The sequence below is a fragment of the Leucopleurus acutus genome, assembly GCF_964270905.1.
Source record: "Leucopleurus acutus genome assembly, chromosome: 17".
NCBI classification, from domain to species: domain Eukaryota; kingdom Metazoa; phylum Chordata; class Mammalia; order Artiodactyla; family Delphinidae; genus Leucopleurus; species Leucopleurus acutus.
This window is the reverse complement of record NC_139159.1, coordinates 17,932,705-18,059,976: the sequence shown is the minus strand read 5'-3', so window position 1 is coordinate 18,059,976 and position 127,272 is coordinate 17,932,705. Positions and strand designations below refer to the sequence as shown.

The following is a 127,272-nucleotide window of genomic DNA, read 5'->3' as shown; positions in this document are numbered from 1 at the left end:
CATAAATTCAACACGTTCTACAGGTAAATAATGGGGCTACATATTTTTATGTTTTTAGTGTTTTTTTAAAAACCTATTCTGATCTTATAGCTGTCATTAGCATTACTAGAGTTATGCAATTGCATATAATTGCATTATAAACATGTTTATAACTTAGCCAAAATATTGATTTTTATAACTATCAAAGACATGAGAGTTGAAATTTCTTATGTGTCTTTTGATAAACTGCAGTATTGTTTAAGTGTATCTTGTCTTTTTGTTTATTGCTACAATTTAAGAACTTTATTTAAAATCAATTTTGGAAGATTACTAGGTACAGCTTTTGGAGCAGAGACTTTTTGAACTTTAGCCACATGGTCAACAAGTAAACTACATGACTTCAGTTTCATGTGCATTGTGCATTTTGGCCAATCCATTGTATAAAGTTTCCTTTGCAGTATTCATTCTTACATAGTCCCTTGTTGTGATTACACTTCTCATTATTTAAATATGTTTTAAAAGACTCACTATGAACTTTTTCATCTAGATCCTAAGAGCAAGACTTCTCTGACAATTCCAGTCTTCCTCCATTCAACTGAAATATTATAAAATAAGAAAAACGTGGAGAGATGCAGTGCAAATCTAATAATGCACTTTTATATAGTATATTAATTATCTTCTATTAATTAAAGTATGCCCCACTAGACATGATATCCATAATCTGGGTCTTCTACTGAACTCAAACTTATAGAAGAGGTCATTCAACTTTTACACTAAGACAAAAAAAGTTTGAAGAACTATAATAGAGCGTCTCTGCTTAGTCGTGGAAAAAGAAGCACTAGAGTTGGGTTTATTGTCTCTATCTTAGTAGTAAAACAAAGCTGTTATTATAGGGTCTATAAATTTAAGTCTTCAGCTTACTTCTTTAAGACTGGTTCATTATGGACCAGTTTTTCTGGAACCTGCAAAGACCATAAACAAGATCAATAAAAGTAATTTTTCCTCTTAGAAGACCTAACATTGTTATTGAAAGCAATTAAATATAAATGTTAGTTGCATATATTTTAGTAACATCTTAAGACATACTGTTACATATTTTAGTGTAGAATTACCAAGTACTAGAATTATATTCTGCTACTTGGTGACAAATAATGCCAATTATAAACCTAAGTGGTGATCTTAAAGGTCAAGGTGATAGCTGGAATACAGTTTAACTTTGACCCATTTTAGTAGGTTACTTTATATGTTAGGTCCAGAAGTTACCTTAAGTTCAAAATATTGAAATAGAACTGAAAGATTAGGAAAAACTGTATAGCTTGCGGCAAATGATACTTGCATGTTAATAAAGACTATTGACTGAAAGGTTTGATGAACACTTGGTGTTTGATCTTTTTAGCCTTAATTTTCTCTTTTTCTGAGGATGTATGAAGCTGTTGGCTTCAGGACATCTTGCCATATGATTGAATAGCAGGAATTTTTATTTGGTTCAATTTAAGAGATGATTTTATATAGTATTGAGACCTTAAATAGTTTTCTGACACTTGATTAGTTTACTTTTTGAATTATGTGCAAATCTACCCAATACTTTTTCTGCGCAGAAAATAGTACCACAAAATCCTTTGTTTTATTCAGTTACTATTTCATTTTTGTATTGTCTAGATTATTTTATGCTTTTTAGACTGCTTATCTTTCATGCAATTATTATTGGCAGATAAGTCTCCTTTTGAAGAGCTGTTAATGTTGAGGAATACAATCTACTATAAGTAAATTCAGCTCATGTTAAAAGAGAAATACATTTAGAGACATCTTGCTGTATATGGAGCTGTCATCTTAGCTGTGGGTCGTTTTGCTAAACTTATCAATTATTCTTTCAAAATGGTACAGGTATTCTGAGAAATTATATAAAGTTGCTGTTAAAGATTGAAGAGTGTTTAAAGCTAGTAATTCCTATCTGTGTAGAGGAAAATTCATACAAATTAACAAAGCTTGGTTGTATTTAGACTTAGCAGTGCTAAGTTGAGCTTCTGCTTAGTTATATCTAAGTTTGGTAAAACACATAAGATCTGGAAATCAATAGATGCAGTTGATTTTATATATGGTGTTTTATTTGCAATATATAAATCTCATTTAATTCCAGGCTAGTCATATTTGTGCTAAGTCTTTATATTCCTATTAGGCTATAATAAGAAACTCTTAAATATTATATATCACACCTAATGGTTTGTTGGTTTAAACAAATATTAGCCTAGAAGTATTTTGGTATATCACAGCACCAAACTAAGAGTTAAAAAGTATAAAATCTTGTGCTAGTAAGCCAAGTTATCTTGAACAGGGGACTGGTTCTTCATTTCACTTCTAGGAAATTAAGGAGACTACACATCAATAGGGTGATGTTTACCACATTTTTAATGAACGAACAAGATTGTGGATATTGCTTAAATCTAAGATTGTAACATTACAGATGATCAGATTAGAAGAATTATAAATGAGAAAAAATGCCTTTCTTGCTGCATCTTTTAAGTAACAGTCTATAAATTTCAGCTTTTGCTACTTTTGATTAAGCATTAAATATTACACAGCAGTACTAAATACATTAACTAGATTAATTTAGATACTTGTTTTCTATTGCCTGCTATATAAAGAAAATTCAATTTTAGTGATGGTCATCATTAACTTTATGATACAAAGGGAAATTTATGTGCAGTTTTCATACCAGTATATGCAATGCCAGGTCAACCCCAAACTCAGTTTTCATTTATGCTCTAATATAGTATTTATCCTGAATTAGGTACATATGTATTTTCTTTATTTACTCCATATTTCTTTATCTGAAAACAGAAGACTTCTGTTTTAATGCCCTATAGAATATTCAGTTTCCTTTCTCCACATTCCCTTAGTTGCCCACCGGCTCCCCTCCCTATACACACACACACTGTATGTTTCTTAAACTGGGAAAATTATTTTTTTTTTACATCTTTATTGGAGTATAATTGCTTTACAATGGTGTGTTAGTTTCTGCTTTATAACAAAGTGAATCAGTTATACTTATGTTCCCATATCTCTTCCCTCTTGCGTCTCCCTCCCTCCCACCCTCCCTATCCCACCCCTCTAGGTGGTCACAAAGCACCAAGCTGATCTCCCTGTGCTATGCGGCTGCTTCCCACTAGCTATCTATTTTACGTTTGGTAGCGTATATATGTCCATGCCTCTCTCGCGCTTTGTCACAGCTCACCCTTCCCCCTCCCCATATCCTCAAGTCCATTCTCTAGTAGGTCTGTGTCTTTATTCCTGTCTTACTCCTAGGTTCTTCGTGACATTTTTTTTTCTTAAATTCCATATATATGTGTTAGCATACGGTATTTGTCTTTCTCTTTCTGACTTACTTCACACTGTATGACAGACTCTAGGTCCAAATAGCTCAATTTCGTTTCTTTTTATGGCTGAGTAATATTTCATTGTATATATGTGCCACATCTTCTTTATCCATTCATCCGATGATGGACACTTAGGTTGTTTCCATCTCCAGGCTATTGTAAATAGAGCTGCAATGAACATTTTGGTACATGACTCTTTGAATTATGGGTTTCTCAGGGTATATGCCCAGTAGTGGGATTGCTGGGTCATATGGTAGTTCTATTTGTAGTTTTTTAAGGAACCTCCATACTGTTCTCCATAGTGGCTGTACCAATTCACATTCCCACCAGCAGTGCAAGAGGGTTCCCTTTTCTCCACACCCTCTCCAGCATTTATTGTTTCTAGATTTTTTGATGATGGCCATTCTGACCGGTGTGAGATGATATCTCATTGTAGTTTTGATTTGCATTTCTCTAATGATTAATGAAGTTGAGCATTCTTTCATGTGTTTGTTGGCAGTCTGTATATCTTCTTTGGAGAAATGTCTAAGGTCTTCTGCCCATTTTTGGATTGGGTTGTTTGTTTTTTTGTTATTGAGCTGCATGAGCTGCTTATAAATTTTGGAGATTAATCCTTTGTCAGTTGCTTCATTTGCAAATATTTTCTCCCATTCTGAGGGTTGTCTTTTGGTTTTGTTTATGGTTTCCTTTGCTGTGCAAAAGCTTTGAAACTGGGAAAATTTTAATGTTGCTTTGAGATCGAACTCATGGTCTTAATCACCATATTGTTCTATAAGTTTTGTGTTTATGTTATTATTCTAATATAGGACACAGTTGCATCAGTATTAGGCTTGTTTCCCCCTCTTTATAGTACTAGATGCTTAGCATCATTTTTAATACAAAAATGTTATATTTATTTAGGTATATATTTATATGCTAACATCCTTATTTGTGATAGCATCTATTGCTTCATTATTTAGAGAAGCATGTATAAGATGACAGCTTATAAGAAAAATTCAAATTTCATGTTTTTTTATTCAACCAGAATTGTCTAAAATATTTTAATTTGAGCCGCCTTTTACATCATGAAGTAAAGCTTGTGATTAATTCTGCCTATGCGTACCAACTGGCCCAGATCAACTGTTAGGATTTTTTAAATACATCAGTAGAATTTTAACTATAGGTGTATTAAATGTTGATGCGAACTTATCAAATATATTTTCCTTTTGAATCAGTATAGTGTCATTTCTGCTCTAGAAAACGTCAAGGATCTGTGCATCCATCTCAAGTATAATTTTGAATTGTAAAGTACATTTTCTTCAGACCATCAAAGAAAATTTTTGTTTTTACATAATTTCACTCAGCTGTTTTTGAAAATGCATGTTTCCTTAGTTTCTTACAGCCACCATTTGAATCAGCCAATATGTTCCTTTTTGATATTTGTTTTTTGTTTTAATGAGGATCCAAGACAAAAAGTTACGGTAATCCAAGGTCACAAGCTAATTTATGGTGAGATTCTAGATCCAGATCATAGTTCGAATTAGAGCAAACATGGTGCTTAGATTCTAGAAACACCCTATGAATGGTACATCTAGAAAAGATGTTTGTTAAGAGTACTGAAATAAATAATATACAGAATATTGAAATGGTGGAATTGGGATAGGGAGTTAATGCATGAGATGGGCTTATAAAGTAATAAATGCCTTTTAAAGTACATAACATTTCTATCCAAATGAACATCATCCTTAGTAGGGCGATTGTTGCTCAAAAATGTTTCTGGAACTGACTTCAGAGCTTATAATAAATGTTCTTTTGAATAGCCTCAGTGGTGGGAGATGCTTTTCTTTGAATGTTGTGCAACAGTCAATGAATGTTTTTGATCCAAACCTACTGAATATAGATGAGTGGCCAGGCCAGGTCAGGAAGAAGATATATAATTAAAGGAATTAGAGTAGCTTTCTCATGTAGCCAGTAGTCATGCCAGGAGCATGACATGTCACAAAACCAAATTTAAGAAAGTTGCATCAGAGTTGTGATTCAAATGGGTTTTATAAAATTGCTACCTTACGGTGTAAAACATCATCTGTGTTACTTTGTTCAGAGTAGACAAGGTTTAAGCCTTGTGCCTCCAGCATTTTGGTTTCTCTGCAACATCATATTAACAGACAGTTTGGGGAATTCCCTGGCAGTCCAGTGGTTAGGGCTCTGCACTTTCACTGCGGGGCCCAAGTTCAATCCGTGGACGTGGAACTGGGATCTCGCAAGCTGGGCTGCATGTTCCCCGCCCCCGCCCCCCCCCCCAAAAAAGACAGTTTTTCTGTTACCGGGAAGAGTATGATCTACCTGATAAAGTACCATTCCGCCCTTACATACTGAAGGAACTCTCCAATGAAAACTTACATTCCTAAAGAGCTGAGTCTATGAAGTTACTTTGACTGGTGGAATGGCAATAGTAAAGTCATAAAAAGCCAAGAGCTAATGAAACCACAATTTAAGTTATGTGATTGTTCTTAAATGGAACTGTTTTTCTTCTTTTCCTAATGGCAATTTTTGCCTTATCTTCTAAAAATTAGCTTGTAAGAAAACAGGAATAAAGAAGGGAATTATTTCATATTGTGAGGGGGTGTTGATCTCATTGTCTCTCCCAGTCCCTAGCAGGGTGCTTTAAACATGGTAGGTGTTCAATAAATGTTGACTTGAAACAAGCTCATTGGTGTGGAAAGGCAATACCTCAATCATATTCCACTGGATCCTTAAGTTTTATGTCTTAACTAACGTTGAAATAAAATCTTTGTCTGAGCCTAACTGCAGATGTCTGCACATCATCTAGTCTGCCATTTGCAGGGGAGAATACTGAATGCGAAGGCAGGAAAGCTGGGTTCAAGATTGTTGTTGCTGCACTAGATTCTTGGTGTTCTCCCAGGAAAAATAATAGCAGTCTCTGAACAAACATTTCTCCAAAGAAGATGTACAAATGACAAACAATACCTGAAAATTTGCCCAAGTCATGAGGCATTAGGGAAATGATAATCAAAACCACAATATGATATTTCACACCCCGTAGATAGCTATAATAAAAAAGATGGACATTAACATATTGGCCAGGATGTGTAAAAATTACAACTCAACCTTGCAGGTGGAGATGTGAAATGGTGCAGCTACTGTAGAAAATAGTTTGGTGGCTCTTCAAAACGTCAAACCATGTGACCCATCATGGTATAGGCCTAGGTATATACTCAAAAGTACCCGTTGGAAGTTTTTAAACATCAAAATAAATAGCCACAGGGCTTCCCTGGTGGCAGAGTGGTTGAGAGTCCGCCTGCCGATGCAGGGAACATGGGTTCGTGCCCCGGTCCGGGAAGATCCCACATGCCGCGGAGCGGCTGGGCCCATGAGCCATGGCCGCTGAGCCTGCGTGTCCGGAGCCTGTGCTCCGCAACGGGAGAGGCCACAACAGTGAGCGGCCCGCGTACCGCAAAAAAATAAAAAAATAAAATAGCCACAGAGAAGAAAGTTATGATTGAAGACTACTCTCTAAAGAAAGGATAGAGTAACATTTTATGAGGTGCAGCTATCCATCCTAAGCAAATTCATAGCCTTTATTATATATGAGAGAATGAGAAAACAAACTAAGCATTAAATTCAAAATGTTTGAAACTAATGCCAACAAAATCAGGATGAAAGAATTAACAAAAATAGCAAAAACAATTAGAAAATAGGAATTAGTAAATTAGAAGGACATTTATAAATAGAAGAGCTGGTTCAGAGCAGTAGAAAAACATGGGACATATCAAAAGAAAAATGAGGAAGCAAAAATACATGGATGAGATAGAAAATAATACTCAACATTTGTTATGAGAAAGTTAATACCCCAAAACAGAGAAAAGCTCTTAAATTATAAGAGATTATTATTTATACCAAATTTTTAAATTGTGATTGAGTGATTTTCTAGGAAAATAGAAATTATGAAAATTAAACCAAGACAAAATCTGAATACATCAATAACCATGAAAGGAAAGTGAAGTAGTTGTCAAGATATTTCTCCCAAAGAAACGTAAGACTATTTTTTTTAATCTTCACAGAGCATGATTCACAAAGATAGCAAATTTCTAAATTCCTGTTACAAAGTTAGTATAATACTGATATCAAATTCTGAGATAACAGACTTAAAAAAAGAAAATCCTATAGGCCTATACCACAGGTATATAGAGACAACAATCCTAAATAAAATACTAGCAAATCAAATCCAGACTGTAGTCAAAGTATACTACACCATAACTAAATGAGGTTTATTCTAAGTAAACAAGGATTGTTTAAGAAATTTTATTGATATAAATTTACTGAAAAAAATGTAGGATCATTTCAATAGAGGTTTAAAAATAATTTGGCAAAATATCATTTCCACTCCTAATTTTAAACTAATACACTACGAGTAGAATGTTTCATTTATTATTTTAAAGCAACATTAAGCTAAAGTTATCATACTTAACAAAAAACATTTATCAAAGGTGCTCTCATTGAAAATGAGGACCACTTAACAAGTGTGGGTGAGGATGTGGAGAAAAGAGAACCCTCATGCACTGTTGGTAGGAATGTAAAATGATGCAGCCATAAAAAAAGCCTCCATGGTCTTCCCTGGTGGCGCAGTGGTTGAGAGTCCGCCTGCCAATGCGGGGGACACGGGTTCGTGCTCCGGTACAGGAAGATCCCACAAGCCGCGGAGCGGCTGGGCCTATGAGTCATGGCCGCTGAGCCTGCGTATCCGGAGCCTGCGCTCCGCAACGGGAGAGGCCACAACAGTGAGAGGCCCGCGTACCTCAAAAGAATAAAAAAAGATACAAACTTCCAATTATAAAATAAGTCATGGGGATGTATGTACAGCATGGTGACTGTAGTTAGTAATATTATATTACACATTTGAAAGTTGCTAAGAGAGTTAATCTTAAAACTTCTCATCAGAAGAAAAAAGATTTTTCTGTGTATAGTGACAGATGTTAACTAGACTTATTGTGGTGATAATATTGCAATATACACAAATATCAAATCATTCTGTTTTACACCTGAAAATAATATGTTACATGTCAACTATACCTCAAAATAAAAAAAAAAAACATGAGAATACTTGCTATCAATACACTATTTAGCATTTCTTGGAAATATCCAGACATTGCTGTAAATTTTTTTTATGTAGGTATAAATACTGGAAAAGAGGAGACAAAAATATCTGCAGGCAATATAGAATCTCACAGGAAAATCCCAAAAGTCTCAACTGAAAGATTCTTAAATCTAAAAGAGAGAAGTAGAAAATGTAGTGGACATTTGTAGAATCTTTTCTTTTCTTTTCTTTTGGCTGCACAGCATAGAAATCCCCATCCTGGGTTTGGGAAATACCGTTATCTAAATTCAGGTGAAGGGGGCATCCCCACACCCTGCTACAGAAATCAAGAGACTTCTTGGGGACTTCCCTGGAGGCGCAGTGGCTAAGACTCTGTGCTCGCAATGCAGGGAGCCCAGGTTCGATCCCTGGTCAGGGAACTAGATACCACATGCATGGCACAACTAAGAGTTTGCATGCCACAACTAAGGAGCCCATGTGCCACAACTAAGAAGCCCACCTGTCGCAACTAAGACCCAGCACAACCAAATAAATAATAAATTTTAAAAAAAGACAGAGACTTCTTCCCTGCCTCCTGACTGCCAGGGCACAGGAACATGACCAAGGAACCCTCCACATCCTTCCAATAATTGCCTTCTCTTTTCTACCTAGGCTTTCTGTTGAGAATTATAACTCCTACAGAAATTGATATTAAGGGTAGGTTGCAGGCAGCAAACCCTCCAGAAAATGGAGGAATCTAATTGTGATTACTTTGCCCAGGTAGGGCCCAAAGTGGTGGCAATTCCACAATATTCATAAATGGGGATCTGAAATCAAACAGCTCAGGAAAGTTAAATAGCTATTCAAGTTATTTCTTGCCTGTTGAGGACAGGGCTTTGGATGATTTCAATGCACCTATGAAAGAATAAGATGGAAGAAATCAAGAATGAATGGTGTGAAACACAAAAGACCCCAGAATAGCCAAAGCAATGTTGAGAAAGAAAAACGGAGCTGGAGGAATCAGACTCCCTGACTTCAGACTATACTACAGAGCTACACTAATCAAAACAGTATGGTACTGGCACAAAAACTGAAATATAGATCAATAGCATAGGATAGGAAGCCCAGAGATAAACCCACACACATATGGTCACCTAATCTATGACAAACGGATAAAAAACTAAAAATAGATCTACCATGTGACTCAGCAATCCCATTACTGGGCACATATCCAGAGAAAACCAGAATTCAAAAAGGTACATGTACCCCAATGTTCATTGCAGCACTATTCACAATAGCCAGTACATGGAAGCCACCTAAATATCCATCAGCAGAGGAATAGATAAAGAAGATGTGGTACATATATACAATGGAATATTACTCAGCCATAAAAAGGAACAAAATTGGGTCATTTGTAGAGACGCAGATGGACCTAGAGACTGTCATACAGAGTGAAGTAAGTCAGAAAGAGAAAAACAAATATCGTATATTAACGCATATATGTGGAATCTGAAAAAATTGGTATAGACGATCTTATTTACAAAGGAGAAATAGAGACACAGACATAGAGAACAAACGTATGGATACCAAGGGGAAAAGTGGGGGTGGGATGAATTGGGAGCTTGGGATTGAGATATATACACTATTGATAGTATGTATAAAATAGATAACTAATGAGGACCTACCATATAGCACAGGGAGCTCTACTCAGTGCTCTGTGGTGACCTAAATGGGAAGGAAATCCAAAAAAGAGGGGATATATATATACATGTATAGCTGATTCACTTTGCTGTACAGTAGAAACTAACACAACATTGTAAAGCAACTGTACTCCAAAAAAATTAAAAAAAAAAAAGATGCATGCACCCAATGTTCATTGCAGCACTATTAACAATAGCAAGGACATGGAAGCAACCTAAAAGTCCATCAGCAGAGGAATGGATAAAGAAGATGTGGTATATAAATGCAGTGGAATATTACTCAGCCACAAAAAGAACAAAATAAAGCCATTTGCAGGAACATGGATAGACCTAGGGATTGTCATACTGAGTGAAGTAAGTCAGACACAGAAAGACAAATATCATGTGATATCGCTTATATGCGGAATCTTTAAAAAAAGGGTAAAAATGAACTTATTTGCAAAACAGAAGTAGAGTCATGGATGTAGAAAACAAATTTACGGTTACCGGGGATAAGGGGGAGAGGGATAAATTGAGAGATTGGGACTGACATATACACACTACTATATATAAAATAGATAACTAATAAGAAGCTGTTGTATAGCACAGGGAACTCTACTCAATACTCTATAATGGCCTATATGGGAAAAGAATCTAAAAAAAAAAAAGAGTGGATATATGTATATAACTGATTCACTTTGCTGTACACCTGAAACTAACACAACATTGTAAATCAACTACACTCCAATAAAAATTTAATAAATAATTTTTTTAAATCTAATGGAAATAATTTCAGGAAAAATTAAAAACTCATCAGTTGATATTTTGTTCTGAACAAAAGCAAAATGTACTAAACTCAGTTTCTGATTTTATCTTACCACTAGCCTGTACTCCAATTATCAGTTAAAATGACTAAACCCTGTTTTCAATTAAAGAAAACAAAAAAGAATAAACGGTGTGAATTTATAGCCTGAGAAGTGGAATGGTTGCTTTTCTTTTTTATTTTTTTGGCCACGCGTGTGGCTTGCAGGATCTTAGTTCTCTGACCAGGGATCAAACCCGTGTCCCCTGCAGTGGTAGCATGGAATCCTAAACACTGGACCACCAGGGAATTCCCTGGAGTGGTTGCTTTTAATGGTACTGGATGGCTTAAAGAAAGAGGACAACCTCAAATCCCACAGATTTCAAGGCACGGTAGAATTCTAGGAAATTTCTAGTATTCTGTTATTTAACCACAGATAGCTTTCTGATCATTGTAAAACCAAACTTGAAGATTGATCCAATAAGCCGAATTAAAATGTCAGTTCAGTTAGTGTCTGGTGGTTATATGTCTACCATGTAAAATTTAAGATATTGATTGAGAAAAGGGTGGTAACCTAAAAAACTGAACAGGGATCATATTGAACCCCTCATGACCCTCCTCAACAGTTAAATCAATCTGCCACCATCTTTTGGTAAGAAGCAGGGACTCCCTTATACCTGGAGATACCTTCTGGGGAGAGGTAATTCTTACCTCACCTGCCGTTGTTTCAGAGTAAGAATACAAATGGATCCCTGGGGACTCCCAGGATTCAGCATCAAAGTTAATGGAAGATTACTGCCAACTCCATAAAGACAAGATCACCAGGAGTTTAGATCCCTCAGGAATAAAAGTTTAAGTCACGCTACTGGGTAAAAAACTCCAGCCAGGAAGTTTACTGGCTGAAGGCAAAGGAAACAGTAATGGAAGAGGAAAATCATAAAAACCTGCTTTGACCTTACTACCCGTTGTAGAAATAACAATTACAACTTTTCCTTTATATTCTTCCCTGCTATGCCCTGTGTATATTTATATGTGTTAACTACCTTCCTTTTTTGTTTTTCCCACCATCTCCTTTTTCCACCACTATTTTATTTAGGTCTTTTGGAGGTTTAACTTTATAATTAGCCCTTGAGGGGATCAAAAGAGAACTAGACAAGAAACTGATATTATTTAGAGAACTCAGATTTTTTTTTTTTTTTCCGGAACGCGGGCCTCTCACTGTTGTGGCCTCTCCCGTTGCCGAGCACAGGCTCCGGACGCGCAGGCTCAGCGGCCGTGGCTCACGGGAACGGCCGCTCCGCGGCATGTGGGATCTTCCCGGACCAGGGCACGAACCTGTGTCCCCTGCATCGGCAGGCGGACTCTCAACCACTGCGCCACCAGGGAAGCCCAGATTTTTTTTTAAATTCAGTAATTGGCAAGACAGTTGCTCCTCTTCAAGAAAAGAGGGGCTAGTGCTTATTTTTCCCAGTTTTACTGAGATATAATTGACATGCAACACAGTATAGGCTTATTTATCCATTCCACTGTTGATGGACATTCAGGTTGTCTCCAGTTTTGAGCCGTTACAAAAAATACTGCTATGAACTTTTTTGTACATGGTTTTTAGGGCTCATATATACACATTTTGTGTAAAAGCCAGAAGTCAATTTGCAGATTCATAGGGAATGCATATGCTTGGTGTTATACGTTTTCAGCTAACGGTTTCCTAAGGTGGTCGTACCAATTTATGCTTTCACCAGCAGTGTATGAGAATTCCGGTTACTCCACATTCTTACCAAGCAACACTCAGTATTGACATTTTTATTTTAGCCATTCTAGTGGAGGTGTAGTTGTATTGCATTTATTTAGATATTCTCACCCACGCACCTGATGCTCAATTAATCTACGACAAAGGAGGCAAGACTATATAATGGAGAAAAGACAGCCTCTTCAATAAATGGTGCTGGGAGGGGACTCCCCTGGTGATCCACTGGTTAAGACTCTGCACTTCCACTGCAGGGGGTGAGGGTTCGATCCCTGGTTGGGGTACTAAGATCCTGCATGCTGAGCGGAGTGGGCAATATATATATATATATATAGTTCTGGGAAAACTGGACAGCTACACATAAAAAAATGAAATTAGAACATTCTTTAACACTATACACAAAAATAAACTCAAAATGGATTAGAGACCTAAATGTAAGACCGGGTACTGTAAAACTCTTAGAGGAAAACATAGGCAGCAAACACTCTTTTACATAAATCACAGCAATATCTTTTTCAATGCATCTCCTAGAGTAATGGCAATAAAAACAAAAATAAATGAATGAGACCTAATTAAACTGAAAAACAATAAAAACAAATAAATGAATGAGACCTAATTAACTGAAAAGCTTTTGCACAGCAAAGGAAACCAATAAACAAAATGGAAAGACAACCCACAGAATGGGAGAAAATATTTGCAAATGATGCAACCAACAAGGGATTAATCTACAAAATTTACAAATAGCTCATGTGGCTCAATATCAAAAAAACAACCCAATCAAAAAATAGGTAGAAGCAACTATACTCTAATAAAAATTAATTTTAAAAAATGCACGGAAGACCTAAGTAGGCATTTCTCCAAAGAGGACATACAGATGGCAAAGAGGTACGTGAAAAGATGCTCAACATCGCTAATTGTTAGATAAATGCAAATCAAACTACCATGAGATATCACCTCACGCCAGTCAGAATGGCCATCATCAAAAAGTCTACAGACAATAAATGCTGGAGAGGGTATGGAGAAAGGGAACCCTCCTACACTCTTTGTGGGAATGTAAATTGGTACAACCACTATGGAGAACAATATGGAGGTTCCTTAAGAAAGTAAAAACAGCACTACCATATGATCCAGTAATCCCACTCCTGGGCAAATATCCAGAGAAAAACATTGAAAGGATACATGCACCCCAATGTTCATTGCAGCGCTGTTTATGATAGCCAAAACATGGAAGCAACCTAAATATTCATCAATAGATGAATGGGTAAAGAAGATGTAGTACATATATACAATGGAATATTATTCAGCCATTAAAGAGAATAAAATTAATGCCATTTGTAGCAACATGGATGGACCTGGAGATTATCATACTAAGTGAAGTAAGTCAGACAAAGACAAATATCATATGATATTGTTTATGTGCGGAATCTAAAAAAAAAAATGATACAAATGAACTTATTTACAAACCAGAAATGGGAATTCCCAGCAGTCAGGGGTTAGGACTCCGCACTTTCACTGCTGAGGGCCCGGGTTCAACCCCTGGTCAGGGAACAAAGATCCCACAAACTGCGAGGCAGGGCAAATTAAAAAAAAATAAAAAACGGACTCACAGACTTAGAGAATGAACTTATAGTTACCAGGGGGAAAGGGTCGAGGAGCGGGAGGGATAGATTGGGAGTTTGGGATTGACATGTACACACTGCTATATTTAAAACAGATAACCAGGGCTTCTCTGATGGCGCAGTGGTTGAGAATCTGCCTGCCAATGCAGGGGACACGGGTCCAATCCCTGGTCTGGGAAGATCCCACATGCCGTGGAGCAGCTAAGCCCGTGAGTCACAACTACTGAGCTCCCACTTCCATGAGCTTTTGCTTAAATGATTCTAAAATTTAGGACCACATTTTCCCTTACCCAAGGATTTTTTTTTTTTTTTTTTTTTTTTTTGGCGGTACGCAGAGCCTCTCACTATTGCGGCCTCTCCCGTTGCGGAGCACAGGCTCCGGACGCGCAGGCTCAGCAGCCATGGCTCACGGTCCCAGCCGCTCCGCGGCATGTGGGATCCCCCCGGACCGGGGCATGAACCCGTGTCCCCTGCATCGGCAGGCTGACTCTCAACCACTGCGCCACCAGGGAAGCCCCCCAAGGATTTTTAAGACACTAATTCACTGTTTGCTAATACTAAAGTGGAGGATTCTGATGATAAACTGATTTGTTCTTCTTAATTTTTTTAAGGCAATATTTACAGTTTTTCTTTTTTTTTGAAGTATAATTGACTTACAATATTATCTTAGTTTCAGGCATGAAACACTGTGATTCAAAATTTTTATAGATTATACTGCATTTATAGTTATTATAAAATATTGACTGTATTCCCTGTGCTGTACGATCACCACTCTTTATGTTTAAATTCCAGTATTTTTATTAGGCTATGTCTCTGCCCTGATTGAGCTGTATTACCTTTTCAAAATTTTCATTAAAACACACTTTTAATCTTTCCATCAATTTTTATGATAAAAACTTTCAAATGTTGAGAAAAGTTAATAGTACAATAAACATCCATATGCCCTTTACCTAGATTTAGCAGTTGTTAACATTTGCCACATTTGCTTTATCTATATCTATATCTATTATTTTATCAGTCAGGATTCTCCAGAGAAACAAAGCCAATAGGATATATCCATATCTATCTTTCTATCAATCTGTAGCTCTATATAGATATAAAGTTCTTTTTCTCTCTTTCCTTCCCTCTCTCTATAGATAGGTAGATAGATAGAAATATATAAAACAAGATTTAGTTTAAGAAATTGTCTCATGCGGGACTTCCCTGGTGGTCCTGTGGGTAAGACTCCACGCTGCTCCCAATGCAGGGGGCCTGGGTTCGATCCCTGGTCGGGGAACTAGATCCTGAATGCTGCAACTAAAAGATCCTGCATTCTGAAATGAAGATCCCGAGTGCCGCAACTAAGACCCGGTGCAACCTACATAAATAAATAAACAAATATTTTTAAAAAATAAAGTCAACTGGATTCTAGATGTACTCATCTACAAAGTACAGTTGTCCCTCCTTTTCCCAGGAAATTGGCTCCAGATGACCCAGAAGTCCCTGTGGATACAAAAATCCTCCAATGCTCAAATTGCTTATATAAAATAGCATAGTACAGGGACTTCCCTGGTGGCACAGTGGTTAAGAATCCACCTGTCCCTGCAGGGGACACAGGTTCGATCCCTGGTCTGGGAGATCCCACATGCTGCAGAGCAACTAAGCCCGTGCACCACAACTACAGAGCCTGTGCTCTAGAGTCCGAGAGCTACAACTACTGAGCTCACATGCCGCAATTACTGAAGCCTGTGCGCCTAGAGCCCGTGCTCCACAACAAGAGAAGCCACCGCAATGAGAAGCCCACGCACCGCAACGAAGAGTAGCTCCCGATCACCGCAACTAGAGAAAGCCCACTCACAGCAGCAAAGACCCAACGCAGCCAAAAATAATAAAATAATAAAATAAAATAAAATAAAATAGCATAGCACAATATGGATACTGTCGGCCCTCTCTACCTGCAGGTTTCACATCTGCGGATGTGGAGAGCCAACTGTACTGTCACAGCAATACCTTGATTAGTGTTTGATTAAATAACTCGGTACTATAGCCTAGCTGAATTGACACATCAAGTTAACTATCAAAATTATCTATATGGGACTTCCCTGGCAGTCCAGTGGTTAAGACTCCACGCTTCCACTGTAGGGGGCACGGGTTGGATCCCTAGTGGTGGAACTAAGATACTGCATGCCATGAGGCGCAGCCAAAAAAAAAAAAAATCATCTATATATTTCTCTATATGTCTATAGCTCTCTCATTATATAGAATACATATACGTGTGTGTGTGAAATTTGCAATTTTCTGAAAGTTGCAGAAATCCTGACACTTCACCCATAAATACTTGAACATATTTCTCCTAAGGACTAGGTTATTCCCCAACATAACACAATACAGTGAGGACAAGTTAATTCAACTGATTCGATAACAGTAAAATTTCCCAAACTGTTCTAAGAAATTTTAAATCTAGCATTTATTGAAGATAATTTATTGCCTTTAATTGTTTTGTCTTTTTATTTTTCTTTAATTCCAGAGCCATCCTCCACTTTTTTATTTTTTTGGTCACACTGACATTTTTGAAGAGCCCAGGCCAATTGTGTTCTAGAATGTCTCACAGTCTGGATTTGACAGATTGTTCCTTCATGATTAGATTCAGGTTAAAATTTTAGTCAAAGAATACTAAATGCATAATGCTATATTACCGCCAAATCCCACCAGGAGGCACATAATTTTAGTTTGTCTCATCATTGGTTTCATCACTTGGTTCAGACACTGTCTGCCAGATTCCTCTATTAATAAAGATAAGCTTTCCCCTTTAAAATTGACAAGGAATCTGAGGGTTGATACTTTGTATTATCCTGTTCCGCAACAACATTTCACCTAATAGAATTTGTGTCCATTGATGCTCTTTGCCTGAATCAGTTACTACATTGGTGGTTGTAAAACAGTGATCTTCTAATTCTATCATTGATTCTCTCTCTGTGTTTTTGGCTGCATTGGGTCTTCATTGTGCATATTATGATTTAAGAAGCTAATAGGAATCTTTCTCCACATCAAACCAAAGGTATGTGACCCACACAGCCTTCCCTCTTTAAATGCCTAACATTTTCAAATATCCTCCTCTACTGACTCCTTTTAGCTTATGATAATGCTCAAAGCACTTTCTGAAAACAAACAAGAAACAAAACTTCTCCCTACTCTTGACCTTGCATTTGTCACTAGTGCAGTCTTATCTCCCTTTTTCTCATCTCCTCCAAGCCTTTGATGTCTCTTTTTTTTAAAAATATAAATTTATTTATTTATTGTCTGCGTTGGGTCTTCATTGCTGCACACTGGCTTTCCCTAGCTGCGGTGAGCAGGGGCTACTCTTTGTTGTGGTGCACGGGCCTCTCATTGCAGTGGCTTCTCTTTGTTGCGGAGTGCGGGCTCTAGGCGCGTGGGCTTCAGTAGTTGTGGCACGAGGGCTCAGTAGTTGCAACTCGCAGGCTTAGTTGCTCCACGGCATGTGGGATCTTCCTGGACCAGGGATCGAACCCGTGTCCCCTGCGTTGGTAGGCAGATTCTTAACTACTGCACCACCAGGGAAGTCCAAGCCTTTGATGCCTCTTTATCTTCACTTACCAGTTCGCTCCACAGTTCACTACAACAAAAAGTAATCTGATGAAGAGCATTGACGTACTCCACATTGCCAATTCAGTTTTTGTTTGTGTGTGTTTGTTTTACAAATCTTGAATGAATTTACATTATTGATTACTTACTCCCTCCTCAAGACCCTTTTGACTTCTAGGCCACATTTCTCTTAAATGTTGGTGTTCCTTTAGCCACTGACCTCAGCATTATGTTTTTTTTTCTCCCCTAAACTCTCTCTTGGAGTGATCTCTTTATTTTCATGGTTTCAAATGTAATCATTTTACTGAATGAGCTGGACTCCATGTGGTGCTGTCTCCCATTGTCCTTTAAAACCTGCTCCGTGGGTTTTCCTTGCCTTGGATGAAATCTCAGGAAGGTTCCAGAATATCTGCAGTCCCTCTGTCAGAAGAACAGTTTCTTTAAAAAAAAGAACAGTTTCTTATCAGTCATGAAAAATTTCAGGCCACGGGCTCCCCTGGTGGCGCAGTGGTTGAGAGTCCGCCTGCCGATGCAGGGGACGCGGGTTCGTGCCCCGGTCTGGGAAGATCCCACATGCCGCGGAGCGGCCGGGCCCGTGAGCCATGGCCGCTGAGCCTGCGCGTCCGGAGCCTGTGCTCCGCAAGGGGAGAGGCCACAACAGTGAGAGGCCCGCGTACCGAAAAAAAAAAAAAAAAAATTTCAGGCCATCTAGTATTATATCATAATCCAAAACTTCACTTAAATGAAAGCTCCCCCCTATCCTCTCCCAGCTTAAGCCTGTGGTATAGAATGTCTGCTGAATATATTCCAGTTGAGATGTAGTGGTGGACATCTGTACTTTTTTGTCTCTCTTGCATCTCTTATCTCCCCTCACTCTAGTGTAAGAAGCTTCTTTCTTATGGGAGGTCTCATTTCATGTGATTTGAGTGGGGCTGGCTCCACTCCCACCCATGCTACAGCCCAGGCCTGATCAATCAGATCACTGATTGGTTGAGAGATGAAGCTGATTAGAGCTAAGCCAATTGGACCCCCCTCCCAGATCTTTGCTGTTAGAATAATCCACTGGGGTTACTGAGCTGGTAGGTTGGATATGAGTCTGGAGACTAGAGCCATCTTGAACACCACAGAGACTGACAGAAAAAGGGCCCTCCACATCAGCTGAGCCTCTGTTCCCAGGATTTCCTAGTGAATTCATTTGAGATAGATTTTACAAGTTTCATTTTTAAAAGGCATGACAGATGACCTATGGGAAACTTTAAATCCTCAAATATGTCCAAAATGGAATCATTTTTTCTTTCCCTTCTATTTTCATTTCTTCTGTCTGTACCAACTCCTTTAATTTCAAATCAAAAACGTTGCATTCAACTCCTTCCTTGTCCCCTATATGCAACAAATCTCAGTCCTGTCTGTTCCCCTTCCTAAATATCTCAAGAGTCCTTTTTCTACGTTCCCTAGTCCAAGCCCTCATCCTCCATCTGTCAGGCCCTTGCAATAGCCTCCTTTTCTGGTTTTTCTTTTCTGATCTGACCTGATCAAATCTGTTCAGAACAGTCATTTCAAAATATAAATCTGGCCTCACCACCTCCCATTTGAAAATAACTCTAATTTGCCAAATGATTTCTTTCTTCTTCTTCTTTTTTTTTTTTTTTTAATATTTACTTATTTGGTTGCGTGGGGTCTTAGTTGTGGCAGGCAGGCTCCTTAGTTGAGGCATGTGGGCTCCTTAGTTGTGGCATGTGAACTCTTAGTTGCTGCATGCATGTGGGATCTAGTTCCCTGACCAGGGATTGAACCCGGGCCCCCTGCATCAGGAGCGTGGAGTCCTATCCACTGCGCCACCAGGGACGTCCCACCAGATGGTTTCTAAGATAAAGTCCAACCTTGCCAGCCAACAAAGCCTTCCATGGCCAGATCTTGGCTGCCTCTTGTCTCTCACCTCCTTCCATCAATGATTTAAGATATTTCTTAAAAATTTGATTTAAGAACAGGTTTCCATTTTTTTAAATGTACACCTGTAACTTATATAATACTGTACATCAACTATATCTCAATAAAAAAAATTGTGATGACAGTACAAAAATTCCCTATATTCCTCATTTAATTTCTCATATTAACATCTTATATTAGTATGGTTCATTTGTTACAATCAATGAACAAATATTGATACACTATTAATAATTAAAACCTATACTTAAGTCTGATTTTCTGCATTTTAAACTAATCTCCTTTTTCTATTCCTAAATCCCATTATATTTAGCATCCTGTCTTCTTAGGTTCCTATTTAGGCTGTGACAGTTTCTCTCAAACTGTCCTTAATTTCAATGACATCGACAGATTTTAGGAGTACTGGGACATTGACAGATTTGAGGAGTACTGATCAGGTCTTTTGTAGAATATCCTTATTTAAGATTTGCCTGATGTTTTTTCTCATGATTAGACAGGGGTTATGTGATTTCGGGGGTTGGGGGGAGACCACAGAGGTAAAGTGTCATTTGCATCACATCTTATCAAGGGTACACACACTCAACATGACTTATCATTGCCGAGGTTGACCTTGATCACATGACTGAAGTAGTGTTCGTCAGGTTTCTCCACTGCAAAGTTCCTTTTTTTTTTTTTTGCGGTACGCGGGGCTCTCACTGTTGTGGCCTCTCCCGTTGCGGAGCACAGGCTCCGGACGCGCGGGCTCAGCGGCCATGGCTCACGGGCCCAGCCGCTCCGCGGCATGTGGGATCTTCCCGGACCGGGGCACGAACCCATGTCCCCTGCATCGGCAGGCGGACTCTCAACCACTGCGCCACCAGGGAAGCCCAAGGGTTACTTTTATTTTAAAACCTCACTTACATGGGTCATTAAGAGAATGGCTTTGGAAGGACAATATGGCATACTAGTTAATGAACCCGATCTGTAGACTAATGGAGTTAGAGTTTCCAAGGTAAGATTCTGACTCTTCTGTTCAGAAGCTGGGTGACTCTGGCAAACTACCTAGTCTCTCTAAGCCTGTTTCCTAGCCTATAAAATGGAAATTGTTTTAAAGATTAAATAATACAGGAAATACAAGTGCCTCTCACAGTGCCTGTGTGGCACATATAAATATTCAATCCAAGGTAGCTGTTCTCTTGATCGTCATTAATAAGGGCAGATCTGGGAGGATGCCATGTGGAGAAGGGCAGTGGTGGGGCCGGGAGATACAAGATTTCAATCTTGAATATTTGTGTATGGCAATTTTCAGTTCAGAGCAGAGTGTCCAGTCTCTTCTATATTCACAAACTGGTGTGAAATTTGGGGATCTTGACATGGGTATTTCTCAATCACTGCCATACACTCCACTCCTTAGCCAGCATCTCATCCGTCCACTGCAGAGAGAACAGAGTATTTCAGAAGAATAACTAGGCATCACCTCTCATCCATGTGGTGATGTGCCATTCACCAAGCTCCTTTACATCTATGATTGCATCTGGACTCCACCACCAACCACATGTTGGCATTTTCATCCCCATTTTACAGATGATGAAACTAAGGTTCAGAGAAACTTATTTTGTTTTTAATTTATTTTATTTTTGGCTGCGTTGGGTCCTCGCTGCTGCGCACGGGCTTTCTCCAGTTGCGGAGAGCGGGGGCCGCTCCTCCCTGTGGTGAGTGGGCCTCTCATTGCAGTGGCTTCTCCCGTTGTGGAGCACGGGCTCTAGGCTCATGGGCTCAGCAGTTGTGGCGCACGGGCTCAGCTGCTCCGCGGCATGTGGGATCTTCCCAGACCAGGGCTCGAACCCACGTTCCCTGCATTGGCAGGCGGATTCCCAACCACTGCACCACCACAGAAGCCCGGTTCAGAGAAATTTAAATGACCAACTCCAGGTCACAGAACTAAGAAGTAGCAGAGTTGGGATTCAAAGTCTAGCCCTCTGATTCCAAGTTTAGTGTCTTTTCCAATACGTGTTAAGTGGAGATAGGCGAAAAAGAGGCACACACACGCACACACACACACACACACACACACACACACACACAAAGGATGGGAAAGGTAGGCAGGAGGTAAAGTCATAGGATAAGAAAGAACTGTCTGGCAGGGACAAAATCACTAGGGCTGCTATCCCTCCTTAAACAGTAGAGGAAGGTAAATATGTGTTTGGGCAATGATGGCTTTATAAGTAGATAAAGAAGGACAGTATAAATTATGATAACACAATTATGGGATTTTTTGACAAGGAAAAGAATTTATCTGGAAAGCTTTGAAGAAACCATTGACTCTCCATTTTACAGATTAAAAATCTAGACCCAGGGAGACACCTGACCAGCCTCTGATCTTATATCATTAATGGGAAAGCCAGTCTGAAGGCCAGCTGGGACTTACTGTTATGGCTGTTTTGTTAAAATATTGAAATGCTCTTCTCTGTTTTTAAACAGCTTTATTAGGGTATAATTCACATACCATAAACGTCACCCATAATAATTACTCAATAATTTTCGGTAAATTTATACAGTTGGTCAATCATCACCATAATTTTTAGAACATTTCTATCACTCCCAAAAGAAAACACTGAAATACTTTTATAGTGGTTAGTAAATAGCCATTGCCCGCAGACCCCCAAAAGAATCTCCTTCTGTGGCCTCGGAATCCCCCCCACAGCTACCCATGATCTAACTACAGGTACCTGGCCCTTGGGGCAGGGAGCAACCAGGCCCTTGCTCCAGCACTGAGCAACTTCTGTTCTGCACAGTTGGTACCTGTGCCACATCTGTTGTTAAGTAAGTTTAGTGTCACCCCTGGGAAGAATCAAGGTAAATAATCAACTCTTCTGGTTCCCAATCCAGAGCTTTTCACATAGCACACTGCTTTTCAGAAGGACCGGAAAATAAACAAATGAAAAAAAGAAAACAAGTGCTATGAAATTGTGTCTACATAAAAGATAGACAGGTTTTGAAAAGGGCAAAGGGTATCCATCATCACCTCTTCAGTAGAGGTGTTCTTACCTTGAGGTTTACAAACTTCCGCCAAGGGATGGACTTCTGAGGGTCAGGTAACCCCCTAAAATACTAAATTTTATGAGTATGAGCATTTTTCTGTGGAGTGGGTCCATGGTTTTCATTCCGTTTTTAAAGGGTTCCTCTTTCCCCGCAAAAGGATAACTTTCTAAGAGGTCTAGGGGAGAAGCAAGCTAGGAATGTGCTGAAGGTCTGCAGACCTGGGTAAAAGAATTCTTGATAGGGAGGCAAAAGGAAAGCTGAGAAAGTGAAGACAAAGTTCTCCGGAGTCACAATCTTATCTACAAACCAGATATGTATATAAATCAATCGTTTTTGACATGTAAAGTAAGTCACGCAGAATAGGTCACATATACAAACCATCTGTTATTTTGTTAATTTTCATTGTCTCTTCTTAGGAGATCCACATGAAATGACTAGTTTAGATTCAAAATTATAAAAATAATACTTTTGTTTTGTAGATATGCTTTTTTTAAAGTATCACTCTAAATCATGAATTTGGAGTTTTCGATACTTTTTTTTTTTTTTGTCTGCGCCCCTGCGGCGTGTGGGATCTTAGTTCCTCGACCAGGGATTGAACCTGGGCCCAAAGCAGTGAAAGCACGGAGTCCTAACCACTGAAACGCCAGGGAATTCCCCTGATACTTTTTGAAATCCCATTTACAGCTCAGTTGGATTACATTAGCATTTTTAAATTGTTAACTAAAGCACCCCAGTATTTCTACAAAAATTACAATGAAACCAAGTTCCTTATTATACTTATAAAAGTGATCTTTTAAAACTCAAAATAGTACATCATGTCCATTGCATTTTATCTTAGACTTTTAAACATAGTATTTTTTTTTTTTTTTTTGCGGTCTATGGGCCTCTCACTGTTGTGGCCTCTCCGGACGCGCAGGCTCAGCGGCCATGGCTCGTGGGCCCAGCTGCTCTGCGGCATGTGGGATCTTCCCGGACCGGGGCATGAACCCGTGTCCCCTGCATCGGCAGGCAGACGCTCAACCACTGCGCCACCAGGGAAGCCCTAAACATAGCATTTTAAACACATCATTTCAAATTTTGATTCCCTCTGATAGGTGCGTGGAATTTGACATCTGGAAAGAAAACTTGGAGATTTTACAGTCTGATTTACTCATTTTATTGATAAGGAAATAAACCCAGAGACATTAAGAGCCTTGACCAAGCTTGCTAATGACAGAGCTGGGTAAGAATACAAGCCTTGGATTCCTGGCCTGTTGCCTTTTCCAATCCAATAACCAAGCTGCTGGTTGCTAAACTGCCTCTGTTTCTCTGATGAGATCAGCCAGTGGGAGACTAAGAATAAACCACTCTGGGGAGACACAGACTCAAGTAAGGACTCTCAGCTCTGCCTCTTCATCCTCCAACAAGCATATTCTCATAGGACTGCTCCTAACTCACCGGTCTACTGAATCACTAGAACTCAAGCATTCATAAATCACATGACATTATCAATATTGCAGGATTTGCCCATTGATCCCTTTGTGGGTCCTTTAAGAAATTAGACTATTTGGTTTCCCATATTTCTTCTTTTCTGCCAGAAAGTCCAGCTGCTTTTAGTCCCCTGTGTCACAGGCTCTGCCTTTTCCTTGGCAGGGAAGACCTCAGGCACATACACAGCTTGTGTACGTCCTGGTTTTTCTCTTCCAGGGAGATGGAGGTGGGGCTAGTTTGTGAGGTGAAGGAGAATCACTTCCTTGTACCTGATGGTCATTTCTAATTGCTATGGAAATTAAAAAATGAACATCATTATCAAATCTAACAAAGACAGCTATTATTCCTTAATATTATCTGATACCTATTTTCTGCTTAAATTTCTCCAGTTGTCTCCAAGATATCTTTATTTTTTAAGAGAGAACTTTTATTGTTTTTATTTTTGGGCTATGTTGGGTCTTTGTTGCTGCTCACGGGCTTTCTCTAGTTGCGGCGAACGGGGGCTACTCTTCGTTGCGTTGTGTGGGGTTCTCATTGCGGTGGCTTCTATTGTTGCAGAGCATAGGCTCTAGGCTTGCGGGCTTCAGTAGTTGTGGCGTGCGGGCTCAGTAGTTGTGGCTCGCGGGCTCTAGGGTGCAGGCTCCGTAGTTGTGGCGCACAGGCTTAGTTGCTCCACCGCAGGTGGGATCTTCCTGGACCAGGGCTTGAACCTGTGTCCCCTGCACTGGCAGGCGGATTCTTAACCACTGCGCCACCAGGGAAGTCCTCGTATAGAGTTTATGAGAGCTCCACTTCCTCTCCTACTTTTGGAATTGTCAGGCATTTTGTCTTTTGCCTATCTGATAGGAAGCTCCACTCTGTAAAGAAATGAGATGTGTAAAAAACAAACAAAACAAAACAAAAACTGAAGAAATGAGATGTGAGCCTAGTCCTCAAACACTGTATAATCAATTGTTTTAAATATAAACATTTCATGCTTCCTGGAGATAATTATATGCTCCCACCCCATCTGAAAGTGACTGTTTTAGCTCCTGAGTACATGAGGATCTTTTATATATCAATGAAAGAATGAAGAAGGTAGTGAGGTAATTATGTACTATTTACTATTTCCTGGAAAGATATGACTGGTACTGACTTTTCCCTCCTATGAAGATCCTCTTTAACACATATAAAATCCAAGGGACCAGATGTTGATTTTACTGTGAGGAGTATTAGGACTCCTGTAACCCTTTCTTCCTTATTAGTATTTGTCATGGCAGGTTGTTGATTCTGATGATGTCATAATGCTTTGTTTGTGGGGTCATCTAAAGACACATACCTTAGGAAGAAATGGCTTTTAAACAAAGTAAACCTTAGATGGTAAAACGATCAATTTTCTGAGATCATAGGGATAAAGATCTCCAGAAGAAAATATATCTGGAAAAGCTTTCCTCTTTCATGATATGAGTTTTACTCAGTTGAAATGTAGGCAACACAACTGGGCTGACACCTGATATGTTTCTGGATCATCCTTGGTTGCCGGAAGCCTGCAAACATTCCTCAAGGACACAGTCATTTTGCACAACAAAGGGAAAACCAGCCCATTTCTGGCAATCGGGTGGAAGTCTAAGAGGAAGAAAAGTATACCAATATAAATTCCTCTCTAGCGATGAAGAATAGGGTGTTTAGTATTATACCATAGAATAAGTAGGGTATTTTAAGGATCTTTTTTCCTTTTTTGAACACATTTTACCTTAGAGAATTTCACAGAGAACATAATGATCTAAAGAGTGGGAAGGATGATATCTTACATTGCTCTTATATTTAAATCTTACATAAATTTCTTAAAAGAACTCCAAGTTAATAAAATGACAGATTTTTAAGCTTTCATTCTGGTAAACTAAAAGCCTTCTACTCATGTATCAGCCACCTACATTTAAAAAAAAAAAAACAGAACAGGAAGTGCAAGCATTTGGCTTCCATTTTCCTTTTATAAACCAATAACATCTTCAGTTCTATGTGGCTTCTGATAAATGTTGGCAGAACTGGTGCACTCCCAGAATAAATTCTGTGTACTCAGCTCTCCCTACTCATATACATCCCTAGGTGGAACGACCACAAAACTGCCCACTACAAAACAGGCTGAAGAGAAATCTGGATGTGACAGAAGGTATGTGTATATTATAGCGTGACACTGATACATTAAAAACAATTTCATGTCTAGGGTCAAATCTCTAACCAAGTGTCAGTGCCGTAACACTATAACTATTATTGATACACGTGAAGTTTCAAACTGAGGGGCTAGGGTAACGGGGGCAGAAATTGCACACAAACAAAAGAAAAACTTCCAAATGTTCTCTTCCCCTTCAGGCAAGTTTCAGTTCCACAAATCTACCCTTGCCTTTAAAATATCAAAGTGCTGTTCTGCCCTCAATTCTCATCCCGTTGTGCAAGGAAATCTGTGTCTCTCTTCCCCAAATTAGGAATATGAGAAGACTTCCAGGTACGTAAAGACCAGAAAGCAGCCCTGCGGCAAGTTTTATCTTGCCCCAAAGCTGTGAAAGTGGGCATGGTAATGTGGAAAAAGCATCCGAATGGAAAAAATCTGTAAACCATACACCTGTGGTTGGAAAAACAAAACAAAACAGAAAAAAAACCCCAAAACCCACGGATCTGGACATCAGGATCTCGAGGTATAGACAGAAAAAAGAGAACAAGCGTGGCTCGGGTCAAAACCCGAGTAGCGTTTCCTAAGCGATCGGGGTAGCGAGTGGGGATCTTAGTGGAGGCTGGGGAGCTGGATGCGACCGAACGTACCGACACCGCCATTCACCGCGGCCGGGTCCGCGCCTCCCCCTCCGGACGCCTACTGCGCCAGCCAATCCCCTCGCGCACTCCCCTTCCCATTGGAGGCCCCGCCCCCCGCGCCCGGGATGCTGGGCCCCCGCGGCGTGACGCAAGCACGGCAGCTCCGCCCCCTGCGTCTCTGGCCTCGCCGGTCTTGGGGGGGATGGTTCTATCATGGCGTCAATGCAGGTAAGAGGAGTTTGCAGCATCTGGGCGGGCTCCGGAGCCACAGGGAGGATCCGACCGTTTCGTCCGGGGGGGTGTCTGGGACTCTGGGCACCTGGGCCGGCTCCGGAGCGGCCCCGGTAGCCGGTCCTTCCCCAGCGTCCGGGCGTTGGGAGGGGTGAGAGGCGGCGAGAAGAAGGGGGTTTCTCGGTCGGTCGAAGCGGACACCAGCCGGCCGGGAAGTTGGGGGATAAAGAAGGCTAAGGGGAGGAAAGGGCGAAGTTTGATGTTCGCTCAGGGGCGGTGGTCTCGGAATCATCTCCAGCTCACCCGGACGGCTCCCGCTGGCCTGACCCCCGCCCCAGGGATGTCTTTTCCTCCGCGGTCCCCGGCTGGGCGGAAACAGCTGCTGTCGCCGTTGTCGCCGGGGCAGGGGCGGCCCTGAGAGGGGCTGAGTGTGGGGAGCTGAAAAGGCGTTCCCGGAGAAGGCGGCTGGCTGCAGAGGCGTTTCGCGGCCTCTGTTCAGGCCTCCCACGCCCGGCCTCCCTGGCCTGCTCGGCCCCTCGACTCCCCTTTTGACTCTTAGTCCTTTGCCCCAGGGGTACCTTCCTCTTTCAGCCTCCGCACTCTCAACGAACATACGTCCAGCAGCCCATTTTCTCACTCTCCCCGAAGCTGCAGTTAGCCCATCAAAGTCATTTGCCGCCTAATATGCAGTCTCCCCGAGAGACAAGTCACCAGCTCCCCATACCTCCCGGGATAGATAGCTCGCCCTCAAATCTTTTTATTTCCTACGGTGCCCCACCCTTGCGGTCGCGGTTAGGCTACAGCCTTTTACCCCTCTTCGCCAGATCTTTAGTGGAACCTTAGTTTGGTAGGAGGTGTTTTATTAACCCGTGTTGTATTTACCTGACTTGGCAATGCGTGGTTTTCTGGTTTTCCAACTTAATAGGCTCCTTTTTACCAAATCCAAGGAGTTTGATTTTTTTTCAGGCAAAGATGGCATCCACAGTTGCAGTTTTGTAGAGATTAACTCTGCATTATCTATAGCTTGCATTTAATTTACAGATGAAGACTAGCTCTGTCAAAACATAGGAAGAGAAGGCAGAACTCTCGTTTGGAGTGTCATCTGAGCGCTTTTTAGAGTTTTAACAACATCTTAAAGAAAGAGACCACGTTTTTCTTGGAAGGATTTTATGCTTTTGTTTCTAGAAGAATAAGCACGTTTCCCTGTCCCTTTTTTCCTCTTTTTAGGAGAGAAAAGTGCTTTTCTTTCATCTCTTCTCTTTTCTGCATCTTCTTCCTCTTCTGTGCACGTACTTGCTTCACATTTACTTCTGTGCTTTTGTGTTGTCTGTCCCCTTTCAGCCTCTCCATTCAAGACTCTTTTTACTTTTGCTTCTCCCTCTGGACTTTCCTGCAGAATAGAAAAAGAAAACTGTATATAACGTGCCTAGTTGAAGAGATGTCATGAAGTAATCCAGAGAAAAAACAAGAACAATTTCAGGAAACATTATGCTTTACCCTAATCTCCCCAGAGACGTTAGAGAAGTTTCATCATTTGGGCCAAAAAAGGAACTGTAGAACACTAGTTGAACAGTAGATCGGCTATATGACCAATTTAAGATTATTTGTATTGAAAGATTAAAATCCACTACACTTGTGATTATATTTGGCAGGAGGATTATAGGGATAACTAATTTGCTGATTAGATTTAGACTTTTAGTGTCTGGAGAAGACAGATTTCAGTTTTTAAGAGAAAAAAACTTGAGTCGGTACAAAACAGTGTTGACAGTCTTGAATTTTACATGGCGACTTAAGCAATGGAAACAATACTAGGCAGTGCAATACTGCGTTTTTCTGCATCCCAAGTACTACCTCTGACTGTCTTTTCATCCTTTATGTCTTCTGATTAGAGGAATGGAAAACTGATGTTTCCTATTTTAATTAAAACTAAATTCTTCCTTTTATTTGTATTTTAAAAATACCTGATACAGATTTTCTGGTAGTATCTTTTTTATTAAAAAATTTTTTAATCGAAGCATAGTTGATATACAATAGTTTATGTTTCAGACATACAATATAATGATTCACAATTTTTAAAGATTATACTCCATTTATAGTTATTAGGAAATATTGGCTATACTCCCTGTGCTGTACAATATATCCTTGTAGCTTATTTTATACATAGTAGTTTGTACGTGTTAACCCTGTCTCCCTATCTTGCTCCTCTCCCTTTCCCTCTCCAGTGTTAACCACTAGTTCTTTATATCTGTGAGTCTGTTTCTTTTTTGTTATATTCACTAGATTTACTTTTTAAATTCCACATGTAAGTGATACTGTACAGTATTTCTTTCTCTGACTGATTTTATTTCACTGAGCATAATACTCTCCAAGTCCATCTATGTTGTTGCAAATGGCAAAGTTTCATTCTTTTTTACAGCTGAGTAATATTTCATTGTTTGTGTGTGTGTGCATGTGCGCACGCCAACATCTTATTTATATGTTCATCTGTTGATGGATACTTAGATTGCTTCCATATCTTAACAATTGTAAATAGTGCTGCTTTGAACATTGGAGTGCATGCATCTTTTACATTAGTGTTTTCGTTTTCTTCTGATATATACCCAGGAGTGGAATTGCTGGATCAAATAGTAGTTCTAATTTCTGTTTTCTGAGGACCCTCAATGCTATTTTTCATAGTGGCTGCACCAGTGTACATTCCCACCAACATTGTACAAGGGTTCCCTTTTCTTCACATCCTTTTCTGGTAGTATCTTGAAAAATATTTTAATATAGATAAACTGAGCTTTTTGAAACACAACACTTTCTGTGTGGTTATTCTGTGTCTTAGAACAAAATTTTTTCCTGACCATCTTAATGGCAAAATTTAACTCCTCAAAACAAATAAATTATACATAAAACTACAGCTAAATTATGAAATTTGTTCATTCACTCATCAGTTATTTTTTTGAGGGCCCACTATGTGTCTGGTATTCATCTAGGTGCTGGGGATACAGCAGTGAACAAAAGCAGGCAAGATTTCTGCCCTTGTGAATGTAATAGTCTGGTTAGGGGTAATGGATAAGAACAAAATATTTAAGTTAATCGCTATTATATTAGAAGGTGATAGTGCTATGGAGAAAAATTGTGGAAGGAGGTTAGGAAATATTTTTTGGATTTTAGTTTGAGTGCTTAGGAAAAAATAAGCTATACATGAATGCTGCTCTAACCATGTCCTTACCTAAAAAAGTTTTCAGTAGATTTCTTTATCTTAACCCGCACCAGGATATTATTGCTGATGAGGTGGTTACTTAAGCTGTAAGAGGAACTGTATTTTAAAAACATGCATATTATACAAATGTAACATAAGACTTGATTACTTACATTGATAAAAATAAATAAATGAATAAAACAAATTAACCTTTAGGATCATCAGGATATCAAGTAAAGGTAGACTTCGAATTTCTTCTTTGGAGAGTATGTTGTTGTTTTATCTTTTTTAAAAAAATTTTATTGAAGTATAGTTTATTTACAGTGTGTTAATTTCAGGTGTACAGCACAATGATTCAGTTATACATTTATATATATCCTTTTTTAGATTCTTTTCGGAGAGTATGTATTTTAAAGTTGATGTTGTAACTACTGCAGTATACTCTATCAGTGCCTCTCAGCCTTTTTTTAGGCTGTGGCACACACAGAAAATACGTTTTGAATTGCACACCAGGGTGGGTGAGATTGTTGGAGGCTAGAAGCACCTGGCCAAGCAGTTCAGAGTGAAACACTGGGGATGAGGATCAGTATTCTGGTACACCTGTAATGCTGGGGAAGCTCTGCTCTGTAGTTTTGCTGGAGTTGTTCTTCAATATATAGTTCAAGATTGTGGTTTTCAGATTTATATGAGCCCTTTGAGATGTTCTTTCCCATTTTTTTCTTTTTCTTTTTTCTTCCTAGAACAAAGTCACAAATCACCAAGTAAGATATGATTAGATTATGTTTTAAGAAACCATTCTTTGAGAATGGTGGGTTCATGGTGATACTTAAAATTGGCAGGAGTTAGAGTAAAGAAATAGATTTACGTTTAATTTTGATGATTCTAGAATTCTTAAAATATTATGTGGAAAGTTGTCGATAACAAATTTTTAGATTTAGCATTTTCGGGACTTAGATAATTTGGTACAAACTTTCTATCCCCAAACTACAAAAGTATTATTAAAGTGAATTTTTATGTGATTCAAAACATTTCTTAAAAGTGTAGCAATATTAGGGTATTCTGTTTTCAGCTAAACCATAAAACAGTATTTTTTGTGTTATGTTTCTTTTTTCATTTTGTACATAATCTTTTTTTTCCCTATTGGCTCATTTCATATTATAAAATAATTAATATTGCCTCCTGGATATTTCTGATTTTAGAATTTAGCTGTTTGATTCAGCCTTTATGTTAGAAGTTTTTAAGTATACCTGGTATACTTTTCTAATTTAACCATCTAGATTTACTGATGTAATGAACTACTTTTACCTTATGTCTTAAGATCTTAGAAAGTCAGTGTATAGTAGTTGATATTTGTCAATTCCAGAAATAGTGATATAATTGAAAGAAATGGTCAGTTGAATTACTCTTACAGATTTTCTGCGTTATCTTCCTCTCTCTTAATTGGGTCTCAGACTATTGACTGTTGACTTGACTAGATGGAAGGAGATTGAGATTTAGTAACAGGAGATTGATTATGAATGTGTGTTTTTTCTTAGATGAGTTAGAAATAATAAATTATTTTGGATTATTCACAACTCTGCATTGCTGTTTACTCAAATAATTGGTGTAGTGATTGAGAGAGGTAGAGTATGGCCTCTTGCTGACATTATTGTTGTCATGTTACCTTGACAATTAGATTTCATATGACTGTTGAGATCATTATGAAGGGTTACGGCATAATTAAAAGTTAGAAAACTGACTGTCATCATGGATCCTGAGGCTTACTGAGCACTGGAGACTTGGGGTGTATAGCTAGAATTACAGTATCTGAGAAGGTTGGCTAGGTACTCTGGCTAGGAATGGGGCTGACAGAGAGCTGTTGGAGCAAGTGCTGAAGGAAAAGGGGAACAGCATAGAGTAGAATTGACGGTGTTCTGTGTGAATGAGAAACATAAGTAGATAGTAGACTACATTGTGAACAAAAGCATAAAGTTGGGGTCATCATCTTAATTCTCAAAGCAGTCATTGTGGTATTTTTCTTTTTGCTATTAATCAATTACTACTTTACAAGATGCCTTCTATTTTTGTCCTAAAGTGTTGGTTTGGGTCTTTCATTTAACTTTTTAGGTCTCTTCCACTCCTCTGGGCCATAGATTCCATTAGAATAGGAAAAAAAAATCCTTTCTCACTGTTCCTTAAATGTGCACATAGTGACTACAGTAAATGCTTGTCAGTTACTTGACATAGCAAATTCTGCATTAATTTAGTTCTATTTTAGAGAAATCCAAAAAATTTCACAATTTGTTTGGAAACACAAACGATCCCGAATAGCCAAAGCAATCTTGAGAAAGAAAACGGAGCTGGAGGAATCAGGCTCCCTGACTTTAGACTATACTACAAAGCTACAGTAATCTAGACAGTATGGTACTGGCACAGAAATAGAAATATAGATCAGTGGAACAGGATAGAAAGCCCAGAGATAACCCATGCACATACGGTCACCTTATCTTTGATAAAGGAGGCAAGAATATACAATGGAGAAAAGACAGCCTCTTCAATAAGTGGTGCTGGGAAAACTGGACAGCTACATGTAAAAGAATGAAATTAGAACACTGCCTAACACTGTATACAAAAATAAACTCAAAATGGATTAAAGACCTAAATGTAAGGCCAGACACTATAAAACTCTTAGAGGAAAACATAGGCAGAACACTCTAAGACATAAATCACAGCAAGATCCTTTCTGACCCACCTCTTAGAGAAATCTAGTAAGCAATTTTCTTATAGTAAGGTTGAATACCTATAAAGGAATAACAAAATTCATATTTATAATTACATGTGTATTCCCCCCAAAGTTTGCTTATTTTCTTGATACATGTGTTTGCCATAACTTTGTTTTTTAAAGTATTTTCATTTTCTTCCTCTCTGGATTCTTATTCCAACCTTGTAAAATGGGAAGTCAGATAATCCCATTTCATTCTATTAGAGAGAAAGAGTGACTTTTGATAAGTAATCACTTACTTGGGAAGTGACTTACCCAAAATTTCATAGCAACTGAGTAGTGAAGCTGAATTGGAAACCAAGCTCTAAAATCTACTGATGCTGTTAAGTTGGAGGTAATGAACATTAACAAGTTTGGTATTGTTGAGAAATCATTTGGATAATTATTTAAATCTTCAGTCAAGAATTTAGCATTTACTAAAAAATCTTTTATAGCTTCTATAGTTAAGAAAATGAGAGGAAAATATTCCTTATACTTTAAAATATAAAGTCACTTTATCAAAATTTTAACAAAGGTTCTTTATGCATATACTTGTGCACTGAGTAAAATTATAATGGCAAATCTTTACTGTTCAAAGATAATCTTTATTAAGGAGAATTTTTAAAGGGGTGATCTGGCATTTTTCTGAAAATATACTTCTGCATAGTATTTATCTGAATTGAGCATTTGTTAGATGAATTTTATTGCATCTTTATATTATTGTCTGCTTCATTATTTTACCTACATAATACATTTTCATGTTTGTCAGGTGTTTTAAGAATGTTTTCGTTTGATAGACTTTATTTGGGAATGCAGTTTTTGGAGTACCAACAAATGGTGCATACCTTTGAGTTACTTTATTCTGAGAAAAACTGTAGTTTCATTCAGTTGCTTTTGTAAAACTTCATTAGAAAAACGTGCTCAGGATCTGGAATCAAAAGACCTGGATTCAGGTTCTGTTTCACTACATAAGAGTTGTGTTACACAAAAATCAGTGTAGTGAAGTGGTTAAGACAAAAGTAGATTAACAGAGAGGTAAACATTTGTAAAACTCCTTTCTTGGTTTCCCTTCCCAAACTTGTTCTTTCTATAGTATTCCCCATGTGGTACATGGCAACTTCGTTCTTCCAGTTGTTCAGTCAGAAACCTTGGTTTCATCCCACTCCGTAGTCAAACCATCAGCAAATTCTATCCAGCTCTACCTTCAGAATAAATCCAGAATCCAACTCTCCGCTCTTCTGCATCATTACCTGATGTAAATCATCATCATCATCTGTCATCTGTATTATATCAACAGCTTCCTAACTGGTTTCTCTGCTTCTGCCCTTGTTCCCTTACAGTCTTTTCTCAACTCATCAGATTCTTTCAAAACAAAAGTCAAATGTCACTTCACTCACATCCTTACTGTGGCTTCCCTATTGTACTCAGAATATAATCCAAAATCCCTGTTAATGACCATTGCCCCACCCTCCTCACTTCTCTACAGCCTTATGGGCCTCCTTGCTATCTTTGCCCCTGTTATTTCCTCTGCTTGGAGTGCTGTTCTCCACATATCTGATGGCTCACTTCCTTTTTTTTTAATCTCAGATCTTTGTTCAAATGTAGTTTTCTCAGAGAAGCCTTCCTTGATCACCCAGTACAAAACAGTCCTTCCACTGTGGCACTTGCAGTGCCCGTTTCCCTGCTAAATTTCATCTTCATATCCCTAACATATTGTTAATTAATATACTATTTCTCCTGGACATACCCCAGTGCCTGGCATGTAGTAGGGCCTCAGTAAATGTCAATGGAATAAGCACAGCTTTTGGATTCAGATAAACTTGGTTTGAATTCTAGCTTTGCCATTTAATATCTGTGTAACCTTTTTTTTAACCCATCCTATGGGGTAAAATTACAAATTACTTCATGTTATAGACCTTTGGAATTGTTTGTGAGTTATATCTTGTAATTCTATAGGCCTCTTATTTTAAACTACCTCTATCAAGTACTCACTTTAAAAAAATTTTGATTCCTGGTCCTGTGTTGGCTACCAATGGAAAAAAACAAATTTCCCTTATATGAAGCCTCTCCTTGTATTTACACACCACAGGAAGGAGAGAGGAAGTATGATTTCTAATTAGCATGTATTCTTTGCCAATCTTCTTCAGAATTTGAGAGTTAGCCAAGTAAAATTTTGAGCCTCTTACATCAGTTTTACATGGCATGTTCAGTTTTTTTTTTTTTTTTTTTGGCCGCGTCACATGGTATGCTGGATCTTAGTTCCCTGACCAGGGGTGGAACCCATGCCCCCTGCAGTGGAAGAGCAGAGTCCCAACCACTGGACCGCCAGGGAAGTCCCAATTTTTTTCTTTTTTTAATTGAAATACAACTCACATATCATAAAACAACCTTTTTTTAAAAGTATAAAATTCAGTGGTTTTCAAAATACATTCACAGCCATTGTCACTAAAAGAATATACTCACAAAGTCACCCCCAAAAGAAACCCCTTACCCATTAGCAGTCAGTCTGTTCCCAGTGTATCATGTTATCCTGTCCCCCACGTCCCCACCTCCACCCTTGGAAATCCCTAATTTGTTTTCTATCTTTATAGATGTGTCTGTTTGGGGCATTTCATATAAATGGAATCATACAATATGTGGTCTTTGGGACTGGCTTCTTTCACTCAGCATAATGTTTTTGAGGTTCGTCTATATTGTAGCTTGTATCAGTACTTCATTCATTTTTAGGCTGAGTAATAGTCCATTTTATGGTTATACATACCACAGTTTGTTTATCCGTCAATTAATTGACATTTGGTTTGTTTCCTGTTCCCATCTGTTAATTGACTGTTTGTATTATTTCTGCTTTTCTTTTTTTTGAATAATGCTGCTATGGGTATTTATGAACATGTTTTTGTGTGGACATGTTTTACTTGTCTTAGGTATATACCTAGGAGTGGAATTGCTGAGTCATTTGGTAACTCTTATGTTTAATTTTTTAAGAAACTGCCAGATGTTTCCATGGCAGCTACACTATTTTACATTCCCACGAGCAGTATGCAGAGGTCCCAGTTTCTACATATTCTGGCTAATATTTGTTGTCCATTTTAAAAATTATAGCCATCTTAGTGGGCGTGAAGTGGTATCTCATTGTGGTTTTGATTTGCATTTCCCTAATGACTAATGTTGGACATCTTTTCTTGTGCTTATTGGTACATTTCTTGGAGAAATGTCTATTTAAATCCTTTGCCATTTAAAAAGATAAGTTATCCTTTTATTGTTGAGTTGTGAGAGTTCTTTATATATTCTGAATTTATCAGACATGAGATTTGCAGATATTCTCCTATGTGAGCTGTGTTTGCACATTCTTCACGGTATCCTTTAAAGCACAAGTATTTTTAATTATGATGGAGTCCAGTTTATTCATTTGTACTTTTGTTTTCATATCTAAGAAATCATTACTTAATTCAAAGTCATGAAGACATACTTTATTATACCTCTCTTCTTCTGAGAGTGTTATAGTTTTAGCTCTTACATTTATGTCTGATTCATTTTGAGTTAACTTTTGTATATGGTCTGAGGCATATTTAGCTTTTATAGCATTAATATGGCAGGTTGTTTTCTTTTTGAAGTTGTATAGGTCCAAGATGAGAGTCCATCAGGTTTGATAATATCCTGCTGGATTCAACTTATTTCTCCTGGTGAGTGGAGCTTTTAGCTCTTTTTCAGATAAGAATTTATATTGCAGCCCTACTACTAAAAAATGTGATTATAATCCTGATAAACTATTACTGAGAATATTTATGTATTCATATATCGGCTTTTATTATAATTGAAATAGACACACGAACTTTGGTTTATAGACTTGCAAAAAGCATTGAGCCATTGGGCATTTTAGAGGTCATCTAGTCCAACCATCGTACCTTTAAATCATTGCTGCGTTTTGTGATTAGAGCTAGTTGATAAAATGATTACTTTTGTACTGCATGAAAGGAAGCTATATTGAGCAAATAGATATATAGTTTTTTTAGTATATAGATTTGATATGAGAAAAATTGTTATATTTCCTTAAATAGGAAAACCAATTTAAGGATTTTAGTGGAGAAAATTAGGTAGCTGGGCATATTGGTGCCATCTTTGCTCTTTATGTTGCTGGAAACCTCAAATTCCTATCTTTATAACAGTTAGTTTGAGCTACTTGATTTGATATTTCTACAGTCTGTCCACATTATTCATGAATTCTGTATTTGTGAATCCACCTACTTGTAAAATTTATTTGTAACCCTAAAATCGATTTCATGGTGGTTTTGTGGTGATTTGTACACATGTGCAGAGTGGGAAGATTTGAGTTGCTGACGTGCATGTTGCAGCTCAGGTAAAACAGGGCAACTTTGCAGCTGTCATACAATAAACAAGTGTCCTTTCTTGGATCTGTTTAGTGCCACTTCCTTTCACATGTTTGTGCTTTTAGTGATTTCACTGTTTAAAGTGGCCCCCAAGCATAGTACTGGAGTACTATTCGGTGTTCCTAGTTGCAAGAAGACTGATGTGTCTTGTGTAGAAAATATGTGTGTTAGATAACCTTCATTCAGGCATGTACTGTTGCCCTTGGGTTCAGTGTTACTGAATAAACAATATATATTAAGAACTCCAAACAGGAACGCACACAAATTAAGGTTGAATGTATGAATGTGAGTGAAGGATCACAGAAACCTAACCCTGTATTTCCCCTAGGAAGAGTGTTTCACTGTTTGCTAATTAAGTATTTGCTGTGACTTTACAGAATGTAACTACTGTGAATAATGAGAATTGACTGTATTTTGATTTAAATTTCAGTCCACCTTTGATTTGAAATGTACTGAAGCCAGGTTAAAACTGGCAAAATGTAATGTTACTACATTCAGGTTCCTTGTTTGCCTTTTTCCATTTTCTACTGTAGATAAGTACCGTTCCCCAGTTTTTTTCTTGAGTTACCCACACAATCCAAGTTAGTGGTTTTCAATGTTGGCATTATATTGAAGACACCTGGTGAGCTTTAAAAACAACAGCTATCCCCAGAGATTGATTAATTGGTCTGGCAGCATCTTGGGTATTGGAATTTTTCTCAGCTCCTTGGTAAGTCTGATCTGCAACCAAAGTTGAGAACTCAGCTACAATGGGAGAATTTAGCTGTGCAAATTATGTAAATTGGATAAGATATAATAAATCTCCAGATTTAGGTTTCAGGAGATGGTAGACATTTCAGAGTTGATACTTCTGGAGAGATCTTTTTAAAAACCAAATTTGAGACTATTAAAATGTTTATGTTTCTGGCTGTTTACATGATCACAGTTCTATCAAAGAACATCCATTTTCTGTACATATCAGAGCAAATGGTGACTGCCTTTTCAATTTTTGTGAAATCTCTTGTTTGGTGGCCATTTTATACAAAGAACGTATCTGCCCTGAGAGTTCTTTGTGGAGGAGGATTAGTAAACAAAGTACATTAATATGCTGCTGCTGGGTGGTCTTCTAGGCTTAGTTATGAGCTTAGTGATTCTTCTGTGCCAGTTGTCTACCTAGACAAACTTACAAATTTTATATCAGAAATCTTTGGAGTTGAATATGAATAATTACAGTCTTAAGAGTTTTTTTGTTTTAGTTTGGTTTGGTTGTTTTTGATTGTTTTAAATAATCTTAGGAGGCCTGTATTAAAATGTGAATAGCCCTTGGAATGTTAGTCTTGCTTTTAGTCTTTTGGCCGTTATTGTTGTTACCCCATGCAGCTCCCATTTTAGGCCTATGCTGAGAGCTTTTTGTCAGTCTGTTAAAATCACTGAGAATCAGGCTGTTTATGATTCTGGGTCCTGGGTCTATCTTTCCTGTCTTTAGGCTGAACTGGACATTACTGCAAATTTGTAGATTCTGTCAGTAGCCTTTCCCTGTTATGAATACTTAATCTTTTTACTCACTTTTTAATAGTGAGCTTCCACTTTGAATTCTGGGTATTTTCACAGTTCTCAGTCTTGTCTTTTCATTGTTTCTGAGATTTTTTTTTAAACTTATCTAGCTAACTTACCTAGTTAGTCCTTCTACTCTTTGTCTGTCTTCTTGTTTATTTATTTTTTAAAACTTTTGGCTGTGTTGGGTCTTCGTTGCTGCGCGCAGGCTTTCTCTAGTTGCCGCAAGTGGGGTCTACTCTTCGTTGGGGTGTGCGGGCTTCTCATGGTGGTGGCTTCTCTTGTTGCGGAGCATGGGCTCCAGGTGCTCGGGCTTTAGTGGTTGTGGCATGAAGTCTCAGTAGGTGTGGCACGCAGGCTCTAGAGCGCAGGCCCAGTAGTTGTGGTGCACGGGCTTAGTTGCTCCACAGCATGTGGGATCTTCCCGGTCCAGGGGTCGAACCCGTGTCCCCTGCATTGGCAGGCGGACTCCCAACCACTGTGCCACCAGGGAAGTCCCTGTACTTTTTGAATTCAGATTTTACTCGAAATCCCCATTAGTTCTTTAAATCTTTATATCTGGCATCATGAATCCACCAAACTTAGCCTCAGTCTCAACAGCTGTATACACTTTTTCTTACCTTGTGTGCCCTCACAGCACCTTTTCACTCTTTCATAGGATTTTTCACTTCTGCCTGTACTTACTATAAAGGTACTTTATTAGATTTTTAAGTCACTAAGGGCAGTGTGCTACTAGTAGTAAGCACTCAGGTGTTTTCTGAGTAAATAAATAGAACAGCAACTCAAGTAAATACTTTTTTCAAAATAGGTCAGAAGTGGTATCAAAACATTGCTTTTTTGCCCTATCTCTGATTCCTTTGATGTCTGTCTTTTGCTTCAGCTTCTGCCCTGGCCCGATTAAAGAAACTAAAGAATTGAATCGAATAGGAAAAAGTATATAGTATTTTAAAATTAATGTTCATTTCCTGTTAATTATATACATCTCTTTCAACTAGATTAATATTTGGTTTGTAATTCTTTCACTTTGGACATAATGCTTCAATGGAAGTCTTCTTTTTTTTTTTTCCTTATGGTAGGTTTTTTCCTTAAGCTTCGCGTCTACAATGCTTATTTTGACAGCAAATAATTTTAGGTCTTGCTTCATTGAGACTAAAATTATGTGATTGCTCTCTCCCTAAGTCCAAATATGTTGTGTCTCAGGATACTTCTCATTCCTGAAATTGTATTCCTTTTCTAAATGTTTTATTCCTAGGGTGCGTCTGGGTGTGGATCTGTTTGTGCATGTGGGAGGAGGAGGTATGAGGTTTTATTGGGTGGAGGGGTTTTGGTATAGGGAGTTTGTGATTGATTCTTTCAGATGTAGCAGAGGACAGAACATCTGTTGATGGTCTGTGAAGTGTAGACTGGGCTTACTGATAAGCGTTATTACCCATAAACATAGTATTGACTTAAAGAAAGCCATAAAACATAAGAGTTATGAGTTTAAATTTTATTCAGGGTCTCACTGAGGACTATAGCCCAGGACATAGCCACTCAGTTAGCTCTGAGGAAACTGCTCAAAAGAGGCAGGGGAGAAGCCAATTTATATATGATTTTTGGCTAGGAAACACATGCAGTCAAGCATACATCTTGGTAAAAGATTACTGTTAATCACCGAGAACAGATATCTCAAGTGAATGATTTTAGTGCTTTTCTGTGTATGGGGAAGATACAAGCATCTGGGATCATTGAAATTCTTCCTGAGATATGCATCTATATTTAAGGGCCTGTTTATCCAAAGCTCAGAGTTCCTTATCCTGTTTTTCACTCTGAGTTCCTCTCAGGTCGTACTGTTGGTGGGCAACTGCAGTGGGTTACTACTTAACTCTTGTAGAACTGGGTGGTGAGCAACAAGCACTCTTTGTTCTTTTATCTGTGGTAGTGACAGTTTTTCAAAGTGACAGAGCTTTACTTCAGATTTTTTCAATTTAAATTATAATGGAAGAAATTGGTCAATTTGGAATACTTCTACCAAAAAGCATAAAAAACAACCCCTACAAGGATATAGATGTCTGGCTTAATCCTTGCAAGCCTCTAGTTTTCATAAATTTGATGACAGTGATTGAAGTACCAGAGGAAACTAAGACAAGTTAATGGTGATGGCTTAGAAAGGATTATCTATGATCCTGAATAGCAAAAGTGGTGTGAATAGGTGTTTTTCTCAGCACCTATTCTAAAATTGACTGTTGTATCTGATTGTGACTGAAACCAGATTTTTCTATTTAAGATACATTGAATTTTTTTTTTTTTCTGGCTTGTGGGATTGAACCCGGACCACCACAGTGAAAGCCCGGAATCCTAACCACTAGGCCACCAGGGAGCTCCCCCATTAATGTTTTTTATTATCTTATTTTAGATCCTCATAAACTGGCAAAAATTAAGACTAAATTTTTAAAAATTCAGCAGCCCTTGTTTTTGTAATTGAAAAAAACAATTGAAAGGTAAATTGATAATTTCTTAAACTGACAATGTAGGATGCCAAAATTGATTTTTTTTTTTTTTTTTTTTTTTGCGGTACGCAGGCCTCTCACTGTTGTGGCCTCTTCCATTGCGGAGCACAGGCTCCGGACACGCAGGCTCAGCGGCCATGGCTCATGGGCCCAGCCGCTTCATGGCGTGTGGGATCCTCCCAGACCTGGGCACGAACCCGTGTCCCCTGCATTGGCAGGCGGACTCCCAACCACTGCGCCACCAGGGAAGCTCGTGATTTTATAAGTCAATCATTTATACTTTCATATTTCTTCATTCTTTATGAGAATGAAACTTGGTATAAATACATTTTATGTTCTCTTTATTGTTTTAATAAACTGAGTTTTACGTTGCTGTCTGAAAAAAACGAGTTGTTGGTTTTTAAAAAAAAATTAAATCCTAATGGCCTTGTATTTCTAGAGATTTTACATATTAATGTTAAAGAAGTTGTTGACTTCTGAGTTTGCATAGAGTGAAAGAAACATACTAAAGGTATTCTTTCTGAGAATCTCAGAATCATACTGTTGCTATTTTTGACAATGTGTAATTTGTAAGCAAAAATTGTTTTAAAGAAGACAGAGATTTGAATTGATCTTTATTTAAAATAGTGGTGTTTATACTGTGTAGCTTTTTTTAAAAAATAAACTTATTTATTTTAAATAAATTTATTTATTTATTTTTGGCTGCATTGGGTCTTCGTTGCTGTGTGCGAGCTTTCTCTAGTTACGGTGAGTGGGGGCTACTCTTCGTTGCGGTGCGTGGGCTTCTCACTGCGGTGGCTACTCTTGTTGCGGAGCACAGGCTCTAAGCGTGTGGGCTTCAGTAGTTGTGGCTCGAGGGCTCTAGAGCGCAGGCTCAGTAGTTGTGGCGCACGGGCTTAGTTGCTCTGCGGCATGTGGGATCTTCCTGGACCAGGGCTCGAACCCATGTCCCCTGCATTGGCAGGCAGATTCTTAACCATTGCGCCACCAGGGAAGCCCCTGTGTAGCTTTTTAATAACACATTGTTATTGTCTTTTATAAAACACAAATTGAAACTTCTGAAGAAAATCAGTTTTATTTTGGTCACTTACATACACATGAGATATTCTGCTGTCTACCTTAAACACCAGTTCTTAAGCGTATTGCTGTATTCCTTATGTTAAAAAATCTTCCCGTCAGCATTAAATGTGATTCTTTTTTCTTACTTTCTAAAGTTAATGAGTCTAACTAGTATTATAAAAGTTTCCATCTACATTATCAAGAGAAAATGTTGGTGGAGGAAATCCCTAAAATCACAGCATAGCATAACCGAGCATACACATACTGAGGAAAAACAAATGGCTATATACATTGAATGTAACAAAACAAGTTGCCGAAGCTGTCTTTTCATTAGATGGATATTTGGGTTTTGTGAGGTAACTAACCTGGAATGTTAAGGTTAGTAGTTCATTTTATAAATTATTTTATTTATTTATTTTTGGCTACGTTGGGTCTTTGTTACTGCACACGGGCTTTCTCTAGTTGTGGTGAGTGGGGGCTACTCTTCGTTGTGATGCGTAGGCTTCTCATTGCGGTGGTTTCTCTTATTGTGGAGCACGGGCTCTAGGTGCACGGGCTTCTGTAATTGTGGCATGTGGGCTCAGTAGTTGTGGCTCCTGGGCTCTAGAGTGCAGGCTCAGTAGTTGTAGCGCACGCACGGGCTTAGCTGCTCCGCGGCATGTGGGATCTTCCCGGACCGGGGCACGAACCCGTGTCCCCTGCATCGGCAGGCGGACTCTCAACCACTGCGCCACCAGGGAAGCCCTGGAAAATATTTTATACTGACTAGCTTTTCCCCAATACTATTTTTAATTAAAACTGGAAATTTATTTGCCTTAGATAAGATACAAGGTAATGATAACATGAGTTATGAACATATTTGGTTTTATAGTGGTAATTTGTTCATTTGGTTAACAAAAAGTTTGTGCTAAAAACAGCTTTATAGTTTTTTGGAACATTTTTAAACCATTATAGTTATGTAGGGATATGAATATATATAGAAAACACTACTCACATTAGATGAGGTTATTATAATATCATACAAGATTTATGAGATATTATTGAGAAGTGCTTAGAACCATAATGAGAATATGTATATCACTTGTAAAATTACAGAAAAGTAATTATAGGTATATATGACTGAATTAGGCTGACAGTATGTGGAGGAAGCTTTAACTTGTGAAAATTAAGTAGAACCTGGGTTGTGGAATTTTTGAACTAAAAGAACTCTAGAGAGGGACTTCCCTGATGGTGCAGTGGTTAAGAATCCGCCTGCCAATGCAGGGGACACGGGCTCAAGCCCTGGTCCGGGAAGGTCCCGCATGCCATGGAGAAACTAAGCCTGCGAGCCACAACTACTGAGCCTGCGTGCCACAACTACTGAGGCCTGCGTGCCTAGAACCCGTGCTCTGCAACAAGAGAAGTCACTGCAATGAGAAGCCTGTGCACTGCAAGGAAGAGAGTAGCCCCCGCTCGCTGCATCTAGAGAAAAGCCTGTGCGCAGCGACAAAGACCCAACGCAGCCAAAAATAAATAAATAAATTTATTTTAAAAAAAGAACTTTAGATAATTTAAGTTAATCTTTTTTTTTTTTAATGAAAAAATGGGCCCAGAAGTTAGGTAACTTGCGTAGGTTTATGATACTTAAGGTGTACCTGCAATTCAAGAAGTGGCCTCCCTAATTTAAAGTATTTGTAATTTGTACTTTTCAGATAAATCTACCTGACAGAATAAAAATGTTCTCAAATTATTTATAGTGTCAATTTTATTTATCCAAGATGAGTGCCATTGCAAAACCAGGTTTTATGTTCACTGAAAAATGTTGAACGTGGAATAGTAAAATTTGCAGTACAAATGCAGTACATCTTTAAGAATACATATTTGTTAGAAGAGTATTCTAACAGTAACCAGATGTGTGTTCCTTTGAGACTAAATCTAGAGGAAGGATAAATCTATGTAACTAAGATCCATCTATTTTTACAGCTTAAGAAGAACCTTATAAAATCTTTTTAAGTCACAAAACTTTAAAGATGAAAGTTGTGGAAGCTGCCTTTTGATATAGAGTGTTGAGCATCAGTACTTGTTCTAACAGTATGTCATGATCTAATTAGCAGTATTCCTGTTTCCACTTTTTTACCATTGTAAGCTGCATGTGTGCTGCTCCCTCTCCCCCCACACCCAGTTTTGTGTTATTCTTTAGGGTAAGTTTTCAAGAATGCTGTTACTAAGTCATAGAATTGGTATTTTCTGGTTCTCAAAATACTTGATAGTGAATTGAAAGTTGTGAAGGAGCACACCAAAAATGCCAGAAAACTTTGCTCTGGGGGTGCCTACAAAAAGAGGGCCTTGCGAGTAAAATGTGATTAGTATCGCAGAAATAGGAAGAGAGCCAAGTTTGGTACAATAGAATCAAAGGGGGAAAGGTCTTCACATGGAAGATTGTAAGTGATAAGTCTGTGAAATTAGACCTCCAGTAGGTTTAATGAGCAAGTGGCTTGAACTCTGAGAAGCTTGCAGGGATTGAAGTTTAAGTGAATGTATTAGAGGGGAAGTAGAGGCAGTGGATGTTGACCGAATTCATGGAGTTGGACAGTGAAAGGAAAGGAAGGAATGGACAGAGAAGATAAATGATGACTGTTTTAAAGCTAGGAGAGACCCAAATGATGACTGAGGGGAAGGGGTTATGGACTGGGAAAGAATGAAGTTATTAGAAACCAGATTATTAACCCTGAGAACAGTATCCTGGATGAGTTGATAAGGCATGAGATCCAGAGAGAGAGGTGGGAGGGTTTCAAGAAGGGGAGAGAATTTCTTTCTCTGGGAGTTAAGTGAAGGACCAGAGATTGACTTTAGGGGTGGTGTGATGTTTTTTTATTTTTCTTTTAGTTATTGGCTAAAAATAGGGAAACAAGTTGGCAGTTTGCATATTTAGCATTTTTACTTAGAAGGAAGCTTTTCATTAATGAATTTTGGAGAATATTTGTGACACAGTTTATAGATTTGAGCTGAAAGAAAGCTGAAGTTTATTATTTAAAATATTACCCCAGGGAATTCCTTGGTAGTCCAGTGGTTAGGACCCTTTGCTTTCACTGCTAAGGTCCCAGGTTTAAAAAAAAAAAAAAATTCCTCCAAACAAATGAAGTTGATACATATTTTCATGAGCTTCAAAATATTTTTAAAAATTTCAAAATATTGTTAAATTTGCCGACCCATCTCATTCTAACAATCTGAGATAGATATTTAATTATGTAGAAATTAAGCTACAGATTATTATTTATCCAAAGTCACACATATTATACACTCCTGGAAAGCAGGTGTTGAGTTTGCCAATTGAATATATCCTTTATAGCACTTGTATTCTTTCTTTTTTGGGGCGCTGCACCACGTGGCTTGCAGGGTCTTAGTTCCCCCACCAGGGATTGAACCTGGGCCCCTGACAGTGGAAGCGTGGAGTCCTAACCATTGGATTGCTTGGGAATTCCCATGCACTTATATTCCTAAGGCTTGAATTTTATATAAGGAATATATATATAATATATATTTATATAAGTGCATGGGAATTCCCAAGCAATCCAATGGTTAGGACTCCATATTTATATAAGGAATATATATATAATATAAGGAATATACTTATATTCCTAAGGCTTGAATTTTACTTACATTTTTAACAAATAAGTGACAGATCCTATTATCCTAAATCCTAATTCTTGTCTTTTGTGATAGATCTGCAGTTTGATTTGTAGGTCAAACCAAACTTTGCACTCAGCATATTTATTTAAGGCTTGATGTGAGCCAAACCCTGGCTGTAGTCTACATTTTCCACTACATAGCATGTTTTATGCTTTATGACATTATATTTGTTTCAGCAACTTTATTAATACTTATTAAAGCCTCTCAATGTAGCCCAGCGTAACCAAATCTGGAAGGTATAATAAAAAATTTGTAATTGTACCTTTACAAGGAAAAAACCCACCGCATTTAAATATTCTTCCAGTGTCAGAAAAGGTTAGCTAAAATGAAACCTCAACTCTTATCAGGCTTAGTGCTAATTCCTGCTTTTTACCTATAGCATGAAATGTAGTGATCACAAGGGCAGAACAGTAGACTCAGAACTGTATTTTATTTCATTCAGAGTCAAGGTTTCTGGGTAACTTAAATAATTTATTTGGAGCATTAATTTCCAAAACACCGGACAGATAACTTCTGAACTAGCTTGAGAAATTTGGGTTTGATATTTTATTTGGAGCATTAATTTCCAAAACATTGGACAGATAACTTCTGAACTAGCTTGAGAAATTTGGGTTTGATATTGTATTTGGAATGTTAATTTCCAAAACACTGGACAGATAACTTCTGAACTAGCTTGAGAAGTTCGGGTTGTGAACTCATTGCCTCCTGGAGCTGAGGTAGTTTAAAAAGTACGCATGATGGATCCATTAGGTTCATGGTAGAGAGCATACCCAGCCTAGAGTTTTAAAAGGCCAGGGGACTTCCCTGGTGGTGCAGCAGATAAGACTCCGTGCTCCCAGTGCAGGGGCCCCCGGGTTCGATCCCGGTCAGGGAACTAGATCTACATGCACACTGCAACTAAGGAGCCTGCCTGCTGCAGCTAAGACCTGGCGCAACCAAATAAATAAATAAACAAATAAAAATAAAATAGAAGGCCAGGCTTCATCACCTCTGGTTGATTCAGTTATTTTTATCTATCTGAATATTCACGAGAAGCTTGAATCCACAGGTCCAAATCTCAGCTGCCTCCAACGCCACATAGACAGAGACTGGCTGACTCTACCTATTCCTCCTCCTGTATTTGTTTCAGATTAATAGTACCACCATTACTCAAGCTAACATCCTGGAGTCATTCTCGTTTTTTTCTTTCTTACTCCCCCCATCATTTACTATTGAATCCAGTCTTTTGTATCTTGATTGTTCACTAGTAATGTCTCACCTCTTTATTTTTCTAAGTAGTTTTCAGTATGGCTTCCTGGCCTTCATTCTGTCTTAACTCCTCCAGTACATCTGCCACACTGTTGTCAGTTATCATTCATTTTATTAAATTTTTATGTATGTTCATTGTTGAAATGTTGGAAAACTACAGATTAGTAAAAAGAAAAATCACTACCCTGAGAAGATCAATGGATGATGAGATTAAGGGGTTAATTTTTAAATAGTTTGGTTTCTATCTTTTCCTTATAAACATGGCATTTAACATTGAAAAAACAATTCCCTTGTAAAGTCAGTCCCTAATCCTAAACATCTCCTCACAGATATTTCACATATCAGTTATCACTCCCCTTTCCTCTTTTTTTTGATTCGTCTCATAAATATTTACTTATGCTAAAGTTTCTTCTCCGTCCTTTCACAACCAAGCTTTTTGAAGTGGCCTTAAAAAAAAAAGGGTATGATGCATAAAAAAGAATTTAAAAATCATAAGTGACTATTTTAAGGAATATTAATAAAATAATAAAGAATATTAATATTCATCTAGCTTAAGAGATAAAAGTTACCGTTCCTTTTGAAGCCACCTCTATGTACCTCTTTTAATTGTACCTCATTCCTTCTCAGAGTAAATTGCTCTCCTGGATTTTGTTTATCATCCCCTATTTTTCTTTACTTTTTTCTGACTTGTTTAACCTTTTAAGATTAATCCATCTTGATGGATGTAACAGTACATTTTTTAGACTAAGTACTATTCCATGTTACAAAGTCTTTTTTTTGTTTTTTTGCGGTACGCAGGCCTCTCACTGTTGTCGCCTCTCCCGTTGCGGAGCACAGGCTCCGGACGCACAGGCCCAGCGGCCATGGCTCACGGGCCCAGCCGCTCCACGGCATGTGGGATCTTCCCGGACCGGGGCATGAACCCGTGTCCCCTGCATCGGCAGGCAGACTCTCAACCACTGCGCCACCAGGGAAGCCCTACAAAGTCTTTTATAATGGTTTATTTTACTCCTAATTTATTGTGAACATAGCTGCTTTAAATATTGTAACACATCTTTCCTGATGCACATGTGCATGATTTTCTCTGGGGTATGTATATATATCTAGGAGTGGACTTGCTGGGTTGTACTATGTCTTTGTTCAGTTTTACCAGCTAATGTCAAAAGTGGTTAAATAATTTTATGTTCATGCTGGTAGTACCGGAGTTCCAGGGATACCACATACTCCCCAGCACTTAGTATTGTCTGACTTAATTTTTGTGAAAGACATCTCATTGCATTTCTATTTCACATTTCCTTGATTGATAAAGAGGTCAGATATCGTTTTTATTTGTTTATGGGCCATTTGTGTTTCTTCTATGGAATGCCTGTTGACTGTTTTTCAGTTTGGTTATCCTTTATTGATTTTTATAGGAGTTCTTTTTTTGTGTTTTTTTGTTTTGTTTTGTTTTGTTTTTGGCAGTACGCGGGCCTCTCACTGTCATGGCCTCTCCCGTTGCGGAGCACAGGCTCTGGACGCACAGGCTCAGCGGCCATGGCTCACAGGCCTAGCCGCTCCGCGGCATGTGGGATCTTCCCGGACCGGGGCACGAACCCGTGTCCCCTGCATTGGCAGGCGGACTCTCAACCACTGGGCCACCGGGGGAAGCCCAGGAGTTCTTTTGTATGACTAAATTCTTTTCTCAGTTTAAGAGTTGATTTTTCACTTTCAGTGTCTTGATGAACTAACTGCAAAGAGAATTTATCAGTCTTTTTCCTTTTTGGTTTGTACTTTCTCTGTTTTAAGAAATCCTTTTCTACTGTGAGCTCATGAAATTTTTCTAAAATTTTGTCCTAAACTGTTGTCTTCTAAAAGTCTTGCAGTTTAGTCTTTCACATTTAAATCTTTAATCCCTTATGGGTTGAGTTAGGCATCCAATTTCTTGTTTTCTTTTAATGAATACACAATTTGTCTTAGCCCCATTTACTAAGAAGCTTTCCTATTTGGTCAACAGTCAAGTTTCCAAGTATGTGTGGGTCTGCATCATCTGGGTTATCTCGTCTGTCCCATTTGGCCTGTATGTGTCCATATTTGAGTTTATGATGAAATCTTTTTTTTTTTTTAACATCTTTATTGGGGTATAATTGCTTTACAATGGTGCGTGTATGATGAAATCTTGACGCCTACCAGGGCTAATCCTGCTGCCTTTCAAATCTAGATGTCTTTTTTGAAAAAATCCAGATGTTAAAAGAAATTAGCAAAAATGTAAGATAAAGCTACTTTAAAAAAAATGAATAATTGAAAGGAGTTTTATATTTCACTTAACTTTGCCTTTCCTGATCAGAGTATGTTTACATATGTTTGTATATCATATGTTTACCTTTATTTTTAAGAGCTTATGCTTCTCATTTTATTGAAATATAATTGACCTACAATACTATGTTAGCACAACATTTAATATTTCTGTACACTACAGAATGATAATGGTAAGTCTAATTACCATTTGTCACCATACAGTTATTACAGTATTATTGACTATATTCCCAATGTTGTACATTTCATTGCTCTGACTCATTTATTTTGTAACTGGAAGTTTGTACCTCTTAATCTCCTTCACCTATTTCTCGTTCCCCCACCCACCTCCTGTCTGGCAGCCACCTATTTGTTCTCTATATCTATGAATCTGTTTCTGTTTCTTTTTGCTTGTTCATTTGTTTTGCTTTTTAAATTCCACATATAAGTGAAGTCATATAGTATTTGTCTTCCTCTGTCTGACTTGTTTCACTTTACATAATACCCTCGAAGTCCATCCATGTTGTCACAGATGGCAAGATTTCATTCTTTTTTATGGCTGAGTAGTATTCTGTTGTGTATATATACCACATCTTTATCTTTTCACTTTTCGATGGACACGTAGGTTGCTTCCATGTCTTGGCTATTGTAAATAATGCTGCAGTGAACATAAGGATACATATATCTTTTCAAATTACTCTTTTTGTTTTCTCCGGGAAAATACCCATAAGTGGAGTTGCTGGATCATATGATAGTTCTATTTTTAGTTTTCTGAGGAGTCACCATGCCCGTTTTCCATAGTGGCTGCACCAATTTACATTCCCACCAACACTGCATGAGGGTTCCCTTTTCTTCAAACCCTCCCCAACATTTGTTATTTCTTGTCTTTTTGATAATAGCCATTCTGACAGGTGTGAGGTGATATCTCATTGTGATTTTGATTTGCATTTCCCTGATGATTAGTGATGTTGATCATCTTTTAATGTGTCTGTTGGACATCTGTATGTCTTTTTTGGAAAAATGTCTGTTTAGGTCCTCTACCCATTTTTTAAAAATTAATTTAGTTTTTGGTTGTGTTGGGTCTTTGTTGCTGCGTGCAGGCTTTCTCTAGTTGTGGCGAGCGGGAGCTACTGTTGTTGTGGTGTGCGGGCTTCTCATTGAGATGGCTTCTCTTGTTGTGGAGCACGGGCTGTAGAGCACAGACTTGTTAGTTGTGGAGCATGGGCTTAGTTGCTCCACGGCATGTGGGATCTTCCTAGACCAGGGCTCGAACCTCTGTCCCCTGCATTGGCAGGTGGATTCTTAACCACTGTGCCACCAGGGAAGTCCCCCTCTGCCCATTTTTAAATCAGGCTGTTTGTTTTTTTGATGTTGAGTTGTATGAGTTCTTTGTATATTTTGGATATTAATCCCTTATCAGATAACATTATTTTCAAATATCTTCTCCCATTCAGTAGGCAGCCTTTTTGCTTTGTTGTCAGTTTTCTTTGCTGTGCAAAAGCTTCATATTTAGTTTGATGTAGACCCATTTCTTATTTATTTTTTTTGCTTTTGTTTCCCTTGACTGCAGCAACATCCCCCAAAATATTACTAAGACTGATGTCAAAGAGTGTACTCGTTAAGTTTTATTCTACAAGTCTTTTGGTTTCAGGTCTTACATTTAAGTCTAATCCATTTATAGTTTATTTTTGTGCCTGGCATGAGATAGTAGTCCATTTTGATTCTTTTGCATGTAGCTGTCCAATTTTCCCAACACTGTTTACTGAAGAGGTTGTCTTTTCCCCATTGTATATTCTTACATCCTTCCTTGCAGATTAATTGACCATGTAAGTGTGAGTTTCTTTCTGGGCTCTCTTTTCTGTTCTATTGACTTATGTGTCTTTTTTTGTGTCAGTACCATATTGTTTTGATTCCTGTATCCTAGTAGTATAAGTTGAAATCAGCAAGTGTGTTGCCTCCAGCTTTATTTTTCTTTCTCAAGTTTGTTTTGGCTATTTGGAGTTTAGTGTTTCCATACAGATTTTAGATTTGTTCTAGTTCTGTGAAAAATACATTGGTATTTTGATAGGGGTTGCATTAAATCTGTAGATTTCTTTAGGGAGTATGGTCATTTTAGAAATATTAATGCTTCCAATCCATGAGAATGGTGTATTTTTACATTTGTTTGTGTCGTCTTCACTTTCTTTCATCAATATAGTTTTCCAAGTAAAGGTCTTTAACCTCCTCGGTTAGATTTCTTTCTAGGTATTTAATTTTTGATACAATTGTAAATGGGAATGTTTTCTTAATTTTACTTTCTGATAGTTTCTTGTTCATGTATAGAAACAACAGATTTCTGTATATTACTTTTGTATCCTTCAGCTTTACTAAATTAACTTACTAATTTGAATAGTTTTTTTGGTGGCCTCTCTATAGGGTTTTCTATGTTTAGTATCATGTCATCTCTAAACAGTAATGGTTTTACTTCTTCCTTTCCAATTTGGATTTCTTTTGTTTCTTTTTCTTATCTGATTGCTGTGATAATGCCAGTCTTCATATATAATACATTTTGTATTGGAAATAGTTATTTTCATAAAACAGTGTCTGTTAATAAACGATGAATTTATTTTTAAATAAATTAACAACATTTAAATTTTCACAATTGTAATTTCTATTGCAGTAAATAGCAGTATATCTATATTTTCCCCCTATAAGCAAAAGCTTTTTGGGTTACTCAAAAATATAAGTGTAAAAGGCTCCTGAGACCAAAAAGTTTAAGACCTATTGCTCTAAAGTAAACATTTAAAATTCTTAATATATACTTTGTTAAGTACACTTTTAGCTATATTCCACACCTTTTGATAGGTAATATTTTTGTGATAATTCCTTTTTTTTTTTTTTTTTTTTTTTTTGGCTGTGCTGTGGGGCTTGTGGGATCTTAGTTCCTCCACCAGGGATTGAACCTGGGCCCTTGCCAGTGAGAGCACGGAGTTCAAACCACTGGACCGCCAGAGAATTCCCATGATAATTCATTTCTGAATATGTTCTAGTTTCCTTCTTCTTTGATCATTGAGTTGTTCGAAGGTGTGTTTTAAAATTTCCAAATGTATGTGGGTTTTTTCCAGTTCTTTTTGCTGTTGATTTCTAATTTACTGCATTGTGGTCAGAGGATGCGATTTGTATCACAGTTCTTTGAAATTTGTTGAGGTAGACTCTATGGCTTCACACCAGTTTTTATAAATGCTTTGTAAGTGCTTGAAAAGATTTTTTTCTCTAGTTAGTGGCAGTGTTTTTAAAATGCTCTATTCATCAGTGAGCAGGTAGGAAAATAGTAAATACTCTAGATACTTTTAGGCAGAGAGAGATTTCATACAGGTAATAGGTTACAAGGGTATGGTTAGGACTAGAGCAGCAAAAAGGGTAGAGAGGGTTTGAGAGGAAGAGGGAGGTTGTCTAAGGATCTGGGAGTTGTTACTACCTATGGCTGGAACCAAAGAGCCTGCACTTGCTACTAAGCTGCTGGAGCACTGGTACAAGTTACTGCTACTTGGTAGAACCATACACACTCCTGCAACTCAGCAAGAACCCAGGAGCTCAACTTTTGCTGATTTTTCTGGAATCTGCAGCTGCCAGCTCTTGACTTCAATAGGAGACACCTTCTGTTGGAGGTGTTTCAGAACCAGGAATAAAATGGGAGGGGGAATGGCATTTTTCTTCTACTTTTTTTCCCCCCGGTACCTTCTGTTGGCAGAATGGAAGACAGGGGAGTCTGACAGAAATAGTTTACGGGCTTTTTTGTCTGCTTGATCTATCCATTACTTTGAGAGATCTTAATAAAATTTCCTACTATGAAGGTAGATTTGTTAATTTTCCTTTGCTTGTCTATTTTCAAAGGTAAGTTGGGTATATACAAGTTTTTTTTTTATCATTTAAATTTTTTTTTTTACATAGCAGGTTCTTGTTAGCTATCTATTTTATACATATTAGCAGGGTGTATACAAGTTCTATGCTTTTGATGAACTGAACCTTTTATCATTATATAGTTTGTTTTTTAAAAATCTCTGTATTTTTGGTCTTAAAGTCGGTTTTACTTGATATTAGTGTAACTTTGTCAACTTTATTTGGCCTGGTATCTTTTCTGTCCTTTGATTTTGAACCTTTCGGTGCCCTTATCTTTCAAAAATCACATAAACTGTATATTGTCACCATCCATTTATCTTTTAATTAAAGAACTTTCATTTTTTTACTGACTAACTGATATAACGGAATTTTTTTCATTTTGTATGATTTTCATTTATCCTTTTTTTGTATCTGTGTCTTAGTACGGATTGATTTCGTCTTCCTTTTTCTCATTTTGCTTTTTCCACCTCTCCACATCTGGAACTTATACACTCCTATTCTTTTCCAGGTTACCGTAGTTATTTTTGCATTTATTTTGCTGTTATCATTCTAGTTTTTATTTCATACTTTTAGTTACGAAAATTTTAATCATGAGGAAAAGTAGAAAAAAGTACAACATCTCTAGTCTTCATTAAGATTCAACAATTAACATTTTCTGTATTTAGTTTTTCTTTCATTTATTTTTTGTTTAATAAACATTTTTTGTTTTTGTTAAGTCTTATTAAGAAATAATGCACATACCATGATCATTCAAAGTATACAGGCTAATGGCTTTTATTATTCAGAGTTGGGCAACTGTCACCACAGTCAATTTTAGGACAGTTTAATAAACGTTTTTACTGAAGTATGTGTAATATACAGAAAAGTATGCAAATCTAAATATAGAGTTCACATATTCACAAAGTGAATGCATCCTTGTAACCACCACATGAAATAGAATAATACTCATACCCCAGGAGCCTGTCTTATGACCACTCCTGATGACTGCTTCCTTTTCCCAGAGGTAACCGCTGTCTTGACTTCTAATGCCATAGGTTGCTTTTGCCTGTTTGTGAGCTTTATGTAAATGAAATTATATGATACACGTTTTTTAAAATGTTTTGTTTTTTGTTTGATTTCTTTTGCTCAACATTAGTTTATGGGATCCATGTTCTGTGTAGAACAAATTCATCTTTATTGCAGTGTATGAATATATCACAGATTATCTACCCAATTTACTGTTGACAGGCATTTGAGTTATTTCTGGTTTGGGCCTGTCATGAATAACGCTCCTATAAATATTCTTCTACGTGTGTTTTGTCGAACATATGTATGTTGGGTATATACCTTAGAATGAAATTGGTGGGTCAGAGCATATGTTTATTATATTCAGGTTTACAAAGTAGCACCAAATCGTTTGCCAATTTACACTTCAGCCGTGTATGAGAGTTCCATTTCTTGAACATATATACTTGTCAACTTGGTCTTGTCAGTTTTTAATGTTAGCCATTTTGGTAGATATATGTCACTATTGTAATATGGCTTTAATTTGCAGTTTTCTGTTCCCCACTGAGGTTGACCCTTTTTTCCTATATTTATTGGTCATTAAGATGCTTTCTGTCAATCATGTGTTCTAGTTTCTCACCAATTTTTCTGTTCAGTTTGTCTTTTTTTAAAAATTAATTTGCAGGAATTGTGATAGCTAATTTAAATACATAGTTACCAAAATCTAAAGTTTTATCAGTATGTTTGCACTCTTTTCAAAATATAAAATGACCTTGGGTTTAACTCCCATCACGTGCCTACCAGTTTATATGTTGATGCCCTAATCTTACACATTAGGCATTTCTGGCTAATATACTTCATTGCAAATCCAAAATCGAAAAAAAGGCTTAGACTCACAGATATAGAGAACAAATCAGTGGTTACCAGTGGGGAGAGGAAAGGGGGCAGGGGTGAGATAAGAGGCACAAACTATTACGTATAAAAAAAGCTACAAAGTTATATTGTACAACATAGGGAATATAGCCAATATTTTATAATAACTATAAATGGAGTATAACTTTTAAAATTGTGAATCACTATATTGTGCACCTGTAACTTATATAATATTTTACATCAACTATACTTCAATTTAAAAAAAGAAAGAGGACTTCCCTGGTGGTTCTGTGGTTAAGACTCCGTGATCCCAGTGCAGGGGGCCCAGATTCAAACCCTGGTCGGAGAACTAGATCCTGCATACCACAACTAAGAGCCCGCATACTGCAACTAAAGATCCTGCACGTGGCAACTAAGACCTGGCGCAGCCAAATAAATAAGTACATAAATATTTTTTTTTAAAAAAAGCCTAGGAAGAACACTGACATAAATCACAGCAAGATCTTTTTTGACCCACCTCCTAGAGTAATGAAAATAAAAACAAAAATAAACAAATGAGACCTAATAAAATTTAAAAAGCTTTTGCAGGGCTTCCCTGGTGGCGCAGTGGTTGAGAATCTGCCTGCTAATGCAGGGGACACAGGTTCGAGCCCTGGTCTGGGAAGATCCCACATGCCGCGGAGCAACTAGGCCCATGAGCCACAACTACTGAGCCTGCGTGTCTGGAGCCTGTGCTCCGCAACAAGAGAGGCCGCAATGGTGAGAGGCCTGCACACTGCAATGAAGAGTGGCCCCCGCTTGCCACAACTAGAGAAAGCCCTCGCACAGAAATGAAGACCCTACACAGCCAAATAAATAAATAAATAAATAAATAAAAAAGCTTTTGCACAGCAAAGGAGACCATAAGATGAAAAGACAACCTTCAAAATGGAAGAAAATATTCACAAATGAATCAACGGACAAAGGATTAATCTCCAAAATATATACACAGCTCATGCAGCTCAATATCAAAAAACCAAACAACCCAATTAAAAAATGGGCGGAAGACCTAAATAGACGTTTCTCCAAAGAAGACATACAGATGGCCAAGAGGCACATGAAAAGATGCTCAACATCACTAATTATTAGAGAAATGCAAATCAAAACTACAGTGAGGTATCACTTCACACCAGTTAGAATGGGCATCATCAGAAAATCTACAAACAATAAATGCTGGAGAGGGTGTGGAGAAAAGGGAACCCTCTTGCACTGTTGGTGGGAATGTAAATTGATACAGCCACTATGGAGAACAGTATGGAGGTTCCTTAAAAAAAAAACTAAAAATACGGGGCTTCCCTGGTGGTGCAGTGGTTGGGAGTCTGCCTGCCAATGCAGGGGACACGGGTTCATGACCCGATCTGGGAAGATCCCACATGCTGCAGAACGGCTAGGCCCATGAGCCATGGCCGCTGAGCCTGTGCATCTGGAGCCTGAGCTTCACAACGGGAGAGGCCACAACAGTGAGAGGCCTGCGTACCGCAAAAAACAAAAAACTAAAAATAGACTTAGCATATGACCCAGCAATCCCACTACTGGGCGTATACCCAGAGAAAACCTTAATTCAAAAAGACACATGCAGGGCCTCCCTGGTGGCGCAGTGGTTGAGAGTCTGCCTGCCGATGCAGGGGACACGGGTTCGTGCCCCGGTCTGGGAAGATCCCACATGCCGCGGAGCAGCTGGGCCCGTGAGCCATGGCCACTGAGCCTGCGCGTTCAGAGCCTGTGCTCCGCAACAGGAGAGGCCACGGCAGTGAGAGGCCCGTGTACCGCAAAAAAAAAAAAAAAAAAGGCACATGCACCCCAGTGTCCATTGCAGCACTATTTACAATAGCCAGGACATGGAAGCAAGCTAAATGCCCATTGACAGATGAATGAATAAAGAAGATGTAGTACATATATACAATGGAATATTACTCAGCCATAAAAAGGAATGAAATCAGGTCATTTGTAGAGACGTGGATGGACCTAGAAACTGTCATACAGAGTGAAGTAAGTCAGAAAGAGAAAAACAAATATCATATATTAACACATATATGTGGAATCTAGAAAAATGGTACAGATGAACCAGTTTGCAAGGCAGAAGTAGAGACAGAGGTAGAGAACAAACATACGGACACCAAGGGGGGAAGAGGGAGGTGGGATGAAATCGGAGATTGGGATTGACATATATACACTAATATGTATAAAATAGATAACTAATGAGAACCTGCTATAGCACAGGGAACTCCACTGTACAGTAGAAACTAAGACAACTTTGTAAAACAACTATACCCGAATTAAAAAAACAAAAAGTACTTTAAAAAAAAAGTGGAAAAAATAAATAAATTTAAAATGGCTTAGAAATCAAAACTTTTTGGAAGTTGACTACAAATTTTTCTTGTGAAACCTGAAATGAGTGGGTATGAGATTGCGTAGTGTTTTTTAAAATTTCATATGCTATAAACATTCACATATTTCAGTGTTAAATACTAATTAGTTTGGTGGGGTGCATTATTGTTATTTTTATAAAATTCAGAAAATTCTTAATTTTGAAACATCTGGCCCCAGGAATTTTTACATAAGAAATTGTGAGCCTGTGTTGTTTTATACAGTCATTGTTTAGATTTACTTACATATTTACGTATTTTTGCTTCCTATGTCTTCTTGCATCTTTCACCTGTCATTTAGGATTATTTTCCAGAAGGAAATTAAAATTTATTGTTTAGCTGCTCACTGTTGATAAACTCTGTTCTATCTGAAAATACCTTCTTTTCACCTGTGTTCTTGAAACTGTATCTAGTTTTGCTAGGTGTAGGAGTTAAAGTTGTCAATTATTTTCACTTAGATGAAAGATAAAATTCCACTTGTTTTCTAAATCCTAGTATTATCAGACTTCAATTATTGCTCTTAAAATGATAGCCATCATTCTAATTTTACGTATCTTTGTAGGTAATCTTTTATCTCTAGTTTTAAGATTAGCTCTTTTTCAGTTGGTGTTCTGTACTTTCACAGTGATGTGTGTGAGTTTGGGATTCTTTTTATTTATGCTGTTTGGAATTCATCCTGGACTTGGACTTGAGGATTGATGTCTTGAACAATTCTGGGGAATTCTCATGCATTATCTCTTCAAATGTTGCCTCCTATTCTCTTGTATTCTCTTTGTCTCATGTTTTCACCTCTGTTTCTCTGTTATATCCTGGAAAAATTCTTCAGACATCTTCCTAGGTGTTAATTCTCTCTTCACCTGTGTTTAACCTATCCACTGAGTTTAAAAAGGTTTTTTTTTTTTTAATTTAGATACATTTCACATGCCATAGAATTCATCCACTTAAAGTGTACAATCAGTGATTTTTTTTTTAGTATATTTACCCAGTTGTGCAACTGTCCCCATTATCTAATAGAAAATTTTCATCATCCCCAGAAGAAAACCTTGTACCCATAAACATTCACTCTCCATCTTCTTCCCATCTGCTGGCAGACACCAGTCTAATTTTTATGTCTATAGATTTGCCTCTTCTGGGCATTTCATATAAATGGTATCAACCTATATGTGGTCTTCTGTGACTGACCACTTTTACTTACCATAATGTTTCTGAGGTTACTCCATGTTGCAGCATGTATCAGTACTTCATTCTTTTTTTTTTTTATGGCCAAATAACATTCCATTGTATGAATACAACAGATTTTGTTTACCTGTTCATCAGTTAATAGATATTTGGGTAGCCTCTATTTTTTTCTGTTATGATTAATGCTGTTTTGAACATTTGTGTTCGTGTTTTTATGTGGATATGTTTTCTTCATCCATTGAGCCTTTAAATCTAATTATATAAGGAATATACTTCTACATTCTTGTTGTAAAAGAGTCATAATATGACAGTATATAGTGTAAACAGGGGTGTCCTCTTTCTCCTCCATTTATGCTGCTAGGAGGGAACTACTATAAAATAGCTGGATGTGCTTCCGTCTCTCCCATGTGCGTTTATATGACGTTTGTATAAATCTCTTGCTTTTGTTTTAATATAAAGGAATTATATGTATTTTTGAGGCTTTTTTTTTTCCATTTCAGTATGTTTTGGGATTCTTCTGTTGTTGTTAGTACACAGAGATCCACATCATTCTTAATGGCTGTGTAGCCTCATTTCCATATGCCATAATTTGTATAATTATTGATAGACACATATATTGTTTCTGGATTTTGCATACAGTGAAGCAGTCAACATCCTTATTAATTTTTTTTTTTTTTATTTTTTGCGGTACACGGGCCTCTCACTGTTGTGGCCTCTCCTGTTGCGGAGCACAGGCTCCGGACGCGCAGGCTCAGCGGCCATGGCTCACGGGCCCAGCCGCTCCGCGGCATGTGGGATCTTCCCGGACCGGGGCACAAACCCATGTCCCCTGCATCGGCAGGCGGACTCTCAACCACTGCGCCACCAGGGAAACCCCTTATTAATTTTTTAAAAAAGCATTTACCGAGGAAAAACATTTGTCAGGCACAGTTTTGAATGCTAGGATTACAAAGAAAAGTAGACCATAATCTCTGCCTTAGGTTGCTCACAGTTATATAAATGCTACAAGAACATTAAGTAAATTAATTGGGGATCTGGTGCTTTTCCAGCTAGGAAGATAGATTTTTATTGCATCAGGTATTTTATGCTATTGTCTTCTGAATAATTTCTCATTTGGTTCTTACTACTTTTTAAAGTATTTTCTAGATTCTGAAAAGACAAATTGTTGCCTCAGTGGATAGAAGTTATATTCCCCAGGATTTTTTTTTTTTTTTGCTTCTGTGAGTTGCCTGGGGCATTTCTTCCTTGACCACTTGATTAAATTCTTGCCTAAGGTTCTCAGCAGGAATTCAGACTCATACCCATGTGGGTGTCTGCTTGAGATTTTGACATTTCATGGGAGACGTTTTTTCCTTCCTATACCCATTGCTAAGTTCTAAGCAGGTAAATTTCATTGTTATCTCTTTCTGTGCCGTTTATCTTATTCACTATTACACTGAGGGGTCATAGTTTTATGCAGGTCTTCCGAGAGATTCCTCACTTTTTGGTCTTGTCCCCCTTGGGTTTGGTGTCCCCCTTGGGTTTGGTGTCCCCCTTGGGTTTCGCAGAAAACCCCAAAGTGAAATCCAACCCTGATCCTTTGAATATTTCAAAGTTTGTGTGTTCGCTTTGTTTTTGTTTTCTGTGGAATTATTCAGAGTATCTACATTGTGCTGGAAATAAAATTTTGTTTAATCTTTAAAGGCATTCTTCCTTTAGCTTTCAGTATACCACGGTCCTGGTTTTTCTCCCCTTTGATCACTCTCTTTTTGAACACTGCTGTACCCTGAAAGCATGTAGAGATTATTTACATATTTGTCTCTCTTTTTAGACTGTGGGCTCTTCACAGACAGGACTCATTTAGTCTTGTCATTTTTTTGCATCCCAGTCTGATTTTTGAAAATGTTAGTTTAATTTTAAATTTTTTATTCTTTTGGCCATGCTGAGCAGCTTGTAGGATCTTAGTTCCCTGACCACTGATCCAGGTCACTGCCAGGCCCCTGGCAGTGAAAGTGCCGAGTCCTAACCACTGGGACACCAGGGAATTCCCCAAAATGTTAGCTTAAAATAAGAATGAACGCCTTGATTTGTTGAAGGCTTTCCATTTCCTAAAAGGGGGAAAAGTTTCAATAAATAAATGTTAGAATTAAGGGCTATAGAAGTATACTTAGGAAAAAAGTATTTTTTTCTTAATTTGCATGAATCAAATTCTACCTTATTTTAAAATAAGGCAAAATCATTTCAGTGCCGTGTCATCTCACCCTGAAAGAAGAAAAATGTTGTAATTGTTTAATGTTGTTGGGGGGAAAGTAGTAATTTATTAGTGAAATGATGTTAATGTATATGGTATTCTTATTTTTTCTATCACATCCTCCTATTGTTAACCTTCCACCTTTAGTTGATTGTTAGATGAAATTAGAGAAAACATGTTGGACATTTTATGTACAGTTGCATTAGCAATCATTGTTGTATAGCTCTACATTTTTAATGTTTTCCCCACTCTTGTTTATATTTCTTCCTACCCTAAATAAGGATTTCTACCCTTTAGAATAGTTTCTCAAAGTGTCAGTTTTAAATAAAATTTTGCAAGATGTGAGGCCTAATTCTCCAACTCCTTAACTTGCTCCATTTTTCATCACATTTTAATATACCATACACTTATTTGTTTTTGTTATTATTTATTAACTCCCTTCCCTCACTAGAGTTTAAGCTTTACAGGGCCAGGAATCTTGTCAGTTTGTCCATTGATGTACTGCCATTATTAGTATCTAAGAGGGATATATTCTCTCCTGGTTTTGATTCATAACCATAAGAGTATCATTTAAATATTTTGTGGCTTGGTTTCAACATATATTAGTGTGGGATGATACTTACACAAATATATTATTTAGAAGCTGAACTGTTTTATATATGAATGAGCTTTCTAGGATGCTATTTAAAATACTTAGTCTAGGGGCTTCCCTGGTGGCACAGTGGTTAAGAATCCGCCTGCCAATGCAGGGGACATGGGTTTGAGCCCTGGTCCGGGAAGATCCCACATGCCGCGGAGCAACTAAGCCCATGTGCCACAACTACTGAGCCTGCGCTCTAGAGCCTGTGAGCCACAACTACTGAAGCCCGTGTGCCACAACTACTGAAGCCCGTGTGCCACAACTACTGAAGCCCGTGCGCCTAGAGCCTGTGCTCTGCAACAAGAGAAGCCACCACAATGAGAAGCCTGCACCCCGCAACAAAGAAGCCTGTGCCCTGCTCACTGCAACTAGAGAAAGCCCACGTGCAGCAGCGAAGACCCAATGCAGCCAAAAATTAAAATAAATTAAAAAAATTTTTTTAAAAATACTTAGTCTGTTTTTCTTTTTTTTATTAAGAGCATTTCATTGAGCGTGGTATTCTTCATTAAACACTAATGTTCTCTGTCATACAACTGTAGTAGTAGTTTTTTATACAGTCATACCCATCATCCTCAGCTGTCTGAAAAAGCAAAACTTGAACTAATATATAAGCATGAGCATTGATGAAAATGATCGGAAGCCGAAGAGGTAAAGATGGCATCACTGGGATGAAACACCATGTTTTAGCACTGTGCTGCGCATAGTGTGGTCTGTGGACCTGATACTGGGCTGTGCTTTTCATTTTATGAGGACTTGGAAAAATTGTACCTAATTTCTCCGGTTAATTTCAGTGGGGGAGTATAGTATGGTTTAAGAGCAAATGAAGCAATAAGTGTTAGCCAGTGTTAAATGCCAGCACTGAAGATTGGTTAGGATTTGTTACATGAAAATAATGTGATATTCACCAGAATAAGTAAACCCTTTTGCTTGGTAATGTATGGTGGGGCTAAGGAGATGGAAACAGCAAATAAAAGAGAAAGAAAAGAGGAGAAAGAAAGAGAATGTCAGTGACTAGAGGTTAGATATTATGACAAGTTATTGATAGTCAAAGAGCAGATGACAGTTAAAAAAGTGAAAATTGGGGCTATCAAGCTATCAGAACTATATACTGAAGGATCATGTGGGCTTGTAGACCTCACTGTTGTCTGAGGATGTCACAATAGAGTAATCATTATTTTTTTAAAAAAAACTTTTTTTTTACATCTTTATTGGAGTATAATTGTGAGTAATCATTATTAACAGACTAAATTATGTACAATACACATAATGTCAGGGACCTGTATTAGAGTTCAGAGTTTTACCATGTTGATTTAAAATTTTTTTGATATTTAAAAGTGTTAGTCTTCATTTTATCTCATTTCCTGATCATGCCAACACATTCAAACTTGGTTTAACATTATGGGTCTATGTTGGGACAAGCATTGATATTATCAGTTGGGGGAAATGGAACAGGACTGATTAGAACATAGTGATTACGTGTTTTTGTTTTTGTTTTTCTTTTTTGGCTGTCCCACACGGCATGCGGGATCTTGGTCCCCTGACTGGGGATCAGACCTGTGCCCCCTGCAGTGGAAGTGTGGAGTGCAACCACTGGACCGCCAGGGAATGCCCATAGTGGTTACAGTTTTTAAAGTGATCTTTAAATTGCTTTTACTCTTTTGTATAAAAACTGTATCTTGGGCTTCCCTGGTGGCGCAGTGGTTAAGAGTCCGCCTGCTGATGCAGGGGACACGGGTTCGTTTCCCTGTCCGGGAAGATCCCACATGCCGCAGAGCGGCTGGGCCCGTGAGCCGTGGCCGCTGAGCCTGCGCATCCGGAGCCTGTGCTCTGCAACGGAAGAGGCCACAACAGTGAGAGGCCTGCGTACCACAAAAAAACCCAAAGCTGTATCTTGAGCTTTCTGAGGACTTTAAATCTCAGAAGGCTAAGAGTAATAATATATGTGTCTGTTTTATTCTGTTGGCCTTTTTATGTCCCCACACTTGACCTTTGCTGTGAAGCAGCTACTCTAGTGATTCTTGGAGAAGTGGTAGTGGAGAAGAGGAAACGTTAAGCTCCTGGGCAGCCTTTTCATGTTACATAAATACTCTCCTCGACCCCTATAGTAAGCACCAGTCATAGGGAAGAGGAAATCTCAAGAATAATCCCTCGTGTACTGAAGTGGGAAAAAGTTTTAGGCACTGAACTTGTGTCACTCTTAAGTGCAGGGTCTCACATCCTAGGATGTTGTTGTAGTCTAGAGATTCTCAGCCATCGTATGATGACGTACAGGAATGCCATTCAACATCTTGTTGATAATAGTTAACTGCAAAATTTGTCAGTGGTTTTCTTACCCCCAAAAGTAGTAAATTTCAGTGGATTCATATCACTTAGATTCATTTGCATTCATGAGGAAGGAGAGAAAGGGAGGTCTGGCTGGACTATAGAGCCACTGAAAAGCCAAGCCAGTTCTGAAAGTGTTAAATCTTTTTTTTTCATGGTATTTAGGTATATCAGGATCTTTTTTACTGAGTATATAAACCCACTTGGATCTCTTAGAAGAGCTCAAATTCCTGTGCGTTTTCCAGACTTGAGCCAATGCAAGATGAGGGCTAGATAGAATTTTTAGGTTTACTCTAGATTTGGGATGCTTTAAAACATTTAGATTCTGGGCCTGGCCTTTTTGTCTTGGAAGACAGATGTACTGCTGTACACAGTCTGGGAATAAAGTGCATATTTATAGATTGAGATCACGTATCGCCGGGGACGTGTTAAATATTGAGAGAACAATCATTTTAGGCGTATTAAATTTACTCAGAAAATTAATTTTTATTTTTCAGGTGGTTCTAGTACTTAAAGAGTTAGGAAAATCAAGCTTTTTTTTTTAAGTGGGTTGTCTACTCTAGCCACTTTTTTTTAAAATATTTATTTTATTTGTTTATTTGGTTGCATCAGGTCTTAGTTGCGACAGGCGGGCTCCTTAGTTGCAGCTTGCCAGCTCCTTAGTTGTGGCATGCATGTGGGATCTAGTTCCCTGACCAGGGATCGAACCTGGGCCCCCTGCATTGGGAGCGCGGAGTCTTAACCACTGTGCCACCAGGGAAGTCCCCAGGAAAATCACACTTTTATTAATAACATATATCATATATTTTTTTAATGCACAATTTTTCCCCTACTTTAACATATCTGAAATCAAGATATGTCTAATCAGTGGTGTGTAATTGTTTAATTGGTAGCAGTTTTCCTTTCCTAGTATTACATAAAATAATAGTGTGTCTTATGATTGTCTAAGATTCAGAGAACCATGGTACGTTTGTAATATATGTAATTAATTTTCCCATACCTCTCCGATTTAGGGACAGACAGGGTAGTATTTGGCCATGAACCTTTGGAACTGTTAATTTTTCAGCCCCCTTAGCTCCCAGTAGTTTGTAAGTAGTTCTGCTTCTTTACTTAGTTATCTTCTGCACGTTATTTTCCAGTTATCTCAATTCTAGGCTCTCATTTTCACCACTGTCTAGGAAAGCAGCCAGTGTTGCCCTGATGGTCTAATAATCTGGTGGTATCACTGCTTTTGCTAGTGTTCTAATGTACGTGTTTCTCATCTACTTTTGCTAACGCTTTGTCTTCAAAGTTAGGAGGTGAATGCTTCCTCATGTGATGATAGCTTTCTGTTGGTAGATGCTACAAAGTATGATCTCTAAACACATGGTATTATCTCTAAACAGTTACGCTAGTTCTTCACATTCTCAAGTGAATATGAATTTTCCTTTATTTTTACATTGAACTCTTTAAGTCCTCCTTTTTTAGCTTCTGTGTTCATATTCAGGGTTCTTAGAACCAGTTTTTTAGAAGAGCCAGAGGACCCTTGAGGAACCTGTTTGCTTACTTAAAGACACTTCCTGCCCTCTTTAATGATTATTGTTCCGGGAAGGATCCCTAAGAGTGAATTCCCTGTTTCTATGAGCCTGCCAGACACACTGTTTGACCTTCTACTCTTATTTTTTTTTCCCCAGTAAGTTTTATTAGTACGCTGGTAAATCATTAGTTTTATTAGTGTGCTTAGTAAGTACTCATTAACCCCCCAAATGTTCGTCCTGCTCTGTCTCTTTATTGCAGAGGATGTGGATGTGCAAGGTAGTTTATTGCCTGATAGCAGAGACAGTAAGGGACTGGCATGAATTGTCTTTTTAATGTAGTGACTGCACCCCTCAATTAAAAAACATGCTCCAGTGAATGTCTTGGATTCTGACCTGTGATACTGAAATTGAAATGATGAAGTGGATGATAGCCCCTTCTAATGGGGAGAGGTTGGAGCAGAGGTTCTGTATTAATCATCTTTCACTGTGTGACACATTACCCCCATATTTAGTGATTTGAAAGAAAAAGCATTTATAATCCCATGTAATTCGAAGGGTCTTGAAGCAGAGAGCTGGATTCTGGCTTGAGTTTGCAGGCAGTATACTGGCCCCAGCTGTGGTCATCTGAAATCTTGGCTGGAATTGGAGATTCCAGATTGGAGATTCTTCCAAATCATCCATGGTTATTGGCAGGCGGCCCTAACCTTACCGCGTAGGCCTCTGAATTGGACTGTTCACAATATGGCAAGTGATTCTAGAGAGAATTACCCAGATGTAAATCATAATCTTTCATAACCTCATCTTGGGAGTGATATACCATCATTTCTGCTGTATTCTATTGGTTACACACACCAACTCTGGTACAGTGTGGGAGGGAACTACACTAGGATGTGAATACCAGGAGGCAGTTACTTGGAGATTGTCTTGGAGTTTGGCTATACCCCTTTCTTTGTGGACCTATAATAAGTAGTGTCAGGATGGGGAAAACTTTTCTTTTTCCACAGTGCTCTTCACCGTTATCTCCAGGAGACCAAGGAATAATTACACCAACACGATTCTTCGTAACTTGCCTTTATATCCTGTTTCAGTTGGTAGCTATGCAAATCGACCTTCCTTTATATCTTAATTCAATAACAAGGGCTGTCTTCCTTGTCTTAGTAAAGTTTTCAAGATCTGGAGGATTTCCACAGCAGTGTTTCCCAAAATGTAGTCATTGAAAGGAGACTTTTCCAAGATGCCCTACACTGAGAGGATTCCAGTACTTTTGGAAGCCTGTATGTTGTCTTCCTCCCCTTAGAGAATCATTGTGCAAGTTCGTATATCAGAAGTCTCTGAGAATTCCTGCTTCAAAAAAATCCTTTTTTCTTTTTGTTGTTGAGCCCAGTGTTTCTGAAAATTTACTTGATCACAGAACCCATATTTGTTGACAGAAGTAGAATAAATCAAAAACCCTCTTCTAACATAGACACTTATCACAAATATAATCCTCCTTTATTCAAAACAAATTGTTTATGCAGCTTTATTTCTATATTTTGGATAATTAAAATTTTTCTAAACTAATTTTCAATTTGTAATTTTGCATTTTAGAAGGCAGCTGAGGTCAGAAGTTGCAATTAGTTGGTATCTTATTTTCCATGTTACTAGCAGTTATGATATTGCACCATCTGAGGAAAAGTTTTCACTTTTGGCAATTTAAAGAGCCATTGATTCTCAGCAAAGAAGGGAGGAGTTTTCTATTCTGTAGTGTTGTTAGATGGTGGTAAGCTTATTTAAAGGCGTTATGAATTGAAAAGATCTAGAAACATTGCTGTATTGATAGTAATATTTCATTGTCTAGAAAAATCAGAAACTAGCTTTTAAGTAGAGAGTTGTTTGGAGTTCTGAACAGAAATCCATGCTTGTGTGCTTTAATCCAAGAAAAGATGTTCATTAAGAATTTTTATAATGTTACGTGCACTTCTAATAACATTGGTTATTTTGTTTTTAAACCTGTAAATTATGGGCTGCTGTGGTTTTTGTTTTGCATTATTGTATACTAAAAAAGAATGTCCACTGATGATAACAAGGGAAGAACTGAACAATAAAAGCTGTACAAACAAGAATGCAAATACATAGCCATTTGGGGGCATCTAGTATGTGAAAAAACAACTTTATGTATCTCAGGCCCTGGTATGTTATATTCTGGTGTTGAAAGATTAAATTCTATGTGAATGATCCTATTTTAAGAAAATAAACAGGGGCTGTAAATTGTAAATTAAAATTATTTTAAACTTTTTCAAAAGACTTTTTAACTTAATATAGTTCTTCTCGAAAGCCTGTCTGTCTGAAATGATGCATTCTTTAAGGATTATGGAGAACTGTGGTTTTTATAATTGAAAAGCAGTAAAGGAAACCCTGCTAAAACTTTTAAGCATTTATAACCTTATAACTTGAATGGAGTAGTTTTGAAGTTTTATAGTTAGCTGGCTGCTCTTCATAACCACTTTACAACATCTAAGTTTACAAATATATTTAGAAATATTTTGACAATAGATTGTGAGTTATAGGACAGGCAATTAAAAATTTGAGAATTAGGCATGTAAAATATATAGAAGATGTAGGGGCTTGTAAAGGAAAAGGCGTGAGCATTTGGACGAAGTTTAATCAAGGATTTCAGACTGTGTGAATACAAGTATATTATGTTGTAAGGAAAAAGTATACAAGTTATTATTGATATTCTTTTCTAGAAACGACTACAGAAAGAACTGTTGGCTTTGCAAAATGACCCACCTCCCGGAATGACTTTAAATGAAAAGAGTGTTCAGAATTCAATTACACAGTAAGTGTTTAAGTTTTAAAGTACTTGTTTGTTTTTCTTTTGTTATCAATGTAATATATGAATATATACTCATTTTAAAAATACAGAATTATTTTCTTATTTCATCCCATTCTCTTCCACCAAGAGGTAAGTACAGTAAACAGATCTTATTCTGTGCATTTATATATACAATTTCATTTTATAAAAGTTTCCTGCTAATGAGGCAGCGTTTAAAAACTTTGGTCTGACTTTGTTATAAAATGTTCTTCACCTGTAATAGAGCAGTTTGGTATGAGGTTATTTATCAGACTTTTCAAAAACATTTAAGGCTCTGAAGAGAATGACAGTCAAGAGGTATCTCTATCCCTGTCCCCTGAACATACTACATAGTTGCTTTCTTTACAGAAGGGTAGCTAAATGAATGTCAGACTCTTAGCATTCTCATTTAATAATAAGAAACTTTTCCGTGAGTATGAAAAAGTGTAGGGTAGAAGGAGGACATAGAAGTATTCTCTAATTTAGCTCCTTCCGTGGGAGTGGAGCAGAAGTCTCTTCCCAGGTATGTGCTAAGAAGAGTAGAAATATGGGTCCCCTCTGTTAAAAATGAGCATTTGAATTAGTTTAAAGTGTTTTCAAGAGTATCATCCTAAGATTTCACAACGCAGTGTGGTCTATCCTTACCACTCCTTTGATCTAACAGTTCTGTTAGACAAGGGTAAATGTTCTAAAATGGGAAATTTTTAAGCAATTGACTCTCTCCTTAAAAAAAAACTCCAAAAATGTAAAAGGGGTAGAAACCAACAAGAAAAAGTTTACTATAGACCAACTTGTAGGACAAACTGAACAATTCAAATATTTAGTGATATTCTGGGTCCACAAGCAAAAGTGACCAAAGCTCTCACAACAGGGACATATTTATTTTCAGAAGAAACAATTTTGGTTACCTTTGACTTTGACATTTGAGTCAGTACTTAAGACAGGAGCCAAGCTTTAAGAACAGGAATATGAAGAAAGGGTATGTTGATGTTTGAATGGATATACTGATGTTTGAAAATGTAGTATGGGGGACTTCCCTGGTGGTCCAGTGGTTAGAATTCCATGCTTCCACTGCAGGGGGCATGGGTTTGATCCCTGGTCTGGGAACTAAGATCCCCCATGCTGTACAGCACAGCCAAAAAAAAGAAAAAAAGAAAATGTAGTGTGTATTACTACATATTATAGATACTATAGAGTATCTAGCTCTATAACGATCTCTTAGAAACGTTGCTGGGTTCTCAGTTGACTGAGCAGTTTTAGATTCACTGCCAAATGAGTGGAAGGTACAGTGATTTCCCATGGACCCTCTGCTCCCACACATGCCATAGCCTCTCTAATTTATCAGCATCCCCCACCAGAGTGGCACATTTGTTAGAACTGATGACCCTACACTGACATGTCATAATCACTCAAAAGTCTGTAGTTTACATTACAGTTCACTCTTGATACATTCTATGGATTTGGACAAATGTATAGCGACATGTATCATCATCATGGTATCATACAGCACTTTCACTGCCCTAAAAATCCTCTGTGGTTCATCTATTCATCCTTCTGTCCCCTCCCAGCAACCACGGATCTTTTTACTGTCTCCATAGTTTTCCCTTTTCCAGAGTGTCATATAGTTAGAATCACACAGTGTGTAACCTTTTCAGACTGGCTTCTTTCACTTAGTAATATTCATTTAAGGTTCTTCCATGTCTTTTCATGGCTCTCAATTGACTTTTCATTTATCTCAAACAGAATTTAAAATGGAGCACACATTTAGAGTATAAAGCATTTGTTCTATATGATTAAACAAGTGACTGTTTTTTGTTCTATATCATTAAACAGGTGGATTATACTCCATTTTCATCTTTTTCCTCTTTACCTTTGTTAACCTGCCTCAGAGTATCCTATAAGATCTAGCCCTATAGTTTTCAAGGAAGTAGGTACCAATCGTTTCCACTTTCAACCTTTATTTTTTGGAGGGTGGCGAGGAACTACACAACACAATGATTTATAAAAAGTTAAAGGACCATCTTATGTTTTTAAAATTGAAATATTTGTATAGATATTTCTACCACAAATTATAACTACTGGGACTTCCCTGGTGGTGCCGTGGTTAAGAATCTGCCTGCCAGTGCAGGGGACACGGGTTCGAGCCCTGGTCCGGGAAGATCCCACATACCGAGGAGCAAGTAAGCCCATGCGCCACAACTACTGAAACCACGTGCCACAACTACTGAAGCCCGAGTGCCTAGAGCCTGTGCTCCACAACAAAGAGTAGCCCTGCTCACGCAGCAGTGAAGACCCAATGCAGCCGAAAGTGTAACTACCAAAATAAACAGCATCTTTGCTACAGAATAAACCTGTCACTTAGAGATGTTTGTCAGGCAAGAATTTTTCTTTTAAAATAATTTACTGTAAATGAACCACAAAAGTTTTATTATCTTTGGACTATCTTCCAGGATATGAAAATAGACTTATAAAAATTAGATCTTGGGAATTCCCTGGCAGTCTAGTGTTTAGGACTCCCCTTCCACTGAAGCATTATCTCCAAAGTGGATGAACTACAAATCAAAAATTTTTTTTAGTAAGTTTATTTATTTTATTTTTGGCTGCATTGGGTCTCTGTTGCTGCACGCGGGCTTTCTCTAGTTGCGGTGAGTGGGGGCTACTCTACGTTGCGGTGCGCAGGCTTCTCATTGCGGTGGCTTATCTTTGTTGCAGAGCACGGGCTCCAGACATGCGGGCTTCAGTACTTGTGGCTTGTGGGCTGAGTAGTTGTGATGCACGGGGCTTAGTTGCTCCGTGGCATGTGGGATCTTCCTGGACCAGGGCTTGAACCCGTGTCTCCTGCATTAGCAGGCGGATTCTTAACCACTGTGCCACCAGGAAAATCCAAACCAAATATTAATCTAGTTGAAAGAGATGCATATAGTTAACAGGAAATAAACACTGTTTTTAAAATACTATTGTATATATACTTTTTTCCTATTCAGTTCTTTAGTTTCTTTAATCAGGCCACGGCAGAAGCTGAAGCAAAAGATAGACATCAGAGCAATCAGAGATAGGGCAAAAAAGCAATGTTTTGATGTAACTACTGACCTATTTTGAAAAAATTATTTATTACTTGGGGAATTCCCTGACAGTCCAGTGGTTAGGACTTGGCACTCTCACCACCACATCCCAGGTTCAGTCCCTGGTCTGGGAACTAAACTCCTGCAAGCCGTGCAGTGTGGCCAAAATAAAGAAAAAAAAAATTGTTGTTTAAGTGGGATTATATGGGATGGGGTATATGGGTAAACGAAGATGATGAAAGCACGTTAAGCTTTTTGGAAGACAGTTTGGTAGCATGTAGACCTTAAAAAATAATGCGTATCATATCCTTTGACCTAATAACCTATACGCTGTCCTAAGGAAGGAACAGAGATACAGAAAGATTGACTTAGAACTAATTAAGTTGGGAAATGGTTTCTCAGTGTAGTAAAGTAAAATGGCACCCCTTGAGTTACAGTCCACAGACATCATATCGTGTAAGGCAGAAATTTTGTGTAGTCATAATTGCCTTTGAACATCCCTTGAGAGAGGCTGTATTGGTATATATCCTGTATTAATATATCCAACAAAGCTAGTTCTTCCTTCAGAGAGGCATAGATGGCTGTTTCTTTGATTAGGAGCCATGAATGTGTGAAAAATACCTGTTTTAAACATTAGAATCACAGAACAATGGGTATTCACAGGAGATTAAGAAGTGAGACTTCTCTCATCATCCTTACTCTGGGGCGTGTGTGCTTGTGACTGGAATTGTGAACATTGATGATTTGAATGTAATGTAATTTAAGTGTACACCTAATGCAGCTCTACTGGACTTGGGTCCATTGATACAGAAACTGCAAAATGACTAGAATGAAATGTACCCTAAAAACTTTAACAGTGATTATCTTTGGGTGATTTTTGTTTTATTTATGCTTATGTAAATTTTCTGTAGTGAACATATGTTACTTTTTAAATTAGGAAAACGTTGTTTTAAATTATCCTGCATGATGTTGAGAAGTATGCCTTCTTTGACCTATCTCACCCATATATTGCAAGGTGTCTTTAAGACCTTAAGAGCTATGCTTGGATAGGTCACATGTCAATTTATGGTATATTATGTGTCCTAAGAATTGCCTTATAAACAGAACGAAAGGGCACCGAGAAGTCCTGTGATTTTTTCTTGGACTGTCCCAGCATAGTAGGTGGGAGTGGGCGGTGGGGCTAAAAAGGAATGTTCATGGCTAGGAAGGACCTAGTTTGGTGGGGTTTTTTTTGGTTGGTGGTGGGGGTTTTTTTGTTGTTGTTGGTTTGTTTTTTGGCTGCACCATGTGGCATGCGGGATCTTACTTCCCTGACCAGGGATTGAACCTGTGCCCCCTGCAGTGGAAGCATGGAGTCTTAACCACTGGACCACCAGGGAAGTCCCTGTTTGTTTGTTTTAAATTTAACTTTAGTTGATTTACAATGTTGTGTTAGTTTCAGGTGTACAGCTTCAGATTCTTTTCCATTATAGGTTATAAGATACTGAATATAGGTCCCTGTGCTATTATACACAGTAAATCCTTGTTGTTTATCTATTTTATATATAGTGGTGTGTATCTATTAATCCCATACTCCTAATTTATCCCTTCCCCTCCCCTTTCCCCTTTGGTAACCATAAGTTTGTTTCTTATGTCTGTGAGTCTGTTTCTGTTTTGTAAGTAAGTTGATTTGTATTATTTTTTTAGATTCCACATATGAGAAGTATCTTATAATATTTGTCTTTCTCTGTCTGACTTACTTCACTTACTATGATAATTTTTAGGTCCATCCATGTTGCTGCAAATGGCAATATTTCATTCTTCTTCGTAGCTGAGTAATATTCCATTGTATATATGTACATCTTTTTGTTTTTGGTTTTATATATATATATATTTTGAAGTATAGTAGATTTACAATTTTGTACCTATCTCTGCTGTACAGCAGAGTGACTCAGTTATACACAGATATACATTCTTTTTTTTATATTCTTTTCCATTATGGTTTATCACAAGATATTGAATGTAGTTCCCTGTGCTATACATTAGGACCTTGTTGTTTATCCATTCTAAATGTAATAGTTTGCATCTACCAACCCCAAACTCCCAGTCCATCCCTCTCTCTCCCCCTTCCCCCTTGGCAACCACAAGTCTGTTCTCTATGAGTCTGTTTCTGTTTTGTAGATAGGTTCATTTGTGCCATAGTTTACATTCCACATGTAAGTGATACCATATGGTATTTGTCTTTCTCTTTCTGACTTACTTAGTATGATAATCTCTAGTTGCATCCATGTTGCTGCAAATGGCCTTATTTCGTTGTTTTTTATGGCTCAGTAGTATTCCATTGTGTATATGTACCACATCTTTATCCATTCATCTGTCAATGGACATTTAAGTTGTTTCCATGTTTGGCTGTTGTGAACAGTGCTATGAACATATATAGTTCATAAATATGAACTATAGTTTGAATTATAGTTTTGTCTGGGTATATGCCCAGGAGTGAGATTTCTGGATCATATGGTAATTCTATTTTTAGTTTTTTAAGGAACCTCCATATTGTTTTCCTTAGCGGCTGCACCAATTTACATTCCCACCAACAGTGTAGCAGAGTTCCCTTTTCTCCACACCCTCTCCAGCATTTATTATTTGTAGGCTTTTTGATGATGGCCATTCTGACTTGTGTGAGGTGATACCTCATTGTAATTTTGATTTGTATTCCTCTGATAATTGGCGATTTGGAGCATCTTTTCATGTGCCTGTTGGCCATCTGTATATCTTCTTTGGAGAAATGTCTGTTTAGGTCTTCTGCTTATTTTTTGATTGGGTTGTTTGTTTTTTTGATATTTAGTTGTATAAGCTGTTTGTATATTTTGGAAATTAAGCCCTCGTCCATCGCATTGTTTGCAAATATTTTCTCCCAGTTTGTAGGTTGTCTTTTCATTTTGTTGATGGTTTCCTGTGCTGTGCAAAAGCTTATACGTTTGATTAGGAGGAAGGACCTAGTTTTAAAGAGAATAGGTTTTTTGTTTTTGTTTTTTTAATGCAGCTTTTGCATTATATTTTATTTACTGTGTACTGGTTCTGATGTCAGGAATGTACTAGGTTTTTTGCATATGTAACGTGATGTATCTTTCCAACAACACTTCGAGGTGACTTTTTTTTTAACTCTAGCAGTTAATTTTTAAAAATACCTATTTTACAATTGCAGTAGTTAAAACAGGAGAGGTAAAACAGCTTACTTAGGGCCCCACAGCTAATTAAGGGACAGATCTGTCTAATTTTACTGTAAAATATTGCCTCTTGGGTCTGTGGTTGCATCTTTTATTACCATATAAGGTATTTAGCGTGCATTGTGAAAATGAATGGCCATGTTCTTAAGGGTTTATATGTGTTCCAGCGTGATTGCTTTCAGAGAGTAGGCACATTTATTATTTTACATATTTCTAAGTCCATAATATGTGAGGTGCTCAACAGAACCCCAACAGTATATCCTCAATCTTCCTTTTGTTTCCCTGTATTTAAAATAATAAGTTTTTATGCCTGAAAAGTATAAGATTACAGGAATTGACCAGGTATACAATAATTATAAGTGGCATGGATATAATTAGGAACTCATTTTGCTTCTAAATTCTGCCCCGTCATCTTTGTCATAATAATCTCTATTCCTCTACCCGCACTTTTTTTTTTTAAAGAACAAAAGATAGTTGTTATAAGAATATAATTATAAACAGATTTATATTCATGATTGTTATATATGAAAACAAAGTAAGCTTACATAGATGCCATAGAAATCTATTTGGGGTTTTATTAAACAATTGAAACATAATGAGAGACAAAGGAAGGGCCTTCTAGAGCCTTAACTAGCTATCAGAGTAAGTGTACCGACGTCAAGTTAGCTTCCTTTTTCCTGTTTAGCCTTCTCTAGAATGCCGATGAGAAAATTGGTCTGATAGCTACACTCCTGTAGTCATTGCTGATACTGATTTTTCTCTTAGCTTCTAAAATAATTGATATCAGAAAGGCAATTGATTAGTTTGATGTTATCTATAAAATCTTTTCCATAATTGTAAAGATAGTCTGAAAAAATAAGGTAGCATAAATTGAGTAGGAAGAGTGCGGGCTTTGGTGTCAGCACACCTAAGCTGGGTTTTATTTTGTTGTTTTTTCCGGACCTGGGTTAAAATTTGGCTCTGTCCTTTGTTAGCTGTCTCACCGTGATCTGGCTCTTTAACTGGAGTGTCAGAGAAGGAAACAGGGCCAGGGGTATAAATACCTACTCCTGGAATTGTTGGGAGGACGAAGTGTGTTGTTATACACGAATGACTCTCGTCCCAGTGCCTGGCATAGAGGAATACTCGGTGTTCTCTTTTCTCCTTCTCACCCCAATCCTTTATAACTGAAGTTTAATTTTTTTTTTTTTTCTATTCTAGGTGGATTGTAGATATGGAAGGTGCACCAGGTACCTTATATGAAGGGGAAAAATTTCAACTTCTATTTAAGTTTAGTAGTCGATATCCTTTTGACTCTCCTCAGGTAACAAAATGTTTTGCTTTTTAAATTTTTATTGTATTTTTGGATTATAGCTAAATTAGCGATTTTTGACTAAGTAAAAACTTATAAAAGAAATTCATTATAATTATGTGAATAGATTTGTTCCTTTATCTTATTTATAATATAATCAAGATCATATGAACATTTTACCTTATTAAGATTAGGGCTTTGCTGCTTTTGTGCTTCTGGAAACTTAAGACTGTTTCTTATCCATTCATGTTAAGCAGAAAAAAGGGATGGAAATCTAACACAGGCCCATGGGTTGTGGGAGAACTTAGCATTTGGAATAACTGGAGGCACGTCTTCCTAGATAAGATGATGATAGAATGACATCGTTAAGAGGCAGGTGCTTTTTGGGAAGGAGCACGTCTTTGATTTCGCATTGGCATGCTGTCTTTGCAGCCTTTTAGTATTGCACGGGCAGAATATATTATTACAAGATGTTAAATATCTAGACCTCAGCCCCAAATCTGATCATTATAATTTGAGGCAGGGTCAATTCAGTTAATGTCTTAAAACTTGGACAAGGGATAATGGGGGTAGAGAAAAAATTTTGAGAGCTGCTTAACTGTGGTGAATGATTAATCCTTGGAGGTTAGAGAAAAGGAGACTCTAGGATGAATTCCAGATTTCTGGCTTGGTAAGATGGGTAATGAATTACTAGTAGCAAAATGATAAGACAGGTGCCCAACTCTGTGTAGCATTGCTAGGTAATAAGGTATTGTGGATAGTGAAATTTCCCAAATAACTTGAAATTCAACATGTGAGGTGCTAAAATACGCTATTTTTGAGGAAAATCATATTTCATTGCTACTTTAAATAGAATATACCAAACAGCTTAATCAATTCTCTTAGCCATGTAAGAGTATAGATGGAAGTCAGTTATTGTATTGTGCTATAAATAAAGAGATGATTGTTTTAAGGCATAGAATTAAATGGAAACGGACTCCTTGAGTTCTAAAGTTTCCATGTGAGCAGAAAATTAAGAGGTTGGGGGCTCCTTTTTATCTTTATCATAAAAATAAGGCAAAGACGTATGTATTGTCATGACCTCTAGACTTCTATAATAACCATGTGTAGACTGTAATCAAAAACCAAAGCAGATGTATTCCTTCTTTCCAGAAAATGATCTTCATTTTCTGTTGTTGGCTTTCAGCTTATCAGCATCATCTTACTGTTATTGCTTGAAAGCAGTGAGGTATCCACTTGTCACCTTCAACCTAAGTTCGTTGAAGGTATGTGAGGGAAGAATACACTCACCAGCTCAGAAACTTTGCCTAGGGGACTATTGGAGAAGGCTTACTCTGGGAACTCACAAATTTTTCATCAGAGGGAAATAATATTTCTGTAAACATGAAACCAAGTGAAAAGTGTTCTCTAAACTCTCAGTTTTTAATTCTAAATCAAATATCAAACTTAACCATCAGTTGAATTCCATCTTTAATATTTCTGTAAGAACCATTGTAATAAATTCTATCATCTTATCTCATATTCCTTTTATCCTCCTTCCCTGGTTTTACTCCTGCTTGCTGGTCTGATTTTGGTGTCCTCCAGGTTCTTTTTTTTTTTGACATTATTATTTTAAAAATTAATTAATTATTTATCTTTGGCTACGTCGGGTCTTAGTTGTGGCATGTGGGCTCTTCGTTGCAGCATGTGGCCTTCTCTCTAGTTGTGACGAGCATGGACTCAGTAGCTGTGGCACGTGGGCTTAGTTGCCCCACAGCATGTGGGATCTTAGTTCCCAACCAGGGATCGAACCCGTGTCCCCTGCGTTGGAAGGCGGATTCTTAACCACCGGACCACCAGGGAAGTCCCGTCCTCCAGGTTCTTTATTCAGCGCTCCCTTTTTCTTCTCACTTTTTAAAGTCTTTAACCATCTTAAGCCACTGACTCCCAGATCTCCAACTCTGTGTACAATCTCTTTCTGAGGTTTAATTTCACACCCTTGTTGGACATCTCTACTTGAACACCTCCAGATGTCCAAATTTAACACAGCTAAACTCAGTTTTTTCTAATAACAAAATAAAATAAAAAAAGAATTTTTTCTTGGGTTTCTGTCCACCTATCTTCTCATGTTAAATTTATTTCCTTTCCCTCACTCTTAAATGCAGTTTTTCAGATCCTTTCACAGACTTAAGGCAGTCCACCATTTTTCTTACCTTATCGTCAGCGCTGTGTGGTCCAAGTGTTCAGCTTTTATCTGGACTATTACAAAATAGCCTCTAGTTGTTTCCACTCCTAGCCGTCCTTTCACAGTGCTGTTAGGTTTATTTGAAGGTGCAGTTACCTCATTGGTTTTCGCACATACATCCACCACCACCATCCCCACCCTTCTTGGTAAATCCTGTGATGGTTCTTATTTCCTGTGGAGTCAAATCAAGCTTAGCAGTCCAGTCCCTTTATGGTTGAGTCTGACCTGAAGCATTTTAGCCACACATTACCTCCATGCCTTCTACTGTGTAGTAATACTTGCGTCATACTTTATTAATGTAACCATTAAGTAATGTTATCTCTGAAAGTGAAAGAGTACACTTTAGAATGATGTGGAAACCCTAGGGCGGTTGTTCCCAATCTTTTGGAATATGAGGATTCCCTTTTAACATCAGTTAATTTATATTTATATTTATATATATATAAAATATTCTAATATCCATGATTGAGAAAATAACAGACCACTCTGAGTCCAGTAATACTTTTAAATTATTTTAAAATTCTATTAATCACATCATCTGTATGATTATATAATAGTTACAACATGTCCAGTAATCAAAGCTTGAGGTACATATAGATTTCAAGATTTTTCTGATAACTAAAACTTTCCAAAGGTCCATTGCATTGCTCTGGATAAGGGCAGTAAAATTCCCCATTCCCCAAAGATTTTATTTGTTCAGATGTGGTAGCATTGGCTCTTATTAGGTAATTAGTCTTTCATTTTCCTATGCAATAAGCAGTACTAAATTTACCACTACTTACAAGAGTAGAATTTGAGGACATATCCGTAGAATAAACATCTCATTGTGAAATTATTACTTTTGTGTCAGTGAGATCTTTGCCTGTAAATGAGATCTGTAAGACTATACATAAAATTTATAGGCTGTGTTATTTTCTTCTACTAGTTATAATTAATTTCACATGTATCTCACTTTATAGTGAAAAGGCTACCTATGTAAAACACGGTGTTTGGCCCAATCATTTGCTTTAAAAGAAACAATAACAGGAACAAAAAACTTTCTCAGTTAAAATGGGAGCAGAGATGAAGTACCTTTTCATCACTGTTTTCTAGTAATGTGCACTTACCAACAGCCATACAGAAAATAAAATTCTTTCTATATAGTGTATTCTGTTTCCTTATGCTAGGATACAGGTAAATGGTTGGTTAATTTAACATGTATTGAGCATGAACTGTGTACTTTAGAGATGGCAGAGAGCACAGAAATTAAAAAGGAATTGGGCCTGACTTTAAAAAGCCGATAATCTGTTTAGTATTTGGAGAGATAGACATTCATTCATTCATTCTGTAAGTATTTACTGAGCATGTATCATAAGACAAACACTTTCCTAGGTGCTGGCAATTCTGTGGTGAACAAAGTGGCCCTCCAAAAAACCTCCTTATGTGTAGTTTGCATTCTTGTAGAAAGAGAAGGACAGTAAACAAAAAGCAAAATATATAAAGTATGGAAGATGGTGAAAAAACGTAGAAAAGAGGAGTCAGGGTGTTGCAGCATTGGGTAGAGTGATCAGGAAAGATTTCATGAGAAGGTGACATTGGGGCAGAGATCTGAAAGAGGTGAGTGCATAAGCCACATCAAAGGGGTGAGAGAAAGGGCAGGTGAAGACAAAATGCAATGGTCCTGAATCTGGAGCATGCCAGGTGGGTCCCTGGAGTGTTGTATAATCAAGAAGAGGAGAGTAGGGCCTAGGTCAGAGAGAGAATTGGGGCTGGAAGGTCCGTCAGAAATTGGATAGGACATTTATAGCCCATCGTAAGAATTTTGACTTTTACTCTCAATGAGGTAGGAAGCCCTTGAAGATGCTGAGCAGAGGAACGACAGGCTCCTGCTTAAAGTTAAAAGGAGAAACTTGGCTGTTATGTGGCACATTGACTTCTGGAGGCACAAGGGTACCCCTATTGCAGTGATCCGGGTGAGGGGTGATGGTGATTTGTACCAGAAGGGTAGCAGTGGAGGTTGTGGAAGGTGGCAATATTTTGGACTTATTTTAAAGATGCTAAAAATATACTTGCCTTGATCATAAAGCTTTAGAAACACTGGGGCAAAAGAGTAATCACTTTCCCCTCACTCCTATTCCCCCTCCTATTCATGCCCCTTTAACATGAACCCTTTTGTTGTGTTGCTTCAAATTCCCTCATTGCAGAGATCCAGAACTTATATTCATAGTGTCCTCATCCTTTTGCTCGTGGTCTGATTCTCCCTGATTCGAGAAAGCTATCAATATTCATGCTGCTGATACATATTAGATGACTAAAAGGGGAGAACTGAATTGAAAACTATGCTAAAATTCTTATCGCCAGTCACTTTTGTCAAATATTTATCATTCATTTATGCTAGACTACCTATGTCATATATATTATTCATAATTAGATATTTGATTTAGTTTATTAAACTCTCTGCTTGTATGTTCAGTTTTTATAGTTGCCCTTTAAATATTGTCATCTACTGACAATTTTAATCAGAGAAGACATCCCCTCCTATTGTCCCTGTAGAAACCTTGGTATCTGTATTATAGATTGGCTTTATAATTATAGCCTGTTTTGTATTGCTCATTCTGTGCATATTGTATTTTCACCTAGCTTGATATACCGTATTAGGTGTCTGACTTTCTCATCACTTCCAGAGCACTAGTCTGAACACATTAGTATGCCTTCATTGTGGTAAGATCTCAATACTGTGAGGTCATACAGTATTGAGCCTGAATGCTTTGGAAGCCCTCAGGTATGATTACCATGAATTTCACGTTAGAAACAGTTAGCTAATATCCATCCTTTATATTGTTACTGTTGGTGGCTTTCAGTTTAGATTTTTTAGTACCCAAAGGTTACCCAGAGGTTGGCTTGCTTAAAATTTTAGGTTGGATGTGGGATGTGCGAACTTACCTCCAAAATCATGTGGATCCTGAGCAGAGTTCTTTCTCCCATCTCACCTGCTCTTGAATTTGAGCCACACTGGTGGGGGATATTTGGAAATTTACAGACACATGAGGACTTCTTCTAATGCAGACTCAGAACTTCAGATGTGGTTCACATGCATTAGATTTAACATCCTTTCTAAAACTGTGACTTTTTTTCCATTTAATAGCTTATTATTAAAAACCTGTAATTCCATTTTACTCAGTATGGTTTATGCAGTGGGGAATGTGTGCAGTCTCCGGTCGCTGTTCAATCTATGTGACTACTTTGAATCTGAATAAATTGTTTAAAAAATTAATTAGCAAAATTATTCCCTTTGGTTTCAAATTCATCGTACTCAGTTATATTGTCATATCTGTTTTAGATAGTTTATCAGCTATTTGTGATTCCCCCCCAGAAAGGTTTTTGAACTCTGGAAACAGCTTAAAGTCTTTTAAGTTTTCAGAGCCTACTTGGCTGTATTAAAAAACCTGAAATGTGCATTCCCTCCTCTGGCTTGTACTGCATATTAAATAAACAAGGATAGTTAAGAGTGTGGTCTTGGGACTCCCCTGGTGGCGCAGTGGTTAAGAATCTGCCTGCCGATTCAGGGGACACGGGTTCGAGCTCTGGTCTAGGAAGACCCAACATGCCGTGGAGCAACTAAGCCCGTGCGCCACAACTACTAAGCCTGCGTTCTAGAGCCCACGAGACACAGCTACTGAGCCCGCGTGCCACAACTACTGAAGCCCGTGCTCCGCAGCAAGAGAAGCCACCTCAATGAGAAGCCCACACACCACAACAAAGAATAGCCCTGGCTTGCTGCAACTAGAGAAAGCCTGCGTGCGGCAACAAAGACCCAACACAGCCAAAAAGAAATAAATAAATTTATTATTTTTTTAAAAAGAGTGTAGTCTTGAAGAAATTCAGCGTTGGTTACTCTTCTGTCACATGCAGAGAACCAGAATAGCAAAGTTTGCATCAAAACTGTCTGTGCAGACTACTTACCAGTCTTTTACGTGAATAAACTGTTGAAAAAAGTTTTTTCTTATATTTCAGGAATTCATCTGAATTCCTGAATGGAATTCAGGAAATCCTGGATGGAGCCTGTCCATGTTTAGACAAACTTCTAAAATTCTCTATCTGCCAGGTTGGGTTCTAGGGGTTACCTATACCATGTACAACAAGTTAGTTCCCCTGTTTTTGGTTGCTAGAAGTTTTAGGCTGGTTGAATTTGCCCTGAATGCAGCAGGTTTAAAAGCCCCTGCTTTTTTTTTTTTTTAAGCATTATTAAGATCTAATTTATTTTAAGTATTAGTAAGGTCTAATTTATTTTTATTTCAGTCCCCTCAAACTTCAAAACTGTTTCTTTCTCCTTGATTTCTGGCTCTCTTCTCTGCTTATAGAATGTCTGCTGCTTGTGCCGTAGGTGTCTTCCACAGCTCCCCATCCCCTTTCTTTCTCTTCTCTCCTCCTTTACTTTTGATTCATGCATACTTCTTGGCTCTCAGACCGAGTGATTTAGTTTATAATCATTTCTCTCCAAAAAGAATACTGCTTTCCTTATGCTTTGTGAATTGGCTAGTCAAAGCATCTCGTGATAACCTTTTGGTTGGCTGTCTGTGTATTTTCCTTGATGGTTGTTGATACATTGCTTCATTTGTGCCAAAGGAAATAACTTGGCAGTTCTTACTTTTTTGGTACCAGAGCACTGTTCTACATGACTTACTGGAAAAGAAATAGCCTTACTGGAAAAGAAATAGCCTTTAAAAATAATTGTGGCCAGGGAGTAATGGGCACTGCTGTGTTCTTCATGAAAATATCCTATTAGTCAAATGGCATTTTGTGGCAGAATGAACACCCCAGGGCTTCCCTGGTGGCACAGTGGTTGAGAGTCCGCCTGCCGTTGCAGGGGACACGGGTTCGTGCCCCGGTCCGGGAGGATCCCACGTGCCGTGGAGCGGCTGGGCCCGTGAGCCATGGCCGCTGAGCCTGCGCTTCTGGAGCCTGTGCTCCGCAACGGGAGAGGCCACAACAGTGAGAGGCCCGCGTACCGCAAAAAAAAAAAAAAAAAAAAAAAAGAACACCCCAAAGCAGATGCATATTCTGTGAGATTTGTAAACTCCCACTCTAGACATCCACAACACATTGTGGGAATATCAAATACATATAATATAATAAACTGTAGTTCACATTTATTAAAAAATTAATTTTAAAATAATTGTGGATGGACTCATGGAGCTGCAAGAGCTTTAAGCAGTCATTTCCCTTTGCAGAGCAGCACTTTTTGAGGAAAAAGTGATGAAAAAGGCACTAATTCTGATAGATATAATTGAGATAAATGGTACTTTAAACAGAGCTGTGCCCAAGTCTTTCAGGGGGTCTTCTACAATTGGGCAGGACAAATCACTTGATATCTCTTGTTTTAAGACTTTACTTTTAATTTTCAACTTTACTTTAGCTCTTTTTTCATGGGAATGGAGGGTGGATCACCAAAATTTAAAGAAAAAAAAAAAGAAAGAAAGAAACACAAGTATATGAAGTCATTCCTTTGAGAAAAAATTCTTCTTCCTGTCTTATGTTAGCTTCAGCCAAGGAAATGAGGCCCATGTGTTAGCAGTATATTTGAAATATTTGAGAACTCCTACTCATATGAAAGAGTGCTTTGTTAAATGTAAATATTTGTAAAATTGTAATAAAACCAGATATGTAGGTAGAAATTTAAAAATAAAAGCAAAACCTATTTTATGGTAATTTCCCATAGCATATCACATATTAAAATATGGCATACCTTATTCTGGCCACCCTTATTTCACTGGCTGTCTTCTGCTCTATAAAGGAAAAAAGAGGGCTTAGTCCTAGAGCAATATATTTCATCAGTTTGTCATCACTTAAGGTAGGGTTTCTCCTTACTAAGATTCCGCTATATCTGAGTATAAGGTAATTTGCAGGGCTGAGATATACTTACTGTAAGCCTAGTTTGGGAACTATTGGTTTATATTGGATGAGTTTTATAAAAATGCCATCATACCTAGTGAATCAGAATCTAGGAAAGTGGGGCTCTTGAATTTGTATTTTTAACCAGCTCTCCAGGTGATTTTCTTTTTTTTTAAGGGCCAGATCAGGAAATAGGAATTACTCCTAAGCAACAATAAAAATTATATATTATACTGCAGTATAAAATTCACTTAAAAGATTGACAGATTAATTTTTATATCAAAATAAACAATTTATTATGAACTAACATATATCTAAGCATTCTTAAATATGAGACTTTTACTTTGACCTATTATGGGCTATGCTTACAGATTCCTCAGGATGTATGAATTTACTCTCCTGCCTATTCAGATGCTTAGGTAGATATGTTTAAGAAACAGTATTATTGAGACATTGAATTATTAGGGCAAAGGAAGGAAATATTACCTTTCAACTCAGTGCTGAGGCAACATGGAGAAAGAGGAAAACGTAGAAGAACTGAGTAAAAGAAAAGGCAGAGACAAAACAGCAAGTAATTGGGAGATTCATTCAAGCTTTGTTTTTTCATCTATAAGCACATAGATATTTGCTGATTAGTAAGTGGTAGTTTGTGCCCATCATAATGCAAGTGTGAATTTAGAGGAGGTGGAAGATGTAGCAGTCATTTCCTTTTGCATATAGCACCTTGGGTAATAACATTGTTATAGGTGGGAGTGGTGTTCCTATGGCATGTAATTCATATTGTCCTAAAGTTGAATACTTTCGTTTGAAATTTTAGTGTATTTGATTTGTGTATGCAGAGAACAATGAGTAGTTTGAAAAACCATTCTTGTAAATACAGTTGTCTTTCACTAGTCTAAAAATACATGGTAATTTAGAAAATTTTAAAAGGAATTTGTGAAAAATACCTGAAATATAAAATTAGTAATCTGGATTCTTTTCCTACTACATGGTCATTCATAGTAGTGAAACCAGTACTTATTGAATTGATAAGAATAAAGCAGTTGTTTATCTTGTTCCTGGCATTGATTTTATTTGTTTTTAATTTGGTTTTTAAAATATTAACTTACCTGGAGAATATTTTATTTTTCGGTAACATAGAATATTTGAGTATTAATGGAATTTTGTTCTTTCTTAGGTCATGTTTACTGGTGAAAATATTCCTGTTCATCCTCATGTTTATAGCAATGGTCATATCTGTTTATCCATTCTAACAGAAGACTGGTCCCCAGCGCTCTCAGTCCAATCAGTTTGTCTTAGCATTATTAGCATGCTTTCCAGCTGCAAAGAAAAGGTAGGACTTTTCAGAATATTCCAGGTATAGTTCTTTTAGTTTGGGTAGAGAAGCTATTTTAATATATAATTTATTTGAAGAAGGGACTTAATGCTTTCTATTATGAAGTTATAGGGAACGTTTTAGTAATAGATTGGCAAATAATTTGATAATAGAAGTCAGACATTGTTTCATGTTTCTTAAACAGGAAATTTCTGCAGATGTTCTTAAATAATCTGAATTTTATTTCTGTAAGCATGCACAGGGCAAAAGTGTACAAGAAATTATTGTTTCTAGATTTCACAGTGGAAAGACCCAGGAATGAGCATTATGGCTCCCTTCTCCCCTCTGCTGGCTTCCACCCTATCAGTCTCTTTTAGGGGATTTCCCAGGAACCAGAGCTCTCCTATCATAAAGCCTAGGTTGAAGGAGGACTAGATTACCAGTAGAATTTTCAGGACTTTTCCTCTTATTCTCCTTTACTAATCTACAGATTCTGTGTCTGATGGAGAAAGGGAGGAAAAGACCAGAAAGAAAAACCATGTGAGTTAAATTTAGAATACCCTTTTAAAGTATCTAAATCCTCTCTGTGTTTCTGGCCCTCTTGTCATTCCTGCTTGAGGGTTAGTGTCTTGTCATTCCTGCTTGAGAGGTTTTAAAGCATCTCTTCTCCATGGGGGTTTCCTTTTGTATTTAAAGGAAAAACCAAATTTACCTTAGAGATTAGGGAGCTGTGGGGTAATTCATTTATTTTAGCAGGTTTTTTTTCTTCTCCAAATTCAACGGTCATTTTTATTAAATTAATATTTAGAAAACATTTAGATAGTATTTCATTTTTAAATGGTAGGTTATCTAGATTTTGAAACACTCTAAGCCACTTGTTTGCAAAGTAAGTTTCTTGGAATGTTAGTTCCATAAGAGGTTTCTTGGTGTTAGGTTTAAAAAAAAATTTTTTTGTTCAAATAAGAATGGGAAATAATGGGTTAAATTGTATATGTATTTTTAACTGTAGCATAAGAGCCCTTAATATGCAATGTTATGTACAAGAGGAAGAATGAAACTTCTGGCAGTTAAACTGTGATACACCATTAGTTGAAAGACATGTATCCCCATTTAGGGATATTAAGAAAAAAATGTACGTCTTAGAATAGATGAAATAGAGTACATATTATCTAACGTTAGTATCACCTTTTAACTTGAGTTTCCTCCCTGTTGTTAGCTTTTCTGAGCTGCATTTTAGGCAACACTTGTGCTTTTGTTAATCCCAAAGGCTTGGAAACAAGTTTCATTCATTTATTGCTTCCATGTTTTCTCCTCTCCCTATCTCCACCTCCACCGCACATACAGGCTCTGAACCTGCAGGTGTGGCACAGAGCAGTTTCCAATCAAGGGGCTTCTCTTAATGTTAATGTCTATAGAAAGATGAGGCAGTAACTCTAGGGTTTAATAAGAGAAGTTAAGATTAACACGAGTGGTGTCTGCGCATAGCCCTTACATGTGCCTTTTGATTACTAGCTTTGTTTACATTTAAAGGTAATGATTTCCTGTTAAAAGCTAGAAAATTACGTTCTCTAACTCCTTCATCCTTTTCTAACCCTCATCTTTCCCCTCACATTCTAGTTGTCTGCTGTTAGTGTTTCTTGCGTAGTTGGTATAAGACTAATCATTCCATTTAAATTATTGATTATATTATATAATATAAATGTAATTATAATGTATTCAACCAAAACGATAATCTAGAAGTCAGAATTCTGGCAGCATTAGTTTTGTGGAAAATGATAAAATTCAGACATTATTAAGTACCTGCTATGTGCTGTTGTTACTGTGCTAAGTACTAGATTACTAAGAAGAAGAGGAAACGTGTTTTGGCACTGAGGGGAATCTAGCACCAAATAGGCTTGAAAAAGTCTTTTAAATGTTCGCCGAAAGCTGTTCTATTAAAACAGGTGAATTTTATTCTGTGGTGGACATGGTTCCGTGAGTTTCACTTTCCGTTGTATTCAGAGAATAGTCAACTCCCTGAATACAAATTTTAATTTAACTGTAGGCATTTTTTAGTCATAACTCTTTCGTTCCAGTTTCTTTTTTCACAAAAAGAAACTTGTTTTTTGAAGATTAGGTTCTGATAAATAGATGAGTTTATTGTTTGTTACAGTAGTAGCAGTTTATTCCACATGAACACAGGTTATGACTTTACAGGACAAACAATAGCAGATCATCTATTCTTTAAAGTAGACATATAATTTCATGATAATTTTTCAGGAATTTTCTCTAACTGTATAAACAGGGTAATCTTGGTATAGTTGTTTAGTGTCTTATGTTCTTCTCTTCCTTTCTGTTAAATGACTGTTATTATTATCTCATAAGAGTTAGATCATAGTTATGTACATGAATTTTAGGAAGTGCCAAGTGGACTGTCAGTTTTCCTTCCTGCTACCTAGGTAGTCCTGTTCACCATTGCTATTTGGTTGGACCTATCATATTATCTACTAACCTGCCCTCAGTGGCGTTAATACAGATTTGACATGTTTCCAAATCTTTGTAGAGAGGCACATATTTCTTGTGTCTGATCAACATCCAACAGTTTTCAAGAAAATTCTTTCATAACCTGTCTTCAGTGTTGTTAGTTGTAGTTACAGCTATTTCTGATGTAACTCCTTGCAGAGCTGCCGTATGCTTCTAATATTGTTCTAGTCAGGGCGTATGTATTGCAGAAATGCTAATGTGTCTTTTCCCCCCTTTGCCTCTTACATACATTTTGGAAACCGAATCCTTTGGTCTCTCCTTGATGATACTTGTTTACAGGAAAACAGTAATCCCTTGTGGAGGATTATAAGTTGCTAGGGTTTCTCAGACAAACCTAGTTAGGTAGAGTTTTGATTAGCTCACAAAAGTAATTATTAAATTATTTCTAGGGAGATAAGATAAATGAAACCAAAATTCTTTACAACCTAATGCTGCCACTTTAGGTTGATAGTCATTGTCTAGTAATCCCATTGGAACCTGACCCAAACCACATATGCACACCTTTTTTTTTTTTTTTTAACAAGTTCAGTGTCAAGAGGTTACATTGCCTGGAATATATTATTTTTTCAGTTATGACATCTGCATTTATTTTGTTTCTTATGCATTCTGTAATATTTTTGCTAGAGCTTTTATTAAAACTATCTCCCCCTCATGTTTTCCTGTTTTACAACTTCTTATCTATTTAAATTCTTTTTGGTTTCAGAGACGACCACCAGATAATTCTTTTTATGTTCGAACATGTAACAAGAATCCAAAGAAAACAAAATGGTGGTATCATGGTAAGCAGTTTTATTTTAGAATGATAACTTCTCAGTATTTTGGTTTGAAAGATTATATATATGCTTGCTTGGGAAAAAGAGAGATTATATAACTGATGTTGTACTTTTGTAATATGGAGATGAATCTTTAAAATAGTTTAAGATATTTTATGGATAAGTTAGACTAGATTTTTAATGGGGCACATAAAATCATGGCCATCATACAAGTAAAATCTAAAATCGCTTTAACATTCTGCTCTACCATTGTATTGCAGAACAGAAGTCCTTAATAATATTAAGTCAAATCAGAACTAGCCTACTGGGAAACCTGTTACTTGATATAGAAGTTATGACGCCTTGTGTACTCATTTAGTTATGGTACTGTTGTTAGGGTGGAGGATCACATTGTTAGAGATGGCCCGTTAACTTAAAGAAAGCTCTTCCTATTCTAATAGTTATTCCTGAAAACATTTGAGGTTCTCCTGATTATAGCTTTATGAATACATTATGTTTAATAATTTAATTTCTATTGTTTCTGTTGGGTAATGGTAGCTTAATAATTGAAGGCTGCTAGCATCTTTTCTAAGCTGACTACTGCTTCCTCAAAGAGGTATTTGAAATTAGGAACAGAAGGTTTACATTCATGAGAAACCATAAAATTATTTATAAAAATTATTTTTAAAGTATTACAAAAATGTATATTCTTTACAAATTATTGGTTCAATGTAATTCAGTAGAATGATAGAGTGGGTGCTTTTAAGGTTTGGAAGAAAGATGAGAAGAGCAGTTTGAATTTTGAATTAAAGGATAATGAAGGAGGATATGTCTACCAAACACCAAAAGATAATAATGCAAGAATAGACATTGAAATAGAATTACTCTTTTCGGGCTTCCCTGGTGGCGCAGTGGTTAAGAATCCACTTGCCAATGCAGGAGACATGTGTTCAAGCCCTGGTCTGGGAAGATCCCACATGCCGCAGAGCAGTGAAGCCCATATGCCACAACTACTGAGCCTGCGCTCTAGAGCCCGCGAGCCACAACTACTGAGCCCACGTGCCACAACTACTGAAGCCAGCATGCCTAGAGCCCATGGTCCGCAACAAGAGAAGCCACCTCAGTGAGAAGCCCGCGCACCGCCTCAAAGAGTAGCCCTTGCTCGCCACAAGTAGAGGAAGCCCATGCGCAGCAACAAAGACCCAATGCAGCCAAAAATAAACCAATAAATTAATTAATTAGAATTACTCTTTTCTAGGCCTTTCTGTATGTTAGATTTGAATATGTGATAAATAGTGTGTCACAAATAAATGAGAAGGGGAAAAATTATTTAGTAGTAAGTAATCCTTTTAACCTCATATAGAAAATATTGCCTTTGGATTGAATTAATAAGCATTTAAAAAATACAACAATAGAAAAAGTATGTTTTAAAAAGTTAGGTATCAACTCTGGAGGAAGGAAGAAAGAATTTCTGAACTTAAAAGGAATCACAAATTAAACATTTAGATATATGAAAATTTAAATCTTATATAAAAGCATGGAGGGCTTCCCTGGTGGCGCAGTGGTTAAGAATCCGCCTGCCATTGCAGGGGATATGGGTTCAAGCCCTGGTCTGGAAGATCCCACATGCCGTGGAGCAGCTAAGCCCGTGCACCACAACTACTGAGCCTGTGCTCTAGAGCCTGTATGCCACAACTACTGAAGCCCGCATGGCTAGACCCCATGTTCTGGAACAAGAGAAGCCACCACAGTGAGAAGCCCGCGCACCGCAACGAAGAGTAGTCCCTGCTCGCCGCAACTAGAGAAAGCCCACGTGCAGCAACGAAGACCCAACGCAGCCAAAACTAAATAAATAAAATAAATAAGTTAAAAGAAAAAAAGCACGGAAAAACCTCAAATCACAGTCGATATAAAGTTAAAAAAATAAAATTGTGAAAGACGTAGCTTGATTAAAAATAAAGACCATTTATAATAGTTGCTTAAGAATAAATTAATTACAAGCATGGGCAAAAAAGTTCAACACAGTAAAGTAATGACAGATTTAATATTCTGAAACTTATTGAATTGGCAGAGTTTTATAAAATGAATGCAGTGTTGGAGGAGGAGAATAAAGGGTAGACTAAAACAGTGTTTTCAGGGGACATCCCCCGTGGTCCAGTGGTTAAGGTTCCGTGCTTCTACTGCAGGGGACATGGGTTCGACCTCTGGTCAGGGAACTAAGATCTCTGCATGCCCCATGGCAAAAAACAAAACAAAACAAAAGACAAAAAACTGTTTTCATATTTGCTGGTGGTATAGCAAGTTAGTGTAATCCTTTAAGGAAACAGCAGTTCAGCAGTATTTAGCAGTTCAGCGATATTTAACAAGCTTGAAGTTCAAGACTGAACCTTTTGTCTCAGTTACTAAACTTCTGAGACTCCATCCTTGGAAAATCATCTTTAGTACAAAAAATGTTTGATGCATGAAATGTTCCACGGAGCGTTGTTTATGATAGGCACTCTATTCCTTATCCTCTGTTGTTTCCATGTGTGCTATTTGCCTGGAAGGACTCCTTCCACTCTTCTTGGGAACTCTTTCACCAAAGCCTTGTTGATTACTCCCTCCTTTAAGGAATCTGATCAACTTTATTACTGTACCAGAATGCTGGTTTTGTTTCACTTTTTAAGATATCCCCAATAATTCTGATATAGCTGGTCACTTGATAACTACTGTTTCAGGGATTCTTAAATATAAAAGGACAGGTTTCCCATGGGAATTCTTTCTGAATACTGAAGGTCCACTAAAACTAAACAAGATCCTACTTGAATTAATTGGCCATTTCCTTCAGTTTACATTTCTGGCTTCTCATTCTTGCACATCGTCTTGCCTTTTAGGACTAAATACTAAGCTGTCTCTTCCCTCTGTGCCTTTACAAAGAACCTTTTCAAAAAGAAAAAACATTCCTTGAGTGTCACAGTCCCCTTTACCTTTGCATAATAAGTTCTTAAATTCATCAAAAATTAAGATGAGTCAAGCAAGAATGTTGACAAATACAACTAAATCAAACATTTTTTAAAATGTCAAAGTTGCCAAGATAGTAGTCATTCTATTTCAGACCCAACCTCACTAATAATAGAAAAATTCCCCAATTGTCTTTTCCACAGTGTTTTTAAACCACTTTTAAGTCTTTTTGTTAAACTTGAGAAGAAATTGTCTTAGAGTGATGGAATTTTTAAAATATGTATTTTTTTTTTTTAATAACATCCTACAGCTTGGCTTGGGTTGTTATTCTTTTTAAATTTATTTATTTATGGCTGTGTTGGGTCTTCGTTTCTGTGCGAGGGCTTTCTCTAGTTGTGGCAAGCGGGGGCCACCCTTCATCATGGTGCGCGGGCCTCTCACTATCGCAGCCTCTCTTGTTGCGGAGCACAGGCTCCAGACGCACAGGCTCAGTAGTTGTGGCTCACGGGCCTAGTTGCTCTGCGGCATGTGGGATCCTCCCAGACCAGGGCTCGAACCCGCGTCCCCTGCATTGGCAGGCAGACCCTCAACCACTGCGCCACCAGGGAAGCCCCTAAAATATGTATATTTTGAAAGTACAGTTCTCTTTGCCACTCTATCCCACCCCATTGTTAGTATATTCTCATTTTTCCCTTCCTTAGGGAAGTTTCCGTAGGGAAATTTCGAAAAGATAATCATCTCTTAAGCCCTCTGATGTTGCCTTGTATAGTCAAAAAGACTTATCAGAAGGCCTTTACTTAAGAATACTTCCAGAATTTCTTATTGCTTGCTTTTTTTAAAAAATATTTATTTACTTATTTATTTTTATTTTTGGCTGTGTCGGGTCTTAGTTTCGGCGCGCGGGATCTTCATTGCATCACGTGGGCTTCTCTCCATTTGTGGTGTGTGGGCTTAGTTGCCCCACGGCATGTGGGATCTTAGTTCCCCAACCAGGGATCAAACCTGCGTCCCCTGCATTGGAAGGTAGATTTTTAACCACTGGACCACCAGGGAAGTCCATTATTGCCTGCTTTTGAATAAGAAAACTTGCATAGTAAAACTGGAAATATAAAAATTCTTTAAAATAAAATACACTTCATAGTAGAAGTTATTTTTCATAGTTAATGGCTTTTATCTATTGCTTGTGAAAGCCATACTTTTATAACTAAAGTAGAAGTCTTTTAACAGTTTAAAGGTGGATCATCTCCCAAGTTAGCCAAGAACTACTAAGAAAAGAGGCTTTTCAAACTAAATTAACCTCTTACATAATGTAAAATAGTACAGGGTTTGTATAGGAATTCATTTTCCCAGTAAACAGATTAAAAGTATCCCCCTCAATACAAATTAGCCGTTTTAAAAAGGCACCTGATTGTAATTCAACTGAACCATGACTATCCTTTTCTAGTTTCCTGTCCCAGGTACAGATAAATTTTTTTTGTTTACAGATAATCCTGTTTAAAACCTCCTCAGTTCATTGCCTTACAGTGACCGTTCTTATCTCACTGTGTTTTTGGCTCCTGCTTGAATCCTATATGCCTGAATCATTCCTCTCCTGCATTCTCCCTTAAATGGAAGGTTTTGCTCCATGAGTGAGTGTCATACGAAATCAAAGAAGGGTAGTGTTCGTTATCCTTTGAGATGATGGAGCACCCGCTCTGTCATACAGGTGGTTGGGTACAGGGACTCTTCCTTGCACTCTTCCTTTACCTTTACAAAGCTAAAGCATTGCAGCTGTGTAGTGTATATTGTCTTCTCCTTTATACATTTCACAATAACAGTTACAAACAGTATGAAAAATAGCCCACCTTGGTGTTATAGTTGAATTTGGAAAATTTTATCAAAAAAGGTAATCATACTCATTTAAGCAGAAGCACATTAGCTTTGTTTTGGAACTTTTGAAGTTTCAGCTTATGTTTTTCTGCTTAGCTGCTTTAGTTCCAGAAGATCTTCATTGATTATGTTCTCCTTATAACTAATGCCAGTTACCAAGAAATACAGACTCTGGTTATTTTCTTACCATCATCTAATTCTGAAAGGATTATGAGATCAGAGTAGCGTCCTGATGTGACCTGCAATGCTAAACAAAAAGATCAGAGACTGAACAAAGACTTGCTTGGAGTTGGAAGAACTCACTGAAACACTTAACATTTCAGTTTCTAGAAACCAAGCAGAATTGTAGGCCTCATGTCAAGCTCCACAGCCCCTCTGTGTGGTGCTGACCGACATACTTGGGTCAGCATGGGTCAGAGTGTTTGTCAGGTGTAATCAAAGAGGCAAGAGAGATTTTGGTTCAGATAGTGAATGACATCTGTGTACCTCAGAGGGCGCTTCCAGGATGTAGGATGGAGGCATTATTAATGAAGAACAACAAATCTGAAATTGAGTTGATCTCCTGGTTTTAGAAGAGAAGGACTCAGCTGACACACCAAAATTGAGCTGCCAGATACCACTGCTGGATTCTTGAAAGAAAGCCTCTCTGAGCATAAATTTGTGATCTTCCACATTGTTAGTATACCTTGAAAATTAGGCCAGTCATGCTACCCCACTGTTACTGTCTTTGTACACATCACACCTTATATTGCATTTCTTTTGAGATTCTTCTCTAGAATGCAATAACTTGTTAAAGTGTAAAAAGTCATTGGTATGTGAATACATATTCCTTGTTGTTAATTACTTGAAGTTGACTATCAACCTGTTGTCCAGAGCTCTCTTATAGTTTCTGTTCACTAAGGAATTAAGGTCATTCCTGCACTGGAATGCAGATATTCTGTGTTGCTGATTAAGGTGGGGGTCCATATGCTTTGAAAATCAGTTGAGCTGAGAATAGGGTTAAAGTCAAGAGGCCTAACCAAAATAGGTATTTGAATAAGACAGCTCATCTCAGCATACAAAAGGCTGAAGAATTCACCAATGATTCAGGTATAGAATCTTCCTTAGAAAACAGATCTGTACCCAGTTCAGTGCACAAATTAATGCTTGAACTTCAGAGTTCTGTATCGTAAAACACATAATTGTTCTTAAAAAAGGTGAAAAGTATCTTTTTATGAGATCATAAGAATACTTCAGTGAGATAGCCAACTAGAGTCCATTCATGATACCCATCAGTTTCCTGGGATCAATATTAAACGTATATGACTTAGTTTCATAAATGGTTGCTTTTCACAGTTGGGAGTACAGATCTGTGGTTCCTGAAGCAGTTTCCTTAAGGTGATAGATAATTGAACAATATAGTTTAAGACGGCTGCTGAGTATGGGCTGCAGGAAAACTAGGCTTATAAGAACTAAATTAGCATAATGTTTCAATACTATGTCCAGTAGACTGATGAGATGGTAATTTGGGGAGGAGTAGAGCAATATTTTTTATAAAACTATACACTACATTCTGGTTCCATTCAGCTGGAACATTTCCTTGTAGGAAAATGAGGAGATAGGAACCCAAAATTGTCTCAGACTAGTATTAACCAACTCCTTTTCTCCCTGCCTAATAACTAGCCATAGGTTTACCTATGTTAGTTTTGAACCTTTTTATTTGTACTACCTTTTAGGGTTACAAAACCACTTTCTAAATTCCTGAGTCCAAACTTTCACTCTAGTCTAAGTCTTTGCCCTTTGTTTCCTGCGGGATAACAACTCTATTGTCTACCGTGTAATCTTTCTTGCATCAGTTTATCGAAAGAAAACTTTTAATTCCCAAACAGTTGAGACACAAACTTAACTGTAAAGATTTATTTTTGTGTTTCTTGGAGGCAGCATCCCTATCTACTGACCTCTTACTATGTTCCTTTTCTTCTAGTCTTCTTTCCCTGGGAATATCCAGGGAGATGGTTTCCAATAGAATGTGATGGTTTTTATACTTTGGGGAAAGTTGAATGACCACCTTCTAATATAGTTCTCTCATTCACATTTCCCAGAAGCCCAGTGAAGTTAGCCATGGTAGGTGTCACCTCTTTGGAACTGGTATTTTATGTATTATATTTGAGGGTATAATTTTAGTAGGTTCTTCTGTAGTTCCAGAAAAAATTTAAGTGGTTTATTATGAGATTTTTTTTTTTCAGGCCATGATTTTGCCACAAATACTTTAGCCAAGAGGTTAAACATATTGTGTTCTTTCACCACCTTTTATAGATCTGTATTTGTCTTGATCCAAGATAGATTTACTCTACCAACTTTTTTTTTTTGGAAGCCAGTCCTAGTATCCAAAAATCCTTTTCATATAGCTGGGAAACTGTGTTCCTCCTGTTAACAAACGAATGTTTTGCTTCTTAGTGATTCCCATCTTATTTAGGGAAAAGGTAGACATGGGTTTGGCTCATAACCTGTCTTCATACTGAACTTTTACTCATAGATTCCTTATTACTTATAGGCATCATGGATATGTAATGTTGTAGTCCCTTTGGGTCCAGCTGTCAGAAATAATTGAAATCCATCTTCAGAACTTATTTAATAAGCTTATTTCTCCAAAGATAGAGGATTCAAAGCAAGTAGTATCGTGTTAGTCCTAAACTTCTTTTAACATCTGACCCAAGATGGGGATGGGGGTTGGGATTGGGAGAATGGCTTCTCATAGATCTCCTAATCATTTTGGTGGCTGGTAGCACATTCATACAACAGCCTACTATATTGAAAAACTTTCAGAGTTAATAATCTGGTAAAGATACATTTATGGTTCCACCTATCGAAGATGATATGTCTTTGGAGATAAAAGCTATCTAGTTAACTAGATAACTTTATGTTTAAGTTGGATTTTATCTGTCACTTTTCTTATTGTAAACATTGTTATGTGGTACGTTACTAAACTTCATCCCCAGTAGTTTGACATACTATACTAGGTAGAGTTTAGTGCCATCTTTTAGCTTAGAGATTTAAATGTTTTAGTATTAATTTCAAGAGACCCTACTGTTATAAAATACTCTATTGGAGAAGTGATGTTTTAAGGAACCTCCTCATATTCTTAAGCTTATTCTGATCCATGTCAAATATATCCTCTTTATTCCAAGATCCACAGTCATTTAAGAAAGAGATACTTTAATGTGACAGTTAGAGGCTGTAAACTATCTACTTGTTCTCTTCTTAAAGATGTTCTTATTTATTTAAAGGATTCTAATGATTTAGATACAGTTTATTTTTAAAATTTAGTCTGTTTCACCCTTTAGATTACCCTTAACGTATAGGATCATAGAATGTTTCACTAATTTGCCCAGCATAGAAATCAGATTTACTGCTTTTTAGCTCTCACTGAGTCTTTATGAATGAGAATTTTATTAGCAATGTATCAATCCTAACATGGGTTGGTTTGTGTAAAATATTTTGGCCAGTTGTTTAGAATTTTCTCCTTGAGAGCTTTCACAACTTTTGGGTAGTTGCCACTAGTCTTACTTCTTTCTAGAGATTCTTTCTGAAGAATAACCAGTCCTCAAAATCCTTCAAATAGGTTTTGTGAAGTAAATTTTGTAAAATAAGTCATCAACTCCCCAGAATTTATATGTGTTACATAAATGTGTTGAGGCTATCAGAAGGTGTTACTATACCTGTGGGATTGTTTTTTTTTAAATGACCTCCTTTGCGTGTATATGTATACTTGCTGAAAAATTTATTTTCTGAAGAGAAATTAATAACATTTACTACTGATTGATTTAGAGATTGTAGCTCATATGTGAAGTTCCTTCTTTCAGTGACGTAACTTGTATTATTCTGTGTTAAGTAGCATAACAGTGTTGGTCAGGAGTTTACTTCCTGTCTCATTACAGTTTTAAATTGTTGCCCGTAAAGGAATTCTCTTATGATTGGTAAATCATGAATATGTGCTAACATATATCAATTTACTATTTGAAATAGAACTAACATACTGATAATAATATCATTTTAAGATTTGTGTAAACTACCATTTCCCTGAAAGAATACAGCTTGATTTGCTTGTCACTATATACTCTATACTCGAACACAAAATGGACTTTTTTATTTGCAGGGATTGGGGGAGACAAGTCAGAAATGTAAATTGTGTTCTTCTTGCTACTTGAAATTATTTCTGTATTAGACTAACTTGCAGATTTTACTTATGTATGCTTGACTATTTTAATTATCTTTTTTCTCCTTTTCTTAAAGATGATACTTGTTGATGCCACTGTTATCATCCTCCTAGCAGAAGATAGTCCTACTGAGAAAATGAGCACTTTGATCATTCAGTCTTTGAACTTTAACCTTTGACTGGAAGTGACCTATAGGCAATGAAGACTACTTCCTTTTACTGCATTTTTACTCGTGTGCATTCTGGGCGCATGTTGATCGCTGGTTCAGTCCAGGCAACTGACATGCTTTTATTAGTCATACAGTATTAATGCAGGTGTCAGGAAATGTCAAATATAATTCCATTTTTTATTTTTATTTTTTTAAGCTTTTGGAAAAGTTCCAGGTCCTCATGTATTGTGCAATAACAATGACTTCCTTGGCGGTTTTGGGACGTTCATTGCCGGCAATGGACGTCGTAACAGGAAAAATTTTCATTAACTCCTGCCACCCAATGATTAATGCATGATAGGGCCTATGAAATGAACTTATCATTATCAGTTAGAGTGGGATTATAAATAAAGTGAGGGATCCAACATTACTTTGAAAGTCACCCCAACTGCTTATATTTGGATTCTATGCACTGTGAACCTAAGGTTAACAGCATGAATTAACATGCGTCTTTAAAGGACTGTAATGAAAGATCATTGCGTATTTATTGAATTGTTTATATCTGCTGTCAAATTGTTTTGACATGGATAGTTTTCAAGTGACATTGGCAGAGAGGTACAATATGTTATCCCTATGGTGAAAATGAATTCATTTGTTGTATATAGTTCCTCAGTCTCTGAAGTAAAGGTGTGAGTAATATAGGGTATGAATGGTTTAATCAGGGCTTTATTTTGGAAGTAAGAAAAATGGCAGTGACGAGTAAACTGCTGCAGTCCATGAGTTGGGCTTGTCGTTTGTACGTTAACAATTTTCCCCAGCAGATGACACTCTGCTACTTCCCGCTAGCCGTCAGCATGAGCCCTGCTGCCTCGACACTATTTCATTTATTTGTGTTTGGAAAATCCATAAACATTTTTGTTTGCAGTTTTGTTTCTTTTGTTATGTTAAGTTTGAATGTTACAGTACTTTAATTGAAAAACTTTTGTCAAGTTTTTTCTTGTAAATTTTCTTTACTTGTAAGTATCATCTTGTCCTTCAATCCTGTACCCTAAAATAAGAAATACATTTTTGACAGAGGCTTAATGTTTTAACAAAAGAGTGTGGACATTTTTATTTTAAAATTTAGGCAGAAGTACACTATAGAATGGTATGTTTGCTTATTTGTTTCACACAACCATACAGTTTTGTTCTGGAGGGATTTGTTTTGTTTTGCTTTGTTTTGTTGTTATTTAAGACTGCTTACAGCTAGATAACATTTTTCTATAGAAAAAAAAAATTGTTTGAAAGGTCCAACTCTCAGTACCATGTAAGTTAAAGATACTGCAACTAGGTTCTCTTTTTAAAAAGCAATTAATGTATTTTATAAATTACCTTTTCACATATGCAAAATCTGTTTCTACTACAATGTTATTTTTACTAATGCCTATTGTTGCACTCTTTTTGACATATCCTGCAGTGAATATAATGGATCAATTTGGGCTTAAAAGTGAAAGCCAGTTGGCTAAAAGGTTTGAAATATGTACCCCAGCAAAACCATCCAATCAATAATTGGCAAAGAATATTTTAAAAATTGTTTTTAATCTCTGTATAGATGACATTTTGTAGCTTTGTACATGTTGTTAATTAAGGGCATATAATTTTACACTCTAAAAGTATAATTATTGAACTCAGGGGTGGGTAGACTTCTAAAATATGTCTGCTGTAGAAATAACTTGAAAAAAAAGTTTAAACTATGGCCAGCCACCAAATTGTGGACACCGTTTATACTGCTGGTTAGCAACTACCAGTGTTTAAACTTAAAAGCATTTTTGTTCTTGACTAGAGATGTACACAAATTCTCACAGTAGTCTCTATCAGTCTTATTAGTTGGCCGATTTAACCAAGACAAAAAAATGTTTTTTGGAATGCTTTGAACTACTCTTAGTTTTTAACTGCTTTTTAATATGAAAATTGCAGCTGTAAATTATGTATTTTTCATATTTTACGTAACTGCTCTAAACTACTGATTCACTTGATCATTCTCCGGGGTGGGGTGAGGGTCTCTCTCCATACTGCTGGTCCTCTTACTAAAATCCTTTTATAAAGAAATGACCTGTGACATTTATTCACCAAAGGAATTAATATACCAGGTCAAAGGTTAACAATGCTATCGTATAGATTAATAGGTCATATATAGCCTCAATTGAGTTTTTTAATACAAATAATAGTATTTTAACATACCTCTCTCTCTACATAGAGACACCGTACAATAAATTAAAATGACACAGAGGAAAGCAAAGGAAAACCAAATAATTTTGGTACATTTTATGGTTTAAGGAGAAGATGATAGGATGAAATATCCTGAAATATAGACCATTCAAAATTTGCAATCTGGTAACACCTTATGCGTTACTTCCTTGAATTTAGGAATCATTGAAAACTCCTGTGCACTTAGATTTAATTAAGTTAATTTTAAATATAAGTTACATTATTAAAAGCATAAGATGTTTACCTGAGTCATTGCTCAAGAGAGGGCAATTAACGGCTTTGTAATAATAAAAAGAATATTTCTCTGTATTGCGTTGTTGAATGTCAGCCAGGATAACTAAGAAAATGTACATAGGAACATGGTACTTCCCTCTTCCCTGCATTCCCTCTATGAGGCACTATCTGCTGCATAGGTCTACAGATTATACCTTCAGATTTAGGACAATATGTACTCTCTTCTTTTTTATTTATTTATTTATTTATTTTAAGGCCATTCTGGTTTGCCAAATTCTGTTACGGCAGTAGTACATTCAGTTCCTTATTTTGCATGTTTAGATCATGAACTTGGTGCCCTTTCCAAAAAAAAAAAAAAGAAAAAGAAAAAAATTATGTCAAGTAGGTAATTAATGCCATAGATTTTAAAGAGAGAAACGGTTTTCAGTTTTTTAAGATAAATTTTTAAAAATAAATTTTATGGCTGTTCTCTTAAGGAATTTAATATTCATCTCTAAAGGACTTACTTGTAATGTACAAATTCCTCCTTTTTAGCTAGCAGGGAAATAAGGCTTTTTTTAAAAACCCAGAAGAAAATGCTAAAAATAGCTTTTATATAGAGTTCATCTGGAGAAAGATCTTAATACTTATTGTTTTGACTAGGTATATAAATATTTCGTATAAAGTAACTAGAATAGTTTACTACTTTTTCCCTTCAGAAATTTTAACTATATGCAAAAATATATATCATTAGATTCCTGTGGTGGATAATCATTTCTTCAGATTCTAAAACAGGTATCTAGCGACTGCTTAATTGTTCCCAGATTGCATCAAAGATGAATTGAAATGAGTAATGATATGAAAATGGTATGTAACCACATATTACTTGTTTCTGGTAATCAACTCTTATTTTTTAAAAAGCCTATTGTTTTTGAGAATTGAGGTATTTAAAAACTTGTTAAAGCTTCTTCCTAAAAATAGAAGAGAAGAGCAGGTACTGTGTGTTTAAAAAAAGATTTTTTTTAAATAAAGAATTCAGTGTCACTAGTTCTAAGCCTTTATGGTTACTGCTGCCTACATTTCTCAATCTCACTTTTATTTCGTTTTTTGTACATATTTTAGCTGAATGCTTAAGATTTGTGATTGTGTACATAAGTTTATTTTCAAAAAGAGCTGAGGCTTGACCATATGAGTCTTTTCTGAGGATTCATTGTTATCAAAATCAGCTACTGCACTATTCTGTTATGCTAATGCCTTTGCATGATTAAGATCTGTGAACAAGGTATCTTTTCATCTGCACCTCCTGACCCTAATCCTCTTTACAGTCTTTATTTTTATTCCACCTTTATTCTTCTTCCTTCCTGCCTCCTCACAGATACCAGTGATCAGTCTTCAGTGTCCCTCTGACCTCTCAGATTTTCTCCCCTCTTCCCTCCCTTCTTTCCTTCCTTCCCTTTCCTCTCCCTTTCCCTTTCTTGAGGTTAGGAAATCTAGAGAAGGAGGATTATTAAAATTACATCAGAAAAAAATTTTAATAAAAAGATTCCATCCTACAAATAAAATAATTTCTGATACCTAATCTTAGACCATCAGTAGATGGTTAAATTTGTTGAATAATTGACTACTTGATAAATAAGCTGTTGTTAGCTATAACTTAGTTCTTAAATAGTGATATTGAGGGAATTTCATTTACTTTTTGGATGTGACTCTCTCAAAGCCTAATTATTGCCCAAATGAATTAAATTACTTATTTTGGTGAAAGTGTTTTTCCATTTAAGTTTCTAAACCATTTTGAGACTTGGAGCTATGTTTTAAAAATAATAATTTGTGGGAGACTTTTACTTTCTCAGCATAAATTACAGACAGATTTATATACGTCATTATCATTAGAGGCCCGTGGAATCTAAACATGTACTTCAAACTCAGATCTCTGTCCTTCAAGTTGAAGTTCTGGTTCTGACTATGGTCCTGATAATTGAGGTGTTTATTGTGACGTTAATTCTCAAATGTTAGCATTGGGACTTATGGTTGGGGATGAATCCCCAAAATTATTACATGAATATCTTTCTTATGAAAAGTTTGTTGTTAATAAAACTGTGATAGCTGAAGCCATTTTGAATATGTGGAAGGAATGTCTGAATAGAAGCCAGTACAGTACGTCTTCACAAACCTAAAGAACTCGAGTTTTGCAAGTTGAGCGCAGTTGATTGGGAAAGGAGAAATAGTTCTTGTTCTATTTTTTGGCACGTACACCATCAGGGTTTTGAGAAAAGTTTGCTCCCACAGTAATTCTCAGAGCTGTTTTCTCAAAGGCAAAAGCACGGTTTCAAAACTCACCGGGCTGTGGCTTGTTAGATGTGACTTCACTTGTCAGATTTCCTGACGCATCAAATTACTGAATAATCTTGCCTCTCTAATTAAAAACCTGAAACAGGACGAATAAAGAACTTGGTAGATTGTGTCAGATAACCCTGGAAATGCAAGTCTCTTCGTAGTTAATCACAGATTGTTTACATAATGCAAACTGATTGTCAGGCTCCAGGAACATAGTTATTTGAATAGATTATTAGGTCAGTTATCTAGTAGCCAAGAATTAGGTGCATGTTCAAGTCATAATGGATATGTTATTTTTAGTTGGTACCATTTTTCTCTGAATATTCAGAAATATAGATTGTGCATTTTATTAATAGGAATGGAAGCTCATGCTTGAAGATTTGCATAGGGCGGATGTATGTATTTTATAAAATCAAGTTGTACAATATGTAAAGCTACTGCTTTTTAAATAGAATATAAATGTTGACAGATAAATATATTATATATTTTTAAATACATGTATCGAACTTTTGTTAGTTGAATACAAACTACATTGTGTGCTTTATGGAATTCAGTAACTTTTAATAATAAAGCAGTTGTCATTGATTTCTTTTTCTGTAGACTTCAATGCTAAATTGGATAGATATTAAACCTTTTTGTAGTTTATGATAATGTGAAAATTTATATAATAGTTCCTCTTTATAAAAGACTGTGATCTTGAAAGGATTATGGAAATAGTAACATGTCCATTTCCAAAATGAATACAACAGAATGAAGATAGTCACTAAAGCCACTTGGTTTTTTATTTAAAGATCATCTTTGCTTAGTAGTGTAACCTAGTGTATTTTAGTGGTTCTTCATGCTTTAACTGAGTCCTGATAAAAGACTGGGCATTTTCAGAAAAGATGGAATTGAGACTGGAGCACTTGCTCAGAGTTACCATGACTCTGATGCTCCTGAGCTTCAAGTTGTACGATTCATGAGGACATGCTTTTCCCAAGTATACAAACAGATGAACTAGCTTACATAAATGACTGACTCCTGAAGCTGTGAGAAGAGAGAAGGAGGTAAGCAGAAGGGGATATCTCCACATCTCAGTTATTCCTGGCAGGAAGAGATTCAGTATGTCCTGCTGCTATTCTAAGTTTTCTTTTCACAGGGGATCTACTTAGCCAGGAGTGCTGTACTCCTCACTGGGGCAGCTGTACTACCGTAAAGCTCTCTTAGCCCAACAAGCTGTTTCTGCAGCCCTAAACAACTAGATTAGTAGCTGGTTAGATAGATGCGGGGTTCATCTTTCTTTGTACTTTGATGGCACTCTCTCCTTTCATTATAATCCTTAAAATAATTTCTACCTCCGACAGAAGGTATAACTTTTCTTCACTAGTTTAAGCTACTGTGGATAAGTGGTTTTGTTGAAACCCTCCCTATTCCACAGTACTTTACATACTAACGTAATACGTGGCAAAATTAAACATGAACTGAATAAAAGGGTCAAATAAGGAAAGCTGAAATAAGGAAGTAAGGTGGAGAATATCTTCTCATACATGTAGTTGATCAAGGACCTAATGTGGGTAGATATATATCATCAGGCAAGACCCTAATGTGGTTGGTTATATCCTGCAGAAAAGGCAACTTAACGTGAAAAATTTCTTATCTCCACTCTCAGCCCCCCAAACGCCTCTTTCTTTTATCTTTTTTTTTTTTTTTTTTTTTTTTTGCGGTACGCGGGCCTCTCACTGTTGTGGCCTCTCCCGTTGCGGAGCACAGGCTCCAGACGCCCAGGCTCAGCGGCCATGGCTCACGGGCCCAGCCACTTCGCGGCATGTGGGATCTTCCCGGACCGGGGCACGAACCCGTGTCGCCTGCATCGGCAGGCGGACTCTCAACCACTGCGCCACCAGGGAAGCCCTCTTTTATCTTTTATATGGTGGGTTTTTTTTAACTTTTTTTATTGGGGTATAGTTGCTTTACAGTGTTGTGCTAGCTCCTGCTGTACAGCGAAGTAAACCAGCCGTATGTATACACATATCCCGTCCCACCCAGGTCACCACAGCACCGAGTAGAGTTCCCCATGCTATTACAGCAGGTCCACTAGTTATCTGTTTCATACCCAGCGGTGCATATATGTCAATCCCAATCTCCCAATTCATCCCACCCCCTCTTCCCCCGCTGGTGTCCACACGTTTGTTCTCTACATCTATGTCTCTATTTCTGCTTTGCAAATAGGTTCATCCATACCATTTTTCTAGATTCCACATATATGCGTTAATATACGATATTTGTTTTTCCCTTTCTGACTTACTTCACTCTGTATGACAGTCTCTAGGTCCATCCACGTCTGTACAAATGACCCAATTTCGTTCCCTTTTATGGCTGAGTACTATTCCATTGTGTGTATGTATGTATGTATATGTGTGTGTGTGTGTGTGTGTGTGTGTATGCCACATCTTCTTTATCCATTCCTCTGTTGATGGACATTTGGGTTGCTTCCATGACCTGGCTATTGTAAATAGTGCTGCAGTGAACATTGGGGTGCATGTATCTTTCTGAATTATGGTTTTCTCAGGGTATATGCCCAGTAGTGGGATTGCTGGGTTATATGGTAGTTCAGTTTTTAGTTTTTTAAGGAACCTCCATACTGTTCTCCATAGTGGCTGTATCAATTTACATTCCCACCAACAGTGCAAGAGGGTTCCCTTTTCTCCACACCCTCTCAGCATTTATTATTTATAGATTTTTTGATGATGGCCATTCTGACTGGTGTGAGGTGATACCTCGTTGTAGTTCTGATCTGCCTTTCTCTAATAATTAGTGATGTTGAGCATCTTTTCATGTGCTTCTTGGCCATCCATATGTCTTTTTCTGTTTTAGTTAATTGCATTCTTATCCAACTTAGTTATCAAAATGAAGAATCTAACACTATTTACTAGTCCTCTCAGACATTTTTCCGTCCTGTTGAGCCTACGTTCAAACCATCTCTGGAATTTCTTTCCCTTTTCTCCAGTCCCCTTGTCATTATGACATCACTGCCTGGTCCCGATGTTCCGTGGCTGCTCTTCAGCCCTCCACATACCTTGTTCCGTAAGTAACAGCGCCACAAGACCGCCTGTACTTTGCTGATGTTCTCCGCTGTTCCTAGAATGTTCATTTTCTGCTTTTCTACCTGCAAGGTCCAGTTCAGATGTAGTTATAAAGTTACCGTCTTTGTCCTTCCCTCTTTACCCCCTACCAGTCTTCTATCTGGAACTCTTTACGCTGGGATAATGTCTCAGTTGTGTTTGTGTATCCAGCATGTGGCACACAGTACATAAGCTTTTTTGTTTTTAATATTTATTTATTTATTTGGGTGTGTTGGGTCTTAGTTGCCACATAAGCTTTTAATAAATGTTAGTTGAATTAACCTGATTGTGCTTGTATTTCTATCCTAGCTTTTTCAAGAAACTTAGGCACTAGCAATTTTGAAACATAACATCTAAACCAAACCACCATCTGTGTGAAATGTTATAGCAGAACACCCTACCCTTCCTGTCCCAGAGAATTTGAAAAAAATTGCTTTAAAGTAAGTCATTTGTCATCTTTAATAGGTTTTGCTTTCTTTTATAAAATGCTTTATCTCTGAGGGAAATTGCTTGAATGTATTCACAAATTAAGAATATAATTGTTTTAAACTAAATATATCTAAGGGACTCTGAGATCAATAAAGGTAAACCTGACACTCACTAAGGTTAAAAATGGACATTAAGCAAATACTTAGTGATGACCTCTCCTATACCAAGAAGGATGGCAGATGAGAGGAAGCATAGATCTTCCAAAGGCCTATGATAAGGGCGATAAGAAATAGATAATACAACAGTGACGATCCTGAAGGGGTACAGATAAGTGGCAGTTTCTGATAATCAGAGGAACACGTTGTTTGCAAAAACTGTTGTCATGACTTGAAAAATACAAACTTTGTGGATGGGTTCTAGGCAAGCACAAAGGTAACAAAGTACTTTCAAAGCTCTAGGACAAGACTTGTATGAAGTTCAGCCCAGAGGATGAGGTGTCTGGTTCAGAGACTGGGGGAGCAGAAGCCAAAGGCCAAATGATAGAGGGCTTTACGAATCAGGGTAAGATTGAAATGGATTTTTCAAAGTTTCCACTAAACAAAGAGATGAGCCTAGCACTCAGAGATGCCTCTGTTCTCAGGGCATTTGTCAGTCGGGAGGGAATTAGGAAACTGAGCCATTGTGTGGGCGATATCACAGGGAAGTTTGCCCAGAAAACAAAGCCCAGGGTATGCCCCAAATGAGTCTGAGTCACTATACCAACATCCTACCCATCAAAACTTACTTAAAGAGGGCGGGCCCGGTTTCCTGGGAGCCCAGCTGGCAGGGCTAGTCCTCCAGCAAAAAAAAAAACCTAAAAGCCACAACCCGGTAGAATTCCACTCCCAGAGTAGAGGTCACTTGAGGAAACAGCCCTGATTCAGACTTGCACCCTGGAGTGGTTGGGGGAATGTCAGGCTGTGGACCTAGATTAAGAAGAGGTCCGTGACCGGCCGTGTCCTCAGGAGGTGATCAGAAGCAACTGAAACTCCTCCCTGGAGAAAGCTATTCTCTTTGTAGGCCTCAAGTTATTCCTCCAAGGGATTTATTTCAATACAGTGATCAGCACACAAGGACTATCTGGGAAACAGGACATCGTGATAAAAAAACAGAAACAGCAGACTTAGAAAGCATTGGAGGTATGCAGTAGGGAGTGACACAGTCTGACGTGGTTTACTGCTCTGCATGCCACGCTGTGTTGGGAGTTTCTCAAGAACAAGAACCTGTCTTGTTCAACTTTATACTCATTCAAATATTGAGTGCCTCCTGGGTCCCAAGGAGCTTATGATCTGGCAGGGAAGGACAGTGGTGTCATAGGGTAATAAGAGAATGCTGAGTGAGCATCACAGCAGGACCAATCACAAAGTAGATAACTAATAAGAACCTACTGGGGGCTTCCCTGGTGGCGCAGTGGTTGAGAGTCCGCCTGCCGATGCAGGGGGCACGGGTTCGTGCCCCGGTCCGGGAAGATCCCACATGCCGTGGAGCGGCTGGGCCTGTGAGCCATGGCCGCTGAGCCTGCGCGTCCGGAGCGGAGCCTGTGCTCCCCAACGGGAGAGGCCACAGCAGTGAGAGGCCCGTGTACCAGAAAAAAAAAAAACAAAAACCTACTGTATAGCACAGGAACTCTACTCAATACTTTGTAACGACCTATACAGGAAAAGAATCTATAAAAAGAATATATATGTATATGTATATATATACACATATGTACAGCAGAAACAAATGATTTACATTGTAAATCAACTATATTCCAATAAAAATTAACTAAAAAAAACAAAACCAGGAGGATTCAAAGCTGACTAAGGGAGTCTGGAAAGAATTCCAGCGGAAGTGGAGAGTATTTGCCAGGCGTATGAGATAAAGCACACAGCAAACGCAAAAACCCAGGGTGAGAGAGAACAGTGTTTGTAGCATTCAATTCGGATGAGGAAGTGGTGGAAAGAAGTCAAGAGATAAAACTAGAGCTAGAACATGAGAGACCAGGTTATAGAGTTTTGATTTTATCTTATGGGCATTAGTGACCGACAGTCAGATTTGCACTTCAGAAAAATTACCTTGGCCACAGGTTGGAGTGTGTGTTTGGAAAGGTCACAAAACTGACAGAGGAAACAAGAGGCTTAATCCAGACAACAGGTGATGCTGACGTGAATTGATTGCAAAGTATTGGCATAAATATAGACATACACATCAGTGGAACAGAAGGGAGAGTCCAAAGGTAGGGTCAGTTGATTTTCAACAGAGATTCCAGGGCACTTTTAGAAGAAAAGAATATTCAACACGTCGTACTAGAACATTTGAAGAGCCACTTGCAAAAAAGAAAAATCCCACCTCATACCATATACAAACATTAACTCCAGATGAATCATAGACCTAAATTAAGAGTAAAAACTGTGAAACTGCTTTAAGAAAATGAGAAAATCTGACATCTTGAATTTGGCAAAGATTTCTTAACTATGACACAAATTATTGAAAACAATTGATAAAAGAAGATGCTCAACATCGCTAATTACCAGAGAAATGCAAATCAAAACTACAATGAGGTATCACCCCACACCAGTCAGAATGCCATCGTTAAAAAGTCCACAAACAGTAAAAATGCTGGAGAGGGTGTGGAGAAAAGGGAATCCTCCTACACCGTTGGTGGGAATGTAAATTGATACAGTCACTATGGAAAACAGTATGGAGGTTCCTTAAAAAAGTAAAAATAGAGTTACCATATGATTCAGCAATCCCACTCCTGGACATATATCCAGAGAAAACTCTAATTCAAAAAGATACGTGCACCCCAGTGTTCATAGCCCCACTGTTTACAATAGCCAAGAAATGAAAGCAACCTAAATGTCCATCGACCGAGGACTGGATAAAGAATATGTAGTGTTTACACACACAAACACACACCACAATGGAATATTACTCAGCCATCACAAAGAATGAAATAATGCCATTTGCAGCAACATGGATGGACCTGGAGATTATCATGCTAAGTGAAGTAAGACAGAGGAAGACAAATATATGATAGCATTTATATGGAATCTAAAATATACAAATGAAATTTACAAAACAGAAACAGACTCACAGACAGACATAGAAAACAAACTTATGGTTACCAAAGGGGAGAGGGTGGGGGGGAGGGATGGATGGATGCAGAAGATGTGGTGTATATATATACACAATAGGATACTACTCCACCATAAAAAGGAATGAAATTTTGCCATTTGCAACAACATGAACAGACTTGGAGGGTTTTATAAGTGGAATAAGTCAGACAGAGTAACACAAATACTGTATGTTATCACTTATATGTGGAATCTAAACAATAAGACTAGTGAATATCACAAAAGAGAACAGACTTACAGATATAGAGAACAAACTATTGGTTACCAGTGGGGAGAGGGAAGGGGAAAGGGGCAAGATGTGGATAAGGGATTAAAAGATACTACTATGTATAAAATAAGCTACAAATTGTATGGCACAGGGAATATAGCCAATATTTTTTAATACCTACAAATGGAGTATAGTCTTTAAAAATTGTGAATTAATATGTTGTACACCTGAAACTTACATACTGTTGTAAATCAGCTAAACCTCAATAAAAAAAATAAATCAGATAAGTGTTTGCCAGAGAATATGGAGCAGTGGGAACAGGCATGAATAAACTTTCGGAGGTGATGGATATGTTCTTTATCTTGATTATCTTGATTTCACAGATGTGCATGTATCTAATTATATATATACACACATATGTATGTATATATGTGTGTGTATGTGTATATAAACTCATTACACACTTTTTTCTTTTGTTCTACATTGCACACTTTAAATAATTTTAGTTCATTTAACATCTTACCTCAATTAAACAGAATTATGAGGCTTTCAAGTAAAAGATAAAGGATGATGATGGCCTAAAACAGAGTATGAGAACGTAGACACATTTAACTGTAATCAACTTGCTCAGAATCACAGCTGAAAAGTGATAGAGCTTGAATTTAAACCTGAGTGACTGACTCCAAAATTTCATGCCCTCAGTCAATATGCTTATACTTCGAATGACGCCCCCCCCCCCATATTCTTGGGTTGGACAACTGAGTAGAGAGCTGTGACCTTCACCGAAACACAAGGAGGAGAAGCAGATTTGGGAGAGGAGATATGTTTATATTCCCCATAGCACCAAGTATGGTAGCTTATATAGTCAATTACTGAGAGGAGATGCAAGCTGAAGTTTTTAGGTGACAATGATAATGAAATATTTAGTGTGATATTTTCTTAGTTCATGAGCTATTGCCTATTGTCAAAAAGCTGGAAAGGAATTTAATATTTTCTAGTCCAGTAAGCTAACCAAATGAATTATTTCTCAACGTCTTTGAAGCGATCACTCCTGACTACCTTCACTGATGGGAATTAACCTAACTCAGACAGTTATTGCACTTTTGAATAAACCTTATTATTAACAAGTTATTTCTTCCGAACTGAAATCTGTCTCCATGTTGGACTGATTTGTGTTGAAGTCTTTACTCCCAGTACTTCAGAATGTGACTGTATTTGGAAATAGAGTGGTTGCAGATACAATTAGTCGGTGAGATCCTACTGGCGTAGGGTGGACCTTAATCCAATATGAGTGGTGGTGTTCTACGATTGGAGAAGACCCAGAGACACACACGGGGAGAACACCAAGGATTGCCGGGAACCACCAGAAGGTGTAAGAGGCAGGGAAGGAGTCTTCCCTAGGGCCTGTGGAGAGAGCACGATCCTGCTGACAGCTGACGTTGGACTTGTAGCTCCAAAACTGTGACAGAATAAACACCATCCAGTTTGTGGTCATTTGTTACAGCAGCCCTAAGAAACTAATACACACTGCTCATCTCTTTTTTCTAGTTCTGCCATCTGGAGACACATAGACTTAATCCTAGTCCCTTCTCCAGATGTTTCCAAATGTTTTGAGAACATATTTCTCTTTCAGGAAAACATCTCCCCCACTGGTATTTTGCATGACACATTTTCATATCCTTTCATCATTCTTTTGTAGGGTCAAGATTTTCAAGGATGCTTTAAAGTGTGGTAACCAGAATTGATCTTACTCCTTCAAATACTCTGATAGACAAAGAGAATGGAATTTACTCTCTGGTTTAGGTCAGAGAATTTTAAGCTGTTTCTCACAGCTCTAGGAATTCCTTGGAGGTACCTCAGGGACGCACTTGAATATATTTCATATTGATGTTCTGCATATGTTTGCGTTAGGAGAAAGGGTTTGCTGTTTAGAACAAATTTGAAAAACACTGGTTCAGACACTGCTTTTAGTAACACCTGTGACTGAATTCACTTTTTTGGGCAGCCACATCACACATGATTTTGATTGGTAAAGCTATGTTTTTCATTTTGCTTATGTCTGTATAGGTTTTTTTTTTTTAATTATTATTGTTTGGTCCCAAGTAAAGTATGTTACTTATTTGTGTAAGGCTTCATCTTGTTTAGTCCTACCATTCTATTGAGCCTTGTGTTTTTTGTTTTCTTTTTCCATCTTGCAACATACTCTCTGCCTCCTTTTCGGTATCACCTTGAAGCACTTGTTCTACCTCTTTCGATGTTTAAAACAAGCAAAGGACAGCAGCTTACAGAACCCTATTTAGTATCTGTAGCTCAGTGTATTCTTTAAACTACTATCTAATACTTTTCTGTCACACATTAAACTCTCACCACTTAGGCCATATTTCTGTCTAGCTTTATCAAAGAAAGGAGATGCCGGTTTTCTGGGGCAACTTGTTTTTGGTGGGTTTATGCTGGTTCAAAATGATCAGTCCTTTGGTTTCTATTTGAATTACTAAATTCTACATATTGCCAGGCAATTTCTGATCTATTGAAATGTACACATTCCACTCTAAAAAATGTATCTCGAGTAACCAAAAGGTGAGTGTGTCACCACGGGGGTGCACTGCTCCCATCTCCCTTTGTGAAATAACTTGCTGGTCAGGTGCAAGCAGTGCAGTTAGCTGGTGTCCACCAACTGTAGCCTTTCAGGGATAATCTGCCTCTGTTTTTAGAGCCAAAGTCACCCTTTTCCCAAGCATCCCCCAGCCAGTAACTGAGCGTGTGGAAGCCTGGCCCCTTCAGCTCAAAGTGGGACTTCTCTAATAAGTAATCCTTGCTCTAGGTCTTCCCATTAGGGTGGTGAGACTTTGTCAGATCTGCCTCTCTGCATCTCGTGCTCTCCCTACCCAAATCTGCCTCCTACTCCCTTTCCCTTCACAGGTTTCAGATCTGCATCATGGCTTGGTTTTCCCAGCCCCATCCGTCTTTATCTTTCAAGCACTACACAACCCGCTCCCCTCAACAAACCTCTCACACCCCTAACTCAGTGTCTGCTTCCTGCACAACCCGAATCAACAGAGTTGGCACTGGGTGTTGTCAAGAAGATGATAAGATGGAGTTTTGCGACCCAGTCCCTCACTCGCCCTGACAATGAGGTGGTGACTTGGAAGAATGTTCCATTGGAGGAGACTGCCTTGGACAGTACAATGGTTCAAGCCTTTGGAAAATATGAGAGAACAATGAATATAAGGAATTGGCTGGTTGTTACTAGATTGTGCTGACCTCTGTCTTGGTCAGTTTGGGCTGCCATAACAAAATCCCATAGATGAGTGGATGAAACAACAGAAATTAGTTTCTCACAGTGTTGGAGGCTGGGAACTCTAAGATCAAGGTGTTGGCAAAGTGGATTTCATTGTGAAGCCTCTTCTGGTGGGCAGCTGCCATCCTCTGCTCACATGATCTCGTCTTCATGAGCTCACAGAGAGACAGAGAGAGAGAGCTCTCTACTCTCTTAGCAACGTTCTATATATTTTAATATATATTATATATAATTATTGAATATATATAATATATTCAATATTATATATATATTTTTTTCTTTTTCTTTTTTTTCTTGCCTGAGCCGCACAGCCTGCGGGATCTCAGTTCCCCGACCAGGGATTGAACCTGGGCCATGGCAGTGAAAACCCAGAATCCTAATCACTAGGCCACCAGGGAACTCCCTATAATATGGTATTATTAACAGTAATCATGCTGTACATTAGACCCCCAGAACTTATTCATCTTACTGGAAGTTTGCACTCTTTGACTAAAATCTCCCCATTTCCCCTACCTCCAGCCCCTAGTAACCACCAACATTCTGCTCTCTGTTTCTATGAGTTCAGCTTTTTTATATTCTACATTTGAGTGATATCATATCATACAGTATTTGTTTTTTTCTGTCTGACTTATTTCATTTAGCATAATGCCCTCAAGGTCCATCCCTGTTGAAGCAAATGGCAAGATTTCCTTTTTTGTTTTGGGTGGAAAAGATTCCATTTTATATATATATATATATATATATATATATATATATATCACAATTTCTTTGTCCATTCATCTATAGAGGGACATTTATGTTGTTTCCACGTCTTGGTGATTGTGAATAATGCTACAGTGATCATGGGAGTGCAGAAATCTCCTTGAGATCCTGATTTAATTTCCTTTGGATATATACCCAGAAGTGGAATTGTTGGATCATGTGGTAGTTCTATTTTTTATCTTATTTTTTAAATAAATTTATTTATTTTTTATTTATTTATTTTTTGCTGCGCTGGGTCTTTGTTGCTGCACGCGGTCTTTCTCTAGTTGCGGTGAGCGGGGGCTACTCTCTGTTGCAGTGCGCGGGCTTCTCATTGCAGTGGCTTTTCGTTGCAGAGCATAGGTTCTAGGCGTGCAGGCTTCAGTAGTTGTGGCACACAGCCTTAGTAGTTGTGGCACACAGGCTTAGTTGCTCCGCGGCATGTGGGATCTTCCTGGACCAGGGCTCGAAACTGTGTCCCCTGCATTGGCAGGCAGATTCTTAACCACTGTGCCACCAGGGAAGCCCCTTCTTGAGGATTTTTATATCTGTATTCATCAGTGATGTTGGCCTGTAGCTTTATATCTTGTAGTGTCCTTATCTGGCTTTAGTATCAGGGTAATGCCGGCCCCGTAAAATTGAGTTTGGGAGTATTCCCTCTTCAATTTTTGGAAGAGTTTGAGAGGATCAGCATTAATTCTTCTTTAAATATTTAGTAGAATTCACCAAAGAAACCATTTGGTCCCAGGTTTTTTTTTTTTTGGTTGGGAGACTTTGGTTACTGAACCAATCTCCTTACTCATTATTGATCTGCTCAGATTTTCTATTCCTTCATGATTTAAGTCTTGGCAGATTATATGTTTCTAGGAATTTAACCATTTCTCCTAGTTTATTCAATTTGTTGGCATATTATTCTTAATAATACCCTACCCATATCTTGCCCCTCCCCCTCCCTCTCTCCTTTAGTTTGTTCGCTTTATCTGTAAGTCTGCTGCTTATTTTGTTATATTCCCTAGTTTATTATTTAGATTCCTCATAAGTGATAGCATACAGTATTTGCCTTTCTCTGACTTATCTCACTAAGCATAATACCCTCCAGATTCATCCATGTTGTTGCAAATGGCAAAATTTCATTCTTTTTTATGATTGAGTAGTATTCCATTGTGTGTGTGTGTGTGTGTGTGTGTGTGTGTGTGTGTGTGTGCCACATCTTCTTTATCCATCCATCTGTATATGGACACTTAGTCTGCTTCCATATCTTGGCTATTGTAAATAATGCTGCTGTGAACATTGGGGTGCATGTATCTTTTCTAATTAGAGATATATACCCAGGAGTGGAATTTCTGGGTCATATGGTAGTTCTATTTTCAGCTTTTTGAGGAAGCTCCATACTGTTTTCCACAGTAGCTGCCCCAATTGACATTTCCACCACCAGTGTACATGGACTCCCTTCTGTCTACATCCTAAGGAGTCTTAATTATTGTAATAACGGTCTAGATTTGCAGCTGAAGGGGCTTGAACTTCAGAGAATTCTGGAGATGGTTAGAACATAGAGCCCCAAAGGAGTAAAACAGGAGCAACCAATGAGAATATTGCTCATTATATATCATTAAATGAAAGCGAGAGTAAACCTAATGTACAGCATAGTGACTATAGTTAAAAATAATGTATTATGTACTTGAAATTTGCTAAGTGTAAATCTCAAGTGTCTCTCACACACACAGACACACACACAGACACACACACACACACACACACATACAAATGGTAACTATGGGAGGTTATAGATATGTTAATTAGTTTGGTTGTGGTAATCATTTCACAGTGTATACATATCAATGTATCAGAACATCACATTGTACACCTTAAATATATAACATTTTATTTGTCATAAATAAATGCAAGAATGGTTGAACAGGAGGCTGAGCTTGATAAAATGTGGTCAGCTCGATAAAATTACATGACTTGCCATGTTTTCAGACAAGAAACACTATTTAGACCCATGGACTGTAAGGCTGGTTCCAGCCCCCAGAGGAAGAAACCTGCAGCACCATGTCAAGTAGCTCCTATAACGATGCCCCCAGTTCTTCACCGAAGTTACCTACAGTTAGTTAGTCAGGTGATTATACAGTGAGGAAAGGAGGATACCCAGACATTTCTTGGACTGCTGGACAGAAGAAGCCTGAAATGTCATCATGGCTCCCCTATCAGAGAGGTCATACATGGGGGGGTCAGGAAATAAATAGGGTCCTTGGCAACTTCTAGCTTACAATGGGTCCACTGGGTCTGTGACCCTGCTCTGTGGTTACTCCCCCATACCTGGATGTACACCTGGGATTGACTTAGATGGCAGTTGAAGTAAACCTTATACGAGTCCATCAGGAGTGGTGCGGTCAAAGCCACCATATTGGCTAAGGCCAAGAGGACGCCCCTGCTACTGTCCCCCACCACTTGGCCAAAGTAGAATGTCTTTTTTAAAAGTCACAAACTTCTTCAGCCAAGATGAAGTAGCCAGGATCAATTTAAAGAAGTAAAAGAACAGAAAAGCATGGAAAGAACTAAAAAGCTAGATGAAATGTATGAAACGATGGTTTCCAAAACATGGACTCTCAGGCAAGAAAGGAAGTGGCCCTGAGAGAAGGGAAACGGATGTGGCAAACCCTACACTCAGCACAGCTTTCTGCCTGGCGAGTGTTTCCAGGCTGCTGTGCAGAGAGGGGAGCCAGGTGGAGCCCAGCAGCCTCCTGATGTGAGGAGACAAAGCTGGAAGGCAGGGGAGGCCCAGGGTAGCGAGAGTTGTCAGGTCCAAGCTCTGGGGAGCAGAAGCACCGTGGAGAGAGCTCCAGTACCACTTGCTGGTGGCAGCCAGCAAGTCCTCAGCGTGTGAGGAACCCATCTGGGGCTGGGAGTTGCCCAAAAAGAGCAACTCCCAGAGATCATGAAATCTGGGAAGAGTTTGTGTTCTCACCAGCCAGAGTGGAAAACCCTGTAATTCCTGGGCCTAGGGTGGAATATTCAAGAGAGCATTGCCTAAGTAGTGAGGAAAAATGAATCCCAAACTCTGTGCCCACCACAAAAAGCCCAAAAGGCAAGTGTCAAGAGGATCAAACTCTTTCCAAGCAACTTCATTGCATTACAGAACAAAGCCGTAGAGTATTTGTAGAAATATATATGTGTGTATTCTCATTATTCTCATTTTGATGCTCCCGGAATTACATCTGTAGCTCAGTCTTCCTCTATTCACAAAGCTGAACAGATTTTCATGAGCTCGTGGATGCTGCCCAGCGACGGAAGAGATAATGTTTTATATCTCTGTCTCTTTAAGAAAAAATTATAACTTCTTTCACTATAGCATTGCTGAGTGTTAAATCAATTCAACTCAGTCTCCTTCCAGTAAGATTTGGAATGGAGCCAGAATTCATATTTTAGGGGAATAAAGCTCTCCCAGACGATTCTGACACAGAGCCAGAATCATCTGAGGATGACTGGTTTAACGCATTTCCAAGTTTCTTAGGTTATGAGCAATGTTATCTCTCCTTCTTTTCCAGAAGGACAGAGACAAAGTAATTTTCAGCTGTAACTCCGTATCAGGAGTGTAAATACTTGTCTGGGAGAATAACACAACAAGGGAACAACAACAATATGTACAAACTTCAATTCTCTTGCAGAAAGAGAGGAAGTTATTTAAACTGCTAACTAAAAATTAAGAGGAAATACAATTCCTATTTAGAATAAATATGGGATTTTAGTTGAGAGAATTGTTTTGAGATCAGTGACAAATCTCCCCAGTCATCAAAAAGGAATTTCAGATTATTTTTACACTTGATCTTAGCCAAAAGTCTGAGAAGCGATTCAGATAATTTTTAATGTTTGCAAACATCCTTCCCATTTCTCCATGTTTCAAGCTAGACCCGGGCTTTGTATTAGGGCTATTTCTGTTTGCAAGTAAAACTAACTTAAGCTAAAAGGGATTAGTTGGTTTATAAAACCAGAGCGTCAGAGGTGGCACTGGCTTCAGAAAAGCTGGAAACAGGGCTCAAAGGTGGTGGTAGTCAGGGCTCTGTCTTCCCCTCCCAGCTCTGCTTGGCTTTTATTCTACAAATTCTCCCCAAATGGTGAGCAAGAAGGTCACTGACAGCTATAGTTCCCAGCTTCGCAGCCCCAAGAAAACCCTTTCCCAGTGTTTGTAAAGCCGTCTTAAAGTGGACTCTGCTTGTTCTTTTTTGGATCTTAGGTCTGCAACACCCCTCAGTCATCACTGAGCCTGGGGGTACCGGGTACTTTGACAAGTCTGGGTCTCGTGGCTGCCCCGTGGCAGTGAGTTTACAGCCCCATCAGGACCACGTGAAATTGGCAAGGAGTATCCCAACACAATGAGAATGAGGTTGGGGTACTGAATGGGCAGAAGACATCTACCTACAATGGTCCACTGCAGGATGTTCGTATTGCCCAAATGGCAGATAGCAGATTGCCATTTGTGTGTGTACTTATCTAAAATATTCCAACCTGTGAGGTTGTGTATGAATACAAAATATCTGGCGAGTGGGGAGAGACGTAGCAGCTGAGGAAAGCCCTGCCATCCAGGTTTCAGTGGCTTATGTGTAAGCTTTTTTTTTTTTTTCCAGGTATAATTGACATATTATATTAGTTTCAAGTGTACAATATACGGTTCGATATTTGTATATATTGTATATATTCCAAAAGGATAAACGCAAAAAGTCTGGTTAATATCCATCAGCACACATATTTACAAATTATTTTTCTTGTGATGAGAAATTTTAAGATTTACTCTTTTAGCAGCTTTCAAATATACAACACAGTATTATTAACTATAGTCACTGTATCGTACATTACATCCCCAGGACTTGTTTTATAACTGGAGGTTTGTACCTCTGGACTCCCCCTTCACCCATTTCACCTACCCCACCTCCTCCCCGCCCCCGGGCAACCACCAATCTGTTCTCTGTCTGAGTTTGGGAATTTTTTTTCGTTTCCTTTTTTAGACTTCAAATATAAGTGAAATTACATGGTATTTGTCTTTCTCGCTTATTTCACTTAGCATAGTGCCCTCAAGTTCCATCCATGTTGTCACAAATGGCAAGGCTTCCTTCTTTTTTATGGTTCAATAATATTCCATTGTGTATATGTATATATACCACATTTTCTTTAGCCCACTTTTCCCACATTTCTACACTTCCCCTAGGCCTTTTGTACCTTATATGAGCATTTTTTCACTATTGGAAAGAAAATAAATATTTGCTAAGTGATGCTTAAATGGTGATGGAAAGCTATTTTTTTTCTTTTATTATGTTTGTTGGGACTCAATCTACTCAACTTGACAGAGTAAAACCTGCTTTCTGGCATTTTGTTAACAAAGTCAGTATTAACCTATATTTTATCATCAATTGTATTTTCTATTGAGGAATGTTTGAAAGATATTGATAAGAGACTTCATAAGGTATTGATAAGAGATGTTTCATAGAGATATTCATTGTATATTTTAGAGGTAAATTATATGTATTTGTCCTCAATTCACTTGAATTCTACTATTTAAAACGATGGATATGGGACGTCCCTGGTGGTCCAGTGGTTGGGACTCCACGCTTCCAATGCAGGAGGGGCGTGGTTTTGATCCCTGGTCGGGGAACTAGGATCCTGCATGCTGTGTGGTGAGGCCAAAAAAAAAAAAAACCAAAGAGAATGGTTATGTGTCTAATACACAAACACATTTATGATTACCATTATGGGATATAAATGATATATTAAGTTGCATAATGATTTAAGTTCCATTCAAGCAATAGATTTGAAGGTAAAAATGGTATGACATATAAAGTTCCTGTATGTAATATGTTAAAATAGAAAACTAATTATGAGCTTGCATAGAATGACGTGTCACTTACAATGGATTTATTTCTAGGATCTAACAATTCAAAGACAAAGGGCTGGAGGTGACCTGTTATTCAACACTTCAGTAAAACCAGCAAAGATACTACTAAATGCTAGTTCAAGCACATTTTCAAGTTTTTACTGTTTTATAATAAATCTTAGACAAGATAGGTTAAATATAGGATGCTAATTGAATCTTATAAATTATTAAAACTGTGCTAAATATCCTAGAGCTTACATAAAATATAGCTCTATGATAGACACTAGACAATATATTACTTGAGGAGTACAATTGAGAATGACAGGATTTGTGCTAGAATTAGTAACCTAGAAGTAATTTTCAAAATTCAACTTATGATAATTGAGATTATATACATTATGCATCATTATCTTCACATAGCAATATAGTGGGGGACTTCCCTGGTGGTTCAGTGGTTAAGACTCCGAACTTCCAATGCAGGGGGCATGGGTTTGATCCCTGGTCAGGGAAGTAAGATCCCACATGCTGCGCAGCATGGTAAAAAAAAATAGTAATAAAATAAAATACTAGAAGGGGAAGTTCCCTGGTGGCCTAGAGGTTAGGAGTCCAGGATTTCACTGCCATGGCCCGGGTTCAATCCCTGGTCAGGGTACTGAGATCCTGCAAGCCACACAGCGTGGCCAACAAAAATAAATAATAAAATAAAATAAAATATGTTACTAGAAGAAAGTGATTCTGTACGTATTAGAAAAGTCACAAAAACAGAAGCTCACTGTAGTGAACACCAGGTGATAATTAGAAGACGTTCCTAATCATCTGATTTTGAGATGTCGTGCTCAACTGTAAAAATGGATAACTTGAAATTATAAAACTTTTATCTTGGCGTCAATATTTAGGATCCTTAATTAATAAATCAAATGATTTACAGTGATTCATAAAATAAATAATTTAGCATATCAACTAGATTAGTATTAACTTTTAAAAAGAAAGAAGGTAACAGACCAGTTAGAAAAGTCATAAATTCCAAGTCTTAAAAATAATTTTTTCTCTTATAACTTTTAATACAGTTGGTAAACTGCTACAGGTGCAGGAAAGTAAAGTGCAAATAATTGTAAAGATAATAAAACCACCCATAATTCCACTTCTCAGAGATAACTTTAGCCTTGGATTGAAATCAAGCATAAAAAAGCAGTGTGATTCAGCATCTTAGGTCATAGGAGAATGTCACATTAAGACAACAGTGAGGGACTTCCCTGGTGGTCCAGTGGGTAAGACCCTGCGCTCCCAATGCAGGGTGCCTCGGTTCAATCCTTCGTCAGGGAACTAGATCCCGCATGCATGCCACAACTAAGAGTTCACGTGCTGCAACAAAGAAGTCCACATATTGCAGCTAAGACCTGGTGCAGCCAAAAAAAAAAAAAAAAAAAAGACAACAATGTGATATTAATACCACTATGCACCACTTAATTAGAATTAGCTAAAATCCAAAGCACTGACAACACCAAATGCTGACAAGCTGTGGAACAATAGGAATTCTCATTTATTGCTAGTGGGAATACAAATGATACAGCCACTTTGGAAGGCAGTTTGGTGGTTCCTTACAAACTAAATAACATCTTACCATATGATCCAGCAATCACTCTTCTTGGTGTTTATGCAAAGAAGTTGAAAACTTATGTCCACACAAAAACCTGCTCTTGAATGTTTAGAGCAGATTTTTAAACAAATTTTTATTGAAGTATAGTTGATGTACAATATTGTGTTAGTTTCAGGTGTACAGCAAAGTAATTCGGTTTTATATATATATATATATATATATATATACACACACACACACACACACATATATTCTTTTTCAGCTTCTTTTCCATTACAGGTTATTACAAAATATAGAATATAGTTCCCTGTGCTATACAGTGGGTCCTTGTTGTTTATGTATTTTTTTAGCATTATTTTTTAAAATTAATTTATTTTTGGCTGCGTTAGGTCTTCGTTGCTGCCCGTGGGCTTTCTCTAGTTGCAGAGAGTGGGGACTATTCTTCGTTGTGGTGCATGGGCTTAGTACCTCTGTACCTCTGTACTAAGAAAGGATAATAATTACTTACTTTAGAGCATTGTTATAAGACTTAAATCAGCTAATACATTAAAGTGCTTCTAGTAAATTATCTATAAATGTCAGTCATTATTAATTCAACCTGCTCCTTCCTCATTAAGATGCATTAAAGAGTTCTCATTCAATTTTATAGTATTCTGTTTTAAGTTTTGGTATTTTAACTTTACTGTAATCATCGTGTATGAATTTCCTATGGCTGCTGTAACAAATTATCACAAACTTCGTGGCTTAAAACAACAGAAATTTATTATCTTACAGTTCTGAAGTCAGAAGTCCAAAATCAAGGTGCTGGCAGGACCATTGTCCCTCTGGTGGCTCCAGGGGAGAACGCTTCCTTGCCTCTTCCACCTCTTGGGGTGGAGGGCGGGGCGATGTCGCAAGTGTTCCTTCGCTTCTGTATACTGTCTTCAGTGTGTCTGTTCCCAAACTCCCCCAACCCTTATAATTGCATTTAGGTCCCACCCTGATAATCCAGGATAAGTTCCTCCTTTCAAGATCCTTACCTCCATCACATCTTTTGTTATAAAAGATAATGTTCACGCTTTAGGGATTAGGACAAGGACATATCTTTTCAGCAGCCACCATCAGTCCACTACGCATAGCAAAGTGAGCTGCAATAGCCTTTTGCCGTCTTGTGTAGGAACCCAACACCACTTAGCATATTGTTTCCCTGAGGGAATGAGATTGACACTCCACAGGCCAAAGAATTTCTACAAGTAAACATTTTCTTAAGTTTTTAAAAAGTATTTGAAATGTTTTACTGGTTTAGAACTTTTTTTTCAAGAGTGGTAGGTGCTTGCTGAAGATGTTGAAGAGGTGTCTATGTTTTGGTACACAAACCACACTTCTTGAAGCTCTCTGCATATCTCTTCTCAGCGTTCATTTCCTCAGCTTCAATGTCATTTCTCTGTTGTCTAAACCAGCACCACTGCCCTGGTCCCAGTCTCATTCCCAGTCACCTTTTTATTCCTTTCATTGCCTTTGTGTCTAGTCCTCTGAAGTTCACCTTCTTCCTCCCCCACCCCACCCCTCCATTCCCTCCTGTTCTCCATATACACATATAACCTGAGCTCACCCTCTAATAGACAGGACAAAATACTACCCTTATGCTGTGCTAGAACTTGTTTTTATTTCCCCTCCATTCCCCCTCCCTCTCTTCCTTCTTCCTTCTTATTTTATATATTCCTTCCTTTCTTTTCAAGTTCTTTGTCTACTTGCTTATTACTTGTCATTGTTTTCCTCCCACCTGGAATATAATTGTTCCTCAGGGCATGCTTTTCAAATGAATGAACTAAGGTAAAAGTTTCTCCCTTCCTGTCCCTTTTCTCCCAGCCCTTGAGGGTAATGAATATAAACAGTCTGGTCCCTATGTTTTTAGCTACTTTTCTACCCTTTTACTATGTAAATATATACACACAGCCTGGGTCCACTCTCTAATGTATAACACTACATGCTATATACAGTGCTGTGGAATTTGCTGCTTCTTTTCTTTAATTCAAAAATGGAACATGGAGCAGAAGCAAGAAGAACTACAATCCTGCAGCCTGTGGAACAAAAACCACATTCACAGAAAGATAGACAGGATGAAAAGGCAGAGGGCTAAGTACTAGATGAAGGAACAAGATAAAACCCCAGAAAAACAACTAAATGAAGTGGAGCTAGGAAACCTTCCAGAAAAAGAATTCAGAATAATGAGAGTGAAGATGAACCAGGACCTCAGAAAAAGAATGGAGGCAAAGATTGAGAAGATGCAAGAAATGTTTAACAAAGACCTAGAAGAATTAAAGAACAAACAAACAGAGATGAGCAATACAATAACTGAAATGAAAACTACACTAGAAGGAATCAATAGCAGAAGAACTGAGGCAGAAGAACGGATAAGTGACCTGGAAGACAGAATGGTGGAATTCACTGCTGCGGAACAGAATAAAGAAAAAAGAATGAAAAGAAATGAAGACAGCCTAAGAGACCTCTGGGACAACATTAAGTGCAAAAACATTCACATTATAGGGGTACCAGAAGGAGAAGAGAGAGAGAAAGGACCCAAGAAAATATTGGAAGAGATTATAGTCGAAAACTTCCCTAACATGGGAAAGGAAATAGCCACCCAAGTCCAGGAAGCTCAGAGAGTCCCATACAGGAAAAACCCAAGGAGAAACACGCTGAGACACATAGTAATCAAACTGGCAAAAATTAAAGACAAACAAAAATCATTGAAAGCAGCAAGGGAAAAACGACAAATAACATACAAGGGAACTCCCATAAGGTTAACAGCTGATTTCTCAGCAGAAACTCTACATGCCAGAAGGGAGTGGCATGATATACTTAAAGTGATGAAAGGGAAGAACCGACAACCAAGATTACTCTACCCTGCAAGGACCTCATTCAGATTCGATGGAGAAATCAAAAGCTTTACAGACAATCAAAAGCTAAGAGAATTCAGCACCACCAAACCAGCTCTAAAACAAATGCTAAAGAAACTTCTCTAAGTGGGAAACACAGAGAAGAAAAAGACCTACAAAAACAAACCCAAAACAATTCAGAAAATGGTCATAGGAACGTCCATATTGATAATTACCTTAAATGTGAATGCATTAAATGCTCCAATCAAAAGACACAGGCTTGCCGAATGGATACAAAAACAAGACCCATATATATGCGGTCTCCAAGAGACCCACTTCAGACCTAGGGACACATACAGACTGAAAGTGAGGGGATGGAAAAAGATATTCCATGCAAATGGAAATCAAAAGAAAGCTAGAGTAGCAATACTCATATCAGATAAAATAGACTTTAAAATAAAGAATGTTACAAGAGACAAGGAAGGACACTACATAATGATCAAGGGATCAATCCAAGGAGAAGATATAACAATTATAAATATATATGCACCCAACATAGGAGCACCTCAATACATAAGGCAACTGCTAACAGCTATAAAAGAGGAAATCGACAGTAACACAATAATAGTGGGGAACATTAACACCTCACTTACACCAATGGACAGATCATCCAAAATGAAAATAAATAGGGAAACAGAAGCTTTAAATGACACAATAGACCAGATAGATTTAATTGATATTTATAGGACATTCCATCCAAAAACAGCAGATTACACTTTCTTCTCAAGTGCGCATGGAACATTCTCCAGGATAGATCACATCTTGGGTCACAAATCAAGCCTCAGTAAATTTAAGAAAATTGAAACCATATCAAGCATCGTTTGCGACCACAACACTATGAGATTAAAAATGAATTATAAGGGGAAAAAATGTAAAAAACACAAACACATGGAGGCTAAACAATACGTTACTAAATAATCAAGGTATCACTGAAGAAATCGAAGAGGAAATCAAAAAATACCTAGAGACAAATGACAATGAAAACACGACTATCCAAAACCTATGGGATGCAACAAAAGCAGTTCTAAGAGGGAAGTTTATAGCTATACAAGCCTACCTCAAGAAAGAAGAAAAAATCTCAAATAAACAATCTAACCTTACACCAAAGAACTAGAGAAAGAAGGAAAAAGAAAACCCAGAAGGAAAGAAAACCCAGAAGGAAAGAAATTATAAAGATCAGAGCAGAAATAAACGAAATAGAAACAAAGAAAACAGTAGCAAAGATCAATAAAACTAAAAGCTGGTTCTTAGAGAAGATAAACAAAATTGATAAACCATTAGCCAGACTCATGAAGAAAAAGAGGGGGAGGACTCAAATCAATAAAATTAGAAATGAAAAAGGAGAAGTTACAACAGACACCACAGAAATACAAATCCTAAGAGACTACTATAGCAACTCTATGCCAATAAAATGGACAACCTGGAAGAAATGACCAAATTCTTAGAAAGGTATAAACTTCCAAGACTGAAGTAGGAAGAAATAGAAAATATGAACAGACCCAACACAAGTAATGAAATTGAAACTGTGATTAAAAATCTTCCAACAAACAAAAGTCCAGGACCAGATGGCTCACAGGTGAATTCTATCAAACATTTAGAGAAGAGCTAACACCCATCCTTCTCAAAGTCTTCCAAAAAATTGCAGAGGAAGGAACACTCCCAAACTCATTCTATAAGGCCACCATCACCTTGATACCAAAACCAGACAAAGATACTACAATAAAAGAAAATTACAGACCAATATCATTGATGAATATAGATGCAAAAATCTTCAACAAAATACTAGCAAACAGAATCCAACAACACATTTAAAGGATCATACACCGTGATCAAGTGGGATTTATCCCAGGAATGTAAGGATTCTTCAATATACACAAATCAATCAATGTGATAAACCATATTAACAAATTGAAGAATAAAAACCATATGATCATCTCAATAGATGCAGAAAAAACTTTTGACAAAATTCAACATCGATTTATGATAAAAACTCTCCAGAAAGTGGACATAGAGGGAACCTACCTCAACATAATACAGACGATATATGACAAACCCACAGCAAACATCATTCTAAATGGTGAAAAACTGAAAGCATTTCCTCTAAGATCAGGAACAAGACAAAGATGTCCACTCTCACCACTATTATTCAACATAGTTTTGGAAGTCCCAGCCACAGCAATCAGAGAAGAAAAAGAAATAAAAGGAATACAAATTGGAAAAGAAGAAGTAAAACTGCCACTGTTTGCAGATGAAATGATACTATACATAGAGAATCCTAAAGATGCCCCCAGAAAACTCCTAGAGCTAATCAATGAGTTTGGTAAAGTTGAAGGATACAAAATTAATACACAGAAATCTCTTGCATTCCTATACACTAATGATGAAAAATCTGAAAGAGATATTAAGGAAATACTCCCATTTACCATTGCAGCAAAAAGAATAAAGTACCTGGGAATAAATCTACCCAGGGAGACAAAAGGCCTGCATGCAGAAAACTATAAGACACTGATGAAAGAAATTAAAGATGATACCAACAGATGGAGAGATATACCATGTTCTTGGATTGGAAGAATCAATATTGTGAAAATGACTATACTACCCAAAACAATCTACAGATTCAATGCAATCCCTATGAAATTACCAATAGCATTTTTTACAGAACTAGAACAAAAAAACTTAAAATTTGTATAGAGACACAAAAGACCCTGAATAGCCAAAACAGTCTTGAGGGAAAAAAGCAGAGCTGGAGGAATCAGACTCCCTGACTTCAGACTGTACTACAAAGCTACAGTAATCAAGACAATATGGTACTGGCACAAAAACAGGAATATAGATCAGTGGAACAAGATAGAAAGTCCAGAGGTAAACCCACACACCTATGGTCAACTAATCAAAGGAGGGAAGGATATACAATGGAGAAAAGACAGTCTCTTCAATAAGTTGTGCTGGGAAAACTGGACAGCTACATGTAAAAGAATGAAATTAGAACACTCCCTAACACCATACACAAAAA

At 37.7% G+C, this 127,272-nt stretch overlaps 1 protein-coding gene across 1 annotated transcript; it reads left to right on the top strand.

The window, feature by feature from the left end:
• Window positions 1–27,257: 27,257 nt before the first annotated feature.
• Window positions 27,258–103,501, top strand: UBE2W (ubiquitin conjugating enzyme E2 W). Its single transcript, XM_082859026.1, has 6 exons — window positions 27,258–27,306; window positions 68,646–68,737; window positions 76,221–76,323; window positions 85,584–85,739; window positions 88,948–89,023; window positions 98,078–103,501. The coding sequence occupies exons 1-6, from the start codon at window positions 27,292–27,294 to the stop codon at window positions 98,089–98,091; spliced, it is 456 nt and encodes a 151-aa protein (XP_082715152.1). The 5' UTR covers window positions 27,258–27,291; the 3' UTR covers window positions 98,092–103,501.
• Window positions 103,502–127,272: the final 23,771 nt, after the last annotated feature.

What these genes read in the sequence shown, in the direction of transcription:
- UBE2W (XM_082859026.1), top strand. An exon ending in GTTCAGAATTCAATTACACA is followed by an intron (nt 68,738 to 76,220) that starts GTAAGTGTTTAA and finishes TTTCTATTCTAG; the next exon opens with GTGGATTGTAGATATGGAAG. An exon ending in ATCCTTTTGACTCTCCTCAG is followed by an intron (nt 76,324 to 85,583) that starts GTAACAAAATGT and finishes GTTCTTTCTTAG; the next exon opens with GTCATGTTTACTGGTGAAAA.